At 38.4% G+C, this 144179-nt stretch overlaps 8 protein-coding genes and 1 pseudogene across 11 annotated transcripts; 4 read left to right on the top strand and 5 right to left on the bottom strand.

Annotated features, from left to right (window-relative positions):
- Positions 1-3689: 3689 nt before the first annotated feature.
- On the top strand, positions 3690-4196 carry LOC148861877 (uncharacterized). The gene has a single exon (XM_088985074.1). The coding sequence runs from the start codon at positions 3690-3692 to the stop codon at positions 4194-4196; it is 507 nt and encodes a 168-aa protein (XP_088841200.1).
- Positions 4197-11846: 7650 nt separating this feature from the next.
- LOC148861876 (thermospermine synthase ACL5-like) lies at positions 11847-15166 on the top strand. Its single transcript, XM_088981953.1, has 10 exons — positions 11847-12325; positions 12902-12968; positions 13054-13148; positions 13235-13337; positions 13814-13902; positions 13997-14153; positions 14242-14317; positions 14441-14499; positions 14582-14718; positions 14861-15166. Exons 1-10 carry the CDS (start codon positions 12198-12200, stop codon positions 14952-14954), a joined length of 1005 nt encoding a protein of 334 aa, XP_088838079.1. The 5' UTR covers positions 11847-12197; the 3' UTR covers positions 14955-15166.
- Positions 15167-17470: 2304 nt separating this feature from the next.
- On the bottom strand, positions 17471-36940 carry LOC148861875 (F-box protein SKIP17-like). Of its 4 annotated transcripts, XM_088981952.1 has the most exons (13): positions 36558-36939; positions 35210-35385; positions 32243-32434; positions 32039-32149; positions 26713-26798; positions 26522-26643; positions 19152-19216; positions 18989-19061; positions 18840-18902; positions 18652-18716; positions 18498-18572; positions 18152-18416; positions 17471-17823 (listed from the first exon to the last, which is right to left on the bottom strand). In XM_088981952.1, the coding sequence occupies exons 1-12, from the start codon at positions 36891-36893 to the stop codon at positions 18200-18202; spliced, it is 1581 nt and encodes a 526-aa protein (XP_088838078.1). In that variant the 5' UTR covers positions 36894-36939; the 3' UTR covers positions 17471-17823; positions 18152-18199. The 4 variants fall into 4 exon arrangements, with proteins under 4 accessions (XP_088838078.1, XP_088838076.1, XP_088838077.1 ...); XM_088981950.1 differs by having other exon boundaries at positions 18989-19216; positions 36558-36940; XM_088981951.1 differs by lacking the exon at positions 17471-17823 and having other exon boundaries at positions 17902-18416.
- Positions 36941-54792: 17852 nt separating this feature from the next.
- On the top strand, positions 54793-57261 carry LOC148861874 (uncharacterized protein C24B11.05-like). The gene is made up of 8 exons (XM_088984197.1): positions 54793-55118; positions 55211-55276; positions 55372-55469; positions 55573-55610; positions 55729-55816; positions 55938-56147; positions 56234-56299; positions 56660-57261. Exons 1-8 carry the CDS (start codon positions 55058-55060, stop codon positions 56831-56833), a joined length of 801 nt encoding a protein of 266 aa, XP_088840323.1. The 5' UTR covers positions 54793-55057; the 3' UTR covers positions 56834-57261.
- An 11859-nt stretch (positions 57262-69120) lies between these two features.
- Positions 69121-70136, bottom strand: LOC148861873 (ubiquitin-conjugating enzyme E2 2 pseudogene; annotated as a pseudogene).
- Positions 70137-72366: 2230 nt separating this feature from the next.
- Positions 72367-73513, bottom strand: LOC148861872 (photosystem I reaction center subunit II, chloroplastic-like). The gene has a single exon (XM_088981947.1). It carries the CDS (start codon positions 73179-73181, stop codon positions 72540-72542), a length of 642 nt encoding a protein of 213 aa, XP_088838073.1. The 5' UTR covers positions 73182-73513; the 3' UTR covers positions 72367-72539.
- Positions 73514-73925: 412 nt separating this feature from the next.
- On the bottom strand, positions 73926-77471 carry LOC148861871 (splicing factor Prp18 family protein). Its single transcript, XM_088981946.1, has 2 exons — positions 76404-77471; positions 73926-74588 (listed from the first exon to the last, which is right to left on the bottom strand). Exons 1-2 carry the CDS (start codon positions 77361-77363, stop codon positions 74187-74189), a joined length of 1362 nt encoding a protein of 453 aa, XP_088838072.1. The 5' UTR covers positions 77364-77471; the 3' UTR covers positions 73926-74186.
- Positions 77472-82765: 5294 nt separating this feature from the next.
- Positions 82766-111043, top strand: LOC148861870 (Acyl-CoA N-acyltransferases (NAT) superfamily protein). The gene is made up of 6 exons (XM_088984651.1): positions 82766-82983; positions 83075-83165; positions 106878-107010; positions 109317-109386; positions 110602-110662; positions 110752-111043. The coding sequence occupies exons 1-6, from the start codon at positions 82906-82908 to the stop codon at positions 110841-110843; spliced, it is 525 nt and encodes a 174-aa protein (XP_088840777.1). The 5' UTR covers positions 82766-82905; the 3' UTR covers positions 110844-111043.
- A 5674-nt stretch (positions 111044-116717) lies between these two features.
- LOC148861869 (ent-copalyl diphosphate synthase 1-like) lies at positions 116718-123098 on the bottom strand. The gene is made up of 15 exons (XM_088984650.1): positions 122866-123098; positions 122207-122296; positions 122027-122112; positions 121632-121935; positions 121345-121528; positions 120901-121115; positions 120642-120762; positions 120429-120541; positions 120085-120311; positions 119847-119962; positions 119652-119750; positions 119267-119533; positions 118710-118833; positions 118278-118502; positions 116718-117076 (listed from the first exon to the last, which is right to left on the bottom strand). The coding sequence occupies exons 1-15, from the start codon at positions 122954-122956 to the stop codon at positions 116846-116848; spliced, it is 2493 nt and encodes an 830-aa protein (XP_088840776.1). The 5' UTR covers positions 122957-123098; the 3' UTR covers positions 116718-116845.
- Between the last annotated feature and the right edge of the window lie 21081 nt (positions 123099-144179).

Here is a 144179-nt window from a genome sequence, read left to right as displayed (position 1 = left end):
TTTCATCTCCATAAACCCACACTCTGAGTATGTTAAATAGCCAGTGATAGAATGTTAATGGCCGACGAGCTCTTCTTTGGACGGAGACCATTGGATGGAAGAGGTTTCTCACGATCAGAGGAGAGGAGATCTTTTCACCCTCTCTTCAACTCTTCATATAGAGGAGACCATTCAATGGAGAAGGAAAAGTTTACATCGATTTTATCGATGTAAATTTTTCATTGATTTTCAATGTAAATATTCGAGAGAATGGACTTTTAATTGATTCACGAGACAATATTAACACCTCTACCAAACACGTGTAAAATCGAACCGGGGTGTAAAATTTACCCCGATTCAATTTTCCACCTCAAACAAACGTAGCCTTAGAGTTTTCCAGTGAAACTTGTTTCTATGTCATGGCTTTGGTTCCCATGGCCATGGGGGTGGAAAGAATTTGGAATCACTACATTAGCAAAACAAAAAAAAAAAGTCCTTGGACTTTGTTTTTGTTTTTAAAAGAAAATACAAGTTGGTTTTCAGTACATGTTTTTGGAACCAATAAAATATTGTTTTTTAAAACAAAAACATTTTTTTAAGGGAGCGCTCTACAATTTGAATTGTTTTTCTCGTTGCTGGTTCCAAAAACAAATCAAAACCATCTTCTTTGAAAATCAATTGTTTCTTAAAAGTTAAAACAAAAACACAAAATGCATGTTCTTAGTTGTGTATGTGTTTTTTATTTTCAAAACTAAAACCAAAAACATGTTCTTCATTATGGCTTCAAAAACAAGTTTTCATTTGATTATTGAACATGATGTTCCATAAAATCACATAATTTATATACTAGAAAATTTGTTTTTGTTTTAAAAACCAATATTTTATTGGCCCCAAAACATATATATTTTTTTGAAACAAAACCAACTTGTTTTTCCCTTTGAAAACAAAAACAGAGTTCAAGAACTGGTTTTTGTTTTTTTACTAATGTAGCAATTCCAAACACAAATGAAAACAAAAACATTCATGTTGTAAAACCGAAAAACAAACAGACAATCAAGAATATGTTTTTTATGTTTTTGTTTTGAAAAAGAATCTGTTTTCAAATCAGGTGGTGGAACCGACAACAAGAGAAACAATTCATGTTATAGAACGCCCCCAAAGTTTTCCCAATAAGGGAACAGTGCTATATGCTATATCCAGTTAGTTTGTGGTGGCTGGAATGCATGCAAAGGCCCATTGGCATTTACCATATGTTGAGCCTGCCTTCTAACACGTTTGAACCCAACCCTTTGTCAATAGGGGTGCAACTTGGGCAGGCCCAACCCGAGCATAGACCGACCCAACTCGCAAATTTGCATGAGTTGGACTTGTATTTTTGGTCTTCGAGCTGAGACTGAGCCCAAAAGTTTTTTTTTTTTTTTGGCCAGACTCAGGCCTAGGCGCCTGGCGCTTAGGTAGTCTGAACCTGGCCCTATCTTATTCTAACCCAAGCTCGCCCTGCCTATGTATACATATCTGCATATACAAACATATATATGCATATTTTTTTATAAATCATATAAATATACATACATGGATACATATATACATACGCTTTACATCAATTTTTAGTATGGGCTGATTAACTAATCCAAACTCAGCCCGGTCCTAAACCCAACTTGAATGCATCAAATTTTAATTCAAGCCGGGCCTGAATTGAACAGTTCAAACTTAATCTCAGACTCAGGGCTAAATCGGGCCTTAGCCCAATTCTTTGGACTGGGCCTGGACTGAGCTTAAATCCAGCCCAGCCCGCCCGAATTTGCACCCATACTTGCCAAAGGGAGGGGTGCTAACCGACCGTCTGAACTACTAGGTCAACGGCATAGGAATTGCATTTAATTTATGTGAATATTTTAATCCATTTCTCATCCCCCTCTTTCTTCATTTAGTTTCTCTCTCCTCCATCCCTCTTTTCCTCTCTCATCTTGACAACTCAACAAGCTCATATATTGACCAATAAACTAACTGATACAAATGCTTATTTTTATTATGTAAACAGGCAAGACATAGCGTAAATTCCTCTAAACAAAAACTTGATTTCTGCATTCCTTGCAGATGTGTAAAAGAATGAGATCAGAAATGTTCTGTTAAACAGGCTACACTCTTACCTTCCACGCTTCCATCAAAACTTATTGAATGGTTTTAAATAGTGTCATAGTGCCGTGAATAAGGTTGTTGATAGCTGGGGTGTCAATTGGTGAGTCCATTACAAATGGGCCTAGTTCAATCCAGTCTAATGAATATTTTGAACCGGTTTAGAGATTGTTCAGTCTATTCAAATTCTTGTTAATTTAGATTGGTTCCAACTCAAATCTGGTCCACTGACATTTATGTTCTTATCTTTTATTAATGGATCAGATATTGGCTCAATCCAAATATAAATTTATTATGGACAGATCAGGTCCAATTCAATATGTCACATTGGTCAGTCCAATCTGTCCAAATTCAATATGTCTTATTGATCCGTTTAATCTGTTCAAATTGATTTTGATTTGGACGGAATCCAACTCAAAACCAGTCTATTGATGCCCCTAATTGATAGAGGATATTAATGGTCTGTAAGACTCAATAATTAGAAGCTCTAGAAAAAAAAAGAAAAAAGAAAAGAAAGAAAACTGTTATCATCAAAAGAAACGAGAGCAGTTTAGTTTTTTTTTTTTTTTACTTCCATAAAAAGAAATTGTTATCGGGGAAATGGGAAAATTTTCCATCCCTAATGGGAATATATTTTAGGTATCAAATTTCAGGATTCTCATTCAGAAAAACACCTATATAATTAAAAAAGAAGAAAAAAAACAGTTTGGGTAATCATTTTCTACTTCCATAAAAATGCTGCACTTGTTTTAACTTGAAACAGGCGAAAATATTTTTAGAGTGAAATTCTTGAGTCATAATTTTGGCTCTTCTACATATGATGAAAATTTTATTTTATTTTTGTCATTTTCATAAAGAAAAAAAAAAGTTATGTTAGCACGCACGAGTTAGAGTAATCTGAGTAGATACCGGATTAGATGGATTTCAATAAAAGTATGTTTGGGTTGCCCAATGCCAAAAGACAAAACTGATATAGTGAGCCCAAAAACTGATAGTGAGCCCACTCCTCAGCTCCATGCATAGGCCCACACATCAGCTATCCATGATAAACCTCATCCATACGCCAGCTAACCCAGATAAGCCTCATCTTCTATAACTAATTAAGATAAGCCAAAATTCCTAACCAATCTGATTTCCACTTATATTTATCCTAGTACATGATAACCATACCAAAACAGCTATAAATACAATCAATGATCACCCAGTTAAGTGTGTGATCTTTCTATTCGAAATCATCCTTGTGCTCACTTCTTTATGGTATCAGAGCCTTAGCAAAATTGCATCATCATCGTGTCAACTTCAACATCAACTTCCCAGATTGACGTCAGTTCATTCCCAACATCCTCTTCATTGGTGATATCAAATATCTCCAATCTTGTGCCCATAAAGCTCGACAACACAAATTATCTCCTGTGGAAATCATTGTTCGAGCCCATTCTCATAGGACATAGGCTTATGTCTTTCATCGATGGATCCAAATCAGCTCCAAGTACTGATGATCCAATGTTCGAAGCCTGGTACGAACACGACCAGATGCTTCTCTACTTCATCGCCTGAAAAAGGGATCTCTCACCATGCACGACTACCTTCAGCAAGTTAAATCTACCAGTGATCAATTTGCAGGATGTGGTGCACCCATGTCTGATGATGAATTACAGATCTACATTTTCGACGGATTGCCTTCATCATATCGTCATTTTGCCTACACTATTTGTGGCCATGCTCGGATTGCAGCAGTCACATTGGAAGAACTTCACGATCTGCTCATTTGCGAAGAAATGTCCCTTGCAAAAGATGCTCCTATAGAGAACTCCCATGCCCTTGTTGCAGCCAAGACACGACAACAACAGCATTCTCGCCATCCCAACTCTTCAAATCGCCAGTACACTCCACAACATGATTCCAAACGCCAGCAGCAAAATGCAGCCGCCCCGCAACCTTCACAATCAAATCAAGGGCACCACCAGTCCACTTCATCTCAACGTCCAACCAATAAAAACTCTAGACCAACTTGCCAAATTTGCAACAAAGTTGGACACATAGCTATTAACTCTAGTCGCCATGGCAGCAGCTTCCCGTGATCCTCTTGATGATGGCACATGGTACTCCGATATCGGAGCCTCTCACTACATCACTCCAAACCTTGGTAAGGTTTCTAACCCGCTCCCTTATGCTAGCTCCAACTTGGTCACGGTGGGTAATGGACATGGCTTAGACATCAAACACACCAGCACCTCCACCCTAACTTATCCATCTTCTACTTTTCATCTGAATCATGTTCTTCACTGTCCCGATGCCTCCTCTAACCTGCTATCAGTTTACCAAATTTCAAAAGATAATAATTGCAAGTTTGTTTTTTATGCTTCTGGCTTTGTTGTACAGGACAAGAAGACTGAGAGGATCCTGCACCAAGGATCGACTGAAGGAGGACTCCACCCCTTTCATCCCACAGTCACAACTAGAAATCCCACAACTCTCACCGCCCGCAGCCCCGCTGAAACCATCTGGCACCATCATCTAGGCCATTCCTCCCGTGACATTCAATCAGCAATTTTCTCACAATTATCTCTCAAGAATAAAGACAGTAACACAGTGTGTTCATCCTATCAACTTGGCAAAAGCTGCCATCACCCCTTTTCTACTATCCATCACCATTCCAACAAACCATTAGAACTTCTACATTGTGATTTGTGGGGACCAGCCCCGGTTTTGTCTATTTCTAAGTTTAAATACTATGCTTTATTCGTTGAAGATTACACTCGCTACTCCTAACTCTTTTCATTGTAATTAAAATCAGATTTTTATGACTTTTTTGAATCCTTCAAAGGTAAAATTGAAAATCTCCTTGATTCTAAACATCGCCACATCGTTGAAATGAGTCTCACCCTTCTTGCTCATGCATCATTACCCTCCCACTTTTGGCTTGAAGCCTTCACCATTGCTCTTTATCTCATCAACCAAATGCCCCTTTTAGGTTCCCGCTCACAGTCCCCATTTGAACGGTTGTTTCGCTCCCGTTCGGATTACACACATCTCAAGTCGTTCGGCTGTCTTTGCTTCCCTTGGCTACGACCATATTCTACACACAAACCTCACCACCGTTCTACCCGTTGCATTTTCTTGGGATACAGCCCATCCCACAAGGGCTATAGGTGCATGGACATTACAAATGGGCGAATCTACATCTCTCGCCATGTTGTCTTTAACGAACACACATTCCCCTCTCTCCTTTCAACCCAAACCACCACACCATCAAAACCTCAGCCGCCCACAAATTCCACTTGGCTACCAAACTCCTATGGGCCTACTAATGTTATCTGGCCCACATCAAATGCCCATTTCCCCAACCACCCATCCTCCAGGTCCTCCACGGTGCAGACTCCTGGTCCGCAATCTCACACAGAAGCACTCAGCCCCGTCACTAACCAGCCTCCAAGGCCCACTAGTCTAGCCCACTCTCCTTCTCTAACCCAGCCTGCAACCTCACCTGAACCCTCAGCTACATCTCATTCTCCACCACCATCAAACATTACACCCACTGGCCAACCACCATCTACTCAGTCCACAACACCTCAACGCACTCATCGTATGGTCACCCATTCCCAATCCGGGATCTTTAAATCCAAAGCGTACAACACCAAATACCCCCTTCCGACATCTCTTACAGCCTCCCACCTTGCTGAACTTACCTCTTACACCCAAGTGTCCAAACACCCTGACTGGCGCACCACTATGGACCAAGAATCTAATTCACTTCGGGAGCAAAAGACCTGGTCATTGGTTCCCTACCAACCTGGAATGAATGTGGTAGGCTGCAAATGGGTGTACCGCATCAAGCGCAACCCCGATGGATCAATACAATGCTTCAAAGCCTGCTTGGTTGCCAAGGGTTTTCACCAACAGCTAGGCATTGATTTCATTGTAACATTCAGTCCTGTAGTGAAGCACACCACTATTCGCGTTGTACTCTCATTAGCAGTTACCTTGGGCTGGCCACTATGCCAACTAGATGTTGAATGTGCATTCTTGCATGGTGACCTTCACGAAGAGGTGTATATGACTCAACCACCAGGCTACATGGACCTCACTCATTCTGATTATGTTTGTCGTATGCACAAATCTATCTACGGGCTTCATCAAGCCCCACGGGCCTGGTATGACAAGTTCAAGTCCATCATAGCCGAACTGGGCTTTCACACCTCCACCTCATATCCATCTTTGTTTATTAACCATCAAGATGGCACACATGCTTTATTACTGTTGTATGTTGATGATATAATCTTAACAGGCAACAAACCGTCTTTCCTCTCTTCTCTCATCAAACAACTCAGCTCATTTGTCAAAATGAAGGACCTCGACCCGTTATCATATTTTCTTGGCATTCAGGTACACCGCACCAGTGATGGATTATCCATCAGTCCAAGTACATTCTCGACTTGCTTGATTGTGCAGATATGGGTGGCTGCAAACCTACTCACACACCGACGTCTTCTACCAAAACCGATGCCTCCTCGAGCCCACCGGTGAAGGATCCAACCGTCTACAAAAGTCTGGTTGGGGCACTCCAATATGTCACTCTCACCCGACCCGACATTGCCTTCCCAGTCAATCAAGCTTGCCAACATCTCCAGCAACCCAATGAAGCACACCTCACCGTAGTGAAACGGATTCTGAAATATCTCAAAGGCACCACCTCCTCCAGGCTCTTCTTCACTCTAGGCCCGATTCAGCTAAGTGCCTATTGTGATGCTAAATGGGCTGGTTGTCCACTAGATCGCAGGTCTACCAATGGCTTTTGTGTGTTTCTTGGGCCTAATCTCATTTTCTGGTGTGCTAGGAAACAATCCACAGTTGCCCGTTCTCCATAGAAGTCGAATATCACTGCCTTACTCACACTGTTGCAGAAATCTCCTGGCTATTCTCTATGTTCAAATAATTCCATGTTCCTATTCACACCACTCCGATCATCTGGTGTGACAACATGTCAGCTATTGCTCTCGCCTCCATTCCAGTTTTTCATGCTCGCTCGAAACACATCGAGGTCAACTACCACTTCGTCTGAGAACCGGTTGCTCACAACTTTCTGATGTCCGTCACGTACCATCTCATGGGCAACTAGCAAATCTCTTCACCAAAAGTCTGCCAGCTGCCCATTTGCTTCATCTTCTTCACAAGCTACACGTATGCACACCCTCGTCCAGCTTGAGGGGGGATGATAGTGAGCCCATTCCTCAGGCCCATGCACAGGCCCACACACCAGCTATCCATGATAAACCTCATCCAAATGCCAGCTAACCCAGATAAGCCTCATCTTCTATAACTAATCAAGATAAGTCAAAATTCCTAATCAATCTGATCTCCACTTGTATTTATCCTTGTACATGATAAACATACCATAACAGTTATAAATACAATCAATGATCACCCGGTTAAGTGCGTAATCTTTCTGTTCAAAATCATCTTTGTTCAGAAAAACACCTATATAATTAAAAAAAAAAAAAAGGAAGAAAAAACAGTTTGGGCGATCATTTTCTACTTCTATAAAATGCTGCACTTGTTTTAACTTGAAACAGGCGAAAAGATTTTCAGAGTGAAATTCTTGAATCATAATTTTGGCTCTTCGAAAATTTTATTTTATTTTTGTCATTTTCATAAAGAAAAAAAAAAGTTATGTTAGCATGCACAGGCCAGAGCAATCTGAGTAGATACCAGATTAGATGGATTCCAATAAAAGTCTGTTTGGGTTGCCCAATGCCATAAGACAAAACCTTATAGGATTTCAACGGGATCTGGGTTAAAGGAACCGACACCCAAGAAAGGATTTACAAGATTATAAACAGAAGTGGATTGGGTAGGTGATTACCGCTCCTGATTCCTGACTATTATTGACTGTTATAAGAGAGAGAGAGAGAGATAAAAAAGTGGATTGGGTAGCTGTAAATGAATCTTTGTCTAGCAAGTAGCAACACTATAAACAAATGAGATAAAAATCAAAATAGATTGAAAAGTTGAGCGCTGTTATTATTGTTTTGATTTTTTTTTTTTTGTCTGTATTGCGCGTAATAGGCAATTGGTCGAGAGGACAGAGAGCACAAGAGATGGTCTGGACTCTGGACTCTGGTCTGAAGCCGAACTCCTCTCCTCAGACTCAGAGAATCATGTCACAGACATGACTTTCCCAAAACAAGAAATGGGTGAGTTTCATCATAACCCCGTCCACATTCCACAAGGGAGAAAAAGGAAATGTGAACCTGCAACTAAGATCATCTTTGATTGATAGCGTGAAGAACCCAGATCCATCAAAGCATTTTCATTTATTCCTGATTGATGATTTCTCTTGGTTAAGTTAATCGGTGGTTAACTGGTGAGTGGTGACTGGAGAGTTTACTTTACAGCAGAATTAAGATTAGATAATTAGGGTATAAGCTCATACTTTAATTCCCTTTTTTTTATTTCTTTCTTCTTTCAGCCATGGGAATTGATGGTGATAATGAGTGCGTCTGATATTGCCATCTTGCACGCCGTTTGTTTCTGGAACTGATTGCGAGAATATAAATGATGATACCCACTGCACGCTCCCTCTCTCTCTCTCCAACAGAGATCCCGGATTGTGAGAGAAATCAGAAATGAAATCTCAGAATCCCTCAAAAACAACAAAACAAAAAATCTAACCTTCTTTTGATGTACATGGTCATCCTATCATCCATCACCATCATTTCTTCTCTTTCTCTTATTGTAAACACCCATGATGATGCATGATGATGACATGATGACATGATGACATGATGAGATGCCCATGCCACCCCAGCTTCCATTAACCCACATCATGAGTCATGACACCCTGGTTTATTCTCTGTCGATACCCTACAGCTACATTAGGCATTTTTGGTACTTACGATACGACAAAGTATTATGTGAAGTGAGAGTCCCTGGGTTGTGATTGGTGATGCATTCACACAAACACCCCCTACCCCCCTCTCTGTCTTCTGATGAATTCCTTACTTCCTTGTGTCCTTCCATTTCCATAGTTCCATGGGCATCACCTTTGACCATCAACCCTTCTGTCCCACTTTTCCGCTCAAGACTGGTTCGCTGTTTGGTACAACAATGGGGTGTTTGGATGATTTGGTTCGTTCCACTTATTTGTTGATGAACCTCATCAAGAGTTGAGTGGATGATGGTTCAAATTACCATCCGTATCCATCAATCCAATGGTCCTTGTATATGTGATGCATATGCATTTTATGGGTCCCAGAATTGTCAACATTCAGCAAAACGTGGCAAAAGGTAATGTGTTTTTCTGTTCCTTTGGATTGGGATCAGGGAGCACAGGAATCCAAATCCCTAAATCAGGTCATTGGTGGCCCTGTTGGGTTGAGTTTAGCAATGTATATCCGGTCTCAAACCAAAATAAATATTCAGAATACTGGGTTTGGGTCTTAATGGGTTCAAAGCAACCGAAACCGATCCTGAAATCTGAATGACCATTGATAATTAGGACACATAATGCAAACCCGAACCTTACGTGGATATGGATATGGGTTTGATTCAATTGTGTGTCAAACTCAAATCCACTCAACCCATGAACACGGATTATTCTTGCCATTACAAGATTACAGTCTAATATAAAAGGTCCTAATGTCCTATGTTTACACAGTTCATCAATGTGTAAAAGCAAAGTATAGTAGATTCAAATCCAATGGAAACGATAGAGCATATTTTAGTATCCATTTGGTTCACTTATAGAATTGGAATCCAAATCTCTGGAGTTCAAATCAGCCCTCCACAACATCCCACAGCACATTTACACCATGTATTGGAAACATTTCCTGATGATGACATCATACTTTTTGGTATTATCATTGGGAGATGTTCCCAATACACGGCAGGGATGTACTGTGGAACATTGTGGGGGGCTGATTTGATCTCAAATCTCTCAAATCTGAATCGGAATGACCATTGTGGGGGGCAATCCAATGGGAATGACCATGTGGGGAAATGGGAAAAATGCCATTTCACCAGAAATGAAAATGGGATTTCAATTCTGTCCCACCAAATGATTAGAATCGGAATAGATTATTTCAATTCTAAACCCTTATTCCCACAAACCAAACAAGCCCTTAATTATTAACACAAAATTTTATTCCAAATAAAAGGTTGATCAGTACATGACCCACCAGCACCTTGTCTCTAAACCCAGTATTAAAAAAGTTAAATTTCGTTACGGAATGAGCCCTACCACGATACACCTTCATCTAATACATCAGAAGTTTTGATTTTAGTCTTGGTGCAACACTAAAACCAAGTCATAGTTTGTCAACCCACATTAATACTTCTGTTAATTGTTATATTATTGTACTCTACTTTTTTGTACTTTATTCGCATTTAATTATTTCTTTAAGAAGCCAAGTTTCATCCAAACTAATAAAAGAAAATGAATGTAAAGAAACCCTTTTTTTATTTTTTGGGTAACTGATAAAATAGTAAGTAAAGCATGCTACATTCAACAAAAATTGCTTAGGCATAGCTTTAAAAATAATGAAAATAAATAAAAAAAAAAGTTTCCTGCACTATTTTCATCTGAGATGGGAAATTAGTTGCTTTATATCAAAACATGATCAATAATTATTTCTTGGAGCTGCAGGTTCTATTGGCTACATTTGTTGCTAAAATCAATAATCAATGGTTAAGTACACGATTCTTTTCTATTCTATAATGTAGTGAGAGGAAATGTGAAAAAAAAAATGTGCATATATAAATGATAGTTCTTCTGACGGAGGCTTTGATGGCGATAGTCCTAGTCCTCTTACCCTTTGATTCATATTATTATAAAGTTAGACTCAGACCCAATAAACCAAATTAAACGATCGGAGTAGGGCTGTCAATAGATTTGATATTGAATAATCAAATTCAACATGAATCCTTCACTAGGTCTAATCCAATCTAATGAATACTTTTAACAATTCTGGACTAGTTTCTTGTAACGTTTGGACTATTTAAACTATTGTTCAAATTGGTTTTAGTTTAGATCGAGTCTAATCTAAATCCAGTCCATTGATGCCCGTGCTTTTATCTTATGTCAATGGGCTGGATATTGGTTCAATCTGATCCTGTCCAATATAAATCCATTACAAATGGATTAGGTTCAATTCAATCTAATAAATGCATGTTTTAGACCATTAAATTTGGACCGGTTCAATTTAATATGTCTTATCCTCTATATAATCTGTTCAATTGATTTTGATTCAGGCAAAGGCCAACCCAAACTCAGTCCATTGACACCTCTACATGAACAGCTCAGTTGTCTAAGTGTTGATCAAGTTCAGATTTGTTAACCATGAGTTGTTCCCACATTCCTACCCACTTGTAATATCAGCTGCACATTAAGAATATATCTCTCTTATCATTCATGGAGAGATATTTCCGATACACGACAGTGGTGTTTCCTATGAGTGTAGGAACAATTTGTGAATAGAAGATCGGGAGTGGAGGGTGAATCATATAATTTTTTTTCCGTTTTATTTAAATCTCTTAGACCCGTCAGATTTCCGATCCATCAGTAAACAGATCGGGATGGGTCTGCATGCATGACCTGAGTTGGTCCGACCAAGGGTCGACGCATGATTATGGAAACAGCATCACATACACATGTTTGATGAGTAGCAAGAACCAAGAAGAGAGGAATGAGGAGATACTATTATTAAAGTATAACAACACACCCACAATCGCAATTCACAAAGCAAGAATTATAGGGCCTAATGCCGAATCGTCGTTAGAAATCGCGAGATATTTTTCTTTTGGTTTTCTCTTTTCTGGGTTGCGAAAATCAAAGCTCTTTTTTTCAAGCTCGAAAGTCGTAATCCAACTGAATTCCGACCATTCCAACCCACACCGAAATAATAACCCATTTCGATTTCCCTGCCACTCCCCTCCTTATAATGTTCACGCCTCTGCACCACCACCCATAACAAACGTCCAAACACCATCACCATCGTTCATACCCTCTCTCTCTCTCTCTCTCTCTCTCTCTCTCTCTCTCTCTCTCTCTCTGCTAGCTAGTTCTCTCTTTCGGGTTGTAAAGGATGAACGATATTTCTGGGTCGAATGAAAGAAGTGGCAATGGCGACCTAACGAGTGAAGGTCGGAGGAAAAGCTGTTGGTATGAAGAAGAGATTGAGCAGGATTTGAGATGGTGCTATGCTCTCAATAGGTGCATATTCACACATTGGTCTATTATTCCTTGTTAATGCTCTAGGACTTACAAAACATAAACCACTCTACAAACTTCTTCTCTCATTGAGTGAAGATGGGGGAGTACCTTCATTTTGTTTTTTTTTTTAATCTTTACTCTCATTTTTTTTCCATTCTTCTTCTTCCTAAGATGAAGAGCTTCCTTTCTAGTTAGTTAGTTTTTTTTTTTTCTTTATTTCTGCAGAAAAAGGTTATAATTTAGTTATTTAGCTATGACAAGGATCAAGCGCAAAATGATGAGGAAGATTCATCAGAAGGAAAAAAAAGATATCTTTTTATGAGTTTGAGTCGAGACAGGCAAAAATGGGAAGCTTTCTGTGATATTGCTTTTCAAAGACAGATTTTTCTTCTTTTAAAACCAATGGTTTGTATAGTAACAAAAGTAGTATCTAATGTGGTCAGGTAAAAGCTAGACAAGATTAAAGGTCATTAAATAAGAAAGGAAGAGTTGCTCTACAGTGATACCCACCCAAGTTCAAAGACTAGCATTAAGTGTAGCACCTTACTCTTTACTGTTATCTTTTCTTTGTTGCAGTATTTTGCATACAGGAGCTAGTCAGTACCAGGACATTGCGTTGTTGGACACAAGGCCCTTTGGAAAGGTTTGTAGCTTCTTCCCACTTCTGTTTTCTGGAGGTGAAAAGAGAAAAGTCTTCTTTCTCTAAGCGTTTATGTATTATATAACAGGCTCTAGTCATTGATGGGAAGCTTCAAAGTGCAGAGATAGATGAATTCATCTACCATGAATCGCTTGTTCATCCAGCACTTCTTCACCACCCCAAGTCAGAAAAGTTCTCCATTTCCTTTAAATTCTTCAATCCATGCATCATCTGGTTAAGTTGTTTACTTATTGGTTTCTAATTTTCAGTCCAAAGACCATATTTATTATGGGAGGAGGTGAAGGTTCCACTGCAAGAGAGATCCTGAGGCACAAAAATGTTGACAAGGTGGTCATGTGCGATATCGACGAGGTATTTTTGTTGTTGTTTTAGCCTTAGAATCACTCAGACCATTCACTCACTAGGCCATACTTTGCAGAGCTGTTGAGAACAGCTGAAGTGGCTGAACTCAATGGTTTTTTTTTTTTTTTTTTTGCTTTGTTCTCTAGTGGAAGTGGCTAAAATGTCATGTAATAAACGCAACATGTCGTTCAGCCATTAAGAAAACTTTCAGTTTATCCAATTCGACTGTAATCAAACAGACCCTTGATGGTTGTTGGAGATAACTTGGGGTCTCCCCAGTATTGAGGAAGATATATCCTTCTATCTCTCTGCATTTACAATAGTGATGTGGGTAGATGAAAGCTTTAGTATCTTGAACAGGGTCGAGGCCAAAACATCGATCAGAGTGTTACTGTCATCACTTTTCCTTTGTTCCTTATCCCTGTTCTTGTTTTCTTTTGGAAGAAAACATTACATGATGTTGCTTCACCTGTTTTATGGCGCAGCAAGTAGTGGATTTCTGCAAGTCATACCTGGTTGCAAACAGAGAAGCTTTCTGTGATACCAGGCTTCATATCACAATCAATGACGCCAGGTCCCTTGTTTCCTTCAATCAATTTTTCGTCTTCATCATTGTTGCTACTGTTGTTGTTGTGAAAATTAAGCAAGTTGTTTGGATCGGATGGCAGGGCTGAGCTAGAAAGGAGAGAAGAATGTTTTGATGTGATAATCGGTGATTTGGCGGACCCCATAGAAGGGGGTCCATGTTACCAACTCTACACCAAATCATTTTATGAATCCACCGTTAAACCCAGACTCAATGAGGGTGGAATTTTTGTTACACAGGTATGTACTACACAGTCTGTATGTGTGTGAGAAACTCTGTATAGAACGTCTGGATTTAACAGTTTTATCTTGACTGTTGTCCGTGCAGGCTGGGCCAGCAGGAGTGTTCAGTCATACAGAGGTTTTCTCTTGCATTTACAACACTCTGAGACAGGTTTTCAAATGTCAGTGACACCGTTGTAGCTCTGTTTCTCATTTTTGTTGTTCAATTCGATGGAAATGTTTAACCTGTTATTCATCTTTGGTTCCAAAATAAACAAACTGGGGTTGTCTCTCTCCATCTGCAGATGTTGTGCCTTACTCAGCTCATATTCCATCCTACGCTGACACTTGGGGATGGGTGATGGTATGTCAACTGAAAGTCTCTCTTTTTCTGTTTTTGTTTATGTCGATTGAATGATTTCTCATTTATGTTTGGGTAATTTCAGGCATCAGATTCCCCGTTCAAAGCAGATACCGAAGAGTTGGATGCCAGAATCAAGCAAAGGATCAAGGGGGAGAACAGTTATCTCGACGGGAAGACTTTCGCGTCTGCTTCAATCTTGAGCAAAGCTGTTAGGAAATCGTAAGTTTTCCTCTTTGTGGGTTCATCTCTTTTGATTTGTGCCGTTGTAATCGTCATAACAACATTCATTTCATATCAAAATAGTTGGCAATTTGAGACCTTGGTTCTTGTATTCCCGTTGTGTTCTGTTTTTATGGAACAGACTAGACAAGGAGACTCAAGTGTACACAGAAGGAACAGCGAGGTTCATCTACGGCCATGGTACTGCCCACAAACTCAATCATGCTCATGCTTAGAAGAGGAATGGAAGGGAGCCCCTTAAAAAGCACACGGACAAAGCTGAATCTCTCTCTGTTTACCTCTGTTGTTAATTTGCTATGCTTAAAATTGAAAGGAAGATACAATGGTACTGCTTTATAAGCTTTATATGTTATTAATCCTTATTGCCATATGGATCACTGTTTTAGTTTCATTTAAAAGAATGAGTGACATTACAGATTGAGAGAAATCCCTCGTCAATTTTGTGACATCCTAGAGTATACCCAACAAAAAAAAAAAAAGAAAATTACATCTTAGGCCGTTCATTTACCATGGGCAATTGACTACAATCCCAGCATTTGTATGTTACTATATTGGGTCCATGATAAGCTAAGGCTGCATTTGGCATTCTTTATTTTAATGGCCTATTTCCTTTTTGCTGTTAAAAATTCAGTATTGACAGAGGCATTTTAACTGTAAAAAGAAGATAAATCCTTAAAATAAGGAATGCCAAATGCAACCTTAGATATAAAGATCGAAAATATTAGTTAACTGAATAAGTGATAGCTTTCTAAAAGGTGGATAAATAACTACCCAGTTACCCATGGCCCATGTGCTATCCCTCCCACCTCTGTTTTTACCCTGATAACATGTACTGCACACTGCCGCAAGAACCTCACTAACCTGGGCAAGGGGAAACCATATTTGCCCAGAAAAATAAAACAAGTGGGGCCTTAGAGATATCCTACACTTTCTCTTGTATTTCCATTGGATCTCTGACAGGTGTCTCCTTACACGTGTAAAAATATTCATACACATGATGGGATACTTCTCACAGATGGAATGTAACTATGTAAGTGTAGGAAAAAGTTGTACAGAGATGGGTTTCAAGTTTCAACCATTTGTATGAACTTTGTAAAGAAAGCATCTGCCGGGAACCAGTCATTCCCATACACCTGATATCTAATCTCCTCAAAAGTCAAAACATCTAAATTTCTCAACCCAAAAAGAAAGGAATCCATTCATGAACATGAAGATTGAAGCTACCATCCAACCATGAAGGCTCCTAACGAGTTGTATATCAGAGCACTTGTGCCTCAACCAAAAGAGTTGCTGTTTCTGGCGAAGATGCTGACCGTTTCCAAATTTCTCTCAACTTTTTCCCTGTATTTAGGGGGTAGTGACTATAAGGGCTTGAACTTTTAAAAATATAATTCCCTGAACTTTTAAAAATATACACTCAAGTCCAATATGTTAAAACTGACATTACGATGAGGGTAAAATTACAAAAATGATCATAATTTTTTTCGCTCACTGAATTTTTTTCTTTTTCTTTTTTTTTTTTTGCATATGTAACCATCTCTATACTTCATTTCAACAAAGAATAAAAGCATTTGAATGGAAAAATGAAAAAACAGAAAGAAAAAGAAAATCTGGATATGGGCATTGTTGTTATTTTACTCACTGTAATGTTAGAATTACGCAACTGGACTCAAGTGTATATTTCCAAAAGTTCAGAGTACTAAAAAATGTTGGAACATGAAAGTTCAGGCCCCTAAAGTGTCACTACCCCTCTAAGTACAGGGTACTATCTGTAATTTACCTTGCTTTTGTTTTTCCTTTAGGCCACGTTTGTTTGGGGTGGAAAATCGAACCAGGGTAAACTTTACACCCCAGTAGTTTTATACATCGGTGTAAAACTGATTTTTAAAATTTCTTTACACCAATAATCAATGTAAAATATACATCAAAATTATCGGTGTAGTTTTACATCTCTCTCTCCCTCTCTCTCTCTCTCTCTCTCTCTCTCTCTCTCTCTCTCTCTCTCTCTCTCTCTTCTTCTTCCCCCTTTTTTTTTCTCTGTTCCGTCACTGCCACTGCAACCAGTTGCAGCAGCAGATCTGAAACCAGGGCAGCACCGGCATTTCTCTCTCTCTCCCTCTTCTTCCCCATTTTTTTTCTTTCTCTGTTCCATCACCGCCGCTGCAACTGAACCCACCTCCCATCTGTCTCTCTTTCGTTCTCTCTCTCTCTTCTCCTCCTTTTTCTTCTTCTTCTTCCTGTGTAAATTTACACAGAATTTACACCTTGACAACCAAACATATGAAGGGTGTAAATTTTCAAAATCTACCGGTCCTAATTCCCATCAACAACTAAACCGGTTCATATTTCCCATCGGTGTAAAACTGAATTTACACCTAAAGCAAATGCAGCCTTAATGGATAAGAATTTTATTGTCACTGGAAATCTAAACTTCGACTAACAAACTTCATGAATCTAGGCTTAAATCTCCAACATCACATGCTCCAATAACTCCTTTGTTACCGTCAAACAGAAAGCATGGTTTCATGTGCAAAAACGTAACAATCTCAATGGAAGTTCATAATTGACCTAAATAACCCAATGGGCTGATATACATAGAGAGAACTTAATTGTTGGTGATATACATAGAGAGAAACAGTCAATTGATCATAGCCTATACAGTATTGTTTGCATTCCTTAATTGTCGAAAAGGATTAGCTAAGGACAATATATTTCGGAGAGAGACAACACATTCTTCCCAACAGCACAAACTAATTACAATTAATCACAAAGGATAAGTTGATAAATTTTGGTAAAGAGTCATATGTCAAAAGGAAAAGCCCTGAAACTGGAAGTTTTACAGGGGATTTTTAATTGTATCTCCCCCCGCCTGCTAGTAAATATGAAAACGTTGGTTGAAAATTTACAGAAAATAATCCAAACTGAAATTTTCTGCAGAATCGGTACATCCTCATGCACAGAATCAGAGTAGGAAAGTTTTTGAAATTAAATGAGTTATATAAAAATCAGCCGATCAAGAACTCGCTGCTTGCTTTGCTGGCTACTGTTTTTCCAAGTTGCCACATATTCCATGATAAAGACTTCCTGTTTGCCGACAAAAACATATGGGGGTATTCATAAAAAAAGAAAAAAAAGAAAACCAAAGACAAAACAAGATAACAGTTTGAGAAATTGGCGACTGCAAAGTATTTAATTATATATTTATTCTTGACCAAGCCAAGATTTGATAGTAGAGCTCAAGATTACAGAATTCACCACTGACTAATACGGTAAGAATCCGACCAAAACAAAGTGGTGAGCATAAGTAGTTTGAAATCATAAAACGATCCTCATCTAAAGCAGTTAACTAGCTCATTAAGAACTGCACTTGGAGAGAGAGAGAGAGAGAGAGAGAGAGAGAAAGAGAGCAAACTCTTTTGCTGACTCAAAATCCACATGTGTAGCCTGCCTTTAATCTTCACTATAGAGCCAGTTCAACCTCGTCTGCTGAGCTTTCCTCATAAAATACATAAGCAGCATCTCGGCTATCCTCATTGCCACTACCTTGATCACTGTTATAGCTACCATCTGATGAACTTGTAAACAGTGAACCATCAGATGTGGGAATGCTTATGTGCGATGGCAAACTGGCATCACTATTTACATCACTGTCAATTATTTGTTCGATCTCCATAAAGCTGCAAGAACAATCACAAATAGTGGTCATAAATGTTTCCAAATCATTGATTGGTATTAATCACAATTGAAAGTAAACCAACCTCCCCTCAGAAGGAAATTCAGCCAGTATGCAGATCTCCGGCCTTTCTTCTAGAACACGCTTTATAGGAATCAAACTGCAGGCATGCACAAGAGAGGATTAAGCACAAGGCACCATGGAGTATTAAACAACAATCCAGCAGGAGTAATTACTACCTTGAATTGTAGCATCTCTCAATCCAATCACCTTCAGATGCTAGACCCTCCCTGTTGGATATATCCTATTTGGAAGCAGAGTCAGGACAAATGCTATATAAAATATAAAACCTAAAAGCTATATTAGTTTTTTGCAGAAAGAGATCAAATTTGTGTAAAAGAAAATGAATATTCCTGCCTCTACCCACAATGTGTCTAAGAAGTTTGAAGTCCCCTGCAAGAACTGATGCTAAAAAACGAGCAACTTCCACCTGTATATATGACAAACACATAAACGAGAGAGAGAGAGAGAGAGAGAGAGAGAGTGAGTGAGAGAGAGAGAGATGACAGTCCTCACTTCCTTGAGATGCATGCAGTCACGTAAAATCAGAACCTCCAGTGAACTGCCACTAGAACCACTGCCTAGATTCCTAAAGCACCAAAGACAGTGATAGGAACTAAGGACAATCTGAATATCTCGAAGGAATGATTTGAACAGAGTTCTTTGGGAATATCCAAACCTCAGGAAGGTGCCTGTAATTGAGTATGATGTTGAAAAATCAACAAATCTTATCTTGCGAAATCCCTACAAAAATATGGATCAAGTGAAGAAGAACCAGATAAGCTTAAATTACAGTAGTTGGTTGACAAGTCTGAAACTAACCGTAGTCAATTTTCTATGAATCATCATGAGCCAATAAGACAAGTCAAAAGTCACCAATCAGACTACAAGGCACACAAAAGTTTCTTTGTTGAACAATCAATTACTTCCAATCATGCAAGCAAACTAATTTTAATTTGGTGTTTGTAAGGGTTAGCGTAGGGGTATTTCTGTCTTTATACCTTGATTAATGTTGCTGATCTGTAAGGTTGTGTTGGAACAAGTGCTCTTAACTTAAGTAAGAGCACATAGGTCTTTTCAGTTATGTTTTAATAATAATATAAATACTTACTGGCCGACTGGGAGAAGTCAAGTTGACTCTTTCAGTTCGAACCAGAATTCTCTCTTCTCTCCTTCTCTCTCTCTCTCTCTCTCTCTCTCTCTCTCTCTCTCTCTATCACCTTTTCTTCTTCTACATAACTGAACTCAGTCAGGCCGAACTCTAAGGCAGACCTGAATTCTATCATGGTATCAGAGCATCTTGAATCTGCCTAGATTTCTGCTTGCCTAGGGTTCATTCTCTGCGCACCCTATCTAGGGTTTTCCTTTTTTTTTTCTGTGTTCGATTGGAGATAAGGAAGAGGGCTGAAAAGGAGTGATCACCCTCTTCCCTTGGAGGTCTCTATGCCTCCAGTCAAGTCGTATGTGGTCGGTTGCTGTGATTTCTGAGATCGCCCTCTCCTAGTAGAGGAAGAATAGAGGGTCGAACTGTGTGGGCAGTGGCTGTTGTGTGTGGCTGGTGTGTGTGCAGCGGCTGTCGTGTGTGGATTGCTTTCCTGCTCGTATGGGTGTTACTTCAGTGATAAGGTAAGAGATTTCAGTGCATGATATCTGTTATGGATTAAATAGAAGGTGTGTTTCAGACCATATGCTAGGGTTTCGGCCAGTAAGTGCTAGGGTTTTTACTGGTTTCTTTGTGCATTTTGAAGAGATATGATCATATAGTGGTGAGATTTCAGGTAGTTGTAGGAGTAGGGTTTGTGGTGTGAGCACACTTTTCAGCAACAAGTACTGAAATCAGTGTGACAGGTTTGATCTAGGGTTTGTGGTGTAAAGAGCATACATTCCAGCAACAATAAGTGTTGCAATCAGTGTGACAGGTGTGACCTAGTGGTGTGTAGTGTGCAGACCTCAGTGATAATAGAATTCAGCAAGTGGACAGAATTGGTGATAACATAATAGGAGACAATAATGATTATAAACCTAGTGTGGTGGTGCCTACAGACTACCTGAATGTTCAGATGACCTCCATTAAATTAAATGGAGAGAATTATGTGCCTTGGGCTAAATCCGTTGAAGTCTTTCTGAAGGCAAAGAAGAAGGTAAAACACATCAGAGAGGAGCAACCCTCCTCTGACTCTCACGAGTATGAAGACTGGGAGCAAGAGGATGCTCAGATCATCACATGGTTGTGGAACAGCATGGAACCCAGGATTAGTGTGAACTTCATGTTCCTTGATACTGCCAAAGATGTGTGGGACCATGCGAAGAAATTGTATTCGGGGCAGGACAATACAACCATAGTTTATCAGCTTTATCAAGAGTACTTTAACCTGCAACAGTGCAATCAGAGTCTTGAGGAATGCTATGCCAGCATGAGGAACATACGTAATGAGTTGAATGTCTATCATCCTCTCACTTCTGATGTCAAGATTCAGCAACAACAGAGAGAGCAGCTTGATGTGACTAGATTTTTGGTGGGACAAAAGTCTGAATATGAACCAGTACGGGCTCAGATATTAGGGGGATCAGCTCTTCCGTCCCTAGAAGAGGTATTTGCTCGACTCCGGAGGATTTCTATCAGATCTACTGAGAACTCTAATATCTCAGATAGATCTACCTTTGCTGCATCGAGAGGTCGTGGTGTTAGAGGTGGAGCTCGGGGAGCTCAGTCTGGCCATGGTGGTGGTAGTGGTTCTGCATATGGCCGAACTGGCAATGGTGGGTCTACTCATAACCGTGGTGGTGGTCGTACTAGGAGCAGAGGTTCAGGGGGAGCCCGTGGTAGAGGACGTAGCTCAGGCCCGAGGAAGTGCACTCATTGTGGTATGGATGGACATACCATCAACTATTGTTATGATCTACATGGTCCTCCCTCAACCGGGGCCAATCATGCCGCGACCGGTGACTCAAGTTCCTGCTTTAGACAAGAGAATCATTCATCTTACCAGATGCCTCCTACATCCACAGATGGTCCCATGAAGGAGATGGTGAGTGTTCCCCGTGATGAATATGAGAGGTTTATCCAATCACAGCAGAACACGATGACTTTTGCTCACTCAGGTATTGCTTGTCTGGCATCTACACCCAATCCCTAGATCATTGACTCTGGAGCCTCCGATCACATGACTAGAACTCCAGGTGTGTTTTCCTCCTTATCTCATTGCTCAACATCACAATCTGTCACCCTTGCTAATGGTTCCACATCCTCAATTTGTGGTGTTGGTAATGTTGACCTAGATCCTATATCCCTCCCTTCAGTTCTGTATGTTCCTAAATTGCCTTTTAACCTTATGTCTGTTAGTAAGTTGACCAAATCACTTAACTGCTCCATTACCTTTTATCCTTCTATGTGTGTTTTTCAGGATCTCAAGACGGGGATGAAGATTGGTGGAGGGCATGAAGCAGGTGGACTGTATTATCTTGATGGTGGTGGTGGTGGAACCTCAACAGCTCTCCAGTCGTCTCTTTCTCCTCTCCAGTGGCACTTCCGATTTGGTCATCCATCGCTAAAAGTCTTGAAGTCCTTGGTCCCGTCCTTGAGTCAGCTTTCTGTTTTGGATTGTGAGTCGTGTCAGTTTGGGAAACACCATCGTGTTCCCTTTAGTTCTAGGGTTGATAACCGTGTGTCGAGTCCTTTTTCTTTAGTTCATTCAGATGTTTGGGGTCCTTATAAAGTGATGTCATATAATGGATACAAATATTTTGTCATTTTTGTGGATGATTTTTCAAAGATGACGTGGCTCTATTTAATGAAAGAAAGAAGTGAATTGTTTACCATTTTCCAAAAATTTTATGTTGAGATTCGTAACCAATTTGGTACCCACATCAAAGTGTTTCGTTCTGATAATGGCCGCGAATATTTATCCTCATCATTTCAGGAATACTTGGACCAACACGGCATTGTACATCAGACCTCGTGTACCTACACCCCACAACAAAACGGGGTGGCTGAAAGAAAGAATCGCCATCTCCTTGAAACAGCAAGATCCCTAATGCATCACATGCATGTTCCCAAACCCTTTTGGAGTGATGCAATGCTTACCTCTTGTTTTTTGATTAATCGGATGCCCACGTTCATCCTTGATGGTCATTCTCCATTTCAGGTCTTGTTTCCCACTCCGTTCCCTCTTACGCCGAGAGTTTTTGGGTGTGTCTGCTTCATCCATAATCTGGGTCCCGGGAATGACAAGTTCAATGCCCATTCTCTCAAGTGCATCTTCCTTGGCTATTCTCGAACCCAGAAAGGGTATAGGTGTTACCATCCTAGTTCTCGATGGTCCTTTGTGTGTGTTGATGTCAGTTTCTTTGAGTCTACTCCGTTCTTTTTGGGGTCCGGTGATGCTTCTTCCTCCTCATCACCTCCTCCTCTTCCACTTCCCGTTGTCGATCCTCCTTCCTTTGTTCCAGTCGTGACCAAATCCTTGCCTCCGGTGCCACCACCTGTTGAACGCCCACCTATCCGTCATGTGTATACACATCGCCCACGCGCACCAGCTACTACTCCTCCGGCTACATCTCCATCGACGGATCCGGCACCAGACCCGCACTTAGCATCTGAGCTTGATCTACCCATTGCTTTGCGGAAAGGTAAACGTACTTGCACCCTTCATCCCATTTCTAATTATGTTTCTCTTACTCACCTTTCCGCTTCCCATCGCCATTTTGTTACCTTGTTATCATCAGTTATTGTTCCTAAAGATGTCCAGGAAGCCCTTGCCTCTCCGGGATGGTGCCGTGCCATGGAAGAAGAACTCTCAGCCCTTCATCATAATCATACTTGGGACCTCACTGCTCTTCCTCCTGGGAAGCAAGCTGTTGGTTGTAAATGGGTTTATACGGTTAAGTATCTGCCTGATGGTAGTGTTGAACACCTGAAAGCGTGATTAGTTGCAAAAGGGTACTCCCAAACCTATGGTATTGACTACAGAGAGACCTTCTCACCGGTTGCTAAGATAGGGTCAGTTCGTGTTGTGATCTCTCTTGCAGCCATGTATGAGTGGCCACTATATCAGCTTGATATCAAGAATTCCTTTTTGCATGGTGACTTACTCGAGGAGGTCTACATGGAGCAACCTCCAGGGTTTGTTGCTCAGGGGGAGGATGGTAAGGTGTGCAGACTAAGGAAGGCTATATATGGGCTTAAACAGTCTCCTCGAGCATGATTTGGTAGGTTCAGTGAGGTGGTAAAGAAGTTTGGTATGAAACAGTGCAAAGTTGACCATTCTGTATTTAGTCATGACTCTCCGGGAGAAAAAATACTGTTAGTGGTGTATGTAGATGATATTGTTATTACTGGGAATGATAACATTGGTATTGACAGGCTGAAGACTTATCTGCAGGATCACTTACAGACAAAGGATCTAGGTAAACTGAAATACTTCTTGAGGATAGAGGTAGCGAGATCCAAGTATGGGATTAACCTGTGCCAGAGGAAGTATGTGCTTGATTTGCTGGAAGAAACAGGCATGTTGGGTGCCAAACCAGCTAACACACCCATGGACACAAATACCAAGCTAAGCAGTGATATGGGTGAAGTGTTTGAAGACCCTGGCAGATACCGACGACGTGGGCAAACTGAACTACCTAACCATCACCAGACCGGACATCTCATTTGCAGTTAGTGTGGTAAGCCAGTTCATGCAAAAACCTCTGATTCCTCATTGGAATGCAGTTCTGAGAATTGTGAAGTATCTAAAAGGGGCTCCGGGTCGCGGTCTGATATACAAGAGTGGGGGAAAACTTGAAATAGAAGGGTATTTTGATGCTGATTGTGTCGGGTCTATGTCTGATAGGCGGTCTACTACAGGCTATTGCACATTTCTGGGAGGTAACCTAGTAACGTGAAAAAGTAAGAAGCAGACAGTTGTGGCAAGAAGCAGTGCAGAAGCAAAATATAGGGCTATGGCGCACACCGCTTGTGAATTAGTGTGGCTAAGGAACCTTCTACAAGAAGTAGGGTACAACATTAACACTCCAATGAAGCTCTACTGTGATAATTAGGCTGCAGTTCATATCTCCTCTAATCCAGTGTTTCATGAAAGGACCAAGCACATTGAGGTTGACTGTCACTTTGTGAGGGAGAAGGTGCCGAATGGAGAGCTAGACACTACACATGTTAATACAGGAAATCAGTGGGCTGACTTATTTACAAAAGGCTTGAGTCGGGGAAGAGTGGACAACATATGTAACAAGCTGGGAGTATATGATATATACTCACCAGCTTGAGGGGGAGTGTTAGCGTAGGGGTATTTCTGTCTTTATACCTTGATTAATGTTGCTGATCTATAAGATTGTGTTGGAACAAGTGCTCTTAACTTAAGGGCACATAGGTCTTTTCAGTTATGTTTTAATAATAATATAAATATTTACTGGCCGACTGGGAGAAGTCAAGTTGACTCTTTCAGTTCGAACCAGAATTCTCTCTTTTCTCCTCCTCTCTCTCTCTCTCTATCACCTTTTCTTCTTCTACATAACTGAACTCAGTCAGGCCGAACTCTAAGGCAGACCTGAATTCTATCAGTAAGCAGGGGTGTTCATGAATCATGTTTACTACTTCGGTGTGTAAGCAGATAATTGCTCAGATGCAGTCCTCTAGCATGTTATTTTATCATTCAGCTACCAATGTCTGTTCTCGACAGTCAATCCCCTTTCTCTGTTTTATTCCCCACTTTGTCTCCATTTCTTTTGACTCCCATGGTGCTTTGATGTACTTGTTTTGTTCAGAGCCCTAGACCTAGAATTGACAAGTTAGAGTTGTTAAATAAATCTTTCTTGGTTATTTTGAAACTCAAAAAGGATATACATGTTAGTCTTCGCTTAAGACAATCATTTGTTTGCTCGGATGTGACTTTCTTTGATTTTTTATCCCTTCTTTAATGATGGTGGTGATTCCTCTAGTACATTATTTGTACCTCCACCTCTTCCCATGGAATCTACTTCTACAATTGATCACTCTCCTGCACCATTTACTAAGAAGACATTGATGGAAGTCTACACAGAGAAAAGGTCCTGCTCCTCCAGATCCCTCCCATTGCCAAATTCATCTCCCTTTGTTGATGTAGACCTTCCTATTGCTCTTTGAAAATGTAAGGGGGTCCTGTAGTACTTATTCTATCTCTAATTTTATTTCTATTAAGCATTTATCCCCTTCCTATATACAGTTTATTTCTTTGCTATCTTCTGTTTATGCTCCTAAATCTATTCAGAACAATGTTTTGAAAATCGTAATCATATCATAAATAGTAGAGAAAATTGAATTGAACCGAATCGTGAACCGTATCGTAAATCGTAAGATTATTTCTATTTTTACAAACTTGTCAAAAAAATTAAATGTAGATATATTAAAAGGCTAAATATATATAGGAAAGTGATTTTATCCTATTTTAAATCCATATCTATGATATATGTACCTAAAACAACAGAATTTACTAATACAATAAAAGCCCAAGATGAAATAAGCAAGTTTGACTTGAAAGTCAACTAAATTCACATACAATGGCACTTTAACCTATATATGATGCAAAATAAACTCAATGATGGTCTTAAAAAGTGACTGACCAGGAGACAGAAACTATTATCTTCTCCTGCCAGAATTATAACCACATTCTAATTTTAGAACAAATATCAACACTAAGAATACAACAAATGAACTCGATACATGATACCTAAAACTTTAGAGTATAAAAAATGTATTGCAAATTCATATTTCATCCAGTTAAAAGAAAATTCCTGGATGGGCATTACATACAACGAAGTGGAAATGTGACCAAACCATTAAAACTTAGAATTTCAAAAACATCAATTAGCATAAAGAGAAATGTACACTCAATTAAGAATCTATTAGGCTCCTGTCCTATTAAGAAGATTCATTTCCAATCCATCAAAACGTAGAAGTGAAAATACAGACACAAATCTAGCAGATCCAACATGTACCCCATTTCCTGGTGTGCCCGACAGGAGCATCTGGGTAACATGAAAGATACAGGCATTCATTTAAAAAAGACATACCTTAACAAGTATACGGACTTTATAGTCAGGAAGCTTGAACCCTCTGAGAGCCAATGAAGTTAGATGAGGGCAACCATTTACCAGATCTACACAAGTTGGTGTTTTCAAGCTGTCATCTCTGCCTGATGATGAAAGAATAGATAGTGAGAACCTTCAATGCATGAAAAGAGGAAAAACAGAAGATGCCATACCTGTTTTAGAAGACTCAAAGAACAAACGCTCCATGAAGTGACAATTTGCACTCACAGACTCCAAAGTTTGCCTCAATTCAACATGACTGTTCACAGTATCAAAGTTAAGGGTCAATAGACCCAAAGACTCACAAAAGGCAACTCACCAGGCAGAGAAAAGGCAAAAAATATACATGTACTAGTCAAAAGTTCCAAATATGTAAAAAACAGTAATTAAATAGAAAATACTTTCTTTCTTCTTTTCTTGGTCAGAGGCATGAAAATACATCATATCAATTTAATTGCTACCTTACCAGAAAGTAAGACTACTTGTTAGGAGTGTTATCATACCTAACAAAATTTAGATAAATTTCACTTTTTATACTTATTTGTCACCTCTAGTTTCACTATCTGCATCTATACCAAGCAATGGCTCCTTAATATGTGTGTGTGTGTGTGAATATATATAGTATAATAGAAGACCTTTGCAAATAGTTTTACTATTTGTTTGCATCTCATATTTTATTATATTATATATTCCAATGTCCCACCTACAGCACCTGTAAGAAGTGATCCGTTACAAATTCAAGAGGCTAGAAGGGCTAGGGGTAGACCAAAAAGGACATGGATCGAAACAGTTAGAAATGATTTAAGTGCTCATAATTTAACAATGGATATGGCATTAAACAGAATGGAATGGTGAAACAGGATGCATGTAGCCAAGTCCATATAGTTGGAATTAGGCTAAGATGATGATGATGATGATATATCCCAATGTTGTTAGATTCAAACCAGACCAGGATGATCACACCATAAGAACTGGGAACCAGCAACTAAAACAGTTTTTTGGTTGCCTAGTTCTTAGAAATGTTTACTTGGTCAAACTTATCCCCTTTATATGTGCTTTTTTTTTAAAGATGAAGTGTTCAATTTCAACAAACGACAAGAAAAAGAATACAAGATAGAATGCCGACACACACCAAAGTACAACAGAAATGTGCCCTCTATATGTCTTAATAGGGCTTATCTTGATGTAAAATAGTTGTAAAAGATAATGTTAAACCAATTTAACTTTTTAATTTTTTTTTTTTTTTTGCATTTTATTTGAATGAGTCAAATGGTTGAATTTGACCCCTGATCCAGTCACAAAACCATACTATACGTGGTCCAAGTCTGTCAACATTGATACATTCACACAGACAAACACACACACACACACACGCACACACCAAAACCATATTATTGTCCCCATGAGATCTTCCTTTTTCACCCATGATCCACCAGAAAGAGCAATTTACACAAATGCTCTTTACAACAAAGTTCTAATAAAAAGGGATATAGAAAGCACTGAGGTCAAGTATAACAATTAGAATGACAATATATTCCCCCTACTTGGGAAGGAATTACCTGACTATCCCCTAAGCCTTCTGGTAGTTAAATCTACAATTTTGTGTGGACTGTGGAGATGCCGAGGAAACCGCTTCATCTTTTAGTTCAATGCAAATTTTCAATTTGCATCTGGAGTTTCTTTTCCAGGTTATTTGTCTTGGTCAGATTGTTTCCTAGAAGTCCAAAGGAAATTTTTGCTTTCCATCCAGTTCTAGATGGGAGTAAGAAAGAAAAAACAGCATCTTCCTGTGTGCTTTTTGTGGTCTGTTGGGAGTTTGGAAGGAGAGGAATAGAAATATCTTTGAGGACAAGGCAACAACTAAGGAGGAGTATAGTTCACTTACTGGGAGAAGAGTTCAAGAATGAGAAGTGGGATGGCAGGTTTGCTGTGCAAGGTGGATTTTGAGAAAGCCTATATTAATTGGCAATTTCTAGATTATATGCTCAGAAAAATGAATTTAGGTTCCGGGTGGAGGAATTGGATGAAACTTTGTGTTGCCACCCCATCTTTCGCATTTTGTTTTGAGAAAAGGAAATGTATTGTATTAAAAAGATAAAAAACACCCCCATGCTGCACAGCAAGAAACTGTGTATATACTATCTCCACCTGTACAAAAAGTATCGCTCCACCATTACAAAAATAAAAAAGTGGAATTCAAAAATTCTTCCACTACAATTGTATCTTCTGATTTCTCCAAAGCTTTGAAAATTCTTCTGTTTTAGTAAATGGAGTATCTTAGTAGAATGAAGAGAAGGGGACCCTGTCCCCTTTCTTGTTCATAGAAGCCCTTAGTAGACTGAAGAGAAGGGCCACATCAGGTGGATTTATAGGCTTTACAGTAGGAAGTGAAAGGGTGGAGGTTTTGATGCTCCAATATGCTGATAACACACTTATGTTCTGTGATGCATCTCATGAGCTACGCTGTTATGTCATGGTAGTCCTTAGATGGTTTGAAGTTGTATCTGGATTGCATGTAAATATGTATAAGAGTGAGCTAGTTGCTGTGGCCTGTGGGGGAAGTTCAGGAGTTCGAAAATTGGGCAGTGGAGTGAGGAAGCTGCCTCTAAAATATTTGGGGATACTATTGAGTCCTAGGTGCAATTCTAAATCAATATAGGAACCAATTGCTGAAAGAATTGATAAGAAGTTGATCTCATGGAAAGCCAAGTATCTCTCTTATGGAGGAAAATTTACTTTGTTGAGAAGCATGCTGTCTTCTTTCCCTAAGCATTATCTTCGTATCCAACCCTGACTGGAATGGCTAATATAATAGAGAAGGTGAGAGATTCCCTATGGAGAGGGTGGAGGGAAGAGAAGAAGAAATAATTTGGTCAGCTGGAATAAGGTGTGCAGGCTTAAACATCAGGGAGGCTTGGGTTTGAGAAGGGTGAAAAATGTAAATATGGCTCTCCTGGGAAAGTAATTTGGAGATTTGGTGAGAATCAAGGGGGACTATAGAGGAGGGTGGTGCTGGTATCTAAATAAGGATATAGAAACATGGGATGCAACCAGGGGTGCCAAACCAATCATACAGGTGCTTGTTTTGAAAAGGCAATGGGAAAGCCTATGATTCTTTCTCAAAGGGGGTGAGGTTCAAATTTGGAGGACTTCATGTGAAATTCTGGAAGTCTGTATGGTGCAAAAATCGGCCATTGATGGAAATGGTTCCTGCCCTCTTTGATCTTGCTGTGGATAAAGAAGTTTGTGTGGCGGATTGCATGCAGGCAGAATGGTAATGTGATATGGGTACCTCAACTTAGAAGGAATTTGAATGATTGGGAAGTAGATTCAATGGTGAAAATGTTGTATAAACTGTATAGAATTCAGGTGGATATTGGGAGGAATGACATAAGAATTTGGGAGTGGTAAAAATACGGAAATTTCTCAGTTAAATCTTTGTACAATTTTATTTTTAGATCTAAGGACCAGATAATCCCAGTCAATATTGTTTGGTGCAAGAATGTTCCCACAAAGGTAGCCTTCTTTGTGTAGACTGCAGATAGCCTCTTTGAACATATTATTAACTACAGATAATTTGTTAAGGAAGGGTATGTTGTTAAAACTCCACCAATTGTGATCTCTGTGTGGAGCAAACAGAATCAGTAAATCATTTATTGCTACACTCCAGCTTTTATTTTGAAGTTTGGAACTTGTTTGAAGTGAAAATCTACTGCCCACAATCAGTGGTGGATTTTGTGAAGGGGTGGAGAGTTGAAGGCTTAACTAAGAGAGGAAAGCTGGCATGGAATATCACTCCTGCAGCAATTTTCTGGTGCATTTGGCAGGAGATAAATGCAAGGATATTCAAGAACAATGTTCAGAGAACTGGACAAGGGAGAGGTTCACGGGTCAGAGGTAGGCCTGTTAATGGGCCGGGTAGCCCAACAGGCCGGCCCAATCTAAGTTGGGCTTGGACAAGATTTCAGGCCCACAGGCTTGGGCTCGGGCTCGGGCCTAAAATGTCGGGCTCGACTTTTTTTCGGGCCACCCGAGCCTGACTTGGTAATGTATTATATTAATAAAAATATATTTTATATAATAAAAAAGCAAATATATAATATATTTTTCTTCTCTTTTTTCAAGTAATAATGAGACTTTTCATTATTTTTTTTAGGTTTTGAGGTCTTTTAGTATAAATAAAACAACTTTTAATCAAATTAAAAAGGAAAAATCTTTTTTCTCCAAATTTCTAGTCGGGCTCAAGCTCAAGCCCGGGCTTCAGGCTTTATAGTCGGGCCGGGCTCAGGCTCGAGCCTGAACATTTTCTGTTAATGTAAAGGCAAAGCCCGGCCCAGCCCGGCCCGTGAACAAGTCTAGTCAGAGGCATGGTTCAAAGTATCGATACGCCTCTGTGTATCAGCATAGGCATAACAGTACTTAGATACACACGGAAATACTTTTTATTTAGTTTTTTTTTCAAAATTTGGTTTTTTGGAAGATATTTAAACATATTTTTTATTAAAAAAGAGTGGGGGTCCCGAAACACCTATAAACAGGTGTATCGGACCTCCAAAGATACAATACAACGCCTGTCAGAGGTTCAACCACAGTCAAACTGAAGGTTGAACCATGATGATGTGACATATACATATATATTTTATAGGTCATTTAAATACTATATATAATACATTTCACAAGTATTATTACACTTGCATGTGGTGGACAAATGGCTTGTTTTAGGTTTTTAAAATAAAATGCCAGGGTTCAAGTCTCTTAACTCACATTTTCTTTAAAGTACGTGTTTATTAAAGCAATAAGTACACTAAAGAGGCACAAAGCAATAAAGAGATGGGTTAGTGATAACAAGACAACACACATGAGTAAGAGGTCTTGGGTTCAAGTCTTGTCAGTAACATTTTGAAGTTTCTATTCATGTTATGACCCAGGCAGTTTCATAAAACGGGGACTAGTTCACTAGTCTTCTGGTTAAACTGGCCGGCCAGCTGGTTTTGCCTTTTTTTTTTTTTGATAGATGGTTTTGGCCGGCTTTTCATGAATTACGATTTTCAGTATATGATCAAACCAGCCAGAGGGCCAGGTCATTGTTTAACTGGTCCAACCAACCAGTCCGGTCTGGTTTTCTAAACAATGTTCAAGAACAAAAATAGTTCTACAGACACATTGTTTCAAAAAATAAAGGGAAATTTATTATCTTGGCTTACCGTAAACAAGTTGTTCAAAGATAGAAATTACAGCTCCTTTTTTGTATATGATAATCTTTTTGTAAAGCAGGATGTGGCAGGGATATGCTTGGGCAGTGGTTCTATAATCCCAGTGTACAGCAACTTGTTGTACATGTTTTTTTTTATTTTAGTTATTTAATACTATACTATGCTCTACCTTTCTCAAAAACAAACTTTAAGTAGCACTGAGCAAGATGGTTCTTCTAATGATACTGTAATGCTCAAGTCAAGAAAGGAATGGCAGTAGATGTAATATCAGATTAATGAGACTTACAGGCCAACAATTTCCAGATCAAGGAGAGATGGACAGGCTGATAAAGCTGTACAAAGTGCTGCATTGTCCATTCTGTCAATATTGTAGAGGTGCAACCTCCTCAACATAGCCCTTCCAATACAAAAGGCAAACATTATGAACAGAATATCAGAGAATTACTTGAAAATACCAGATTTCTTATTCAACTGAATTACTCAACCATACCCAGCAGTGCCACCTTCTGCACTTAGGGATGTTAAACAGGACCTTGTCAGAATGGATGACTCTTTCCCTTGTCTGGCTCTCTTATCATTCCATGCAAAACCAGATGAATCTACAGAGTTCTTGATGGAATAAAAAATAGATCGAGAAGTTCCAGAGGCAGTTGGTCCTGACAATATACCAAGCTTGAGTGACCTGAATATAGGAATGACTTTTAGTCTCCAATCATATGAAAAGGAAATGAAAAATGATGCATGGAAAGATCACCTACTCTGAAAAACAAAAGATCAAAATGCAGACTCAAGAGCATACATAATAAGACAAAAGATCAACATATCAGGAGTATATACATACTACACTGAAGGAGAGAACATTCTGTAGAATATTGCAAGTGTTAGGATATGGTTCAAAGTATCAATACGCATTGTATCGTATTGTATCCTATGATATGTATGGTTTTTGAGGTTGATAATATGCTATACATGAGGAATTTGAGACCTCTGTTATTTTCAATAAGCAATCTAGTTGTGCATTTCCGATAGACGGAGAGGCATGGACTGAAACTCAATTAAAATGTAAGTATCAATGTTTGTAATGGCTCGAACTATTGATACCTTGAACCATGTGTTAGGGGTGTGAATAAACAATACGTCATTCACTTAAACCAAGCCATATCCCAACTATAATAGGGTTCACTACATGGATCCTCTTTTATAATTCCACTCTATCAAGGGCCACATTGTTAAATTGTGAGCCAAACGATCATTTCTCAATACCTCAGCCCATGCCCTTTTTGTCATGCCACTAGCTCTTCTGTACCTTTCAATCTGCATCAGATCACTCATTCTAATCTATGATACCAGGATACCTGTACATGCCGAGCATACCAGTATCAGACACAATGGCCTGAAACAACAGCAGATCATGCACGGACACTACAGAGTGTATTTTTAAAGATTTGGACCTTGGACCACATTTTGGACCTGTAAAAGAAGCTTCTTCTATATGTGTAGTATGACATGCAAGCAGAAGCATAACTTAGTATATACAGTTTTTATCTTGGACCACATTTTGGACCTGTAAAAGCTTCTTCTATATGTGTAGTATAACATGCAAACAGAAGCATAACTTAGTATATACAACTTTGATGCTGAAATTGCTTCAGATTGCCAATGCTAGTTGGTTTTTACCAGCTATTTTAGATCATTTCTGGACCCACATAATCCTGAAAAGATTAGCACTCCATATGTCTCTATCTCCTATTCTTGGTTCTTATGACATGACTATATTGCTGCAAAAAACCTTGAAGTTTTGCATGTATTTCTATAAAGTAAGCTATTCAATTGGCATTGCATTATTGGGGGTATATTCCCAGGGAAATACATTCTATAGTTATTACAAACCTACACACTGCTGCATAAACTTTGAAGTGTTGCATGTATATCCATATAGCGAACTATTCAACTGGCATTGCACTATTGGGGGTATATTCCCAGGAAAATACATTTTTTAGTTCACTATATACCTACAAAATTCTGGATATATTAACAGTCCATATTTCTATCTATCTTCCTTGCTTTTTGCTTCACTGACATTGCACCAGTGGTGTATTCCTTGGTGCCAAAGACACTGGATATTAATAGTAGATAAAACTATTAGAGGTGAGCAAAAAAAACTGACCAAAATCGAACCGAAAAATCGGTTAACCAAACTGGTCGGTTCGATTTCGGTTTGATGTTTTCAAAAAACCGGAAGTTTTGGTTTGGTTTCGGTTAACCATTTAAAAAAATCGGCAGTTAACTGAACCAACCGATATATATTTTTATATGATATTATATATTTTTTTTTTAATCTAATAAAAACATTCGATAGTCTGAAAGTGTTTAGACTGCCAAACTGAGAGCTGAGACTTTCAAGTTCACCAGTCTAGCAAACTGGCAGCCAGACTGGCAAACAGCCTGACAGTCTGAGTCGTTTGAGTTCTAACACCCGTTGCACAGGCCTTTCTTTCCCTCTCTCTCTCTCTCGGACTCTCACTCTCTCATACTCCCTCTCTCTCTCTCTCTCTCAACTTCTCTCTAAGCTCTCTCTCTCTAGCCTCTCAGTCTCTCTCAGAGCTCTCTCTCTCTCTCTCTCTCTCTCTCTCTCTCTCTCTCTCTCTCTCTCTCTCTCTCTCTCTCTCTCTCTCGCCTCTCAGTCTCTCTCTGAGCTCTCTCTTGCCTCTTAGTCTCTCTCTGAACTCTCTCTCTCTCTCTCTCGCCTCTCGGACTTTCTCTGGGTTCTGGCCTTTGGCGCTCCGCCCTCTGACCGATTCACCAACGGCCTCCAACACTGGCGATCCACGACACTGGAGGTTCAGTTGTGGGTTAGAGGCTAATGCATCTCGGTGACACTGGCGATCCCAGTTACTGTGTTTTTCCTTTTTTTTATTTTAAGGGCATAAAAAACCGAACCGCGGTAACCGGTCGACCGGTTAACCGATTGTACCAGTTCAGTTTCGGTTCGATTAAATGTAAAAAACCGAACCTATCCCCTAATTGAATAACTCCTTTTTTCCCTATAATGGTACCCAATACAATCCAATTATCATAATATTTTTTTTTTTTGATAGATCATCATAATAACCTCTTTTGATCAATAACAAACATAATAACTTCCAAAAGTCACCTCTAGGAAAAGTTGCAAAATTATGTCACCCAATATCTTTTTCAAAGTACTGATTAATGTAACTTCTTTTTCCTTTTGAAAAGAGAAAGTTAGGTCCAAAATCTTTGCAAAATTAAAAGAGATAACAGCAACTACTTAATGAAAAGCATATGCAGGAAAATATTCAAATCTATATAAGACAGAAAAAAAATGATGAAATATTGCACAAGCATGCCAACAATGAAGCATATAATTTATGGGGGCATCTAAGATGATGAATATAATGCGTGGTTCTAGCTAAATTTGTGGATAAATGACTCTTACTGGAGGTTCTTTCCTGCTCGTTGGATCATTGTAGATACAACCACATTATTGACCTTTGGAACCGATGATATTAAGTCAATATCAGCATAGCACAGCGGACACATGGCACACTTGTTGAACATTGAACAAGTAGCTGCAGCGTAGCATAAACTTTGTGTATCAAGCATGGAAAATACCTTCACACCAGGAAACACAATGAGATTACTATATTAATGGATTTTACCCACAAGAAGAAAACCAAACAGTAAAATAAAATGTATTTTGTGTATACGTGTATCAAGCATGGAAAATACCTTCATACCAGGAAACACAATGAGATTACTATATTAATGAATTTTACCCACACTAAGAAAATCGAACAGTAAAATAAAGCACATTGTGCACAAATGTGTATCAAGCACGGAAAATACCTTCATACCAGGAAACAGAATGATATTACTATATTAATGGATCTTACCCACACTACAAAAATCAAACAGTAAAATAAAATGCATGATGAGCAATTATGTTTAAAGCTTTACACCAAAACTATGATGCCGAACTTAAAACAATTATGTTGCTCTATAATTAGATCTAAAGCATTTATAGGTCCTGTGTGTAAAAAAATCTGTACAGGATTATGGTAATGACAGCACCCAAAAGCTTATAATACCATGTAGCATGATAATAAGCAAAATCAAAAAGATCAGGGGTAGGGGCATCCAGAGGCAATGCACCATAATCCAAGGTCTAAGTCTATCAACTGTTTTGTTGATGATCGCCTCAGATGACTAGTTCTTTTGTACAAAAATAAATAAATAAATAAATAAATGCATTTATTTCCAACTAACTCTACGTGATTCAAGTGGGGCGAACCCAACCAACAATATTACATGCACTTCAACGCTCACACTGTGCAAATACTGAATATCCTACTAGACCGACTAAAGCAACAGCCATTGGTTATCAACTTATTATTTGAGCTACTTAAACATTGGAATTGGGAAAAAAAAGTGATGTTCACAGTCACTCTTCATTCCCCGAACACCATTAGTTTATTATCTTCGACTCGAATGTTATCTACTTCATACAAAATGCAATTATAGAACACAATCAAATGCAACTATAGATTACAATCAAAACTAACGACAAGAAACCATTTCTACACTGGAAATAAAATCAGCGGCTAAATAGTTATCTACAAATTTAATCTAAAATTTTCTTTACCGAAAAAAATTAATCTAAAATTTGCAAATCAACCACTGTATACAAACATTGAAACAAAAAAAAAAAAGAGCTCAAATTACTTTATTGGAGGAAATAAACATACTTTAATGGTGAAATAAACAACATGAGAAAATAAACATACTTTAATGGTGAGATCGGGGGGAAGAGCCCAAACGGCCGAATTATGCTTGGAAGCACGCCTTCTGGCAGATCTTTTACCGGCCTCAAGCAGAGAGGATCCCAATTTAAGAGCGTTCTCGATCAGCTGGTTCTTGTCGGAATCACGAGCCCTAGACTCAAGAAGTCGCTCGAGGGAGAGGTCAATAGAGAATGAGGAATCAGAGAACCCTAGAAATGTTTCTAATAGATCATCCATCTGTTGTGGTATGGAAACCTTGGGAGTTTCCATCGGAAGAGGGTCTCCGCTGCAACAAGGTCGTTTTAGCAGGGAGGGAGACTGGAGGAGCGTATCATCCATATCGGGTGGAGCAGAAGAAATGGCGCGAGGCAGGAGGAAATCGACGAACCTGTTTTTTCTCGTCCCTGACCGTCTAGTACGGGCAGTCGGACACGTACGTTAGCAACGCCACGTGACCTATCGTACATGCACGTGACAATTTAAACAAGGATAACGAGCAAAGCATGCCAGCATAGTCCGTAGACCGTAGCCATGAAAGGCTGAAACTGATGTCTGAAAACGGCTCGGATTCGGATGTCCTATATCCGCATCTGATCCACTCAAATATTCCGCACGGAAATTGCTGCCACTTGAACTAAATGCATTGGGAAAATTCTGAAATTACAGAATTCTGAATTCTGAAATATGGGGAGAAGTATACCGTAACCAATGCACAACTCTGAAATTACAGCCCCACAATCTACTTGGTCAGGATTCATCCCGTGTGTTCGTTTTCTTTTAATTTTTATATTTTAAGAGAAATTTTTTAATTTTAAGAGAAAATTGGTTGTTATTTTCCTCTTATCTCTTATTTTTTTAAGTGTAATCATACAACTTTTTGTTTTCTAATGATAACCCAAAATAACAAATAAAAATTTTCATATATAGAGTCAAAATGGATATTTCATAGTTTTTACAATTTATAACAACATTCTCTACATTCAGAGTTTAGATGAAAGAAAAATTCACTAATACCAATATACCTCTTAATGTAATTATTATATTTCAGACCAAACAAACAGGCCCTAAGGGTGCGTTTGATTCACGAGCAAGACCGGAATCAAAATCCCTAGGAATCGGAATCGGAATAGGAATCACCTATTCCTAGCATCTATTTGATTCAGTCAGGAATCGGGATCGGATTCTGATTCGCTGTTTGATTCAACTAGAAGATGGATTCAAAATTAGCCAAAATTTTCAATTTTGCCCCTGTTAAAAGAACCTCAAAGATTAGTAGTACATCTTTAAGTGTAATGCTAGCTTATCATTTGCTTGTTGGAAAACTTTTGCAAATATAGGGTTTGCCATGCTTCATTTGGACTTTTGAAGATATAGCATCAAAAAATAAATAAAAAATCTCGTGGCACAGTTGGTTGGTCAGCCTCATCTTGATCACGAGATCATCATATTCCCCAATCTAGGTTATTCGCCATCCAACTTCAAGGTTCCAGCTCTGGCTAAATGGGTTTGCAACCACATTGCAATAAAGATATATGTCCCAGTCCGGGCAACAAAAATATAAAAAAAATACAAAATAAAATAAAAGATAAAAAGCAAAAGCATACGGTAGAAGAAGACCTAACCTTCAATCATTGTTTCAACCTCATAAACATTAGATTGTGGCTTCAGCTGAATATAGTCATTCATCACAGCTTCTATCTGATCAAGAAAGATAACACGTCAAAAAAAAAGCTATATATGTTTTTCTGGATTAAGTACCATTCCTAAACCATGGATTAAAAACTTAGGTGGTTATCATTGAAAACTGTTGATGGAGGCCCATCACAAGAAAGCCCATCGCACCCCTAGGGGCAGCAGCTCTAGGATAAGGATAAGGCAAGAAGTCAAGATAGAGAAGGAGCCAAGATTATCAAGATTAGTCCAAGAGAGATAAGCAAGAACAACTCAAGACTCCCAAGACTATCAAGATTAGCAAGATAAGGCAAGACTCTTCCAAGATTATCAAGAAAGACTCCAAGAAGCATCAAGATTAGCAAGATAATCCAAGATACATGCATCTAGGGAGATCGAACGGTGGAGATCAGGCAAAGAGGAATTCGATCCTATCTAGATTAGATGTTTTGATCTATCCCAATTGTTCTTTCCCAGTTCTTTCACAATTTCCAGTTCTTTTACAATTTCAATTTTCATATGTATTATAAATACTGCTATTTTTCAGTTAATGAACACAATTCATACTTCAGATTTTCAGATTTTCTTGAGTTCTCTTCTTTGAGTTTTCGCCACCTTTTCTCTCTCGTAGAGAAATCTGTGTTATTCACTAGGTGCTAGCGAACGCCCGGTGCTTGCATAGCCAGCTCCAGTTTTCATTGCTTCCACGTTGCGTCAACTGTCTTAGCAAAGTCATAGATGATGTACAAAGTTTAGACCAACTCCACAATTTTCACTTATTATGTGCTATAAGGTGCTTGAAGTTCTACTCTTTTACTGGCTTTAACAAGTGTTCCCAAAATATAACCAATTCAATGTACTATGCTTGAAATATATAATTATCTATTTTATGGGGATGAACTAGAAATTAGATGTCTTTTAAACCGAATTCAGAGTCCTTGTTCTCTAAAAGAGGTTTATTTACAATGGGGTTTGTGAGTTTGTCAAAACAAACTAACAGAACAATCCAAACTAAGGTTAGTGATGCTACAGTAGGAAAGTAACTACAAGGATTGCCAAACTAAATTCCACCAAGATGATTATTATGTCTTGGGAACTTTGTTTTATTCCCTAAAATTCGCAGCCAATTTCTTATCATTCATATAGTCTTAGCATTAGAATACAATTAAACAACAAAATAATTTCTTTTGTTTTTTATTGGTAACAAGATGAAAAAGATTTTATTTAAAATTAAAGGTGGCAACCCTTCTCAAAAGTTTGTGGTAGAAAAAGAGATTTTATTAAGAAATGAAATGAAATGTAGGCAAAAGGAAAAACATTTCAAACTAGATTTATTTTTTGGATTAATATATTTCAAACTAGAATTTGCTTTCTATGTATCAGGTGACTTGAAACTAAATCTCTTTCTATCAGTAAATGGAATGCATTGATCAGGAAGAAAACGAGAAGGTTGAGACCAGTGCATCCTATTAGTTTTGAAATTGGAACTGTATAAATTGGGAAAGGCTTGGAGGAGTTTCAGACCAGGTAATTCATTGACACATCTTTGCTTCAACCTGACCAAAGCTAACCTGAACAAGGAGAGTTCAGTGTAAATTGTTAACAATATAATCGTTTTCTAAATACAGACAATTCATGTAAGTTTTTCTTAATATATAAGTAATAAAAGATTTGAGCGTACAAATTGGGAAAGCCCTGCCTTGCCTTCCCACTCATCTGGAAATGGAGTCTTTGGAAGACCATTCTTGGAGAAGAATTCGCTCTCCTGTCATAACACAAATATTGAAAGCAACTTCAGTCCATTTGTCCACTTCTTGTCTCATAAAAGAAAATTTTTAACTAAAACCCAATCAACAGAAGAAACTTTTGAATATATATATATATATGTTATATATTTCTAACTGCCTAAGAACTCTTGACTTTTTCTGAGCATCAAAACAACCCAAAATGGGAATGAAAACTAGAAAAAATCTAGTAACAGAAATCTGACTTCTAGAGCTATCAAACACATCAAAAAATGGAAAAGAAAATAAGAACATCTTCCAACAAGGGACGTTGTTGCGGTACCCAGTTGCCAGAACAACCGAATCAACATCAAGTTTTTCTCCATCGACAAGCTCCACACTATCACGATTGAACCTTTTGATTCCGGTGACAATATTAATGTCACCAGATTTGATCTCCAACAGTGTACCAATATCCAAAACAGGGGTCTTTCCAGCAGAGTTCTTGAGCTATAAAGGAACCACTGAAGGTCGTTTCAACCCGTATTTCAAAATGTTTCCAAGCACTAACCATGCCAAAATCAACAACAACATATCAACCAGCCACAAAGGCAACCATTTCATCATCAAAACCGCCAATTCAAATGTTGATTTCCCGAGAACCTCTCGAGAACCTGTGGATTGAAGTCAAATTCATCCTCGGTTAGAAACAAGTGTTTGAATTGAACAAGACCAATGGAAGGGAGTGAATGATATGTCATGGATTATTCACCGAGCTTCAAACCACCATGGATGGGAAGGCCTCGTGGTTGCAGAGATCAAGAGAGACTTCCATGCCGGAATTGCCACACCCAACAACTAGTACTCGCTTTCCACAGTAGTCCTCACACGGACCTGTAATGACAGGAATGAAAAAGAGTGTGAGAGAATACCTAAACAAATCAAATCTCAATTATATTGATTTAATGGGATAATACTTGATTTGCACTCATATAAATAAATACCTTGTGCAGCCTTTTAGAATGAACTTTTGATTCATAAGCAAGTGAATAATTGATCTGAGCAGACTCAACATAGAAGTGATCCAAGATTAAAACCTGAAAAGTGCTCCACAACAAAATTGTCTAAAAGTGAAAGTTTTCCATGGTTCGACTTAGGTACAGCAAAAGCATCCTACATGTCCAAAGTGTAAATGGTTGTGTACTATTCCTTCCAACTTTTAGAAGAGTTGTCAGAATATAGATTTTGTCCTCCACTGTTCTTACAACACTTCATTCATAGTCATGTAGAACATCTTCCCATGAATGAAGACATACAAGTATAGAGATGATTTCAATGCACAGTTGCAAATTTTATTATGAGGATGTTGTGAGGATGAAATCCAATTTTGTGTTGTCAAACTTAAAAGCCAAAATGGTTTTTGGTTGCCCAATTTTTGAACACATTGATCAATAGATGATTTGTCAAAAAGAAAAAAGAAAAATTCACTGCCCACTTTGGGCACGAATTCCTACTCAAAATGCACAAAGGTGATGCCACATTACATTAGTTGATTTTTTTTTTCATTTTTTCAAATAAAAAATACAATTTTGTGGAAATAAAAAAAAAACTACTAATGTGGCATCACGATGCATAGAGTATTGGGTAGTAAAGTTTTTCTGTCTTAACATCTGCATAAGTATTCCATAATACTTATTATTTTAACAAGTGAGTATGCACATGCTTTGCGCATGGCAATTTTTTAGGATGATGATGATGATGATAAATAATATGTTTCCAAAATTTTCTACAATTACTCTATATTTATATGTCTATACAAATATTCCTGTTTGTTACACTTATTTTGGTTTAATATGATGAATATACAAATGTTTTTTTACCATTTTTTGTATTCTAATACTTTTTTATGTCTTCATATTTTTTTTAATTTTTATTATTTAATTATGACACCAAGTTGATACATTTGGCCCAAAAAGGTTGAATTTGAATTATTGACTCACCACCAAACAAGAAAACAACTCAATTTTTTGGTTGGTTTTAAATTTGTATTTTATTTCCATAATCAATAAAAACAAATATTCTTTGTCACACATATTTTTCTTTCATATGTTTAATTAATATAAAATGGTAGAGATATGTCCAAATGTTTTCTATCTAATTTATATATTTTTTTATGTTTTTATGATTTTAATTTTTATTATTTAATTATGTAATCATGGGTTGACACATTTGGCCTAAAAGGTCGAATTATTAATCTACCACCAAATAGGAAAAACATTTTCACTTTTGGGTTAGTTTTAAATTTTGTATTTTATTTCCATCAATAATAAAAAGTTAAAATTATTGTTAATCGTGTTTAGTTTTTCATAAGATTAATATAAAATATTAGAGATGTTTCAAAATGTTTTCTACAAAGATTTTATATTTTTATATTTTTTATTTATATATGTATATATATTTAATTTTTATTATTTAAATATGAGATTAAGGATTGACACATATAGCCTGAAAGGTTGAATTATTGACCAGCCACCAGGAAAATAATTTCATTTTTGGGTCAGTTTTAAATTTTATATTTTATTTTCAACATCAATAAAAAAACTATTATTTATCACACTTATTTTTATTTGATATGATTATTAATATAAAACATTAGGTAAGTGCCTAAATGTTTTTGTTTTTACAAATTTTTATATTATTACATAATATTTTTATATTTTTATCTTTTTAATTTCTATTTAATTATGATATATCAAGAATTAACAAATTTGACCCAAAAGGTTGAATTGTTAACCCACCACCATAGATTGGTTTTAAATTTATATTTCATTCGAACATCAATAAGAATAATTATTACTTATCACACTTATTTTTCTTTAATACGATCAATATAAAACATTAGAGATGTGCCAAACTTTTTTATATTTTTACTTTAAAAATTTTTATTTCATTATGAGATCATGGATTGACCCATTTGACCTAGATGGTTGAATTGCTTACTTGCCACAAGGATGGAAGAACAACTCCATTTTTTGGTCAATTAAAAAACATGTATTTTATCTATACTACTATTAAATATATTGGATATATATCTAAATGGTAGAATTTATTAGTCAAAAATAGCTTAAATATAGGATTCAATGAGAGAATGAGAATTAATGGTCTAAATATAAGACTTAATGAGAGGAAATTGAATGAGGATAAATGTAGTAATTCAAATAAAATACATTTTGTGTCCTTAGAGGGACCAAATTTTAAAATAGGGGTATTCTTGTCAAGAGCAAAATTCAATGAAAGATAGTGGGAGTTAATACCTTAAATTTAAGATTCAATGAGAGGGATTTGAATGAGGATAAAGTGGTTATTTAAATTATAATTCTATCATTACAATTAAAGAGGGACCAAATTCAAAAATTGGAGTATTTTAGTTGAATAAAAATTCCACACTCTCATTCACAATTCCAGACCCTCATTCCTGCGAACTAAACGGGGCCTTACTTCAAAAAGATAATAGGGGAACTATTATTATTTTTTTTTCATTTTTATCTGAGTGAATCAAATTTATGATATCAATTGATTGGTAAGAAGTTTTTTTTTTTTTTTGTTATCATAGTCAAACCCTATTATTTTATATATCAATAATTTTGTTTAATAATTTAAATTAGGATCCATTTGGTTCACAGGGTGCTTGGAATTGGAATTGGAATGGCCCATCCTCATTCCAACCATTTGGTTGATTGGATGGGATTCCCATTCCCATTCTAGGTGGAATTGGATTCACACATATGTAGGAATGGCCATTCCAAACCCCCTATGAATGTGATTCCCATTCCAGGCTCTTTATTTTATTTTAAGGTCTGTTTGGTTCGTGATCAGAATTGGAATCAGAATGGGAATCCCTTGGAATCGGAATCGGAATGGTCTATTCTCCCTACCTACCTGTTTGGTTCAAATAGGAATCGAAATCGGATTCTGATTGATGTTGTTTGGTTCATCAAGAGGCTGGAGTCGAAATCAGCCATGATTTCCAATTTTGCCCCTAATAAAAATAAAAAAGCAGAAAATGCATGAAAATACCAAAAAATGCCAAAATTTTGCAGGAAATGTAGAAATTACAATAATTTTGTAGCAAACTCAGAAAGATGCATGAAATTTTTGTAGCAAATTCAGAAATTTTGCTTGTAGCTATCTATACCGCTTCTTCAAACGTCTCCTCCGTCTCATTGTTAATCCACCCACAATCGCTCATGAGCAGACTGACTAGGGTTTTTGGAGGGTAATTAGCAATAAAATCCTTCCACACGTTATCACCCTCCAAATCCCTAACAACCTCCAGAAGGTAGTTGTTGCACTTGAAACCTCCCCCGAAGCTGATCATCATCACCCTGTCACCTCTTCTTGGCCTCCTTGCTGGCTCCAAGTCGTACCCCGTCAGCCCCAAACTCTTTCCCACCCCGTTGATAACCGCCTTTCCGCCAGTGTGAAGGCAAAAATGGTCGATCCCAGTCTTGAAATTCACTCCTGCTTTGACACCATCGCTCTTACCGGCAGACGCACTGTCGTTCTTGGGCCGAGGAAGGAGGCGTGTTACTATAACATATTGAAGCAACTCCCTTAGCGGTAGCACCTTGGGTGTTAATACCCTGAGGTTTTCAATGAAGGCACGAGTGGCAGATTTGGAGTTCTTGCCAAGGTGAAACCCTAGTCTACCCGCAGCATCTTCCTTTTGAATTGCACATCCAAAAAGAAAAAAAGGAAACTAATAGCGGAATGGGAATCACATTCCAGGGAAGGGGGTCGGGAATGGCCATTCCCCCATATGGGAGAATAGCATTCCGCCTACTCATTCCCATTCCGGTCGACCAAACATCCGGAAACGGAATGATCCATTCCAATTCCGACTCCATGGTCCTATTCCCTCGAACCAAACAGACCCTTGTTTTTATTTTATTTTTTACAAAACCTCACTTGTTCATGCCTTACTCAACCCCAAGCCCCCAGACCTTCCTCCATCCAAGGTGATTGGTGTTTCATACTATCACGACCACCATCTCCGACAAGGTAAGACCGGTAGCCAGTCGGTGGTCATTCTTTTCTTATCTCTCCTCTCCTTCCTCTCCTTCCTCCCCCTCTTCTTTCTCTCCCTCTTCCTCCTTCCCTTTGTCACCATTACTTCTAATACAGCCGGTAGTTGATATTATTCTATCACCCTTTTTCCTCCCCTCTCATTTATTCTTTCTCCCCATCTTCTTCCAAATCTATGCCACTGTGACAACAAGTCAACAACCAAACAGAGTAGATCCACCCTCTTTCTTCCCCTCCTTTTCTTCTTATTCTTCTTCCAAATCTCCCTCTACCATTGTGACACCAACTACTTAAATAGAGCAAACCTGCCCCTCTTCTTTCTTTTGCTCTTCTTCTTCCAAAGAGTAGGAATCAAGGTTTTTAAAATCGAATCGGACAACGAATCGGTCAGAGGTCCGATTCTCGGGTTGAATGGTCTAACCATTCAAGCTAAACAGACGACCTGTTCTGACAAAAAAATAAATAAATCAGCCAAACTATTGAACGGTTCGAACAGTTTAACCGCCCGGATCAACAGTTTGCTGACCAAATCAATGATTTTCGGGAAAATAACGGTTCTAGGGTAAAACGGAAACAATCACCTAAATGTTTCCCGATTTTTCTGATCCGACCATCCGGTCAGGTCCAGTTTTGAAAACCATGGTAGGAACCAATAAACCAGTATGATACCGTATAAAAACTTAGAATCAATAAACTGACATCATAACAAACAAATAGGAACCAATTAAGTCGGTTTTCACCAAAATTTAATGGGGTTATGATTGGTGAAAGCCTTTTATTATGTCTTTCCGGCATCATAGGTTTTCTCGTTAAAGAAATAAAAAGCCCTTATTAGATTTGATTTATGAGAAGGAAAAAATTAATTAACTTAGATTTTTTTAATGGTATGAAAGTGATGGGCACCGAACAAAGCAAAATGGTGGAAGTTGAGAGAGGTTGGAAGGGGGTCAGCCAAAACATATCACTTATTTCTACTATTAGACCAGCAACTCATTGAAGTTCGTTTTTTTCTTTAATTTGTGATGAATGATGAGATAAATGGTTGAATGGTCCATTTGGATGTGACAGAACTCCTAACGTTGCATTATTAGCATTTTTGGTTAAACTTCAGTGAAGACAGGCTTGAAGATCTTTTTATACACTATGCTTACATGTGGAAACTGAGGTGGTAACCCAAACAAACGGGCCCCTGTTTTTCATGGCGTTTTCTCCCTTCAGCCAGGTCAAGTTCTTAATCTGATAACTACAACATCACATTCCTCCCGGTTAAACCCAAATTCTCTCTCTCTCTCTCTCAAAGGTTGTGAAGGTTTCTCTTTTCCTACTTTTTCCTTCAAACCAAACCTTATCTAGCAAACTTCGCTTCCATGGAATTCAATTGAGTAAGCCCCATTAAAATTTCAATTTGGCTCAAAAGCTAAATAAATCCTCTAGTGTCAATCAATGGTCATCACAGAAAAAAATGAAAATGAGAATTACATTAAATGCTGAGTAGGGACAAGAATGCCGATTTTGATGAAAATAAAATCCTCGATAATTATCAAATTATGTGGACGTCAAGTAAGGCAACTATGCCACCGTAGCGGATGTGCTGTGATAACTGTTCACAAATCACAATATGACTATAAATATCATTTCGAGGGCGTACCTCACATTCACATCACAGTATAATTCGTCGTGAAACATTTTTCATGAATAATAACATATAAGTACAGAAGATATTCCTCACATATGATGGAATGTGTTTATAAGGTCGGCATGAGAAGAATTATATGAGGGGTAGATCCAGACTCCACTTAGAGCAGACAACAAGCAGATGGTGACGGGTGATGAGGCAAATTTTGGTTGCTTTGTTGGAGTTAGTTGGCTTGTATGGCTGGTGCCTTGGTAGACATGGATGCCATTGATTAATTCTATATATTCTAATTTTACCACTCTTGAGACAAACCTATAGGACCCAAGGCTAATGCATGACTCCAACAACTACATTTTTTTTTGGTAATTTCGAGTTTGATCATCAAATTAATATTAATGCAAATTATCGTTACAAGTAAATTAATTGATGTAAAAGAATAGCTTGTGTCATTCATGTCTCACAATATATTGTTTAGATTCATCAATAAAATGTGTGTATATTAATTACATGCATTATATTATTAGAAGGTGATGATTGGCTTAGTTGGTTAAGGTAGTGTTTGGGATCAATGCCGATTTCTCAAAAATTGATTTTATATTAGAAATACATTAGCAATTCCAAAGTTGTCAATTATTTTACTATTTGATTGTCGATTTATGAGAAGTTGATAAATCTTAAAAAGATGAATCATCATTATTTCAAGTCAATTCCAATTATTTTTGGATGATGTGGTATGGATGGGGGAGATAGTTCCCATAAATATAAAAACCATTACTAATAACCACTATTGTTTGACATGACAACAATAGTACTATATAAGCATTTTCTATGACTTCTAAAAAATTAGTGATCTAAGAAACCAATGATTTTTGAAAAATCTCATAAGACGAATCAGTATTGATCCCAAACACCTTCAAAACACAATGGGCGAGCGCATAATAGCTATGTGACACATGTCCTAATTAATGCGCCTTTCATCTAAACGTTTTTGCTCCGTTAGACAGAAATTATTCATTATTTTATTATCTTTGTCAAAATAATTAAAAATAAAAAATAATGAAAAAAGAAAACATAAACGTGTTGGGAGTTGGGACTCATTTACGCTTTCCTTTTTCATTGTTTTTTATTTTTAATTATTTTGACAAAGATAATAAAATAATGAATAATTTCTGTCTAACAGAACAAAAACGTTTGGATGAAAGGCACATTAATTAAGACATGTATCACACAGATATTATGTGCTCACTCATTGTGCTTACCTAATGTGCCTAATACATCCGAACCCTAATTATGAGTATGGGGAACTGGGGCTATCACTTGTTATGTAGTTCCATGAAGCTCCAAATAAGAATACATGCATGTTGGATTGTCCAAGGTCTCAACCCTAAGCGATTTGAAATTAAGTCTTAGATTACTATAAATAAGCTATATAATCATAAAAAAATATATATTTAATTTAATAATTGCGTGAAGCGAAAAATTAAACCATCATAACGGAAATGTTGGAAATGATAGAACAAGTAAAATATACATGTATATCCCCATTCTTAAGAAATCAATATAATTATTTATAATATATAAATTTAATAATTGGTTTTTTAATGCCTTGACTGATATAAACTAATAAATCAGAAAATGTCTTAAAATTAAAACTTAGGCTCAGTATGAAAAGAGTACAAATATAAATATGTAAAGTGCAAAACCTTGTATTTTGTATTATTTTGTACGTATTTGTACACTACATATTTGCATTTATACTCCTTCCAAACTGAACTTTAAAGCAGATATGATAAAATTATAATAGATATTAATGAAAGTATGGTGTGGTGGTGGATTTGTTTGTCTTTCAACCATGAGACCAATGGTAAATTCATTATAGGGTAAGAGTTGATTAGGGGAATTTAATCAACTTAATGATAGGAGAAAAGATTAATGATGAATCAGAGGAACAAATTTAAAATTGAGTCAACCCATATGATAAATACATATAGAATGAAAAGGATATCAACTTGTTTGGATTAATGCCTATCATTACTTTAAACCTTTACTGTTGAGATTGGGTTTAAGCTAAAATGATCCAAGATGCATCTTTAGGAAAAAATTATTGTTTCCCCAAATACCTTAATCTCAAAATTAATAATTTCAAAGAAAATGGGATTATTCAGTTTGAAAAGAGTATAAATACAAATATATACTGTATAAATATTGGCTTTTCATTCTATACATTTGCACTTGTACTCTTGCAAACTGAGCTAAGGTCAATTTCATTAAAAAAAAATGGGAATTACACCTCCCATCAATAATATATTTTCAAAGAAATGCCGAAATGAGAAATAATAGACCATGTGAGAATTATTAAAATCATATGTTATTGTCACATCTAGTGAATTGTACTGAAAAGTGGGGTCATACACGAATGATGATGTGAAACCAATGATAGTAATAAAATAGTAATAAAATACATTGGACTCGATCACAACTCGGATTAACTGAACACCTCATGCCGTTTAGCAAGCTGTGGGGCCAATAAATGCATACACACTAGTTTTACACGATAAGAATGATTCTCGTGTGTGAATCCTTCTAACGGTGATGAGAGGAATGGTTTGAAAATGTTCATTTGTTTTACTTGATAAAATGTAAAAACTCAGCTTCAATTTCTGATAATCATAAAAAACCTCCTATAGTTTCATTGTAACAAATATCTCTCCTGAAATTTTGAGAAAATAAAAAATTCCCTTTCTATAACTTATTCGGATAGAAAATGTTAAAATGATTCATCAATTTTTTTGAATACCGATATTACCTTTTTATAAATTATTTTATATGCAAAATTACTTAAATAACCCATTTTAAACTAGACAAACACCTAAGAATCTTATTCGAAAATTTCATCAATTCTAAGAGAGGAACCCTATTCAAAACCCTTGTTGATATGTAAATTTTTGGCCTAAGAAATAAAGTAAATAAGGCCCATACGAGATTGAATGAAAAAGGACCTATTGGGCCCACTAAGAGGAGAGAACGGCATGGATTGAATGAGTTAACGCCTCAGCTCAACAGCTAGTGAAATCAAATGAGGGCATGTTGGGCTCACTAAAGATGAAAGGCTTCTTGGTAGGACCCAAAGTATTAGCCCAATTAGCCCAACAAAACATTGGCGGGTCTAATAGAAAACTCCTTTGATGCAAAGGTGTCATAAAAGAAAGGGAATTTCTTTTTGAATTCAAATCTGTCATCGGTTGATAGATGAGCTGAATCTTAAAGTAGGATATATGGAATCACCGAATTGTGTATGCGCCAAATCCCTTTGCCAGTGGTGCTTGATCCCGAGTGTTGGGAGATAAATCCAATATGGAGACTAGAGATCTATCACCGAATTGTGTATTAGTAGTGCATCACAATTAGAAAAGGGAAGAAAAGGAAGTGTTGGCGCCATAATCATTTAAATATGCTAATATCCAGGAGTGCGCTACAAAGCATTATAAATATGAGTATACAAACATAAGCCCCCTAGAAAAAAAGTTTTCCAGGCAAGTTTGAAAAGATGACCTGGAGAACCACATTGTCGTTCCAGAGCTAGACCCCAACGTGGAGTTGTGAGACCAGTTCTTAGAAGAATATATCTTCGACCGCACCAGAACTGCTATCGACACGAACTCCACCTCTTCAACGTGAAAACCTTGGAGGTGGAGGCCGCGCGTGGGGAGTTCTACGGATCTATGATCTATTAATCCCTTGGTGACGGCATGTCCCTCGTATCTCTACTGCTTGCGTGCACCCATAAGATCTCCCTCCGATCTAAAGAGCATTGCTGACGATTCTGGTTCAGAATAGAGCGGCTACGAGCTCCTGATTCCTGTGGGTCCTCTTCTCGGTATTGGCAGAGGCGTAAATCGGGCTGTGCCATCCGCGGCCTGGCACAAACTTGCATTGGCCCGGCACGATGGTCCATAGGTCGCGTTAGGCCCGTCACAATCATGCGGGTCATGTTGGGCCCAGGGTTTTAGGTCTACGGGTTAGTATAGCCCATATATATTATATATTTTATATATTTATATAATATTATATAAATTATAATTATATAATTATATATAGTATATAATAAAAATAAATATTTTTTTTATTATACTAATTTATTTAATTATTGTATATATAAGCAATTGTATACACAAAATTCATATAAAATTAAAATTTTAAGTTTTTTGTCAATTTTTTTTAAATAAATAGCTTTGGCCCGATGCACGGCCCGACCTGACCCAAGGCTCAACCTGTGACATGGCATGGGCCTGGGCCATGGGCCATGTCGGGCCGACCCCTAAAATTTTCACCAGGGAGGGTGGCACAGCTCATAACAGTTTATACCTCTAGAATTGGTGACGTCAGTGTTCCTCAAAAACATGGGTACGTCTCTTAAAGGTGGATTGTTGCTAATATTAAGGCTCAGTTTGGGAGGAGTATAAATGCAAATTGTACGCGTAAATATATACAAAATATAAGGTTTTGCAATCTACATATTTGCATTTATACTCCTTGGTGAAGAATAAATTGAAAATAGTAAGCCGACAACTCCCTGAGCATTGGTTGCTGGGACAGAGACATGACCCTTCGTTCTTCATGTTTTGCTGGGGCCACCACCTTTTAGGAGCCCTTATACCTCTGACTCCACAGATGTTGAGTGAATGAGATGATGCTCAATTGAGGGCAAATGTGATATTTAATGATATTTTTAAGGGATAATCCACCTCAGAAATTTGAATTACAGCCCCGCTCTTACTAGTAGCTCCCCCGCTATAAACCTCATCCTACTTGTAAATTTAGCATTAATCCAAAGATTCAGTCCACCCTCTAAAAATCCTAGCTCCACCGTAGAGGTGGACTAAACTATAAAACCCCTATTTTTAAATGATGCCCCAGGTGTAATTTCATGAATTTATACGTTTTCCGTCCTCTAGGTAAGTGACAAAAGGAAAGTTTTTTGTTGAATTTCTCACAAGTTTAAGCCTTTAAGGGAGGTATTTGTTACAATTGAACAATAAAAAGGAGGTTTAGGGAGAATTTTATATTTTACCCTGTGGAAGTCTCTAATGATGAAACCCACACACTAAGCGATTCTGTACGCATTGATTTTAACCCATCCCTTGGTGGGTTTTTGTCATTCCACCAAATCACCGACCGCTCTCTACTTGCTCTGCTCTTCTTAAAAGGGTGAGAGGAAGGGCTACTACCTACTATGGTATAGGCAAAGGCTCGGTTTGTAGAGAATGTAAATACAAATGTCTTCAATGTGATATCTTAATTAATATAAGTATTTGGAAACCTTATATTTGCATTCTTCTCAACAATCCAAACTGAACCGGCTGCTGTAAGGATTGAGATTGGTTTAGTCAATACTAGAAAAAATAGCATGTTTTTGTCTCACCAAATATAACATAAGGCTTAGTTTAGGACTACAAATACAAATATATACAGTATAAAATAATATAAAATGTAAGGTTTTGTACTCACTCTCTTTCTCTATCTATCTATCTATAGATTCCTTCCAAACAGTATTTAAAGTTGTGTTTGGTTGTAGTGTAATTTTATTTGCATTAATATAAATGTATGGGAGTGCAAAGAAAAAAAATGCAAATTCTCATTTTATTTTGTTTTGGGGTTTTACTTTAGGGATTATAGTGATAAGAGCAACTTTTGGGCCCCAATATCAATAAAAATAATCATTTTAATAAAATTTCTAAAATATGTTTAACTTTTTAAAAAATATATCAAATAAGGGCAATTCATCTTTTTCCTCCTCCAAACTACTTCTGCCCCAACCCTGTGAACCTCAATGACCACCATTCACCAATGTCGTCACTGCCATTGCTTTCGCCCACCTCTAGCAATGCCAATCCGCTGCCCATCTCCGCCTCTGCCTCTGCCCACCAATGCCAACGCCACCCACCTCCATCTATTTTAATACCCAAGAAGATGAAGATCTCCAGATCGACCACCACCCCAGTCTCGCGACCTTTTTCATCATCGGACTACTGACATGGAATCTCTTTGAACCATATTTCCTCTAGAACCGACTCCTGATTCCCCAGTCCCAAGGTTGGTGTAGTAGAGGCATGTCGTCAAATTAGTGTTGCCGAAGATGGGCGGAGGCAGTAGTAGCGGTGCTAGTGGATGGTGGTCATTGAGGTTCATAGGGCTGGAGTAGAAGTGGTTTAGAGGATAAAGCTGATGAATAATGTTTTTGCCATTACTTGATATATTTTAAAAAAAATAACCTATTTTAAAAATTATATTAAATTGATTATTTTTATTGATATTAAAGCCAAAAAATTGCTCTTATCAACTATTATTCTACTTCATATCTTAATGTACTTCATTTATATTACAATCAAACAAGATAAGCTAAAATTAAAAAAAAAAAAAGGTTAGAATTTACACTCAAATCATATGTACTGCCATAATCTTCTCCGGCAAGCGTATGAAAAAGAAGGAAGGAGAGTGTCACATGCCAACGTTATACTTGCTAGTACGCCAAAGCGGACCTGTCATTGACTAAATTGCTCAGCTCAGTAAAGTACGTACCGGCTCGTGTTTGGAGCCACAAAAATGCATTGCCATTCAATCATCGACTAGGGGTCCATTTGGGAGGGCTTCAATGTCGACTGAGCTGTATTGACTTGGCCGTTTCAGAAAAACTATTAAAAATAGCATTAACTTCCACATGAAAGGGATGCACAAACAAGTGATCTTACATTTCTTCTCCTTGGCAAAATTTCATAAGAGGGGGAGGGGGGGGGGGTTAAGTTAGGGATTAGAATTGTCATTCCTAGGTTTTTCAAAATGATGTCTAGTTTAGATGGAGCTTGGAATCTTAGGGCCCATTTGTTTCATAGGAATAAAGGTGTGGAATTGGAATTGGAGTGGGCCATTCCGTTCCCAATTATTAGGTTGGGTGGAATCAGGATTTCATTCACATTTCTGATGGAACGATACTTTCCATTCAAGGGAATGATCATTCTCTCTCCCTCCCTTGGGAATGAGTTCCCATCCCAACCGATCTCATTTGATTTTGATTCCTGTACAAATCAAATAGACTATAAAAATAAACCATTTCAATTTCAATGGATTTGTATACATACTGTGAGAAAATTTCCACTCATTTTAACTATGTGAATTCTTCTTTGGACGGTGAATATAAGCCCCATGTAATAAGATTCTCTAAAATATGGGTGGGTGATGTGGCTTAATTCCCTCCTTTTGTAAAGGATTAGTTAAAAATGAATTCACGTGCTTAATTAAAAAAATGAATCCACCGCCCAAAGAGCATTCCCTTGTTTTTTTTAAATGAGCACTTGTTTTTTCTGTTTTGAAAGTATTTCTCAGAGCATTTCTTGTAATTTAATTTGAGTGATAATTTGGTTCTTGAACTTTAAAATGCAATAATCTAGTATTTGAACTTTTTAAATGTGACAATCCAGTACCTATTGTTAATCAGTATGTTAATTAGTCCTTAAGTGACATTTGAAAAGTTAAAAATGCTTTTTAAATGCCATCTAATTCTCTATTAACCATTTAAATATTGACAAAAAACTGAACAGTCCCAAATCCTATATTTTTCTATTCAAAAAAGTTGGTGACCGTTTAGAAGAAGCTAGATTTTAGGACTGTTCATTTTATTGTCAATGTTTGAATGATTGATAAAGAGAATTAGATGGCATTCAAAGGACATTTTGACCTTTTAAATACCACTTAAAGTCTGATTAACAGAATGATTAATGGCAGGTACCGAATTGTCACAGTTCTAATACTAAATTATCATATTTTAAAAGTTCGATACCGAATTATTACATTTTAAAGTTCAAAAACCAAATTATCACTCGAGATAAAGTATAAGGTAATGATTGAGAATTTTCTTAATAAAATAAGAAAAAAAAAGGAATAATTGCTGAGAGGTTTCGGTAACTAAAAACCCAAAAATAAATAAATCAAGTTTACAATTCCAAACGTGCTTTCTAGTTTCTAAATATAATCAGGGATAAATATAATAGTACTACTTGGTCAGTAGCTCTATAGGTGGAAACCTGGATCCCGTGGCGGTTTATGAGTTCTGACCACTGAGTTATCATGGGGCTTCGGTCGTTTTGGACTTGGAGTCGCATGTGGGCCCCCAACCCACTTTAGATGATCTGAAGATAACGGCAGACATTACGTTAGAAATTGATGTCGATGGGCACAGTAGGCAGGGCGTCTTCTCTGGTTTTCTCCCTTGTAGCGTCTCCTGATCGAGAATCTATAAATAGAGCTTCTCTCCAGCACACTCAAAGGGTTGAAATTTTCTTAATTACATATTTTCAGTCATTCATCTCTTCCTTGTTTTCCCCTCTTCAATAATGGAGTTATGCAGCAAACCTATTCAAGAATTCACTTCTCCTTTCGATTGTCTTCTTTTCGGTAAATTTCTCTTTATCTTTTTCTTTTCTTTTCTTTCTTCTTTCAATATTATTGATTATTGGTTGAATAATTCTGATTCCGTAAGTTGGCAGATCTCGATGACACTTTATACTCGTTGAAGGTGGGAATCGGTGAAGCCTGCAAGAGGAACATCGAAGGTAAATGAATTTCCTGCTAAAATAGAATGAATTTCAAGAATTTCATGAGCTGATCAGCGATCTCTGTCCTCGATGTTATTTCACCACATATACAGAATTTCTTGTGAAGAAATGCGGATTTTCAGAGGTTAAAGCATCCAGTCTACGAGTTGAGCTTTTCAAAACATATGGGAGCTCTCTTGCCGGCTTGAGAGTAAGTAGTTATTTAACCGATTAAACAGAAAATGAAAGAGGAAGAACTTAATTTATATCTCTTGCTTCTTTTATGAGTAATTACTTTCTATATTTCATTGCAGTTTCTAGGCTATGACATCGACGCCGACGACTACCACGGGTAAGAAACCCAAAACAGAATAGACATGGAATATGACTTCTTCTTCTTCTTAACAAATTCGGCGTTGTATTATTGATTTGATTAAGATTATGCCATTTAAATCTTAATTTCTTACCAGTTTCGTGCACGGAAGGTTGCCTTATGAAGCGATCAAACCAGATCCTCAATTACGAGCTCTTTTACGAAGCATCAACCAGAGAAAGATCGTAAGATGAATCAAATAAAAACAATTCAAATAAATCTCAGGCTGTTCACTCGATTTCAAGGAAGCTCCTTGTAATGATAGATTAAGAAATCTTCGTAATCTTATTTGATTCTTCTCTGCAGATTTTTACGAATTCCGATAGGAAGCACGCGATTAAAGTTTTGGAGAGGATAGGATTACAAGACTGTTTCGATGAGATAATCTGCTTCGAAACTCTTAATCCAAACATTTCGAAATCCAGTCGTCTCAATGAGTTTCCCGTTGTTTTGAAGCCGTCGATCGACGCCATGAAAATCGCCATCGATGCTGCACAAGTTGATCCTCGTCGTACGGTACGCCATCTAGACATTTTATTTATTTATTCTCTCTTCTCGTCGAGCCATTAACTATTATTTTATTGTGACAATGATCCTTGCAGCTGTTTCTCGATGACAACGAACGGAATATTGCCGCCGGAAAAGCCGTCGGGCTTCGTACCGTCCTGGTAAGCCTCCTCCCCTGTTCTTTTTGTTTGGAATTTGGTTGATGGGCTTAATTAAGCCTCCAATCGGTTAGGAACTTCAGAAGAGACACAGTGCTCCATTGCCTGTCTACCTGAGGAGAGTCCAAGACCACAGTCCACAAATAGACAATTAAACATTGGGCCACCCCACACGGCCCACACCGTTGTATCTGTATGGGTCAAGATCCAAGGACCGAAGTGTAGATCCAATTCTGTGGGCCTATGGTCTACCACTCTACCCAAAACAAAACAACTGCTTTGTCTTCATGTGATTAAACGCGAACAATTTACGATTTCAACTAATTAATTACATTGATCTGTCATTGATGAAATGGGGAAAAGGTTGGGAAGCAAGTGAAGAGCAAAGAAGGCGATTACGTGGTTGAGAGCGTGGTTCATCTGCCACAAGTGGTTCCAGAAATATGGGTTAGTCCAACCGACAGCAAAGACCAGAGGATGAGTCGTGGCCGGAGTGAGATGGATCCGGTTCTCAAATCGACAACTGTTGGTGCTTAGTTGATGAGTTGAGTGGTTGACCCTACCCTACAGACGTTCTTGTACATTTTGTTCATATATTAATAATCGTATGGTGGTTGTATGATGATGGGCTGTGCAGAAGAAAAATGGTATTTAAATGGGTGGTTAGTTATGTCTGTGTATTGTGATGATATGTCAATGTTATAAAAAATAAGTTGTCCACGTGTATCCAAACAGTCATCTGATAAAGATATGGACAGAGGCAGGACCACATCGCACGAATAATTGATGGGAAGGCAGAAGCCTCCATTCCATCCTTGTCATAATTGATAATCCTCCCACCTCTCGCTTATTTGGCTAAGAAGCCAAGGCTGTACCTGTACTTGGCAGAGCTTGTTCTGTGGAACGTGGGAGACTGTTTTGGCTTACATATAAAAGTGAAGCGAATAAGATTGTATTTGGTATCATTCTTGTTTTTACTTACAAGGGTTTGAATTTATGGATACAAATTATAATGATTAAACTTTACTTTTCGAGTAAGAAATACCAAACCCAATTTGGTGTTTCTAGAACCAGCCTCCTCAATATAAGAAATAGCAGATTATATATTAATCAATTCAAAACATTTCAACTATAAAACAGTATCAAATACAACCTAAGTGAAATCATGATGTTTTTTATCATTTGTTTCATATTATAAACAAATCAACCAAATGAATCTTAACTCTTGATGGGCTGTTTAGGAGTATAAATACAAATATGTAAATTGCAAAATCTTGTATTTTATATATATTTGTATTGTATATATTTGCATTTGTAATCTTTTCAAATTGAATCATACAAAATAAGAGATATATTGATCAATAAGTTAAGTAAAATAGCTTTTTTTTTTTTAATTTAGATAGTGATGCTGCTAAATTCGAGGTAGTGCACGAATTGAGGAGATCGAATAGATAATCCTTGTTGACTAGGTAGTGCCGAGTTTACAAAGACGGTGCTGCACTATGTAACCTGTGATCAAGAAAAGTTGTCAGAGGCGCGAGGAGTTGTCCTCGGGTAGACATATCGACGCTCAAGTCAGTGAGAGGACGATGAATGGTCGGGCCAAGCAATGAGGGTGCTAGTCTGAGCAAAGTAACAGTGTGGGTGCTAGAAGTTGGGGGATGCCTTACCTTGAGCATGGAGTACCTTTTTATAGCAGAGGTTTCGTCTCCAGGTTGGATTAGAGTTCAGGGATAATCGGGATAGAGCTCTCTGCTGGGGTAGAATCCTATTCCTCGACAGAGTTGTCTTCCCACCTTTATCCGTGGTTGGGTTTTTCCGCGTGGCATGTAGCTGATGTGGCTGGAGGGATAAGGCGGGGGACCACGATAGTAATATAGCTCGATCGAGCTATGCCGACATGGCCGAGCTAAGCCAACGTGGTCGAAATAAGCCGACATGGTCGGGCAATGACTGGGCGGCCACATGTCTCTTTGGGCCAGCTCGGCCATGACTCCAACACCACTCCCCCAGTTCCGAAGTTGAGGGATGAGGTTCTCTTGGTTCGTTGCTCGACTGAGGAACTTTCGAGTTGTTGTCTAGTCTACGCAATGTTGGTCATTGCCGAGGATTCCTTCAATCCTCAGCTATAGAACTTTAAATAAGAACCAAAATTTTGGATACCGAACCACCCCCCCCCCCAGTTCTGGTGTCAAGGAGAGGGAATGCTCAGTTGGACTATTGCACGGTTGTGTAGACTTGTCTGGCATCAGGGCTCTGTTGAGGTCAGCACTGGGCATTCCAGTTGGGCCAGCATTCTTGAGCGGCACAACCGAGGATCTGCATCGGTGGTTAGATTGGCACTAAGGGTCGAACCGACGCAATTAATGGTCGTAACCGCTACCTGTCGGGGGCACCACTTTGGTTTCCGATGCTTTGCGTGTGCTTTATCAGTCGCATCAATTGGCCTTCCAAGGAATTGTCAGGGGTTACTTCATCTGTACCGTTGATCTCTCCTCAATCCGTGCTCCTGGTGGTTATAAAAGAAAAGCCCCCCCCCATCTGTCATTTGCGAGGAAGGTAGCTTGCATTGCTCGGCGGAGTGCGGTGCAATTACTCGGTAGTGGTTGCTCGGTGGTAATTGTTCGGCAGTTTTCCCTTCCTCGGCTTGGTATGTCTTCCTTATCCCGTCGATACACTTCCTCTTTTGGGAACTCTAGTAGTGGTTTCAGTTCCAGCTCTTCCCATGGCTCCAACTACGAATCGGAGGTGAGGGATTTTGTGGCCACCGAAGTCGAGGAGGGTGAAGTTGGCCCTTCTGGGATGGAGGCGGAACTTCCCATGCGGGCAGGTCGCCGGTTTGGCACCATGCCCTACATCTTGGCACCTAGTGATATGGCTCAGATCTGAGCTATGTACGTCATCCCCGCAGAGTTCCAGATGAGGTGTCTGCAACCCAACGAAATGGCCACTGATGCTCAGCCCGACGAGATATGTGTGTACGAGCATAGCTTGGAAGCTGGGCTGAGGTTCCCATTAAACCAGGGGGTCGCCGAGGTATTGGGATGGTATAGGGTGTTGTCGGTGCAGTTGATGCCAAACTCCTTCAGGTTATTGCTCAGCCTCATGTCCTACTGTGCAGTCCGTGATATCGAGTTGACCCTGTGGATGGTGAGCTTTATGCTTCAGCTGAAGCATCATCAGTAGGGTTACTACTATTTCTCCAGTAGGCGGAATGTCCGGTCGTTGGTCGGGGCTCCTTCTTCTGTGAATCACTAGAAGGAGTGGATGGCGCTTTTTCGATCAAAATATGGAAGTCGAGGACAACTGTGCCGCAGCCTGAGTGGATAGTGCTTTCTTGGGAGGAGAGGTTGGCCCTGAGCATGATCCATGAGATAGACGTTATCGCATACACATGCTTGGAGATGTTGGTGCTCGTCGGGTTCATGGAGAGATTGGCTGGTTTGTTTCTTTTACCGTTTGTTTGTTGAGTCACTATTCCCTTGTTTGCTTTCTACTTATCTTGGGCATTTTGTATTACATGTATAAGGATGGCCAGCGAAGAAGAGATTGTTCGTCGAATGAGAGCGCTTTGACAGAGGTAAGGGTGGATTAGTATGCAGCCAGAGGCTCGGTCCAAGGCAGCAGACCAGCCATGACCCGCGGGTAGGGTGGCTCGTTAGTAAAGGAGAGTTCGACAGCGGGAGGCCGAGGAGGACAATGTTGTCGTGGTTGACCCTTAAAGGGCTCATCGTCCCATGAGTGCACTGAGAACGGAAGTGGACGAAAGTAGCTCGGGCCTGCACATGCCGCAATGGTTGGTTTGTGTTGACGAAAACTTGGAGACGCATGGGGTTCCCGGGCAGTTGTTGCGAGTGATTATGACTATGTCAATGGCTCAGGCATTGGTCGGGGTCGGCAGCAGAGCCTTAGAGTGCATGCTTCAACAGTGCAGCCCAGGTGAGTTCCTTTCTTATCCCTCGTGCTTTGCTCTTTTTTTTTTTTTTGGGTGTATACTCATCATTCTCTTCTGCAGAATTCTTGTGCGACAGTTGTGTTGGTCGATCGCCTTCGGGACATTCAATCAATGTATGAGTGAGAACATCCCTAGTATCTGTAGTAGAAGGCCCAGTTGGTCGAGCTTCAAGCTGCTGGGGTGGTCAAGCATAAGGCACAACTGGCCAAGCAAGCCAATGTTGTCTGTAGGCTGAAGCAGGAAATCTTTGAGCTGAAGGCGGAGCGAAAGAGGCTGAAGTAGGAGGCTACCGAGGAGGCAGTCAACTAGTACAAGGTGTTGGAGGAGAAGCAACTGCACATGGATGAGTACGCCGAGGCTTCCTTTGCAATTGGATTCAATGTCTTCTGTCAAAGGATCCTTCACCGCCACCCAAAGCTAGCCAAGGAATCGCAGGGCTAGGGAGCCTGCGATCCGAATACTCCGTAGGGTTCCGTCAAGGAAGTCAATGAAGAGGATGGGGACAAGGCTGAACCTATTGATGGGGCTGCAGACTCTCCCGCCAAGGATTGAGCGGCTATTTTTTTTTCTAGTTATGCTTTTTTTGTGTTTTTTGTGATCTCCTTGCTTTTGCTATTGGCTCAGTATGCCAAGCCTTAAACGATGCAATGGACCATCTTAAGTTGAATATCAATTATTCTTTGCGTTGACTATATGTATGCCTCTTGTTGTTGTTGCCATTTTTACTTGTGCATTTTTCCTTTTCCAGCCGAAGCGTGGCCAGTCGGGCTATTACGTGGGCCGAGCTGGGCTATGCCTTGGTTATCCTCTTCGTACTTGTGCAATTTTAGTTCGTTGGCCAAGGCATGGCCGACCAGGATATGCCTCTATGTCTGCGGTGTAGTTGTCTGGGATCTTTCAGTTTCCTTTGCCGGCCGGGCTATGCCTCGGCGTTTCCAGTCTTCTGTTGATCGAGGTGTAGTTGTCCGAGATCTTTCGGTTCCCGAGCTCTCAGCCAAAGGATGCTCAGTTTTTTGTCTCGGGAGCCTTTGGGGCCCTTCTAGGGCTACCCATTTCCCAGCTAGCTCGGTCATTAAGCCAGCAGTTGTGCGGAGTTCCACGAGGTACAAACACACTCACCGTTAAGCCTGCTAGCTCGGTATCAGTCGGCCTTCGAGTCTATAAGTACTCGATCCGAGAACCCTGGTGATTCTGTATGGCCCTTCCCAGTTTGGTTTGAGCTTGCCTTCTCTGGGCACGGGGATTATGACTCTGCATAGGACAAAGTCACGAGTCTTAAATTCACGCCTTCTGACTTTGGAGTCATAGTGCCTTGCCATTCTTTGTTGTTGCACGACCATTCTTACATGTGCTCGGTCTCAGGCTTCTTCTACTAGGTCCAACTCCGTGCATAGATCTTTGTCATTCTGCCCCTCGTTGAATAGCTCGGTTTGGATAGTTGGGGAACCTATCTCCACGGGGACTATGGCTTCGGCCCCGTAGGTCGGGCTAAAAGAGGTCTCTCCAACGGCGGCCCGTGGGGTCATCCTGTATGCCCAGAGAATGCTTGGCAGCTCCTCAACCCACCTTCCCTTGGCTTGATCTAGGCACATTTTCAGGTCGTGTAGTAAGGCTCGGTTGGTTACCTCGGTCTATCCATTACTCTGGGGTCGGTGCACTTCGATAGTCTGATGATCGATCCTTAGGTCGGCATAGAGGGCCTCGAACTTCTTGTCACTGAACTGTGTCCCATTGTCCGTGACGAGCATGCGAGGGATGCCGAAGCGGTAGACGATACCCTACCAGAAGAAGTTCCGGGCATTATGGGCGATAATGAGTTCCAAGGCTTCGGCTTCCACCCACTTCGTGAAGTAGTCCACTGCTACGAGAAGGAATTTCTTCTGTGCAACTGCGGTGAGGGGCCAAGGGTGTCCATCCCCCACTGGACGAACGACCACGGGCTGGTGATTGGCTTCAGGGGGTGTTAGACAGTTTTGTATGCCCTTAGCTTCAATCAGAATGGTGTACTTTATGTGTTTATTGTAAATGAATAAAAGTGCATATTTGATTCATGTTCCCTTAGTATGTTTCTGTGTAATACCCTTAAACTGGACACTTAATGAGACTTGTGTTAGTTTAGAATGTTCACAGCCAGTGGATCGGTCTAGGGAGACCTATCCTGACAAGGCTGACACTGTGGTGCCACCAAGTCGGTTGGGGTGGCTTGTCTCAGCTACCAGGGTGAGGCCCTAAGCACACACAGTGTGGGATTAATTGAATCTTTGAACTGGACTAGATTTTCAGTATTGCCCTGGACCTTGGAGATTGATGGGCAAAACTGGAAAGTTACACCCGACCCCTAGACTCGATTATGATACTGCACTAGGTGTCGGATTGGGCTGTTTTAATGTACCAATCAGTGAGATCCTTAGCGGGGGTCAAAACCTGGGTATGTTGGGACAGTCTGAGAATTCATCTAAGTGGGTGATCATAGTGACATGATCAACCCCTTTGTCGGACAACCGCCGCCTATAGCAGTTCGATCTCCATTCCTTGGGAGAAATCAAGATTGGATATTGATTCCAATCTTTTGGAGAAAAGATTGGTAGGAGTTGTATTCACAAGCCGTCCAGGTGATTCTTGGGAAGAATCAAGTTCTTAGGAAGGACACTGTTGATTCTGTTCCACCTTGCACTGCGCCATCTTTAGTGGGAGCAGATTTTGGTTTCTACCTTGGGCGTGAACACCTCCATTGAGAGATATTGTTTCTCTATATCAGGTATTATCTCTCTCCTCCTTTTGGTTCAAATCTGGTTCAGTTTATGGTTCAAGAATGATCATTGAAAATATGATTTTCTAAATAGGGAATTCGATTCCCAGTTGAAGGGAAAGAAAAAAAATTTGAAATTCGCCCCCTTTATTCTGTAATCTTGGGGGTCCATATGATGGATTTCCTATTTCTTCAGGGGGCCATAGGCTAGTGATAGAGATTGGAGTGTCGCTGGCAACTATCACACTTCCAAACTAATTGGGCGGTGTCCTGATTCATTGTCAGCCAGAAGTAGCCCTACCGGAGTGCCTTATGGGCTAATGTGCGCATGCCAGGGTGATCTCCACAAATACCGTCACCTACCTCCCTTAGGACATAATCTGCTTCTTCTAGGGGGAGACACTACAAGTATGGGAGAGTATGGGAACGTTGGTAGAGTTGGCCCTGTATTAGGCAGTAATGGGCTGCTCTGTGTTGGAGCATCTTCGCTTCTTCTCGGTCTTCTGGGAGAGCGCCTTCTTGGAGACAATCGGTTATGGGGTTCATCCAAGATGAGTCACGCTATACCAGGAGGATGAGGAGGGTTGTTGGTGCGATGCTCGGCTGAGTTAGTGTATCCAGTCGGATAGTTGAGCCATGGTTGGTCTACGGCACGCTGGCTAACTTCGAGAGGGCGTCGGCTCACGTGTTCTCTGCTTGAGGGATCTACTGAATATCGAAATGCTCGACCTGCTGAATGAGCTCCTGTATTGTAGGTTACTCGCCATGGAGGGGATCCGAGCCTCAAACTGGCTGTGGATTTGGTTGACCACTAGCTGTGAGTCACCGAAGGCCTCGATTCTTTGGGCCCCGAGGTCCAAGGTAAGGCGGAGCCCAACAATCAGGGCCTCATACTCGGTCTCATTGTTGGACACCTTGAACTCGAACCTGAGGGCGTGTTCCAACTGCATCGTTTGGGCCGAGGAGGATGAGGTCGGCGTTGTTGCCTTGCTAGTTTAACGAGCCATCTACGTGCAGAGTCCATACTTGGGGTGGCAGGGCTGGTTCCTCAGTGGTGAATGTACATTCTGAGATGAAGTCAACTAGGGACTGGGCTTTAATTGCCGATCGGGGTGCATACTCGATGTCGAACTCACTTAGTTCCACGCTCCACTTTATTAAGTGGCCAGATACTTCCGGCCTTTGTAGTATTTGCTTAAGGGGCTGACCAGTAAGTACTCGGATGTTGTGGGCCTGGAAGTAGGGCCTAAGCTTTCTAGTGGTGCTGATGAGAGCTAAGGCTAACTTCTCCAGGTTGGAGTATCAGGTCTTTGCGCTGTTGAGGACTTTCCTAGTGTAGTAGATCGGCCTCTGCACCCGGTCTTCTTCCTTAATCAGTACTGAGCTTACAACCTCGTCTCCAGATGAGAGGTAAAGCAATAGCTCATCCTCTGGGTTCGGCTTGGTTAAGAGGGGTGGCGAGGTCAGGTACTGCTTCAGCTCCTGGAAGGACTTCTCACATTCTTTGGTCCAGTGGAAATCTTTTGGCTGCTTAACGGCTTTGAAGAAAGGAAGACAACAATTCACGGATTTGGACATAAATCTGCCTAGTGTGGCTATTCTCCTAGTGAGTCGTTGCACCTCTTTATGGGTCCGAGGAGATGGCATGTCAAGGATGGCCTTTATCTTCTCTAGATTCGCTTTGATCCCTCTCTGTGTTACCATGAACCCTAGGAACTTGCTGGGGCCAACCCCAAAAGCGTACTTGGTTGGGTTTAGCTTCATCTTGTATTTTCTAAGGGTGTCGATGACTTCGCGAAGGTCGGCCAAGTGATGCTCGGCCTTCTTGCTCTTCACGAGCATATCGTCGACATATGCCTCTACATTCCAACTGAGTTGTTCTTTGGATACCTCGTTCACCAGCCATTGATAAGTAGCGTCAGCGTTCTTGAGGCCGAAGGGCATTACCTTGTAGCAGTACAGGCCGCGGTCGGTGATAAAAAGCTATCTACTCCTGGTCATCCAGGTGCATCCAGATTTGGTTGTAACATGAGAAGGCCTTATTTATGTTGGTGAAGTCAATGCAGATTCTCCACTTTCCGTTTGCCTTCTTCACCATTACTACGTTGGCCAGCCAATCGAGATACTTGACTTCCCGAATAAAGCCGACGTCGAGCAGTTTTTGGACTTCGTTAGCGATCACTTGCCATCACTCTGTGGCGAAGTTCCTCTTTTTTTGCTTCACAGGTCGGTAGCGGGGGTTGACGTTTAGCCGATGTGTGATAACTTCAAGGTCGATCCCAGGCATGTTCGCTGCTGACCAAGCGAATATGTCGGCGTTGTTCCTAAGTAGTTGCACGAGTTCTTGGAGGTGGCCGTCTAATAGAGAGCCAACTTGGACTGTCTTTTTGGGATCTTCTTCAGAGAGGGGGACCTGGACATGGTCTTCCACGGGTTGGCCCCACTATGCCTTTACCTCATCGCGTAAGTCGTAGGCCTCCGCCATCAGTGTCTCAGTGGTTGGATGTGGTCCTCAGTAGGAGAGTTGATAGCAATGCCACGCTGTTCTTTGGTCTCCGCGTGCCACCCCTACATTGTACTTGGTTGGAAATTTCATGGCGAGGTGGTATGTCGAGACTACGGCCTATAGGGCGTTGAGGATCGGCCTTCCAAGGATCACGTTGTAAGAGGAGGGGTAACACACCACAATGGAGTCAACCATAGTTGTCACAGTGACGTCACCGTCTCTGATCAAGAGGGGAAGAGTTATCCTCCCAGTGGGCAGGAGGGACTATCCCGAGAATCCCATCATGGGCGTGCTAACCGGCGTGAGCCACTCTCTGTCGATGCCGAGATTTTTGAATGCATCTTCGAACAGTATGCCGACAGAGCTCCCTGTGTCGACTAAGACCCGCCGTAACTCGAAGTTTGCCACCTCAGCTGTGATGACCAAGGCGTTGTCGTACGGTGTCTGGACCCCTCAGAGGTCATCATCGATGAATGTGATGGATGTGCTAGGTTTCTTCCTATGACCCCGATCATTGACTCGCACAGCCGAGCATATCTCTTACAACCCAAGCTACTCTCCCCTCCGATAGCGGTTCCTCCTGATATGACGTGGATAACGCCAGATGGGGGCCCTCGGGGCGGCAGTTGTCAATCTTCATCCATTATCTGCTCTTCTTGGGCTGGCTTCTCACTTCTGTCGATGAAGCCACAAAGGTAACCACCCCTGATCAAATCTTCGATATGGTTGCGTAGGTCGAAATAGTTCTTCGTGTCATGGTCGTGGTCCTTGTGGAACTCGCAGTACTTGTCTCGGTTCCTCTTGTTACTTTGCGTCTTCATCTTCTCGGGCCACCTGACGTAGTTGCGGTCACGGATTTGCATCAAAATTTCAAACTGTGGAATATTGAGCGGCATGAAACTCCGGTAGGTGGCTGGAGGGGTCCGAGGTCTATGGTCTGGTCGGCAATCTTGTCTCTTGTGATCTCTGTCCAATCTCTCAGACTTCCTCTCGTCGGTATCTCTCCTCTTCTTATCGGGCTTCTCATCTTTGTCTCTGAGCTGAACCTAAGCCTCGGCATTGATGTACTTCTACGCAATGCTCATTAGTGCGGCTAGCGTCTGAGACGGATTTTTGGAGATGGAGAAGTTGAACTGGGAAGGGCGGAGCCTGTGCTGTATGGTCATAACTGCGACTGATTGGTTCAAGTCCCTGACCTGGAGTGCTTTCTTATTGAACCTCGACAGGTAATCTCTGAGGGACTCCCGCCTTCTTCTATTAGATTTGCATGTGGCTGGCCGAAGTTTTCCAATGCTTCTGGCTAGTGGTGAACTGCGCCAGAAACTAGGTCTCCAGCTGGTCCCATGACATTATGGAACATGGTGGTAGGGAGGAGTACCACGCCAAGGTTGGGCCTTGTAGGGTAGCTACAAGGTCTTTGCACACCAGTCCTTTCGACGTGTCGTGCAACATCAATTGAGCTTTGAGTGTTGCGGCATGGTTAAAAGGGTCAGTATTCCTGTTGTATTTGTCGAACTTGATAGTATGCATGGCAGCACGTGTTGGCTCGTCCACAGCAAGTGTCATGCTCTTGTGGGTCTAAGTGCATTCCAGTTCTTCTAAAAGTTGTCGGAGCTCTTTGATCTTGGCATCTTTGTTGTCCGGGGCCACAATGTGGGTGGCCTTCTCCTTCTTAGGTCACATAGGGTGATCCTTCACTGAGCTTGACTCAGCCATGGAGACCACAAAGGGCGGCATCCTCTTACCGAGCCTCTCTCTGGCTAGGATCCGAGCTAACTGGCATGTCTGGTTGTGGTGATCCTGCTCTCGGGAGTGGGCAATAAAGGCGGGCCTTCGGGTCGTGTCTTGCCTCTCTCACTAGGACCGCGCTCCCCTCACATCCGATCAACGTACTTTGGGGTCCTCGGTCCGAAAATCATCCTTCATGAGCGGGGATGGCTCGGTTGGGCGGCGCAACGGACCCCAACGCTTGCATGAACTCGAAGATACTATCGACATTCTCTTGCATAGCTCGAAACTATGTTGGGTCCACTATAGCCGAGGGCTGCGAGGCTTCTTGATGGGAGGAGCTGTGATGTCGGTTCTCCCGATCGTTCGAATGGGTTTTTAGGCATCTTGATCAGTTTTGAAGTTGCGCAACAAATGATTTTTTTTTGCTTTCGGGAAGGATTTTTGTCAGTTCCCATAGACAACACCAATCTAATGTTGCTCAATCCAAGGTAGTGCACGAACTGATGAGAGCGAACAGATAATCCTTGCTGACTAGGCAATGCCGAGCTTACAAGGACAGTGTCGCGCTATGTAACCTGTGATCAAGAAAAGTAGTCAAAGGCCCGAGGAGTTGTCCCCGGGTAGACACTTCGACGCTCAAGTCAGTGAGAGGGTGGTGAATGGTCAGGCAGAGCAATGAGGGTGTTGGCCTGAGCAAAGTAACAGTGTGGGTGCTAGAAGTTGGGGGATGCCTTACCTTGAGCATGGAGTACCTTTTTATAGTCGGGATTTTGTCTCTTGGTCGGATTAGAGTTCCGGGATAATCAGGATAGAGCTCTCCACCGGGGTAGAGTCCTATTCCTCGGCGGAGTTTTCTTTCCACCCTTATCCATAGTCAAGCTTATCCGCATGGCGTGTAGGTGACGTGGTTAGAGGGATAAGGTGGGGGACCACGATAGTAATATAACTCGATCGAGCTATGCTGACGTAGCCAAACTGAGCCGGTGTGGCCGAACTATGCAAACGTGGTCAAGCTAAGCCAACGTGATGGGGCGATGACTATGCAAACACATGTCTCTCTGGGCCAGCTAAGCGTAGGGTTAAATACTTAAATATTCCTATGAAAAACGTATCCTACTATTTGAGAAAATTACTTAAATACCGCTAAGAATTCTGAGAATAGACAAAATCCTCTTTACCGTCACAATCAATTTACAAGTGATTTCAAAATTACCCTTTCATAGTCAATTCTACCCTTCATTATTCTTCAAATTTTCAAAATAAAACCTTATTTGTCACTGCAAATTGCAAGTAATTAAATAACCAAATTTTATAAGACACTACACGAGATCAATGCTCCTAGATTGCTGTTACATCCGTGCGCAGTCTTCGTCTGTTTTTCTCGAGATGGAAGCAAGGGGATTAAGGTTGCCGATCTGACAATGAGATAGATGAAAGCAGGAGATTATGACACTAAACTTTTGAAATATTATTGGGCTCAAGTGAACAGCATCGGCACGAAAGGTTACAACTAAAAGCCTTAAAACTGTAGAGTTCAAGATAAACTTTCTTTTGTGTATGCATCATCATCAATCCAGATTATAAGTTAAAACAGAGAAATTCCTTTCTTTTATAAAATATCAACAAAAATGCCATTTCAGTTAGAGATTTGCTGAATATAAAGGAGATTTCTTTTTTCTTTTTTTTTTCTTTGTATTGAACCATTGAAATTAATTGGAATTCAAGGCAAGTGATGCAGATAATGCCCTGAACCATCCATCCTCAAAAGCAAGCAAACATACACTATAATTGGAGTAGAATAGAGTTAAAAATATATATTGGCTCATAAAAGTTCAGCACTACTCGGGCATTCTCAAATCCTTAGAAATATTCAAAGAATCACGTCAGGAGTGTCGGTCCCAGCTCTGTTCAACAATTTCACGTACTGTCCTGTTATACTCACGACGTTTGTTCTCGCTGAACATTCGTGAGCTTCTGAGTTCGCAGGTGAGTTCGGATTTGGATCACAAAGAAACGACTGGATAGATCATAGATGTAAGTATGGCAGTTACATCGTAAATGGGGGCTCCATTGGTTCCATAGAATATCCAAACAGGTACTCCCATCGGCATAAATGTTTGGATGGAACATTCGAGAAATAAATCACACTGTAGGTGGTTTATTGGGATAATCCTCTGTAAGCTGAATTGTCAACTTAAACGTACTTCTATCCGAGGGAGTGTGATCAAGGCCAAATATCACAGCACTCCAAAGTATTATATTGTTGTCTTGAGGTGCACCATTATTGGAAATAACAAATTATCATTAATTGTTTTCCAAATCGAGAATTTGTAGGACTATATTGTTGTAAAATTATGAATTTGAAAATTTGCAAAGAGGAAAAGGGTTGAATTGTGTCACTTGGTCATTCTCCCTAAAATTGTATTTGCTCTGTTCGTGTGGCAGTTGAATAATTATAAATTGGTCATCAAGATAAAATAGCCCACAGGCCACTTGTAGGCGTGCACTTGCTTACAATAAGAAAGCAAACTATATTGTGTGCATTGTTGTGTCTATTTGGATCAACCAATACTCTTTTTATAGAGTGTTTTAAATTACCCGAATGGACATAAAAGGTCCCTTTAGAGAGATGTTTCTTTAAAATAGTTCACATATTTGAAGAGACACAAAAAAGAAGAGACACGAAAATGAAGAAGAAAATGTTTAAAAAATATATTTTAAAATTCAAAAGTCAAACTATTTAAACCAGTCAAAACCAAAAATGATTCGGTGTAGCACACAAAACCTTGAATTTTTAAAGAGAGAGACTATTGATGCCTGCAACAACAGAGTCTTGCTGCAACCTTTCGAAATCCTTCATCAATTTCTTCCTTGCAGAGCCAACAGCCTCACCACCCATTGTCAAACATGGCAGAAGTCGGAGCATATTGCTTTCAATATCTTGTTTTCCATCAAAGTGAGATGAGGAGGTGTCTGTTCACGTTTCCTAAATCTCAGAGAAGATTTATCTTTGACTTTTTTTCTCAGTTTTTTTATTTTCTCTCTTGAATTTTTTTATATGTTGGGCTTTATTTTGAAGATTTGATAAATAATGGAGGGCAAATTTGATATTTCACTTTTTCTATCAAAATTTATCACAATGTCTATTATCAAAATACTCAAGTATATTTCAAGTAATTTTTCAAACGGTAGGATAACTTTTTGTCTATTTGTTAAACCATAAGGATACTTTAAGTATTTAACCATAAAAAATATAAATTCATTCATCAAACTATTTTTTCATTGTGTAATTATTCAACAATGAATATTAGATTTCTATTGAAGGTGTTGTAGCCTAATGTTTTATTTTCAGCAAGGCTCTAATCCAAATGGGATATTGATCGTAAAGAGGTGTAATTCATACTGCTTAATGTGTTAAAAAGAAAAAGAAAAACATTACTCCTTAATGGATTGTATGGAGATCTATACAAGGAATCCTCTTCTTTGGTCCCTCCTTTTGCCACAATTATTGGAGTAAGGCTTCCATCATTCTTCTATAAAAAAAAAAAATTGCCTAACTTATGAAAAATATGCATATATTTTGAAAAAAAAAAAACCAAGGACATGTTTTTGGCTTCGGCTTGGACAAAAAAAGAAATGAACTACAAAATTAAAAACATTCTTTCTATATTTTTGTTTTAATAATTATTGTCTTTTCAAGCAAAGTGTTAGACCTTGTTTTATAAATTGAGGGGAGTCGTCAAAAGTCAAAATCAAGGATGCATGCATGTACACATGCATAGGATTTGAATACAAAGAGAGACACCATATACAACCCAAAAGTTAAGCTATTGGTTTATGGGCCACTAGACTTGGCAATTGGGTTGGGTTTGAGTTGGGTCAAGGTACTTTGGGTTGATTTCAGGTCGGGTTGAATTTTGGATTGGGTTATCAAATGCTAGACCCTAACCCTAAATGTTTGGGCTAGGGTTGACCCATGGGTCAGTTCGGACCATTCCAAAAAATAATTGAAATTAAAAAAAAATAAATAAAAAAAATTACATAAAAAATGTCAAAATTAAAAGAATTAACCTTAAAATTCCAAATAAAAATAAAAAGCTGAAACACTTAACAATTTAATGAGTAAACAATAAAAAGTAAAGACTAAATAGAAAAAAATTAAAGAGTGGAAACTTCTAACAATGCATAAATAATCCTAATTAGACTTGATAAACGGATCAGCGGGTTGACCCATGACCCAACCCAACCCAACCAGTTTTTTCAGGTTGGGTCATTTTCACAGCCACTCTTGTATATTAGTCTCTTGCACATTTCATTCTTTTCCAATGTGGGTTTCTCTTCAACTATTTATACATGAATCTTAACAACCTCCCCCTCATGTATGAGTCATTTCCACATTAGGTGCATGCATTTGTCAATAACCGAAAAGTTAGGCCATTTAGGAGAGTCGTAAAAAGTTAGGGCTCGTATATGTGCACATGCATAAGGCTTGCACACAAGAGAGTAACACCACATACAACTTAAAAACTTAAGCTATTGGATCATGGGTTACTCTTGTATATATATCCTTTGCACCTCATTCTTTCATAATGTGAGATACTACTCATACGTAAGTCCCAACATATGTAAAGTGCAAAACTTTATATTTTGTATGTATTTGTGCTTTACATATTTGTTTTTGTACTCTTTCCAATTTGAGCCTTGGGAACTTGCAAACAAGAAAAAACAATTCACATTCCTTTCGATTATGAGATAGATTTCCTTGATTAATACGGTGATTATGCTATTTCATATAGATGTATGAATCTCTGGCACAGTAACACTATATCTTATAATAAAACTATTATTGGTGTATTACTAATATTTAAGTAGATCAAAGATCTGACTTATTTGAAATTTGTCCAATTCATATATCCTTCGTAGTTTAATGTAGGATTAGTATAGGTAAAAGATGTAGCATGCAATTGGAACAACTCAATTAAATTCTGATGCAATATTAATTTTGTTTATCTTTCAATGATAATTTCATATCAACTTGCACCTGTAATTTCCCCCGACCTCAGCTCCCTAATTCTCCAAGTGATGGTGAATGGTGATGAAACAAACGAACATTACAATAAGGGCCCAAGTAAATAACCAACTGATTGAAGCAACTGAATTAAACAAAGTTACAGTATCACACAATATACTTGTTCTTGCTTTGCTTAAGTTTTGATTTAGGTTCTCAAAAGGAGAAGATACCCAGTACAACAAAGAACAGTAAGTAAATAAAGGCATGCTCGTTCACAAATTACATCTGACCTCACAAGTCATAAACTTGCTTGCCAGTGAACTTGACCTCGATGGGGCTGACGTTCTTTCCAATTGATCGGAAGTTCTGTCCCACTCCTTGACGGCCTGCGTTCACCTTCTCTGGGTAGACCCCATCCTTAGGGTGGAGGTATTGGACCTCTCCATTAGGGAATACCCTGTAGAATTGGTACTTGATCTTGTACTTAGACCTCAGTCTAGTTCCAAGGGCCAGACACTGCTCCTTCCTGGCCAATTTGAGCAAATTTGGTCCCTGCCTCATTATGGCTGCACCCCCGGTGGGCATCTCAAATATTTGTTCTTTTGGGGAGTCCCATGTGATCACATAGAACTCTTCCACTTGCGCCTTGCGCAACAGTCCTCCAGTGCTGCCGCCGAAGATCGGAGATGGGGTGTTGGGGTCTAATTCAGGTGGGGTGAAGCCCACGGGAGCCTCCGCTGCTGGAGGAGCTTCAGTCTTCTCATCTGCGGCCGCAGCCCTGATGGTCCGCTGTGCCACGGACAAGTTGAGAGGCCTTGGACTGATGAACGATAAGGATGTGGAGGATGGTTTCCATGGAACAAGGGCACGATTGCCGGATTTTGGGGCGGAGAGGGTTGGAGTGAAGAGTGCTGCCTGGGTTGCCATGGCCATGGAAGAACGGTGGGATAGGATGGGATGGGTGGCGAGGTGGTGGATGGTACCACTACCAGTGCTAGTTGCTGTTTTGGATCACAGGAAGAGAGAAAGATTATGTGCAGAGTGTAGGATTTTGGATGGGTGGTGGGGAATTGGGTTTGGATAAGGCGATATGGGTTGGACCAATGAGAATTTGGGATTTTGATACTTGGTCTTACCTGCAACTTCCCTCCATATCTTGTTTTGGCTAAAAAAAAACCTTGATAGCCCAAGCTGTCTTTAATCGATTTTTATTGATTGTCTTGTGTTGTAAAAGGAAAAAAGAAATTGAACACAATAACAGTGACATTTCATATCTGCCTTGCGTTTTTTTTTTTTTATATGAATTTAGTGAGATGACATACAAATAGAATATTTTGCCCCAGTTGAAGCTCGTCCACATGTGCAATTATTTCATTAGGTACACATTACACACCGTTTGATGGAGAAGAGTTGTTGTTCCTTGTCATTGAGTACAGAGCCACTACATCCGTTGATGGTTGATAAGAAACCTACAATAACTAGATAAGGATAATGAAATCATGAAACCAAAGTGGGATACAATCCTGCAAAACATCTTCGTCTAGGATGCCTAGAGGAAATTCAGAGATCAAATGTGTTGATCTCAGCTTTGCATTGGAGCGGTAACCGGTGACCAGATTTTTATTTTTGTGTGAAATATGGTCATTATTGGTTGAGGAAGCAACATACCTGGGGTAGTTTAGTAAACAGCATCTCTAAGTTTATATCATAGACACCCAAATTACAATGTGATTGAAATTATGAAAGCCAATGCCAAAAGGAACCAATTAACACGGATTGTGTGGTATTCTGAATCTGTGCACAAATAGACAAGACTCATGCAGGCTTCACTGTTGTGGTTCTATTTAAATATTAAAAACTTAAGAATCACTCAATAAAAAAACAAAAAAGTTGATTCAAAGACTTTGGTCACAGTGTAAAATTAGTGCTGTATGGTAACTAGCTATTCTTGGATGCGGGCATCAGCCGCAGCCTTTCCTCTGAGCTTTGTGCCCTTTCTTCATTCAGAAGGGAGTGCAGGTCACTCCCATTAGCCAAGCTGTTGAACTCAACAGCCTTGGATGGCATTGTAGGGTACCTCCGTTGGCACAATGTCATAAGTCTCTTCACAGATTGTAGATACTTGCGAGTCGTCTCATCATTCATGATATGAGCCACACTGTTGGTGTAAATCTTCTCCCGGGCTGAACGTTCGTGGATACCAACCATAGTCACACCAATAGGCCAGGGTGCATTTCCAATGGCCATCTTGATGTACTGATCCATTGCAGCTAAGTAATCCCTTTTCATGCAGCATTCAACTACCACCAGCAATGCTTGACGAATATCATCTGGAAGAACCTGAAACGTGTAACACATGTATCAGGACAAGTTCAAAATCCTAGTTTCACATTGAAAGAGGGAACATATACCAACAAGGGACTAGGTCATTAATTATTGATAAAATAAGCAGTAAGAAACCCACAAATCCAGACAGTGGTAGTATTTGGCATGGATGCTGCTTAGTGTTTCTATTTTGTCACAATTGGCAGAACAATACCAATATATGTTGTGGCAGTGTTTTCATTACAAAGGCATTCTGGTAGCCATAATGCTGATGTAGCATTAGAATGTCACAACTCAGAAAAGTGTTTTGGTAGTTCACTTTTCAAATTGAATAAAGGAATGGATCAAACTTTTTTTTATTTTTTTATGGGGCTACACAACAGGTGGGAGTAGCCCATCATCCCCCAAACCTATGAACCCCAACCCTGGTGAAGGCGGGATTCGATCCCAAGTCTCTGCTACAACCAGCCTCCAGAGACCTTACCAACTAAGCTAGTTGGCACCTTTGGCCAAAACAAAGTTTATTGCAATAACCCTCGTTATCTTTTCATTGTACTTCATAATTGTGACAAGTAAATTGTTTTTGGTATGAAGGGCTATTGAGTCAAACTTCCACTTGTTTTTATTCTTTTTTATTTTTTCATTGATAAGGAAACTTAAGATAACCTCCTTGAATCTTGACATAAATCATTGGTTCTGAAACAGAACTGTGGGTTAAACAGTAGATCCGTGCAATTCACAGTTAGAGCAGTTAAACTGAACAAAATTTCAAAATCACCTCAATTCACCAGCCTGGAATCTTGACTGTTAATGGGTTTAATCAATTCAACTACCTGCTCCAGTTCAGTCTTCAATATATTGCTCTAAATAATGTCCAATGCTTCAACCTTTAGTTCTTCCATAGATCATCTATTCTAAACCTTATTATTGCTGGACAGATTGACGGATGCTTTAATCAATTCAACTACCTGCTCCAATGCTTCAACCTTTAGTCCTTAAAAAATGCTACTATAAGAGAAAAAGAGATTGCTTTATTATCCGAATTCATTGAGTAGCCTAGTCATTCCTGAGCATCATCAATCAACTAGGCTACTCATCAACGGAGGTAAAAGTATTTGCACATCACGCAGACGCCATGAATAAACTGGCAGAGAGACGTGGACACTGGATAATAGTTACTTAACATAGGATGCCTGGAACAAGTCATTGTTGGGTTTACTTGACTCAAGAGTTTGTTGATATAGATGACCCATTGTTTCCAATCTGTCAAAGCAAATTGACACAAAACCAACCTAAGAGTAATCGGGCAAAAAAGAGAAACAATGTTTTAATTCCCTAGTTATCTATTATGCTTAGTCTATATTTAAGAAAAATTGGGTGGTACATGAAGCATCAAGATGATAGAAGATAAGCTGTCATTTTGATATTAAACAAGAATGATTTCCCTCTAACGGCCCTCCAAGGAATTCCCTCTAATATCAGATTCTAAAATCTTCTGAAAATAGCTCATATGCAAATCCAAGCTCTATTCAAAACTTCATATAGTCATAAAACCTTAACAATAGTACCGATAAGAATGGTTGGCTCAATCACCACTGAGCTGTTACTACCAACCATTTGCCCTGTAGAACAAGTGAACTGTATTGAACAATGAATTGATGCATGCCAGTTAGTTTCTTAGTCAAAGCGAGATTTTAAGTTCCATCTACTCAGTTCAAATATAATCAATTGTTTAAATCTCATAACCGAACAACACCGACTGCAAGACGAGGTAAATAACAAAAAACACAAAAAGGAAAAGAGAAAAAAAAAAGGAAATAGAGAACATACCTTTTTCCTGCAGAACTTGAAGAGGGGATTGAGGTACCGGGCACACTGCTTGAACGTGGCAACCATCGATTTCCCTTTAGCAGTCCTCTTCTCGGCCTCTGGCATTTCGTCGAGCTCCTGATTCCACTCATTCAACAGCCTCTTAAAGAATACAAGAATCCTGTCCTCATCACATAAATCCTCGAAATTCGCCTTCATCCGCTTCAAATCCTTATCATTGTCAACACCAGAGGAGCCTCCATCTCCACTCAAATCATCATCAGCGCTTCCTCCGCCCGCCTCTCCATCCTCAATCCCATCCTCCTTGTTCTTCCTCTTCCGGTCACTCAAAATCCCCGTTTTCTGCCGCTTCCTTAGCTCCGCAATGTCTCGAAGGAAATCATTCGTCTGTCCTTCCGTCATATCACTATCAACCTCAAAAACTCCGGCCTTGAGGATAAGCTTAAGCCTGTCGAGCCGCGCTTCATCGTCTTCACCAAAGAGGGTGATAGGTTGCTTAAGGAATCGGAGTCGACGGATTACTTCTTGTTTAGGGAGGACGAGTTCGTCGATTTTTTTCTCGTCAGTTAGGGTTTCTTGTGCTTTGGAGGAAGCAGAGGCGGAAGAAGGAAGATTCGATTTAGAATTAGGGTTTGAAGAGGAGGTGGTGGAGGCGGTGGCGCCGGAGGAGGTGCTGGAGGAATTGTGCTGCTTGTCGCGGAGGGCTTTGGCTTCTAACTCGCGCTTCTCTTCTTCACGAAGTTTCTGGAGTTTCTTCTGTTCGATTTCGGATCGTTTGAAGACTTTCTTGCCTCCGACGTCTTCTGCCAAGCTTTTCCTCTTCTTCAGCAATTCTTGTCTCAGGATATCCATAGCGACGAGATGTCTCTTGATTCTCGTCCACTCTCCGGAGTCGATTGTATTTTGTGCTGCGTGTTCCGGAAAGAGGACAGAAGGTCGGGGGTATTTATGTTCAAGCATTTATTTCTGCTAATATAAATAAGAGAGGAGGTTGGTTAGGAGTTAGGACTTAGGGTAGGAGAGGAGACTAACATCTTAGAAGTTAGAACGCGCGCTACTCTTCCATCCGCGTTGTAACACCTATTATTTATTTTTTTTAATATTTTTCAACCAAAAAAAAAATTTATAACTTACCTGCCAAGGATCTCTTCCAACTTCACAAAATTACAAGAGGGTCATTATGCATTCTAATAAACAAATTTATACGTTATTAATTAGACCTTATTAGTTTTGACAAAAGGTGATAAATTATTATAGCAATTCCATATAATTTTTGTAGTCTGCTTATAACTTAAATCTAAGGCTTCTTATTTAAATTGTTTAGCATCCGTTTGGTTTATGGATAGAATTGGTTTTGGAATGGTCTATTCCTATGATTCGTTTAGACCTATCAAATGAGTTGGTATGGTAAATCATACCGTGCTAGCCCATGGGCCATCTCGGGCCGTGCCTCCCTCTCTTAGATAATTTGGGGGGTCCACTTGGCATGGCCTATGGCTTGAGCTTGCATGGGCCCATGCGCATGCCATGCTATGGGTTAGGCTAGTCCATGGGCCATGTCTTGGGCCAGGCCAAGCTATGAGAGGTCCATTTAAAAATAGTTAAAAAATGTTTAAAATTTTATTTCATATGATTTTTTATGTATATAATTGTTTATATATACAGAAATTAAATAAAATTATAAAAAATTATATATATTAGTATATTATATATTATTATATAATTATCATATATAATATATATAAATACATGGGCAGTGTTGGGCCATACTGGCACACGAGCCACGGGCGGCAAGACCTACTCAATTGTGTCATGTCGAGCCAGTCCATGGACCTAAAACCCTTGGTCCGACACGGCCCATTTCATCATGTCATGCCTGGCACGACAGCACGACCCGCATATTGTTGTGTTGGGTCATAGGCGGCACGGATCGATTTACAACTCTAGGTCCATTTGGTTTAGATAGGAATAGGAATCCCGTGTGCTAGTCTAACCCATTCCATCATATCGTGTCAGACACAACCCGCATTTTGTTGTATCGGGTCGTAGGCAGCACGACCTGGTTTACAACTCTAGGTCCATTTGGTTTAGATAGGAATTGGAATACCGACCAACATGGCCCGCTCAATTGTGATGTGTCATGCCAGCCCTGGACCTAAAACCCTAGACTCAGCATGGCTTATTCTATCATGATGTGCTTGACACGACCTGCATATTGTCGTGCCGGGTTGTAGGCAAAACGATCTGATTTTGCAACTCTAAATCGATTTGATTTAGATTATAATTAGAATCAACTACAATGGAATTTCAATCTATTGAAATCGCTATAGATATAGAGTACCGCAAAACATCAAAAGATATAAAAAAGAAAAAAAGGTTTAAAACGTTTTTTTTTTACATAATAGATTTTTGGTTGTTCAATCTCTTACCTTATTTGCAAAGGTTTTCCCCTCTTTGGGTTTTTAGAGCAGCTCGTCAATAACAAAATTTAGTGGGTAAGTTTAAAATTTTTCCTTTATTTTTTGGGTTGAAAAAAAATATAGAGAGAGAGAATTAATTAGTAACGGGAGCTAACACTCCCGTCCTATACTTTTTTTTGTACATCACTAAAACCATCTACGTGTTATAACGCAGATGTAGAGTCCATCTGACCTCGATTATAAGTCAGTTGTTGAGATTTCTTCCGTGGAGAAACGTAGGATACTTTTACGCGTGTTAGAGATGTCAGTTATGATCATAGATTCATAGGATATTCGTTTTTGAGGCTTCATGGATCCCATTTGAGCAATCAAACGAGATCATGATCCCGTGACTAAGTGTGTCTTAATGTTTGAAAATTGATTAATGCTATTCTTACCGTTTCCAACAATTTACTAATCCTTATTACTCATTAACGTTTTCAACAATTTATTAATCCTTATTACTCATTAACGTGTATTACAGCGATATAAAAAGACTATTATACCCTCCACTATAAATTATTCGGATCATCGGATTTCAGATCTGAGTATTACTCATATCTTAGATCTAGGTTCTTCACTCCGATCTCTCCCTCTCCCTCTCATTCTCTTCACAAAAACTACCAGGATGGCAGATGATGACCGGATCTTGAAATATTCTCGGGACTTACACGGTAAGAATGGCAACTGGGTTACTATCTTTGAGCACAGCTGAAGTTGCAGCGGCGACTATTAATAGTCCTTGTTGAGGAGGGCATGGGCACCAACACTGAAATCAAGGAGATTTGATGAACTCATCTCTATTCAATAGTGTGAGGGTTGTAGTAGATGAGAAATAGAATGACCGTACCTAGAGGTTGAGGATAGTGACAACAACTACACTGGGCAATCACGATGTCAACACCAATTACAATCAGGGCAGAGATGCTGAAAATGATCTTCTTATGACAGAGATTAGGAGGGAATGACCCCATGAATCAGAAGATGGGTTAGGGTTAAGGACAATTGGTTTGGAAATGATAGCAGAGCATGAGTGGTTGACGGCAAAACCACATAGTAGAGAGTAATGGGTCTCTCCTACTCAACCTAAGAGAGAATCACATACATTAACATGGGCATGTTTGGCACGTCTTCTTGAGAAGATTTTGTAGCTTTGACGGTCAAAAGACGTATTGAGCTTTTGACATAAGATTTGAGCAGCCCGAAGACAGTTTGGCAAATGTGCGTCTTTCCTTGTGTTTGCTTGCGTCTTTCCACGTGAGATTAAAACGCGAAAGATGCGGGAAGCTTCATTTGAAACTTCCTCTTCCTAAAATCAGCACAAAATGAGCTCTCGTCTTTCGGTGCACTGTCTTTTGACGGCTAGGTTTTCCGTGAGCCAAACGGGAATAGACCGAAAATCGGTCATCCCCACTTGTAAATAGCCGAAAGACCACACGAAAAGATGCACCAAATGGTGCATGGTAAATCAACCCTCTTAGTGACCATCCAAAATCTGCCTTGCAATATCCCCATTCATAGCGATCCATCAGCCCAAATCTTCCCCTCAACCCCAAAAGAAAACAAGCATGAAATCCAGAGCTCTACTCCATCTAGAATTCCATCATTCAAACCATTGATTGAGGGTCTGTTTGGTGTGTCTTTTCCACATGGTCTTTCAGCTGTTTATAATTCAGGAAGACTGATTTTTGATCTATTCCCGTTTGGCTCACAGATGATCTAGCCGCCAAAAGATGGTGCGCCGAAAAGACATGAGAAGTCCATTTCAGGAAGCTTCGAATGAAGTTTTCTATGTCTTTCGGGTTTTAATCTCGCACGAAAAGACATAGGCAAACACACAAAAAGACATGCGTCTGCCAAACTGTTTTTAGGCTGGCTAGATTGTCAAAAGCTCAATGCGTCTTTTGACTGTCAAAGCTACAAAAGAAATTCTCAAAAAGACGTGCAAAACAGGCCTTGAGTCTTCAATTAGCTGTTTGCGACAACGATCCCATCTTATCTTGTCTCACTAAATCAGCCCTCTTAGCCATCACTACACAAGTCCCCATGCATTTGGCAAAGTACGTTACAGGTGCTAGAGTCTGTACAACCCATGTTAAACGAAAAAGACACCCTATTGTCCCCAGCTTTTACGAGACAAACCCATCGACAAGGGCATAGTATTGTGAAGGTTGATAACCAAAATGGTGCGTGGTAGCTGTTTGTCTTTCATGAGAAGAAATGAAAACGGACCACTGTTGACTGTCTAATCTTGTTTTCAATCGATAATGTTTTCAGACATTCAATCCAACTTCAACGGTTAATCTCTATAACCGATGCTATGCATCTTTAGACTTGTTATTGTGAAGATATGATCTAACCCCATTCAAAATGAATCTCTCTCCCCTTGCCAAATTGGTTTAAGAAAAATTAAATTGGGTTTTTTCAAAAAAATATATGTTATCGAAATATTAATGGATACAAACAGTAAAGATAGATCTAGTCAATTATTAGAAACAACAAATATAGCATTGGTCAATTTTCTCCCCTTAGTCCCTCACCTTAGGAACCTAAGTATTTCCCAAATGCTCCTCTCAGGGAATTGGAGTGAGAATCTTATTTGTTCCTTATTTCCATTACCCGAGTTTACCAAAATCTCGAGAACCCCTATCTTTCCCTCTGACAATGATCTTTCCTGGATTTGGACAAATCACATTTACGGTAAATATTCGGTTAAAGAAAATTATAAGAATGAATAGCGTATATTTCTTCCCAATGTCACTCCTGATTTCAATTTTTGTTCGACAAAAATCTAGAAATTGTCTATCCATCCCCGATTTCAATTGTTTTTATGGAGAATTATTAACAACTTCATCCCAGTAAGAGAACTCCATCAACAAAAACTTCGTGTTCTATGCAAAATTTGAACCAGAATCCTCAAGTCATTTGTTTCTATTTGCAAATCCTTGAAAACTTCAAATGCCATATATTTTTCAAAACTCTTGGATTTCGGGTATCCAAAATTTGCATTACATAATTTATGCAAGTGTTGGGATGGATAGCCTTGGCTTGTTATTATATTTGATATGCTCAAAAATAGATAAATTTTGCCATTTTCAATTGCCAATACCAATATGGTGAATCACTCTTCCCAGCTATCCCTAGGTAATTTAAATGTTACTCAATCTATATATCGAATCATTTAGGAGAAAATAAAATTTCTCTTGTTATAAATCAAGATACGCAAGAAAAATATCACTCTCTATATAGCTATGGCTTCATTATTTTATCACAAAATTTGTCCTGCTTGAAAATTATTGGAGGCTGAACCTCTCAAGTTACTTCTGTTATTCAAGCAGAAATTATTTGCTATTATGCAGGTTTTACTGGAACTTCAACACTGGAATTCTGAACAAGCCTGTATCTGCTTAGATGCACAATAAATTATAAGGGCTTTTCAGCATCATGTGGATATTCAGTCATCAGGCCCAACCCAGAATTTTACATGGGTTGGGCTTGGATTTTCAGTCATCAGGCCCAACAAGTAGGGTTAGGCCCGAGCCTGGCCCAATTATATACATTTATACATATATGCATATATATGTAAATGTTGCGTACATATTTACACATATATAAATACATATTTGTATAGATTTTTTGCATAGATCTTTACATACATACATAAATGTATGTATATATTGCATAAATACATTTATATATATAATTTTAGAGTAGATTTATTGACCAACCCAAGCCCAGCCCTGGCCCAAGCCCAACTCTAATGCATCGAATTACAGGATGGGCTGGGCTCGGATTGGAAAATCAGGCTTAACCTTGGGCTCAGGACCGGGTGTGAGTTGATCATAAATCCGGCCCAACCCGCCCGACTTGTAGCTAAATCTCACTTAAGATAAGGGTATTTTTAGAAATTTACCTTTTATTTATGGTGGTTGTGAGTTGTGCCCCGCCGCTGCACCTGTAAAATTTTCATTTCTCGTTTGAAAGGAGGAGCTAGAGAGAGAGAGAGAGAGAGAGGACGGCAAGAAAAAATAGAAGTTATCGCTATGACAACTATTCGGAGGTTTTGCTGCAATGATCTTCTTCGCTTCGCCTCTGTAAATCTTGATCACCTTACTGAAACTGTAAGTCTTTGTCTCTTTCTTGCTTTCCCTCTCTCACTCTCTCGGGGATGGCTGTTGTTTCTAATGAGTTGTTTGATATGATGAGCGGCAGTTCAACATGTCCTTCTACATGACCTACTTAGCTCGATGGCCTGATTACTTCCATGTGGCCGAAGGTCCAGGAAATCGAATCATGGGATACAGTACGCCCTTCTTTTCCTTACCCACATCCCGCCTCCCCTCCCCCCGCCCCCCACTCTCACACACAAATAAGAAAAAACGTTCTTGTTTCTGTATTATTTCTGGATTTGGGATCTTTCTTTTTGTAAGGTGACTTTTTTTTTTTTTATTGTCTATCTTTTAGTTGGATTATAAGAAAGATGGGTATTCTGGATACCCATGTGAATGGAAACGTTGCATAGTTTAATTTGAATGAATTAACTAGATTTGAATTTCTTACATGGGTTGAATCCTGTTGTTGGGATGCGGACACAAGGTTTAATTTATCTTCTGATTTTGGACTACTTACTGCAGAACCTTTAAAATCCTATCAGAACTAAAGTATACGATAAAGAAGGATTTTTTGCTTGCCTTCTAATAATCTTTTGATGGTACCAGATGCTTGTAGCTAAGGTTAGGTATAGAGTCGCACCTCTTAATGCCAACTTAGGTAAATATTAGGTATTTCACTTTCAAATCTTTCTATAACCAGATTGCTAGGGTGGAGGTTGGTTCCTTTCTTGCTGATTTGATTTGGTGATCTCCTGTTCCCTCTAAGGTCTCTTTTCTGGTATGGACTTCTCTTAATTCATGTTTGACCAAGGAAAACCTGATTAGGAGGGGAGTGGGGTTGAATTGGGATATCTGTCCCTTGTGCAATGAATCTACATAGAATGCTAGTCATCTGTTCTTACATTGCAAGATCTCAGATACTCTTTGGAGATGGGTTAAAGATGTCTTTGGGGTGTTTGGATGTAATTCAGAATCAGTGGAAAAATTTATTAAGTGCTGGAAGCTACAGTATCTCAGCAATGACGAGAAGATTGTGTTATGGACTGCTCTGTTTGTGGTTTTTTGGACCATTTTGAATGAAATAAATTCAAGGAATTTTGTAAACAAATCTGTGGCAGAAGATGAATCTCTAACTAAATTGGAAGCCAGAATTTTACCTTGGTCGGGTGTGCGTAGGGTACTTTATAGGAAGAGCCATATGATAATTTTGTTGTTAAAAGAAATCTTTTTGTAAACCCTGAGATATAAGGTTGTATATTACCTCTATAAGTCCCTTGGTGTACTTGGGATGTTCATAAAGATTTTGATTAATAAGACTATACTTAACCATTTTTAAAAAATAAAGGTAAATGTTAGTGTTTCTGTGCTGAAAAATCACCCCTTTGTTGTTGTTTTGAGGTCATAGGGATTTGAAGATCCAAAGCTGTTGAAGTGATGAGGAAAGTAGGTGTTTGTGCTCCGTAATCCTTTTCTGTTCTATTGTTCTGTTTCAGAACCTAGCAAGCAAGTTCAGTTGATCATTTTAAGTTGGTTAAATGTTTAATGTATTATAGCTTCCACTCATAAAAAAATATATGATAGCTTCCACGTTCATGTATCTTTAGGGGCCATGTTTTCCTTTGATAACAACTTGACAATATATTTACATAGTTTGCATCTTTTCTTCTGTATGTGGGGGTGGAGGCATAGGTGGAGCCCAAAAGTGTCCTCTATGGTGTCTTGACCATTAGTTGTGGAGGATGTAGGGTTCTAGGAAGAAATTATCGAAGTGCAATATGGTCTTAAAGTGGCAAGTTGGGTGGTAGGGGCCAGTATGAGTACAGCTACCAAAGCATTTAATACATGTCATTGGCTGCTTTAGGTTTGCTGAAGCCGGTAAATTGCTGGAAATCTTTGATATGATGAAGCGTTACCATTTATTTTATGCTACCCTGCATTTGGTGTTGGTTGTGAAAGTTGGAGAATGTTATGACTTATAACTGGGTTTAGGGGTAGGATGAACTGTGGACTATGTAATAGGGGTTTCCAATTTCCTTCTGCAATTCTGTGTTAAACAGTGGATATGGTACTATGAATGTGTAGGAAATCAATCTCCTCTTTGCCAAGGAGTTACAAATATGGAAGCACCATAGCTTCACAAATATCGTAGTACTAGTGCCACGCTTAAGCTTGGACGTCTAACTTACTATATCTATCCTACCTCTAATCCTCTCTATATAGCCATAACCATGTATCAAAGAGAGAATGAGAGACTGATTCATACTTCTAACTGGTCATTTTGCTTTGATTTGTATTGATTCTTGTGCTATTTGGTTTGTTTGCATTTGTGTACAATCCCTCAGTAAATCATGCTTAATAGCTTAGTTTTGGGTTTTATGGATTGTACTCATGTTATAAGTTTTAATACATTCTTCTACTTTTATCAAAAAACCTTGTAAGTGGTCTCTCAGGTAACATGCAGATGGGTACCAAGATCAGCTTTTTTTTTTTTTTTGGCTGATTCTCTTGCTAAACAAGGGGTGGGCAGGAGACTATTTTTTTTGGGTTCAATTGTAGAATTTTAAAATGATGTGGGGAGGGATAGCAGGGGCTATGCCCTTTCAGGTTGTAATGATTGTACAGAAAGATTCTCATGATGTACACCATTAGTTTCTCTATTATTTATCCAAAAAAAAGTTCAAAGAGAAGAAGAAAGATCTTCATATGGTGTTCTGTGTTCATTGATCTAGAAAAGGTATATGTCATGATAGATTTCCTAGATAGATAATATGGTGGGTCTTGCACAAAAAGGAGGAAAGAAAGCAAGTTTAAGGGAAGAAGAGAGGGGAGAGGTAAGAGGGTAAAATTGCACAAAAAAGGTGAGGGAAGAAGGGGAGGATATTGAAGGGGGTGAAGTCAGGAATACAGAGGTCTACAATTTAGGGGAGGAGGGTAAAAAAGGAGAGAGCGAATTGATGCTTCTAATAATCTATTAAGAATTGATGTCCAAGTTGGAAGACTTGGAGTGGACTTAGGACGGAGGAGAATGGTGAACAAGGAAGGGGATGGGGATAGGTTGGGGATTGTTAGCGTAGGGGTATTTCTCTCTTTATACCTTGATTAATGTTGCTGATCTGTGTTGGAACAAGTGCTCTTAACTTAAGTAAGGGCACATAGGTCTTTTCAGTTATGTTTTAATAATAATATAAATACTTACTGGCCGATTGGGAGAAGTCAAGTTTACTCTTTCAGTTCGAACCAGAACTCTCTCTTCTCTCTTTCTCTCTCTCTCTCTCTCTCTCTCTCTCTCTCTCTTTATCACCTTTTCTTCTTCTACATAACTGAACTCAGTCAGGCCAAACTCTAAGGCAGACCCGAATTCTATCATGGTATCAGAGCTTCTTGAAGCTACCTAGATTTCTGCTTGTCTAGGGTTCATTCTCTGCGCACCCTATCTAGGGTTTTCCTTTTTTTTTTTTTTTTTTTTTCTGTGTTCGATTGGAGATAAGGGAAAGGGCTGAAATGGAGTGATCGCCCCCTTCCCTTGGAGGTCTCTATGCCTCCAGTTAGGTCGTATGTGGTCGGTTGCTGTGATTTCTGAGATTGCCTTCTCCTAGTAGAGGAAGAATAGAGGGCCGAACTATGTGGGCAGTGGCTGTTGTGTGTGCAGCGGCTGTTGTGCGTGGATTGCTTTCCTGCTCGTATGGGTGTTACTTCAGCGATAAGGTAGGAGATTTCAGTGCATGAAGTCTGTTATGTATTAAATAGGAGGTGTGTTTCAGACCATATGCTAGGGTTTCGGCTAGTAAGAGCTAGGGTTTATGTTGGTTTCTTTGTGCATTTTGAAGGAAGAGATATGATCATATAGTGGTGAGATTTCAAGTAGTTGTAGGAATAGAGCTTGTGGTGTGAGTACACGTTTCAGCAACAACAAGTGTTGAAATTAGTGTGATAGGTGTTATCTAGGGTTTGTGGTGTAAAGAGCACACATTCCAACAACAATTAGTGCTGCAATCAGTGTGATAGGTGTGGCCTAGTGGTGTGTAGTGTGCATATCTCAGTGATAATAGAATTCAACAAGTGTGCAGAATCGGTGATAACATAATGGGAGACAATAATGATTATAAACCTAGTGTGGTGGTGCCTACAGACTACCTGAATGTTCAGATGACCTCCATTAAATTAAATGGAGAGAGTTATGTGCCTTGGGCTAAATCTGTTGAAGTCTTTCTGAAGGCAAAGAAGAAGGTAAAACACATCAGAGAGAAGAAACCCTCCTCTGACTCTCACGAGTATGAAGACTGGGAGCAAGAGGATGCTTAGATCATCACATGGTTGTGGAACAGTGTGGAACCCGGGATTAGTGTGAACTTCATGTTCCTTGATACCGCCATAGATGTGTGGGACCATGCGAAGAAGTTGTATTCGGGGCAGGACAATACAACCAGAGTTTATCAGCTTTATTAAGAGTATTTTAACCTGCAACAGGGCAATCAGAGTCTTGAGGAGTACTATGCCAACATGAGGAACATACGTAATGAGTTGAATGTCTATCATCCTCTCACTTCTGATGTTAAGATTCAGCAACAACAGAGAGAGCAACATGATGTGACTAGATTTTTGGTGGGACTAAAGTCTGAATATGAACTAGTATGGGCTCAGATCTTAGGGGGATAAGCTCTTCCGTCCCTAAAAGAGGTATTTGCTCGACTCCGGAGGATTTCTATCGGATCTACTAAGAACTTCAATATCTCAGATAGATCTGCCTTTGCTGCATTGAGAGGCCGTGGTGTTAGAGGTGGAGTTCGGGGAGCTCAGTCTGGCCGTGGTGGTGGTAGTGGTTTTGCATATGGCCGAAGTGGCAATGATGGGTATACTCATAATCATGGTGGTGGTCGTATTGGGAGCAGAGATTCAGGGGGAGCCCGTGGTAGAGGACGTAGCTCAGGCCCGAGGAAGTGCACTCATTATTGTGGTATGGATGGACATACCATCAACTATTGTTATGATCTACATGATCCTCCCTCAACCTGGGCCAATCATGCCGCGACCGGTGACTCAAGTTCCAACTTTAGACATGAGAATCATTCATCTGACCAGATGCCTCCTACATCCACAGATGGTCCCATGAAGGAGATGGTGAGTGTTCCCCGGGATGAATATGATAGGTTTTTCCAATCACAGCAGAACATGATGACTTTTGTTCACTCAGGTATGGCTTGTCTGGCATCTGCACCCAATCCCTGAATCATTGACTCTGGAGCCTCCGATCACATGACTGGAACTCCAAGTGTGTTTTCCTCCTTATCTCATTGTTTCACATCACAATTTGTCGCCCTTGCTAATGGTTCCACATCCTCAATTTGTGGTGTTGGTAATGTTGACCAAGATCCTGTATCCCTCTCATCAGTTCTGTATGTTCCTAAATTGCCTTTTAACCTTATGTCTGTTAGTAAGCTGACCAAATCACTTAACTGCTCAATTACTTTTTATCCTTCTATGTGTGTTTTTCAGGATCTCAAGACGGGGATGGAAATTGGTGGAGGGCATGAAGCAGGTGGACTGTATTATATTGATGGTGGTGGTGGTAGAACTTCAACAGCTCTCCAGTCATCTCTTTCTCCTCTCCAGTGGCACTGCCGATTTGGTCATCCGTAACTAAAAGTCTTGAAGTCCTTGGTTCCGTCCTTGAGTCACCTTTCTGTTTTGGATTGTGAGTCGTGTCAGTTTGGGAAACACCATCGTGTTCCCTTTAGTTTTAGGGTTGATAACCGTGTGTCGAGTTCTTTTTCTTTAGTTCATTTGGATGTTTGGGGTCCTTATAAAGTGATGTCATATAATGGATATAGATATTTTGTCATTTTTGTGGATGATTTTTCAAGGATGACGTGGCTCTATTTAATGAAAGAAAGAAGTGAATTGTTTACCATTTTTTCAAAAATTTTATGCTGAGATTCGTAACCAATTTGGCACCCACATCAAAGTTTTTCGTTCTGATAATGGCCACAAATATTTATCCTCATCATTTCAGGAATACCTGGACGAAAACGACATTATACATCAGACCTCATGTATCTACACCCCACAACAAAACGGGATGGCTGAGAGAAAGAATCGCCATCTCCTTGAAACAGCAAGATCGCTAATGCATCACATGCATGTTCCCAAACCTTTTTGGAGTGATGCAGTGTTTACCTCTTGTTTTTTGATTAATCGGATGCCCACGTCCATCCTTGATGGTCATTCTCCGTTTCAGGTATTGTTTCCCACTTTGTCTCCGTTCCCTCTTACGCCGAGAGTTTTTGGGTGTGTCTGCTTCGTCCATAATTTGGGTCCCGGGAATGATAAGTTCGATGCCCGTTCTCTCAAGTGCATCTTCCTTGGTTATTCTCGGACCCAAAAAGGGTATAGGTGTTACCATCCTGGTTCTTGACGGTCCTTTGTGTGTGTTGATGTCAGTTTCTTTGAGTCTACTCCGTTCTTTTTGGGGTCTGGTGATGCTTCTTCCTCCTCATCACCTCCTCCTCTTCCACTTCCCGTTGTCGATCCTCCTCCCTTTGTTCCAGTTGTGACCAAATCCTTGCCTCTGGTGCCACCACCTGTTGAGCGCCCACCTATTCGTCATGTGTATACACATTGCCCACGTGCACCAGTTACTACTCCTCCGACTACATCTCCGTCGACAGATCCGGCACCAGACCCGCACTTAGCATATGAGATTGATCTAACCATTGCTTTGTGGAAAGGTAAACGTACTTGCACCCTTCATCCCATTTCTAATTATGTTTCTCTTACTCACCTTTCCGCTTCCCATCGCCATTTTGTTACCTTGTTATCATCAGTTATTGTTCCTAAAGATGTCCAGGAAGCCCTTGCCTCTCCAGGGTGGTGCCGTGCCATGGAAGAAGAACTCTCAGCCCTTCATCATAATCATACTTGGAACCTCACTGCTCTTCCTCCTGGGGAGCAAGCTGTTGGTTGTAAATGGGTTTATACGGTTAAGTATCTGCCTGATGGTAGTGTTGAACGCCTGAAAGCGCGATTAGTTGCAAAAGGGTACTCTCAAACCTATGGTATTGACTACATAGAGACCTTCTCACCGGTTGCTAAGATATGGTCAGTTCGTGTTGTGATCTCTCTTGCAGCCATGTATGAGTGGCCACTATATCAGCTTGATATCAAGAATGCCATTTTGCATGGTGACTTACTCGAGGAGGTCTACATGGAGCAACATCCGGGGTTTGTTGCTTAGGGGGAGGATGGTAAGGTGTGTAGACTAAGGAAGGCTATATATGGGCTTAAACAGTCTCCTTGAGCATGGTTTGGTAGGTTCAGTGAGGTTGTAAAGAAGTTTGTTATGAAACAATGCAAAGTTGACCATTTTGTATTTAGTCATGACTCTCCGGGAGGAAAAATATTGTTGGTGGTGTATGTAGATGATATTGTTATCTAGGAATGATAACATTGGTATTGACAGGCTGAAGACTTATCTGCAGGATCACTTTTAGACAAAGGATCTGGGTAAACTGAAATACTTCTTGGGGATAGAGGTAGCGAGATCCAAGTATGGGATTAACCTGTGCCAGAGGAAGTATGTGTTTGATTTGCTGGAAGAAACAAGCCTGTTGGGTGCCAAGCCAGTGGAAACACCCATGGACATAAATACCAAGCTAAGCAGTGATATGGGTGAAGTGTTTGAAGACCCTGGCAGATACTGACGACTTGTGGGCAAACTGAACTACCTAACCATCACCAGACCAGACATCTCATTTGCAGTTAGTGTGGTAAGCCAGTTCATGCAAAAACCTTTGATTCCTCATTGGAATGCAGTTCCGAGAATTGTGAAGTATCTAAAAGGGGCTCCGGGTCGCGGTTTGATATACAAGAGTGGGGGAAAACTTGAAATAGAAGGGTATTCTGATGCTAATTGGGCCGGTTCTATGTCTGATAGGCAGTCTACTATAGGCTATTGCACGTTTTTGGGAGGTAACCTGGTGACATGGAAAAGTAAGAAGCAGACGGTTGTGGCAAGAAGCAGTGCAGAAGCAGAATATAGGGCTATGGTGCACACCGCTTGTGAATTAGTGTGGCTAAGGAACCTTCTACAAGAAGTAGGGTACAACATTAACACTCCAATGAAGCTCTATTGTGCTAATCAGGTTGCAGTTCATATCTCCTCTAATCCAGTGTTTCATGAAAGAACCAAGCACATTGAGGTTGACTGTCACTTTGTGAGGGAGAAGGTGCTGAATGGAGAGCTAGACACTACACATGTTAATACAAGAAATTAGTGGGCTGACTTATTTACAAAAGGCTTAAGTCGGGGAAGAGTGGACTACATATGTAACAAGCTGGGAGTATATGAGGGGGAGTGTTAGCATAGGGGTATTTCTGTCTTTATACCTTGATTAATGTTGCTGATCTGTAATGTTGTGTTGGAACAAGTGCTCTTAACTTAAGTAAGGGCACATAGGTATTTTTAGTTATGTTTTAATAATTATATAAATACTTACTGGCTGACTGGGAGAAGTCAAGTTGACTCTTTCAGTTCGAACCAGAATTCTCTCATCTCTCTCTCTCTCTTTATCACCTTTTCTTCTTCTACATAACTGAACTCTGTCAGTTCGAACTCTAAGGCAGACCTGAATTCTATCAGGGATGATGAAGAAGGTCAAAGATCTAGGTAAGTTCCAAATTGTTCATGTCTCAAAAAGTTTCTCAAGACTAAAGGACCTGATTGGAGCTGGTCCTACAAACAAGTTTAAGAAAGTTTATAGGAAGAGAGGTTATAGGGTTAGTGGCCTAAAGAAGAAGCTTGATGAGAAATGGGGCATTGTGATTCAAACTAGAGAGGAGGAGTTGCTTCGGTGTTCTGATCCTAAGAATGGCATGACAACTAGGTCGGAGGAGGAAGAAAATGAGACTAGGGGGGGTCGAGAGAGTAAGACGACTCTAAATGATTCATTGGTCATTAGAGTGGAGGAGAAAGGAAGAAGGATAAAGATTGAGAGTTTGGCAGAAAGGGATGTTAGGATAGGAAAGAGTTTAGGCCTATTTTTCTTAGGTGGAGAATAGTTCGCTAGAAGGGCTTTCGAAGCTTTTGAAAAAAAATCAGAGAAAAGAGTGTCTCAAGAAGTTTGGTGCCGGTGAAGGTGGAGAGGCATGGAATGAGGATGGGGATGGACAAGATGAAGCTGCCGAAGATGAAGTTTAAGTTATGTCTTGGTTGGGGGGACTCTTTTTGCTTTATTTTGAGTTGTAATGTTGAATTGTTCTGCTGATCATTGGGTTGGGTGTTAACTTAACACCTGTTTTTTCTGTTTGTAATTTGCTTTTTTATTTTTATTTTAACGAAAATTTCTTGGGAAAGTTTCTTGAGCTAGCCCTACTGTTTAGCTAATTGACAAACTCTACCCTCACTGTTTATAAATTGTCTTGGAACAACCATACTGTTTTTGACAATTGTCTAAAACCTCCCCTACTGTCAACTCTGTCATAAACCGTTCAAATGTGACATCTCGTGATGGACAAGGAGGCAGTGGAGGTTGGATGTCGACATTGCTGCTATTTTGGCTGCTTCAGAAGGGTTATTTTGGTGTGATGAATATAATCATGGACAAGGAGGCAGTGGAGTAGCAGAGGCAGAAGGCTGCAACTGCACTATAGGCATCGACAGTAGCAGCTGCAACACTTCAAATTCCAGCTACAGAACCAAAACCATAGAAGCAAGATAGGAAACAACAACTACCTTCATTGTTAGATTACAGTAATGGCAGCAGTACGGAACCAATGCCAAATAAGAAGGCCGTGACGATAGCTGCAACGCCATCTGTTTTCCAAGGGGTTTTCTGTCGGGACATGGCCGTAGTTGGGCATTTGCTGTTGTAGGTCAGGTTTAACCACTCAATTCCAGTAAAATACGAGGCATTGAGTTGCTAATAATGAATAAATAAACTTTGGGACCTCCGTAGAGGAAGTCCCTTTCTGCCGGAAGGGAGTTAAATAGCAATTTTGTTCAATTGGGAACCAATAGATGATAGATACGCCAAGCTCCTCTTCCTTTGTAGCGACAACTCCAACGAAAAGGCATAAAAGAAAAAACTCTGGACCGTATAATGAATACCACTAATCGTAAGCAAGCATAGAGCCATTCTTTTGGCTAATCCATCATCTGTGAAACCACTGCCTTTGAGATGATTGGAACGGGAAGATGGAGATCATCTGGGGTTCCTATTGTCCTAGCTGCCCAAAGGGTGGTTTGTCGTATGTGATAGGTGGATCCTATCAGTTGGGTCGTTGAAAATGGGGCTATGTTCGCTAGATTCAAGTAGGATCAAGAGGAGAGGTCCATCGCTGCAACTCCCCTGTTCTCGTTGACAGAGAGGGGAGTTGTAGTGGCCTGATAGTGAACGAAAAAAGAAGCTCAGTCGGATCAGAAACTCCACCATTTAGAACTCACTGGAAAACGACTTTCGAAGTAGTTCTGGTAATAGAAAAGCGGGGGTGTTGGATCAGAAGCTCCATCATTTCGAACTCACCGAAAATGACTTCCAAAGTGGTTATGGTAATAGAAAAACGAGGGTGTTGGATCAGAAGCTCAGTTAGAGAGAGGGAGAGGGAGAGAGAGAACCAGTGAGAAAGGAGAGAGAGGTCGGAGTAGGAAGAGGAGGTCGCCACTTCTGGTTAGGTGTTGAGAGGTAGAAGATGAACAATGAAGTTTTTGACTGTTTCAGCAACGGACCCTCCACCTCCGACCAGTTAGGTGCCAGTTGTCGCCCTACTGTTTTCATCACCACCGCTACTTCTATCTGCAACTCCTTGGACCCAATACAAGAAATGTTCTTTTTAAACCATCGGTCGGATGTTGCAGTGGTGCTAAGTATTGCCAACATTCGATGGTCAATAGGTAATTTCCCTTTCACACAAATGCTAGCAATACTTAACTGAAGGGGAAAAAGGGCACTTCAACATATTCGTTATGATTTAACGGCGGTGACAATTGTCATAAACAGTAGGGGTGCTCCAAGACAATTTATAAACAGTAAGGCTAGAGTTTGTCAATTAGCTAGACAGTAGGGTTAGTTTAAGAAATTTGCCCAAATTTCTTTAAACATAAAAAAAAAACGGTCGGTCTTGGAAAAGAAAGGGGTTTAAAATAGGTATAGAAATCTAATTAAGGATAAGAATAAGGGGCCAACAACCAATGTTAGAATACCAATGGGATAAACTTTAGATTTTATAGTTACTATGGGTCTTCACCAAGGTTTAGCATTTTGTCCTTATCTATTTGCACTGATCATAGATGAATTGACTAAACATATTCAGGGGGAAGTTCCATGGTGCATGTTGTTTGCAGATGGCATTGTTCTAATTAATGAAACTAATGGAGGATTAAATGCAAAATTAAGCTTATGGGCAAATGCCTTAGAAGCAAGAGGTTTTAAAACAAGTAGGACTAAAACAGAATATATGACATGCAAATTTAGTAATAATAGGAGTGCAAATCAAGATACACTTAGGATTGGAGACCAAGAGATGACACACCGTGATCATTTCTGATGGGCAAAATGGAGGGGTGCATCTGGACTTTTATGTGATAGGCGAATACCACTTAGATTAAAAGGAAAATTCTATAAGGCCAACTATGTTGTAAGGAGCGGAGTGTTGGGCAGTCAAAAAACAACATGTCCAGAAAATGAATGTGGCCGACGAGAATGTTAAGATGGATGAGTGGAAAAACTAGAAAGGATAGGATTAGGAATGAAGTTATCCATAGGAACCTAAGATTAGCTCCAATAGGTTATAAAATGAGAGAGAGAGTAGAGTAGATTAAGATGGTTTGGTCACGTGCATAGAAGACCACCAACTGTGCCAGTTAGAAGTGGTGATTTGTTACACATTGAAGGGGCTAGAAGAGCTTGGGGTAGACCAAATTGGACATGGGTAGAAGTAGTAAGAATTGATTTAAGTACTGATAAAAATAGAAATGGCTTTAAATAGAATGGATTGGTGAAGCATGATTCATGTACCCAATCCCATATAATTGGGATAAGGCATGGATGATGATTAAAAGTGGTTATTTTCAAGATCTTCTGCAGCCATTAGAGAGCGGACCCAGGCTTAATCCATGATATGGCATTTGGTCATCCTTCATTGTATTCCCCAAAGAGTCTATTTGTAGCTTTTTAGTTCACCCAGCAAGTGCTTGTCAATAATACAAAGGGCGATAGTTGCTAGTTTCTTTCATGATGCAGACTTCTTTTCCACCCTTTTGATTCTAGGTAATTCTTTGAACACCTTTCATTTAAAAACTGTTTGAATCATTTTGGTTCATGAATAGGATGAGTTTGTATCAATGAACAAGGGAGAGATTGAGGAAGATGCCACCCATAAAAATAGAGCAAGATGGCAAAATGGAGGGGTGCATCTAGAGTCTTTTGTGAAAGGTGAGTACCACTTAGATTAAAAGGAAAATTCTATAAAACAGTTGTAAGGCCACCTGTGCTATACAAAGCGGAGTGTGGGCAGTCAAGAAACATGTCCAAAAAATGACTGTTGCAGATTTATCAATAAAAGAAGGCAAAAATGCATAAGGTAGGATAGATGAGTGATAAAATAGAAAGGATAGGGTCATTTAAAGGAACCTAGGAGTAGCTTCAATAGGTGATAAAATGAGAGAGTAGACTAAGATGGTTTGGGCATGTGCATAGAAAGGTTAGGGGCAGACCAAAAGGGACATGGGTCAAAGTAGTAAGAAATGATTTAAGCATTCATGATTTAAGAATGGATATGGCATTAAACAGAACAAAATGGCAAAATGGGATTCATGTAGCTGACACCATAGGGTTGGGCTAAGGCTTAGATAATGATGATGATGAAACTTATTGCTCGTATTTCAATTTTCATGATGTATAAGTGGCATAGTATAAAGTGTAAGGAGAGAAAAGGAAAGAAGATCACCATCTTCCCCCAAAAGATCCTCAAAGATCTATTTAGGCATTGCACAACTTTCCCAAAATTAGTAAAATTCCTAATCGGACTCAAACCTTCCAGAATGTCGTCTTTTACTAAATTAAGAAGTAACCAAACACGGACTTAAAATGTGCTAAAATGATAGACATAAAAATTACTATAAAAGTGTTTAGAAAAAACCCATGTTTGGAGGCCAGAACAATGGAATCTGGGCCTTAAAAATGTAAACGAATCCAAAAGGCTTAATTTTCCAGTGCGTAGTGCTTGTTGAGACAATTGTTTTGATATATTAAGACCAGACACTCGGATTAAAAGTTGAAGTCGTTTGAAGTTTCAGTGCTTGTTTTGTCTTCTTTTCTTTTCTTTTCTTTTTGATTATGGGTTTCTAAAACATTTTCAGCAGCATGTTTTACATCAAGAAAAGTGTTCAGTCATGGTTTTGGTGGTGGACTGGAGCCCATGTTCCAGAAGTTGTAATTGTATTGTAAATTATAGAGAAAGTTGAACTGAATCATCATCATCATCCATGCCTTATCCCAACTATATGGGGCTTACACGAATCCTGTTTTGCCAATCCGTTCTATTTAAAGCCATATCCGCTGTTAACTGAATCAAATCATGAATTTATTGCAAACTATAATATTATTTATATGTTTACAAACTTGTCAAAGTCCATTACCTAATGTTGGTCCCAGCTATCTGGGATCTTGGGAGGGGTAAATTAGGCAGTCCAAACCTTGGGCATTTTTTCTTTGCACAAAGTGGCCACCCTCAACTTGAACTTATGTTCTCATGCTTGGTGACCCTGGAATTTACCATTACACAAAGGGCTGACACTTGTTTTACAAACTTGTCAAAAAACAAAAAAAAGAAGATATATACTATATATGTAGTGATTTTACCCTACTTTTTTTTGATGAATAATGATTTTACCCTACTTTTAGTCCATATCTACCATACATGTACCTAAAACAATAGCACTTGAACACTAGAACCCTACTTTTGATCTGAAATGGGTAGAATTCTTGTATCTATTTCCTGAAACATGGCTTCCATTCCATTTTTGGCATTCTTTTGCTCAAAATTTTTTTTGATAAGTAATAGGATTTTACACAAGTCAAAGGTTACATGGAACAAAATCTCCACAATGAGGTGTGAGATGCCACCTCTAAACTATAGCACACAACTTACAGTTGATCCCAAAAGAATTGATTCCTATGTACCCTTTGTTTGGCTAAAAAGTCTGCCATCCCATTTTCTGACCTTCTTTCCCATTGAACTCTGACTGTTATATTAGTGGTTGAACATTTGAACCTTCTTATAGCCCCCCTATAGGACCAAGCTACAGTTTCTGGCTCTTTCAGCCATCCAATAACCAGTTTGGAGTTGCCTTCAATTATCAAATATCCCACATTCAGATCCTTCACAATCTCTGTTCCTTTAAGTACAACTTGGACTTCTGCATTAACGGAGTCTCCCTCACCAATAGGACCAGAAAATAAGGCTACAATCTGGCCCTCAGCATTTCTAAAGACTCACCCAATTCTGGACGGCCCTGGGTTGCCTATACTACTGGCATCAAAATTTAGTTTAATAACACCTGTTTTTGATCAGTTAATTTAATAACACCTTCAGGAGGCCTCCATTTTTTTTTTTGATCAGCAACTTAAAGAGATTTAATAGAACTTAAAAGGAGAATAGTACAACAATAAGTTGTTAGAGATAACACCAAATACAACAGAGAGCCCCACTACCCAACTAACATTGAGCCCAAAACAAATAATGTCTATTCATGCCTTGTTTAGCTAAGCCATCTGCCAAACCATTTGCAGACCTCCTCACCCATCTTAACTGGATTTGCATGTCTTGACAGCAGCTTGAACCACCTGAGATCATTTCTGAATTGCCATAATACCCCTTCTCTTTTTTTTCAGCCAACCACTGATTATTTTAGAACCTCCTACTATTAATCATGTAATTCCCATTTACTTCGCTTTCCCACCCCCCCAACAATAGTTGCCAAGAGCTCAACTGTCACTGAACCACCCTGCCCAATAGGCCCAAAAAACAAGTTACAAATGATCCCACTCCCATCCCTATTTACTCCTTCAATTCCGGAGGGACCCAGATTACCAAAACTACTTCCATCGAAGTTAAGTTTCATCCAGCCTTCGCTCGGGGGAGACAAAACCTCCAAGACCTTTTAATTCCTAGACGAAGAAAAAGCAATCGACCTCCAGTTTCGGAAAAAAGTCCTCCATTGAAATTAGAAACAAGGGAAGATCCCCAACCCACACAACAGGAATTTCAGATTCTCTTAGGTTTCTCACAAACCCCAAATTCCAGCCCTCCATAGGGGAAGAAAACCCAAAGAAATTAGAAGCAAGGGAAGATCCCCAACCCACACATCTTCCCAAAATCTGATCCTAAAACCAGAGAGACCTAGTCATACCTGATGTGCTCAAGGAATTGAGGAAGAATACCATGCACTGCTTTCCACGGTGTAGCAACCCACACATCCTCCCAAAATCTGATCCTAAAACCAGAGGCCAAGTCATACCTGATGTGCTCAAGGAATTGAGGAAGAATACCATGCACTGCTTTCCACAGTGTAGCATTATTAGCTCTTTGCAGAATACCAGTATCCCAACCGTTTCTTGAAAGCCCATGAACACTTGACACCACTTTATGCCACAACCTGTCATTCTCTAGGGGGAAATGCCACAACCACTTGCTTAAAAGTGCGGTGTTTTTCTTCGTGATGTTTCCCAGGCCCAACCCACCCTCTTCTTTCCTTTTGATCATCTTCTCCCACCTAACCAAATGACCTTTTTTTCTTTTTTTTTTTTTCTATCTCTGAGCTCCCACAAGAAGTCTCTCATCAAGTTTTCTATTTGTTGAGTGGGCTGACTTGTGTTTAGTTTATTTTCTTTTAAATTAAGATGTTGTTGGGCCTTGGGCCCATTAGTTTTTATTTTTTAAAGAGCTGCAATTACTTAGTTTGAGTTGTCGCCCTACTAAGGGCATCGTTGTAATATCTCATACTTAAGTTAATTATAAATAGAATGAGGGGCTGGCGGCTAGGGTTATGTTAATCTATCCTAGTTGACCTTCTTCTCTTTTCTCCCCTTTCCTCTCTTGCTGAAATCCCCAACTTTCTACTCTTCCTTTCACAAGAAGCTTGGCTGAAATCAGCACATAAGGTTTTCTACTTAGTATCAGAGCAGGTTGAAGGTTCTTGAAGAGATTTATTCCTGCAGCCCCAGATCGGCCGACTGCATGGAGTTTTAAGAGGCTGATCGAAGCTTTTAGGTAAGCCCAGTTTTTGGATTTTCTTGATGGATCTGTATGCCCTGTAGCTGGTCTAGGGTTTCTCATCAGAATCAGGAAAAACTGGAGAAAGGGGAGGAGTCCTAATTTTTTTGGACTCTTCAATTTTGACCTAGGTAGTGGCGCCCTATTTTTCTAGGGTTCCTCTGGGTTTTTTGTAAGGGGCGATTCAAGTTCCATGTGGTTTGGAGGCCTCTAGAGAGGGCGGTTGCTTCTTCTCTCTCTTCTCCCCATTCCACCGAAAAGGAATCTTTCGTGGGAAGAAAGTCTAGGACACCAAAGAAGTGTCGGTTCCAGAAGGTATTCTGTTTATTCTTGTTGCATTTTTTCAGTTGTTTTTTGGACCTCATTTAGACACATGGAGGGACATAGAATTGAATATAAGCCCGGGAATGAAATGAGACCAGTGGGAGGAGGTGTTGGAGACCCTTTCAGAGCTGGAACCATTACTACAGTTAGGTTGGACGGTACAAATTACTTAGAATGGTCCCAATATGCAAAGATGGCCATTGGGGCTCTGGAAAATTGGGGTATATTACTGGTGAAGAGGTAAAACCCAAAACTGGCAACTCCTGGTGGGTGCAAGAAAATTATATGGTAATGACATGGTTGTGTAATTCTATGTTGCCACATATAAGTAAAAACCTTTTATGGGCAAACACTGCTAAGGAGATATGGGATGGAGTTGCAGAGACCTATTCACAGAAGGAGAATGTTGCTAGGGCTTATCAACTGAGAAATCAGATTATTGCTACTAGGTAGGGAGATAGATCTGTTGCAGCTTATTTTTCAGTCCTTAAGACCCTGTGGCAGGAGATTGACCATCTAGAGACCTTTGCTTGGGAAACCACCAAGGATGCAGCTACCTATCAAAAACACTTACAGAAGTATAGGGTGTTCGAATTCCTTGCTGGCCTTAACCCTGAGTATGACATTGCACGACAACATCTTTCCAGGGATAGTGTCACTCTCTCCCAAGCATATGCATTTGTCACAGGAGAGGAGTGCAAGAGGGATGTAATGATGAAGAATCTCATGTCTGATCAGTCTGCTATGGTAAGTGCTGTGAAACCTAAACAGAATGGCAATGAGAACAAGAAGGAAGACAAAAGGGACTTAGTCTGTGACTACTGTAAGAAACCAAAGCATACAAGAGATACTTGCTGGAAGCTTCGCCCACATCTTGTGCCGACCAGATTGAAGAATAAGAGAGGAAATGCACATATGGCAGTTATTGGTAACACTCTGGCCCCCCCTACTACAGCTGCCTTAGAGTTTGTTGCAGCTGCTGCAGTAAGGGCCGAGCTTGAGAGGTTTGGGTTGCTTCTGAATCAGAGGGATACAGCTAGTTCCAATTCAGCCGCAACCGGACAACAAGGTACAGGTAGCACATGTGGAACTCACTCTACCTCCCTTGCCCACACAAGTAGTCCACATGTCACTGCAAACTATGTTTCTGTTTCAGGTAAGGAGAGATCTCCTTGGGTTATAGACTCTGGAGCCTCAGAGCACATGACCCATTGCTCCACCATTTTCTCCTCTTACCAGCTCAGTTCTGGCAGAGATAGGGTCTCCACAACTAATGGATCCGATGTTCCTATTGCTGGGAAGGGATTTGTCAAGATTAATGATTCCATTTGTTTACCCTCTGTCCTCAACGTTTCTAGATTGAGCACCAACTTGTTACCTGTTAGTAGTTTGACTAAGAATCTGAACTGCTCAGTAATTTTTTCTCTTGGACATTGTATTTTGCAGGATCTGGATTCAAAGAGGACGATTGGGAGTGGTCGTGAAGTGAATGGAATCTAACTCCTGGATATTCTTCCAATTCACCAAAGTCATCATGTTTGCAAGGACAGTGAGTCAAAACTTGTGGATCGGATTATACTTTGGCATAATCGTCTGGGTCATTTGTCTTTTTCTTCTTTAAGTTCTTTGTTTCCAAAATTGTTTGAGTCTGTGAGTCTGTCAAGGTTAAAGTGTGAAGGTTGTGAACTTGGAAAGCATTGTAGATACTCTTTTAAACCGAGTAATAAAAGATGTTCTTCTCCTTTTGATGTTATTCATTCGGATGTGTGGGGCCCTTATCATATTCCCTCTATGGGCGGCTATCATATTTTCTTCTGTTTGTGGATGATTTCTCTTGATATTCCCGGATTTACTTGATGAAATCACGTGATGAGGTACCATCCTTGGTGAGGCAATTCCATCAGATGGTATTAACACAGCTTGGAACTAGAATCAAGATGTTCAGATCTGAATGCTAGAGAATATTTTGAGAGACATCTTGCCTCATATCTGCTGGAGTATGGTGTTGTCCATCAGAGTAGCTGCTCCTACAGTCCACAGTATAATGGTGTTGCAGAGAGAAAGAACAGACACATTGTTGAGACGGAAAGAAGCATGATGATCACAACAACAGTTCTGGTTCGGTTTTGGGGTGATGTTGTTCTCACGACAGTATATCTGATTAACAGGATGCCTTCTCGTATACTTGGATTCAGCACTCCATTCAGCCTTCTTTTTCCTTAGGGGGAGATGTTTCATATTCCCCTAAGGGTGTTTGGGTGTGTCTGCTTTGCGCATATTTTTGGTCCTTACCGTTCGAAGCTTGATCCCAAGGCAAAGAAATGTGTCTTCCTTGGATATGCAGAGAATCAGAAAGGGTACCACTGCTATGATTCAGTCTCTGGGAACCGGTTTGTTACTATGGGCATCACCTTTTTTGAATCTACATACTTCTTCTCAAGGAATCCTTCTCAGGGGGAGTGTTTTGGGGAAGTAAGTCAGCAGTCTATTCCTCTCCCAGTTTCAGTTCCTGTGTCTACTACTGTGCTTGACAACCATCTGATGTCACCTACCTTGCCACGCCCTTTGCGTTCCGTCTCACAGTATTACTCACGGCAGAGACTTCATAAGGAGGTTGATTCCACTACGATAGAACTCACACCACTTCCTGTCGATCCCTTAGAAACTCCAGATTCGACTGATACAGATCCAAGTATTCCTCTTGATCCAACTATTTTTTCAGTTCCCATTGGTCCCACTAACACTGTTACAGATAACCTTGATCTCCCTATTGCTCTTAGAAAAGGGAAGAGGAAGTGCACTGCTCATTGCATATCACAATACTTATCCTATAGTGGACTTTCTCCTTCCTACCGTGCTTTTCTCTCTTCTCTTGATTCCGCGTCTATACCCAAGGGTGTTAGTGAGGCTCTCTCCAAACCTGAGTGGAAGGCAGTTATGCAAGAAGAGATGGAAGCTTTGATTAAGAATCAGACATGGGAGATTGTGGACCTACCAGAAGGCAAGGAGGCAGTTGGATGCAGATGGGTTTACACAGTAAAGTATAAGGTAGATGGAAGCATAGAGAGGTACAAGGCAAGACTTGCTGCAAAATGATACACATAGACCTATGGCATTGATTATCTAGAGACCTTTGCACCAGTCGCAAAGATGACCTCTGTTCGGATACTCCTTTCTCTTGCTGCCTCATATTCTTGGCCCTTGTTTCAACTGGATGTGAAGAATGCTTTCCTAAATGAGGATCTACAAGAAGAGGTGTATATGGATCTTCCAGCTAGTTTTTATGATAATGCTAAAGAGGGAAAGGTATGCAAGCTGAAGAAGTCACTATATGGCTTGAAACAATCCCCCAGAGCATGGTTCGACAGATTCAGAAAGGCCCTAATTGTTTTTGGCTACACTCAAACTCAATCTGATCACACCTTGTTTATGAAGCACAGGGGATCCTTGGTGTCAATCCTAATTGTTTATGTGGATGATATTGTTGTCACTGGGAATGATCTGAGTGAGATTGATAGTCTGAAGAGGAACATGCATAAGGAATTTGAGATTAAGGACCTTGGAGAACTGAGATACTTCTTAGGCATTGAGTTGCAAGATCGAAATATGGAATTTTTATCTCTCAAAGGAAGTATGTCTTGGACATTCTCCAAGAAACAGGGAAACTTGGAACAAAGGCAGCTAGCACCCCCATTGATCAGAACCATAGAATCAGTGCATCAGAAGGTGAACCAGTAAAGGACCTTGGGAGGTACCAAAGACTTGTGGGTCGGCTACTATACTTATGCATGATAAGACCAGACATATCCTATGCAGTAAGTGTAGTGAGCCAATACATGCATGCTCCACGAGACCAGCACTAGAAGGCAGTTGACAGGATCCTTGCTTATCTAAAGGGACATCCAGGCAGAGGCATATTGTTTACTGATCATGGACAGCTCAAGCTAGAGACCTATACAGATGCGGATTGGGCAGGATGCCTCGATGACAGAAAATCAACTTCAGGAGTGTGCACCTTAGTTGGGGGTAACCTAGTCTCATGGAAGAGTAAAAAACAAACAGTTGTGGCAAGATCAAGTGCAGAAGCCGAATATAGGGCCATGGCACACGGAGTTTCAGAACTTCTCTGGATCCATTCTCTGTTGGAAGAAATCGGTGTTTAGGCAGAAGAACCTATGATGCTATACTGCGATAACCAGGCAGCAATTAATATTGCTCATAATCCAGTCCAGCATGACCGAACTAAGCACATTGAAGTAGATAGACATTTTATCAGAGAAAGGGTAACTTCTGGAGAAGTTTGTCTTCCATACATTTCTTCTGATCTGCAGCTTGCTGATGTCCTCACAAAAGGCGTTGCAAAGAATAAGCTGGAGCATGATTTACGCAAGTTGGGGATGTATGACATCCACTCCCAACTTGAGGGGGAGTGTTGAGTGGGCCGACTTGTGTTTAGTTTATTTTCTTTTAAATTAAGATGTTGTTGGGCCTTGGGCCCATTAGTTTTTATTTTTTAAAGAGCTGTAATTACTTAGTTTGAGTTGCCGCCCTACTAAGGGCATCCTTGTAATATCTCATACTTAAGTTAATTATAAATAGAATGAGGGGCTGGCGGCTAGGGTTATGTTAATCTATCCTAGTCGACCTTCTTCTCTTTTCTCCCCTTTCCTCTCTTGCTGAAATACCCAACTTTCTACTCTTCCTTTCACAAGAAGCTTGGCTGAAATCAGCACATAAGGTTTTCTACTCTATTCTCTTTACAATTGCTTGAGGCATCCTATAGATAGACATAAAATAGACAGGGAGGTTAGCCAACGTGGATTTGATCAAAGTCCCCCTCTAAAGATATGTAATTCCTTTTCCAACCAGCAAGCCTTTTCTCAATTCTCTCCACTATAGGGTTACAAAAACTGATAGACATTGGATTGCCACCAAGAGGTAAGCCTAAATATTTTAAAGGCCACACACCTCTTTCACACCCCAAGATCTCTGCAAATGAGATCAACTCCTCTTCGACAACATTTATATCCACCACCACACTCTTATTTCAATTGATTCTTAAGTTAGACATTCTTTCAAAGAGGCTAACTACTAGCTTCAAGACTTCTACCCCCTTTGTATTTTCCCTCTCACAAAAGATCGAGATGACATCTTCAAACTGGAGATGGGATACCACCACACTATTCCTTCCCACCTGCCATCCTTTAAAGAGATGCAACTGGCTAGCCTTAGAAATCAATCTACTTAGAACCTATGCCACCAAAAGGAAAAGAAAGGGGGAAAGGGGGTCTCCCTGGTTTGTTTCTTGCGACAGAACTGTTGGCTACTTGCTCCCATTGTCTCCAGATGTCGTCAAAAGTGAAAGATGAAAAGAGTTCTAAAGACTTTACCCAATTTATGGCCCTATTTAAAATGCTTTCCCAAATACTAGTCTCATCCCTTTCTTTGTCGTTGAAGATTCTAGCATTCCTTTCTTCCCAAACAGTCCACACCAAAGCAGCTTTAGCACACCTCCAGAGGACTCTACCCCTTCTCTTTGGCCACCTAAAGGTTGAAGGATCAAGCAGACTGTTGATCTACACTGGCTCAGTCCACCTGCAACCAAAAAGACCACAGAGCTTCTCCCAAAGATCTACAACAACAGGACAGGATATTAGTAAGTGGTAGCAATTTTCGCCGTTTGCTTCGCAGAGGGTGCACCAGTTAGGGGAGATACAAAGACCAGGTCTTTTAACTTGCAAGACATCCAAGGAAGAGCTCCCACTTTTGGCAGAATAGGTTTGGACCAAACTTCCTTGCAATGGAATGGCTGGGTATTAACTGAGCACAAGGAAAGGATGCACAAGTAAAGGAGCCCGAAGAGCTAGGAATCCAAATGTGACCATCAGGTTTGGAAGGATCCAAACAAACCGGATCCAACTTCCAAGGTCTTAAGGAGCAAAGCAACCTGATCAAGCTCAAAGTCTCTCAAATCCCTCCTAAAACCCAAATTCCAATTGAGACTGGTAGAGAGGGAAAAGGATACAAAACTCTTAATTTTCTTTTGCTCAAAATATTGTTATAATGTTTCATTATTTGTTTTGTTTTAATCTTTTCATTGTATTTTAATACTTCTTTGAATAATTTAAAATGAATATAAGTGGGAATGGTACCCATGGTGTACCAGGGTAATATTCTATGCAGATGTGCTACTATAATCTGTCTGTGTCATATATCATGGATGCTGGTACTGTGGTCATAGGCAGGTGTTCTGTATGATGGTATTATAGGTTTCTGCAGCAAAGAGATTAGCTTTTCTTGAATATTTTGAAGTTTAAACTTGTGAAATTGAGAGTTCAAAAGAGAAGATCTTCTTAAATGGTTATTTCATCTGTTTATTTTAACTGTTAGTTTTTTGCATGTTCTGTCCAAATCAAAGGTCAATTCCCTAGACTGAGATAAGTTTCCCTATGGGAAATTTCTCTTTTATGGGGTTAAACATCAAATATTCATTAGTCTTCTGTTTTGACATATTCCAGGATTTATTACTTTCTGTATGTTCATTGGGAAGCAAAAAATTATCAGTCAGTGTTTATTGGGAACTCAATTTACCTATTAAAGCTAACTTTGGATAGCTTGCTAACCAACCTTATTTGGCTTATGCCTCATCAGTTTATTTATTTTTGATAGATAATGATAATTTTATTAATTAGAATAAAAACGCAGTATACATCATACAACTCCCCACAAAGAGGCGCGAGGTGCAGCCTCCAAGCTACCTCATAAAGCTTACACTTGAGCCCAAAAGAGCTGATTCCTATGTACTCCTTGTTTGGCTAGGAAATCTGCCAGCCCATTTGCCGATCTTCTTTCCCATTGAACTGTGACTGAGATATTTGATGTTAGCCAGTTAAATCTTCTCTGGTTCTCTGGTTCTTTTTTAGTTTGAAGGGAATTTTAGTATGTATGTTTTCAAGTTAGACAATTCTGTGGCCCCTTGCACTCAAGGTTCAAAGTATCGATTGACACACCTCTGTGTATCGGTGCTTTATACAATGCACTTTTTTATTTTTATTAGTTTTTTTTCAAAATATTTATCTTCAAAATTTCATTTTCAATAAATAAAATGAGTAGTTTCCTCAAAACACCTTTAAATAGGTGTATCATTCAGCCACTGATACGATACGGCCCGAAACTGGGTGTATTGCATCCAAATTTTGAACCTTGCTTGCACTTCATTGCCGAATGACTCGCTATGTGTAAAACTTTTCATCTTGTAAATTGAAGCAACTCAAGCAAGTGTTCTATCAAAACTTTACTTTCTATGTTTGCAGTAATGGGTAAAGTTGAAGGACAAGGGGAATCTTGGCATGGACATGTTACCGCTGTAACAGTATCTCCAGAATACCGGAGGCAGCAATTAGCGAAGAAACTCATGCATTTGCTGGAGGACATCAGTGATAAGATGTAAGAATGATACATTTACACTCCGAAAAAAATGATACATTTTAAAAAGAAAAGAAATGTTTTGCAGTCTCTTTGGTTCCTTGATTTAGGTGCTAATGGTTCTGATAAAAAGAATGACCCTATAATGAGTTTCACTGCTAAATTCTAAATGCTTGTTCACATGCATATATAATGCTAAATTAATGTTTTAAAAGTATACAAGGCTTCACCTTGGGTCAAGTTAAATCAGTGTTTTAGAAGCATCCAAGGCTTACACCTCGAGGGCTGAGACTTGCCCCAAGGTGAGACTGAAGGGAAATGCCTTGGGACTCATTCCTGAAATTATAGAGCACATTCCTCAAGCCATGAGATGCCTTTTGAGTTTTTTCCCCTCTTCTGTGTGTGTGTGTGGTTTATGCTTAATGCATCTAAAAGGGCTTGGCATGGTGCCTTGCCTCATGCTTGAGCATTATTGTAAATAAGTAATATCAAGATTTTTCATCTTTTTCTTGGATATCAGACTTTGTAACCTTTTTTTATCAGTAAGACTTTGTAACATATTTGTTTTAGTTGATTTTCTTTTATCTATAAATTTGTTTATTTATTTTTGGTCCTGTGTTATGGGCCTAGGTCTGCAACCTGTCCAACCTCAATCTTGAATTTACCATTATTCTTTCTTTGTTTCTCCCTTGGAAATTAGTATATTTGTATTACTGGTGAAGGTCAGAATCACCAGAGGTCATCTTAATGTAGTGTCTTTAGGGAAGACCAAGAACCACTTGTAGCTTATAGGCCTGATTTATTGGAGAAAAGAAGAGTTTATTTCGGTTGAAAAGTGGGTAAAGTAACTATATTGTGTAAAAAGAAGAAAATAAGATGAACTTGGGTAGCATCTTAAGAATAAAAAAAAAAGATAAAAATTAACATAAGCAAAGAATGAGCCCTAATTGGATAGCATGTAAAATATAGGAAAAGCACACTCCAAGAATTAGAAACTAGGGTTAGCATTGATTAGCTGGATAGTCAAACTCTTTCAGCATCTGCAAGGTAAGTTTAATCCAACTAGCAAGCAGTTAAAACAGATGTGAATGGTTGCATAAGAAATTTAAAAAATAGCAGGTAAGAATAAACATAAACCAAGAATGAACCTTAATTAGGAGTTAGAACCTGAAGTACTTTTTAATAGCAAGAACAAAAAATTTTATTAATGAAAAAAAAGAAAAGCATTACAAGGTGACTAGAAATTACTCAAAAGCACCAGCCATGCAAACGACCAAAACCAAAAACACCTAAAAGGGGAAACCTTAAAGAAGGAAAGAAGCTAAACCTCTTCACTTGGGCACAATTTAAAAATCCCCCCCCCCCCCCCCCCCGGTACCAAATATTTTCCCAAACAACCACTTCAGAACATGAAAGAAACTACCTTCTTGAAACAAGTAACCTTTAAACTTGCCTACAAACTTTCAGACTCCCCATACTCATCTTCAATCTCGGACTTCTCCAATTCTTTTTAAGTCCTTTACTTTGTTAAAAAAATCCCACTGATTTTACTAACATGAACTTCCACATTGACAATCTTCTCCATTTCAAACCTTTTCTCAATCAACCTAACTTGATCTGCCACAACATCTGCCTCAACCTCTTGTTCCTCAACAACAACTAAACTAGATTCATTTTCTTCCCCTTAGGCCTTGTCAAACTTTCCCCAACTCCTTTTTACTTGTACTATTCCCTTGATCTGACACATCTTGATTTTTGCCTACTTTTTGATTTTTCAAGTTAAATTTCACTTAAATGTATAATCCAAGGAATCGAGTATAAAAGAAATAAAATATAGGAATAAACACACCTCAAGAATTAGAAACTAGGGTTTGCATTGATTAGCTGTAAAAGTGTGAAGTAAATTTAGTCCAACTGGTAATTAGTTAAAGCACATGTGAATGGTTTCTAATGTCCAACTTCAATTTCACGTCATTCTATGCCTTTTCATCATTGATGTTTTGATGTCAAAAAGAAATTTTGTATTAACTCATTGTTATTTCATGCATGTTTCATTTGTTAAAGTGGACTGTTGCGGTTGTTATCTCACTTGAGAAAATGTATTCTGGAGAAAGAGAGAGTGGAAGAAAAAAATAAAAAAGGAATACACAAGGCTGTGTGTTATCATTATAATTTTTTGTTTGGTTTATTCCTTTGAAAACATGCAACTACGATTGACTTGCATGGCTTTCATATTATTGATCTTGCGTCCTTTTTCTTTTGGGGTTATTTGATCCTCATCTTGAACAATCAGAAATGATATACGTTCCCCTTTTTTTCTCTGGTAGAGATAAGGCTTATTTTGTGGACCTCTTTGTGCGGGCATCAAACACACCAGCCATAAAGATGTATGAAAAGGTATGCTTCTTTAATCTTGGGAATATTTACTTTATGTCCTACAAATCTATTGCTAGCTTATAAATTATCAGCATGCAGTTAACTGTTAATTAGGTTGCTAATTTATTGATAAAAAATTGAACTTAATTGATATATAATGGATTTTGATCATGTTCTTACTCTTCTATTCTTTTGTGTTTGTTTTTTGACAAACTTTGACCAAGAATCATTTGCAATTTTAACCACCTTATTTTTGTCTAATAAGTGCACATGTTTATTTGTCTTTGCTTGATCCACCACAGCATTTGCTACCAGGGAGAGAACTACTTGGGCATTTGGCAATTTTTAAAATTTGCAAGTTATTGCATATTAGAGAAGTGATTCAATGATGGGACTGTCCAACCCAATGAGCATGAGTACAACATTTTTTTTTTTTATTATGCAGCAGAAAAACTATTAACACAAATATGGTTCATCATCCACACTGGAGATTCATCATACCATACCTCTTGGTATAAAGAAGTTTTCATAAGTTGAGCTATAATATTAGCTGGCTCAACAACATCCCCCCGAACAAAACAAAAAGAAATAGATGCAAAAGATTTACATAACATTTTAGTATTGTCAAAAATATGAAAAGATTGCCAAGGGATGTTCTCTAATTGCTCCTCTATAGAGAAGCAAACTAACCCCATAGTTCCAATATTATTGGAAGAAAAACCACCTTCGCATAAAATGTTAATCGATTTAGAAGCCAGTTGTTGGTTAACTCCTAGTCCTAGACATGGATTAAAATTATTTCTTTCCCTAGTTTTCTCACTGAGAGGAGAGATGAAGTTTTGGAGAGTCCTGTTGGTATTCTGTATCACCCAATGAACAGTAATCATGCGAATTTGAAACGCCATGGAATTATGGGCATGATCCAACGTGGGATATCTTTCAGCAGGCAATTGTCAGGCACGTTAATCACTAAACCACTGATTGGGTTCAATCACGTCCTGTCATCCATTGGTTCAAACTTGAGGCTTCAAGGGGAACCTTTCCCTCTCCATTTAACAGAAACTGCACCATGATTTCATCATGATCATTCCTCTACAACTTTTGTTTTTTACTAGAATAAATCTCTTGATTACAGTCCACAAATAAGTTAAATCTGGGAAGATAGTTCTGTATATTGTCATATACACTGTGATCATGATTTTGCTCATGCTATCCATCTTTCTCTTACTTTCTCAGCTTGGATATGTAATTTATAGACGGGTATTGCGATATTATTCTGGTGAGGAAGATGGTCTAGGTAAGTCTCCAGATTCTTCACATAACATAACATTTGTGATTGCCTACTTTATCTCGTCTCTCACACCCCATTCTGTAAACCAATTTCAGATATGAGGAAAGCTTTATCTCGGGACACTGAAAAGAAGTCCATCATCCCCCTTAAAAGACCAGTTACTCCGGAGGAACTGGAGTATGACTAAATGTGCTTTCTCAGCTGTGTCTACTAAGTTTATGGGAACATCCCTGAATGGTTTTGCTGCTTTTGGGAGTTCGTAGAGAGGGCATAGCCGGTTAACGCAGTGGATTGTATTCTATTAATGGAGGTGATAAAATTGACATGTCTACCATGTTTGATATTATTTCCCATTATATAAAATTGACATGCCTACCAGTCTGCTAATTGATATTTTATCAGATTTATTGTGAACTTTGCACGGGCCATTGGATATCTGCATGGCGTATCCCATCGGCCATCGATACTCTTGAACTCTAAAGTAAAAGAAAAAATAGGCTGGGTAGTACGTATTGAGTCTGTCATTGCCCATTGCTTGGTGTAGTAACTACTAAGTAGTGACATAGGCATAATAAGACGCTCTGCGCACACAAATTCATAAATCCTCAAATTGTAAGCAAAGAAGCACTCTCTCTATGTCTGAAGCGTTGTGCCATTTGGGAGGATTTTTGGGATGTAGCTTCTTCTGTGTTGTCATTCACGTATCCCATCCAGATTCCTCTCTCTCTCTCTCTCTCTCCACATGCTCATGAGTCACATCGGTGGGTCATACCCATACTCTACTCCATCAATGTTAGGTTGGCTAAACTCACGTTGGTTGGTGCTGGTATAAAGTTTTTTCAATTGCCTGACTACCTCAATGTCTCAACCAGCTTTTACCCACAATTCTACCATGAATATCAAGCAACTTGTCATAGTGCCTCGGGTTCATGTCAAGGTCTGGGTCGGAAATATGGAATTGATGAGCCAACTTCCAAACTTTCGACTGTGCTGAGCTTGAGTTTATTTATTTATTTTTTGGTTTTACCCCGAACTTCAGGTAGAGGGGTGCCACATTAACAATTTATTAGCTATTATAAGAAAAAAAGAAATAAAGCACAGCCCAAATCTGCCCAAATGAAAAGAGAAAAAAAAGAAAGAAAGAAAGAACAGCAAAAGGCTTAGTTACTCTACAAAAAGAAGGCAACCATAGGAAAGAGCATTGATCATTTGGTTCTTAACTCTTAAGAGAGGAATATATAGATAGTCTTCATGCAGACAATGGAGAGAGAGTATTTACGATCAGGGTTGGGTTGAAAAATATTGCCCAGTAGAAAGCATTCAGATCTCGTGCAGGAACTTGAGGATGCTGGGCCAATCATGAGAGTTCGGATCTGTTTCTCAAAGAGTGCGCCTCACACTGACCTTACAGCATGTTTAGCCATGCATCTGGAACATCTCCTTACTTGAAAATATTTATTCATGGGAAGATGTTTTCAATGCACTGTTGAAACATGCTGTGAAATCACTGACCTTACAGCATGTTTAGTCCCCCTGTTCCAGCCCCAAGGGAAGAGGATGAAGGGAGGGTTTTAGAGTAGGTAGTTAAGAACTGAACCCTAACTACCTATTATCATAGCCCCATTTATGTTGGTTTCAGGAAGCTTTTAATTGAAGGTGATTCACGTCACGATTACCAGTATCAGTGCCCTAGAATCTAATCCGACCAAATCATAGGTGAAATGTTCACCAATATTTACTTGCTGTGGACCCGACCCACCCGAAATGACTAGAGTACAACTAACATCACCCGCAAGAAAACTACTTGCTTGCTCATGGGGTGTTTGCCGACATAAACTTAAGAAAAATCTCTTCTTTCTCCGACGTATGATTTTGATGGGGCCATTAGGGATATATTTGAGCTGAGCCCCACAGTTGAATATCTGATTATTTGAATTTGATTGGTCAAAAAAAAAAAAAAATTAAGACTTGAGATCGAGCTCAAGTTCAATTCAAATTCGGCTATATTCAAGTTCCTATTCACAAATTCATTATTGAAGGTTTCGATAACTGTAACTGTAAGATCCCGCTTCTTTCCACCATTCACTTTCTTTTGGTGATCTATCTCTTTCCATATCCAATCAAACTTTTGGTTTGCTGGGTTGTCTGGTTTTCAGAGCATCTCCACCCAGAATTGAAGGAAAAAGAAGAAACTATGGAAATACCAGCAGCTCCAACTTCTGATACTTAGCTTTCAGAATCATTTAAAAATTGATGGTTGCATTGAATAAATTCTTACCGGATGAAATGGGATCAACGTGTTCTGTTGCTTTCCTCTTCAGATTCATTGTCGTAGAATAAAGGGAATCTTTCTCTGGCCGCCACCACAATGAAAGAATTCTGCACAATTGGGCGACGACTAACGTCAACGTGGTCCATCCACAGCGTCACGTATCCGATTGGATTAACATACATAGATTAGACTGATGAGATCAATCTCAACTCCGAGCTTTAGTTAGCACGTCCGATTGGTTTCCGTTCAGAGTCGAAATTAAGCTTAAGGGATAAGTTGACTGCACTCAATCTCACAATTCTGAATTCAACTGCAGACCTAAATAATTCAAAATTATAAATACGTACCCTCACCTATAACACCTATACTGAATTGGTTTCAATTATAAGCTGGCACTAGGGGTATTCACGAAAAATCGAAAAATAGAGTCGAATCGAGAAAACTAAATCGAAAAATGCGGTTAACCAAATTGGTCGATTCGGAATTTTTGAAAAACCGAAGGATCAGTTCAGTTTTCAGTTAACCTATAAAAAAACCAATGGTTAACTGAACCAACCGGTATATATATTTATATGTATATTTTATATATATTTAATATGTCACTTATTTTCTATGTATTTTTATAAATATATATTCATTATATATAAATATATACTTATATTATATTCATAATGATCTATTTACAAATATATTATATATTTTTAAAATATTTATAATATATTATATATCATTTATTATTTATAATATAATATTATACATATATTTATATAATATATATTATAAATATAAAAAATAAAAAAACCAAAGTATCAAATCAGTCAAAAACCAAAACTGCAGACCAGTTAACTGGTGGTACCGGTTCAATTTTGGTTTGACGAAATGAAAAAATTGATACCACTGGTTTAGTTTATAAAAAGGGGGCATGGTTGAGTTAACCAAATTGTGGACACCTTTTGCTGGCAGTTACCCCCCAATTATACAGAAAAGATTTCTGGAGGTGGACTTGAGCAGTAAAAACCCCTAAGCTTAATTGGCGTCAGTGACAATGATGGATGGTGCAACATATCATTCATTATAGAATTAGCTGATGTTGATGTGTCTTTTCGTGCGTTTTTTAGTTTTCGGGAAGCTCAGACACCAAAAAAATGGTCCTTTTTTTGTTGTCATTTGGTATTGCATAAATAAAAGACTCAAAAGAGTGTACAGAAAAGTTCAATACATTTTCTCGTCTACTGGACTGTTGGAAGATCTACTTAGAAAGAATTGCCAGGCAACATCTTAATTAAGGGGCCGTTTGGCAGGTTTTTTTGAGAAGATATTTTGATAATTCTGACAGGCAAAAAAACGTATTGAACTTTTGTATTAAGATCTGAAAGGCCTGAAGTTCGATTAGTTAAGGTATGTTTTTCTATGTATCTTTCCACGTGAAAATAAATAAAAAAAAAACGCAAAAATTCCATTTAAAGCTTTCTAAAAATTGCTTCAGCACGTTGCAACCGTTCACGTGGATTTTTTGCGTTTCTGAAATGAACTAATTGCTTGATTTCAAATCCCCATGGGAATCTTTAAAATGTGGTCATCGGTTACCACATTTTAGGTGGTAACCCTGGATTTCAAATCCCCAGGATTTTGGTAACCCTGGATTTTCAGAAAGCTCAAAACTGATCACATGGCATTCTTTAAAATGAACTATTTGCTTGATTTCAAATCCCCATGAACATCCCAAAAAGTTTGTTATGGAGAATTGAGCTGGGAATTCGTTTCTTGTTGTTACAACAAAATTTAAAACTTTAATGATGAGTTCATTTTCAGGAACCGGGGATTCATCCATAAAATCACATTTGGGGTGTCAATTGGACCGGATTTGGTCTCAGTCCAATATGAGCCCATTACAGAGGGATCGGGTTCAATCCAATCCGATGAATACTTTGAACCATTTTGGACCAGTCCAATTCAATGTCTGAACCATTTGATCTGTTCAAATTAATTTTAATTTAGATTGGATTCAATCTAAAACTGGTCCATTGACACCTGTATTCTTATCTTCTTTCGATGGACTGAATAACGATTCAATCCGAATGAAGTCCAATCCAATATAATTTAATAAATATTTTGGACCATTAAGTTTGAATCAATTGTCCGTCCAATCCGTACAAATTGATTTTGATATGGATGAGATGTAACCCAAAACCGGTCCATTGACACCCCTAACCATATCCAATTGATCATGATCGGTTGGTTTAATGATTATTGTTTGAACCTCTCATCTCTTTTCTGCTTTGCTGTTCATTCAAATAAAGAAAGACCGTAAGTAAATATTGTTTGAACCTCCCACTCGTGTCCTACATCTGGCATAAGTCTGACCAAAAAAATAAAACAAGCGAGGTATCGATGGCTTTGTGTGCCATCACCATTGGAAAGAAGCAAATGAGAAAAAAATATCAAGGTTGTTTCTGTCAATCCCAAAAAGATCAAGTTGCTACTCTCATCTCTTCCCCTTAGTTGTTGGGCACTAACATGCAAAAATAGTTGAAGTGGGTCATCTTGTATTAAGCATTAGTCATTGTCTTTGTCTCTATAATATCTAAATAGGCGAGTATCTCCATTTCTCTTCTTTTTTTTCTTTATTTCACCTTATTCATGGTAATAATAGAAAGAAATCAAAATATTTGCAATGTAGTCTTGTGCAGGGTATCTTGTCTGCCATTTCCAAACGTAAGGGCAGTTACAGTATAATTCCATCACTAAGGTTGTGACTGGAGCAGTGGCATTGCATTTCTTTGGCTTTTTGAGTTGATCATCAATACAATTTTGTGAAAAATATGTATTGTCGGGTAAGTCTATGATGCGGGAAAGATATGATATGAAAAGAATTTTGACCAATCAAAATCCACCCATGAATTTTGATAAATAACACCTTATTTGCTATCACATTTATGATTCTACTTTATTGATAGGTTGTTTTCCAGATATCTTATCTTTTTCATATCATAGTTGCACCCATGTATTGTCATATCATATAAGCATGAGTGTGTTTCAACAAAAAGAGATGCATATGTAATTAGTCATTATCATTGATGGTTGAATCCTCAAATTTGACATTTTAGATAGAAATAACAATTTATATTAATAAAATCAAATAACAAGGGAGAGGTTGAGAAGTATACCAGCTAAAGAATTAGAATAGGATGGGCAAAATGGAGCAGAGTGGTGGACAATCAAGAAATAATATGTTTAGAAAATAAATGTGGAAAAAATAAGAATGAATAGGAATGCTAGAAAAGATAGGATATTAGGAATAAAGTTATCTGTAGAAACCTAAAAATAATTACTCCAATAAGTGATAAAGATGAGAGGAAATAAACTAAAATGGCTTAGGCATGTGCATAGGAGACCATCAACCATGTGAATTAGAATAAGTGATTTGTTACGCATTGAAGGAGCTAGAAGAGTTCGGGGTAGACTAAAATGGGCATGAGTAGTAATTAGAAATTATTTTAAACACCAATAATTAATTTAATGGTAGATATGGCTTTAAATAGAAGGGATAGGCAAAACATGGTTTATGTAGCCGACCCCATATAGTTGGGATAAGGCATGAATGACGACGACGACGGCAACGATGACTTTGATCAAATCAAAACGTTTAAAAAAAGCTCTCACAAATTTATATTACACAACAGTCACTAACACAATACTACCATACCAAACACCCCCTAAGAGTTTTTAAAATCCCATGCATCTACAAACGTTTTTGTATGATTGAGATTTGAGCATAGTAAACAGTTGTTGTACTCAGAATCAGAAGTATTTTGGATTGAATTGAATCGCTTTTGAGAATAATTATTTTTCAGGGATTTACACAAATACAACTGTATCTGTATGTAGGAAATTCAAGTTACACAACAAAAAAAAAATCAGTGTACACTCTCAAAGAGAACTTTGGCTATGTGGAGGTTGATCATGGCTGGCGGACAATGGGCGGTGTAGTAATAACTCTTGGCAACGGCAAGGAATGTTTGCTTGATCGCAGGATCGATGCCATCAGAGCTCCGGAGCACACATTGGACTAGCTCTTGCATGTCTGATTCGATTTCACAGGTGGTGATGCTGCTCGTATTTGGATCATCGCTGCTCCTTTCGTTTACCTGATTTAATACACCAAAAAAAATATATACATATATCTATCAAAATGGTAGTAAACAACATATAATAATCCCATAATGGATGGATAGAAAGAGAAGAAAAAACATGAGAATTGCTGCTGCGTTCTCCACAGGAATTTGCTCCTGTTGGATGCCTCAGATGAAATGATCTATCTCCTTGTAGTTTTCATTTGTTTGTTTGTTTCAGAGCACAAGTTCACTGTCTGCCACAAATGGACCGGCCCCCTCCCCATTGACAATAGAGAGGCATCCATCAATCCTACTTCTCTCACCCATCACTTTTACACGTGTCCATGTCCCATGTAAGGTAGTGCAATTACCAAAACACCCTTGACATGAATATGCATGTAAAAGTGCTCACGCTCACAATTAATGGGGTTGGTTAGTATTGATGGATTATTACAATGAGGGTTGCTTGAACATTAACTCACTTTGAAATGAATCCATTTAATTTCAATTGAGCAGTGGATGACTGGAAGTGCGTTTGAACTTCAAAGTTCAAATTCCATGAAATGATTCCATTCTTGGTGGCATCCAAAACTTAGCATGTAGAGATAATTATACCCTGGAGTCCCTGACCCTGAAGTGGCTGACTACTGAACTGACTCCTGACCCTGAAATGAAAGGGCAGAAGCTGTACTGGCCCCTGGGGCAAGAGGGTTTGTGACTTTGTGTCAATGGAAAGAGATCCTTAATTACAAACCTACCCTCCACAACTAATGGTTGAAAGTTGAAACACTATTGAAATACCCCCTTCAGAACTTGTATAGTTCTATATTGTGATGGGAGCGAGAAACATCAGGTGGAGGGCTCCAGTAGGGAGCCGATAATACATTGACATCTCTCTCTTTGAAATAACAATTCTACTGGTCCAAGACATGAATGCATCAAGCTATCAACTCTTTCTGGTTGTAGTTTCGATGGAAACACAGTCCCACAGTGGGGATTTTGTTTGGTTTTGCTGGTTTTTATTTCTGCCCAACCCATTTCAACCCGACAGCAACAGCGAGTGCTTTTTCATTTCTTGCAGAGAATTCGACCAGAGAGAGTAAAATCCAAGATAAAATTCAAACAAAATGACGCCTCACTCGTGCACCCACAGATGAGAAGATGATAGGTAGGGATTCCCAATAAGGGGATTTGTGTTTCTCTCTCTCTCTCTCTCTCTCTCTCCTGTTCTCACCTTCCATTCACGGAAACGACGAAGGTGGTGACAGACTCTGTTGGTGAGTTGGACGAGGCGACGATAGTGGGGATGGCACAAGAGCTCCTCCGAGAAGGGACGACCGGCGCAGAGATTTATGGTGCGCACAAGGAGCTCTGCCTCTCTTCCTGTCTGTTGCTTGTCTTCTTCTTCTTCTTCTTCTTCCTCTGCTTCATCAAGCGATATCAGTAGCCACGTGGCCCACTGCATCCATTAGGATTTTTGTTTATTACAAGTTGAAACCATGAAGGTGAAAGAAACGAATCAATTGAAAAACTTGGTTGGAATCATGAGTACTTGGGTAGTTTGTACGATACTTTGTTTTCAGAATTTTTGTTATTCTATTCTATTTCTTGTTTTTATGGACTAGGTGGCGTGGTGGTAACTAGGTTGTATTGTAATTGTACTCACAGCGCGTCGTAAGCGGAGGAGTACGTCTTGGCCGTGCGCCAGCAGTGAGTCCAACGATAGTCGGTTGAGGGTCCCCAGTAGGGCCTCAACGAGTATCTCCGCTGTCCTCTTCGATCCCCACCTCCTGCATAAAATCAAACAAATATTACTTTTTCCTTCCTCTGTTTCCCGCTACAAATCAAATCCATCTTTGAAAAGTTTACACCAACAAAAAATTGCAATAATATATCTAAATTCTAATGGTCCTTATATACTGCTCTCTCTCTTACATCAGAGAATGTACATGTACGTGTCTTATGTATGGGTGGGTTTGGCAACTTTGAACAGATGAAGACGGATTCAAAGACAACGAACAAAACAAAACGACGGCAAACGGCGCCGGGAAGAAATATTGAAAAGAACGCCTTGGAATTTTGTGTGGTCATCATCAGTACATATTCCTACCAGTTACCGTCTACTAGTGTCAAGTATCAACGGTGGATTCTTTGATTCTTTCATAATAAAGAAATACGGTATTCGGTATACCAACCAAACTTGCATAGTATCTCAGTATATACCTCTTATCAAGCTTGTTTTTGTTGTCACTGCTGAAGATGCTGCTGCCGCCAATGTTGCTGAAGAAATCATGGACGAAGGCTCCCCTCTGTGGGTCTTCCTTCTCCAAGTACAAGGAGACCGCCTCGACAAGGACTGCCGTTCGGGCCCATGCTAGCCGCTCAGTCCATCTCTCGGGCTCGAATATGCTCGCTGCTGCTACGTAGTAGGCCTGGAGAAGTGTCCCCCTGTTCACCCCAAACTCTCCAAGGTTGCAGTCTGTGTACCATCTGCATATATAGAATATATAGTACAGTATGTGATAGTTATTAAAGGGATATCGTATCTCATATCTGGGCGTTGGAAGAGGAAGGAGTATAGTTCTGCACTGAATGTTTGGCTACTTACTTTTGAAGATTGACCCATTCATGCTGATGCAATGCTTGGCAATTGTTGAAGTCTAACTTTGCAAGCTCAAGATAGACGTTGTTGTTAACTAAAGGCATCCTGAGTGTATAGATGAATAAACCCTTTATATCAGAGAGACAAAGAGCAAAAAAAGAAAGGTCTGATATTGAGTAGAAGAAATATTTACAGATGAACCTGTAAAGTGTTTTGCCGATCCACACGTCGTCTTCTCCACCATACTGTTCTAGATAATATCTGGCCTCCAGCCGGGGGAGACTGGCGTACCATGGAATGTCAAGAGCATATCTCACCTAATCAAGTTAAATTCATTGAACCCTTTTTAGTTTTGATTCATTTTTTGAAATGGGCATATATAGATTTGAAACTTTGATATGATGATCAGTTGAGTTGATTCTTAATTTGATAACTATACCTCCCCAGGCAAGTCCTTGGTTATTATCCATTTATCTAGTAGTTGATTGGAAGCCTGTTTTTCACTTAGAAACCTGGATGAAAATGTCTTTGCTTCTTCAAGGATCTTCTCTCCGGGGAACAATACCTGAGATGCCCTGTAGAGATTGAACATTCCGGTAATTGCCTGGTTTGATTGTCCTGCGAAACAAAAGAATTCGCCACCTTTCTCGAAATGCCGAAATGCATCTGTTACAAACATTAGATCATATATACATTTGCTGTAACTAACTTGGAAAGTAATTTATTTGTTCATCATCAAATAGAAGAATGGTATATAGTTTCTACTATTTTGTCATGAATTACCTGGGGAAACATCGTGGCCATGTAACCTTAGGAGCCTGAAAGCCATAGCTGTGTCATCAATGTCATGTACTGTTGAGTTTCTAGCCCAACAAATTCCATCTTCAGTCCAATACCTGAAATTTTTATCGAGATTTTACTGTTAAATTTTTATATTACCATAAAAAAGGGGTCTGACCAGTAAAATAATCTAGACTACTGAACCAACAATGGGACCTGTAGACATAATCGAGACATTCTTTAATTTCTGATTGGAAGTATCGAGAAATGCCAAGGCGTTCCAAGCGATCCACAGCCCAAATGTGTTCGAACAAATCAACAGGGTAGACATTGGGTACTGTGAACAAACACATTATAAAAAAAAAAAAAAGAAAACTATTTTAAGTTAGTAAAGTTATAAAATAGAAAAAAAAAGAAACTTTTGATTTGAAACAGTTAAAAGTGACAAAAGGTAACTCCTCTACGCTAGATCTACCTCCTCCATTGAATCTTTCAACAACTCTTTTGAGATATTTTAAGCAGTTTTCATCTTTAGTCTGCATGAGGGCAAAGGCTGTGGAGGATGGAGAAAACAGGAAGGACCCATCTGGGCTCTGCAGCTTGAGAAGCTTTTCCCAGTCCAAACCAGGCATTCCTTCCAAGCTATGGAGGAGCGTTGTGGGCACTATGTGCATCATTTCCTTGGGTATCCTGTATCACATATATAATTATTACATAAATCCAACAACACAAAATCCCCTAATTAAGTTCACAAAGCTATTGTGGCAGACCACTACTTCAGTCCTTTTCTAATCTTTCTGAGATATTGTACTAGCCATTACTAGAAATAATTAAATTTCCATTGCCAAAAGTATAGAAAAATAATTGAATTACTATAAGAAAAAGAAAAGAATGATGGAAGATTTTGTTGAGGAATCACCTAGTAAGCTTTAGATTTCTCTTGGCACTTATCATTTGCATGACAGTAGAATCAACAGGAACCTGCAAATGCAGCTTTCGAGCAATTTCGATGAGAGAAGGGAAAGCAACTTCAAAACCTATGGACATGTGCTCTGGGTTTTCTCTTTCGAGCTTACTCATGTTCTCCCGAATAAATACCACTCCTATATTATTAACACACACAAAACAAAACACCCCAAGTCAGCTACTAGTTACCACATTCATTTGAACTGATGAAGCTAGCTAGCTACAGAGCTTTTGTTCTACCTTTATCGCACTTCCTCGGACAGATATTCCATGATTTCAATGCAATCACACAGGCCAAAGTGCTAATGATCCGATCGTGAGCAGAAAATATACGATGATCGCCCCAGGAACCATCGGGGAGTTGATTGTCGACGATCCACAGAAGGCTAGAAGGGAACTGGGGAGCACCACCTCCATGAATATCTTCAACCAGAGATACCCATGCGGTGTCATAAGCTGAGATGCTAATTTCTCCATCTTCCATAGAACTCAACATAGCTTTAATGGAATCCACCCTCTCTACTATCTCGTTAGAGATGGAAACCTTTGATATCACATCCACAAATAAATTAGCATTTCACGCTAAGAGTTGATATTTGAAAATCAACAGAGAAAAAAAAAAAAGATTTATCAACCTTAGGAGCTTCCCCTTCTCTGTCATTCTTCAGAGTCTCCAGCCATTCTGCCGTTGGTAGGCCATTCTGAAGGATCTCCGTGTAGACTGCACAAACAATCATCCGAACATATCATGTACGAATATATGTATGTGTTTATGTACGTATACGTCTCTGTGTATGTAATGAAATTTGCTATACCGTGAGCAGAAATCCTGGGTATTGCGTTACGTCTGGAGCGCAGAAGACCAAAGCCGGACCTTTTGTTTTCAGTTGCAAAAGAACAAACACCTGCAACAGATAAATAGGATTCAATTTTCATGTGGAAAATGACGATGCTGCCACTCATTAAAACTTACTATATTGGGGAAACTTCTCGTTTCACGAGGAGATTTCTCCCACATACCCAGAAAAAGAAACACGCTCTTGGGTGAATTCTGTAAACTTCTGTGTTCTGTCGTCTGTATCACTCTCACTACTCACTGTACAGTACAGTAGTCATTATAGGAAAAACCGAGCTATAAGCAAAGCAACGAGCTGGAACAGCTAAACGTTGATCTCTTTGCTAGAAAGATCATGGAATAAAGAAATGAGGAAATCCAAAACCAAAAGAGACTTTATCAGCAAATAGATTCCTCATGATATATCTCTTGATTCCAACCGTTCAAAACTTAAAAAATAGCAATATTTCAGTGGAAATTTACGTTTCTATTTTCCTAAATGGTAATTTTGATCGATTCAAAAGGGAAAAAATTAGAGTCTATAGACTCTATTGCTTTGTGGGTAGCTGCTGGTAGAACTCTATTGCTTTTACCAACTGGGTTAGCTAGTGTGGATTGAAAAAACCAATGGAGACTCACCGGAGAGAACCGCCCCTGGATCTGACGATGGATATGTGCGTGAGACGGGAACCGGCGGAAGGAGGCGGAGGAAAGCGGTGGTGTTAGGCATTTTTGATTTCAGGGTGTGAGAGAGGAAGAGAGCCGAGAGAGAGGGGGTGTTTGGAAAGTGACGCGAAGAGCAGAGAAGGGAAGTAATTTAAAGGGGAGGAGAGGAGGCGGTTGGTTGGAAACTGAAATGAAAACCGAAAAGCAGAGTGAGTTGTGGAATAATTTAAACTTTTAAAGCACAGAGAGAGAGACGATGGAATTGAAAGTCGGCCGGGGGTTTTTACGTCCTTTTACCTTGATTTTATAACCCATGAGAGAGAAGGGATTAGAGTGTACTATGTGATGAATTGCATGTGGTGCCAAGTATATTACTGTAGAGTGTAGAATGAGAATGATTGAACCACGTAATACGGTCTCAGTGTACAGTTGTCAGATGACGTGGAAGAAAGGGAAAAACTTTGGCTGTTGGGGGCCTGTCTGGGCTGTTGGGAATTGGGATGGTTTCAGGCATGACACGTTACAATTGATGGATGGGTAAAAGAGTCATTGCGTTTAATAAAAGGAGTCGGTTTTCAAAACGACCCCTAAAAGTTAAAAAGAAGCTTTTTGTTCATAAATATAGAATTTATTACAGAATCCAAGTTGTTTTTGTTGAGCTTCTTGTTAAATGCAAATAAAATTGTTCATGGGCCAGGCTCGGGTTTGGGTTTTGCCAAACTTTGAATGGAACCCGGCTCGAAGTTCGAGCTCGATACAATGTAAATCAGGCTCTAAACCTGGCCCGTGAGGTTGATACATGTGGCCGATTTACGTTCAAGTGCTAGTTTAAGAATAGAACCCATAGACGTGTTAAATTCTGATTAGTGGTAGTTCAAGAAAATAGCCCACTAACATATAGAGTGGAGCTCACCTAAGAAGTGGGAAGTTTCCACTTTCAATTATTTCCTAAAAAATGTAAGTTGTGCTATTAATTACTATTAACTACTAAACTAAATAATTAACTTCAGCTACTAATTACTAATAATAATTACTATTAACGACTTTTAATGAATTAATTGTTAACTACATCTAATTAATTAATTTCAAATATTAATTACTAATAATAATTACTCACCGATAATAATTAATTACTGAAAACAATTTCTTATAATAATTATTGCTATAACTTAATTGCTGATAATAATTAATTAGTGATAATATTGCTCATTATTAATTCTAAATGATAATTAAGAAATATTTTCATAATGGTAATTAATAATTCAGAAATAATCTTTTTATATTTATATTAACTCATATTAATTATTTTGAAATAAATATTAACTCATATTAATTATAATTAATAATATTATATTAATGAATATAATTATTTTATTATTATAAATAATTATAATTAATTATTACTAATACTAATGATGATAATTATTACTTCGGAATGTTAATTATGATAATTAATAAGTATTTTAATAATGTTAATTATTAATTGGGATATAATCATTTTATATAAGTATTAATTCATATTAATTATTTTATAAATATATAATTAGTGTTATTTATTTACATTACAAGTAATTATAATTAATACTATTATTATTCTCCAATAAATATTTCATTTAGTGAAAGTTGAATTATTCAATATTTTTAAATTTAAAGAATTATAAAAGCAAATATTATTTTATAAATTAACTAAAAATTGTAATTATAACAAATTAATTACTTAATAAAAATAAAATAACAATAATAGTTCTAATAATAATAATAATTATTATTATTATTATTATTATTGATTTCACTATTATTAATATATTATTAAATTCACTATTATTAATATATTATTAATCTGTTAATAATACTGATTATTATTAAAAAATGTTAATAGCAAAATTTAATTACTTAAAATAATTTGTTGACTTGAAATTACCCATTTTAATTCAGAAAAATATTAATGATTAATTTCTTAAAATTATTATTTACAGAATAATTTTAATTACTCTTTCACTAATGACCTTATTTTTGAGTAATTGGTTTTTTATGTTCAATATTTTTTTTTTTGCAAAAATCCAAATAACTTTTCATTTACAATGATAACCATTTTATTTTTCTCTTATTCAGTTTTCCAAAAGATAAAAAAAAATTAATGATATTTACCTATTTTTATCAAATTATGTATTTATCAAGTTGTTGTCATTGATGATGATGATGATCAGCCAACTTTTTGAAGGAAAGGGGTACTAATAATAATTAATGACTTCTAATTAATTAATTTCAACTATTAATTACTAATAATAATATCTCACTAATAATAATTATTTCTAATACTTAACTACTGATATTAACTAATTACTAATAATATTTCTCATTATTAATTCAGAATGATAATTAATAATGATTTTCATAATGGTAATTAATAATTCAGAAATAATAATTTTATATTTATATTAACTCATATTAATCATTTTGAAAATAAATATTGAATGTTAATTATTTATATTTATATGAAATAATTAATTATAGTATTATTATTATTAATTATAATTAATACTTATATTAATTAGTATAATTATATTATTATTATCATCCAATATTATAATTAATTATTACTAATAATAATTATTTCTGATAAAAATTTACTATTGATTATAAAAATGATAATTATTACTTTGGAATGTTAGTTATTAATGATAATTAATAAGTATTTTAATAATGTTAATTATTAATTGGGATATAATCATTTTATATTTATATTAATTAACTGAATACTATTATTATTCATTCTCCAATAAATATTTCATTTAGTGAAAGTTAAATTATAAACTTTCAATTATTCATTATTGCTAAACTAAAAGATTTAGAAAAACAATTATTATTTCATGAATTAACTAAAAAATCATAATTATAACAAATTAATTACTTCATAATAATAATAATAATAATAATAATAATAATAATAATAATAATAATAATAATAATTACTGATTTAAAAATCAATACACACATAATAAGAATATATTATTAGTAAATAATAGTAATAATAATATAATTATACTAATTTCATAATTATTAATATATTATGAATCTATATTACTCAATAAAGATATGAAATAAAAAATATATATATATTCAAATTACCACTAAATGAATGAACCAAAAATCTATGAGTATTCTAATTGACTTGAATTTGACACATCAACATGCTCAAAATTATAATTTCAACCTACATTTTATATTTCTATCTCTTAATTCCCATAATTCAAGCATACCATTATTTTATGTACATGTTTCCCTATCTTTTCCTAATGATAAATTGTAGCCAGTCTATGTGCATTGTGGGGAGCTTAGACTTAAAATCCATAACCATGATCGACCAAAATAAGTGTTGCCACCTAACTTGGAGGTGACTTTCATACTTAGGATGGTCTCATTATTCTCCTTTCTTTCATGTTTCCTCTATTGGATGGGCTTCAAACTCCTAATTATATTATCAATTGATTGTAGCCATACATTATTGATGATTTGATTGTAGTTATATATTTTTCATCTTTTATTTTAGAGGATGGATGCATCTACAAATGTTGTTTGGCATGGATTATTTTTCTTAGCAGCTCTTTGAATGATTTTCTTCATTCTTTGCCTCTTTGAATGGATATCATAAATGTTTTTTATCCATTCATATGTCCCTAAATATTAAGCAGTATTTGTAATAATGTTGTAAACATCCATCTAAGTTTACTATTTTATAAATAGATTAATGATTTCAAAGTTATTGATACTTTTTTGGGGGTGGGTTGTTTAACATGACATTGATTTTTTATTGTTAAATAGTAAAATTTAAATTAAATGATATTGTAGTTGCCCCTTAGTATGGGGTCATTGTCTAGATAAAAACATGGTAAGTCTCTTAAATCAAATAAAGAGCCTACCCAAAATGTCTATTATAAATAATTAAAAAAATAAAATAATTTAGATTAAATCAAATAATTACTGAATTAAGTAAATAATAATAACAATCAATTATTTATAGAATTAATTAATAATAATAACAATCATCAAGTACTTATTTAAGTAAACAATAAAAAACTAAATAACAATCATCAGTTACCATTAATAGTAATAATAATGGTTAAATTAAAGTAATAAATGTTTCAAGTTGAGTTTAATGACCGGTATAATTTTACGGGTTTGACATATAAGGGTCAATTTATGTGGACCCGTAGATTGTACGAGTGTCTTAAATTCCAGGTATTGATTCAAAGCCTGTTTTTGGTATTGATTCAAAGTCTCGAGAGAAGCTCATGTTTTAACGCTTCATAGGAGTTTGTTTAAGTGGTTGTAGATTGTCTGTTAAGTTGTCCTCGTCAATAGAAGTTTGTTTTAAGTGGTTTAGTTTGTTTTTCTATTACCTGGTCTATAGGAGAATACATAGCTTTAGGAGTTGGTGGTTGCACTTCCTAGTTTCAAGCACTTATCCGTTTGGTTTTAGCTCTATAAATAGGGCAGCTTCTTATTGTGAAAAATATCAGATTTTGGGAAATAACAAAGTTCAGTCCTTGTCTCTATTATTTTTTCCTTTTTCTTCCAAGATATTTATTTATCAATAAGAATGAATACATATCAAAATTGAAACTTTAGAGGGAAAGACACACGATTTTTTCCTTTTTATTAGGTAGTTTGAGGTTGACTAAGGCTGCATTTGGCATTCCTTATTTTAAGGATTTATTTCCTTTTTGTAATTAAAAACTCAATGTTTATAGGGGCATTTTAACTGCAAAAATGAAATAAGTCCTTAAAATAAGGAATACCAAGTGCATCCTAATTGGTTTAATCTTATAATTGCTAAGTGGGTCTAATCTGAAACCCATATTAGAAGCAAGAAAAAAAAGTAGAACACCTATCCAATGAATTAAAGAGAAAATGTTCTTTTCTTTATTTTTTCTGCTCTAAGGTCGTCTAATATAAAGTGGGAGCCTTGATGGTTGGATCAATGGAATCATTGAGAACTAAATTGGATCATGATTCAATCGGATAGCCATGAAAGCCTGCATGCAACTTTAGTGGAGAGCTGGTAAATCTGCATCAACAATACATCAATAGACATGAAGCAAATTCTTAGAAGTGTAGAGAAAAAAAGAGGATATGAATTCCAATTGATTTTTCACCCCTTGCATGTATTGATTGATTATGAAAAATGGGGTCATAGAAGGATCATATTGGGTTGGTGCTCGTTGCTAGAAGGGTGGATGGGTTGCTAGAAGTGGGGAGGTTGTTCTAGTTTTCAGGATTTTCTCCTTTGAAAAGATGGAGAAGAGTAGAAAGGTTGTGTTCAAATGTTTCATTTTGAAGGTTTAAAGAAGAATGATGGGTAAAATAGTCTTTTCAATATTTTCGTTAAAAGATGCTAATGGAAGAGGAGGATTTAGTCAATTGTTAAGGGTATTTTAAGACTATGTAAATAGTAGGGGTAGATGTAGTCAATTTCCTAAAATTTAGGGGTACTTTATGAAATTTACCCTTTTTCTTTGGGTAAATTGCATATTTGTATTTTATATTCTATGGAGTTTGGATAATATCACTTTAGTATCTGAACTAAAATTTGCAATTGCAATACTTGAACTCCCAAAAACTACCAATTTAGTACCCGCGACCACCATTAGTAGTATGTCAATTATTTATATCACATGACAACATGTACGGCTTAAATTTTTTATGAGAAACCAGAGCTACCCTTTTTAATATTTTTGAGACCATTTTACCTTGATTGTCTTCTCCAATAGTGACAAGAATTACTCATCTTCTCCAACAACAATGTGATATAAACACCCTTTCTTATGAATTGAGTAATTGGAAAGAAAAGGATTACAAAAAAGGGGAGAGTATAGCAGTAGCTTTCTTCCTATCTTTTGTATTGCAGAGAAAAAAGTGTGAAAGTGTCACAAAGTTCATCCTGTATGGCTACTGATAACTTCGTTCAACCTGCCATCCCGCGTTTTGATGGTCACTATGACCATTGGAGTATATTGATGGAGAACTTCTTAAGGTCCAAAGAATATTGGCAGGTCGTCTCCAACGGAATAGCAGAACCAGCAGTAGGCACAACAGTGACAGATGCACAGAAAACAGAATTAGAAGGACAATGTTTGAAGGATCTCAAAGCAAAAAAATTATCTTTTCCAAGCCATTGATCGTTCAATCTTGAAAACCATTCTTTGCAAGGATACATCCAAACACATCTGGGATTCCATGAAGAAGAAGTATCAAGGTTCGGCAAGGGAAAAGAGGTAGTAGCTTCAAGCACTTCGTTCGGAGTTCGAAACACTACGAATGAAATCAGGAGAGTCAGTCACAAATTACTTTTCACGTACAATGGCAATTGTCAATAAGATGCGGATCCACAGCGACAAGACGGAGGACGTCACCATAGTAGAGAAGATCCTTCGGTCCATGACACCAAAATTTAATTTTGTTATTTGTTCCATAGAAGAATTTCATGATATTGATGAAATTTCAATTGACGAATTACAAAGTTCTTTGTTGATTCAAGAGCATAAAATCAACCAGCAGGAGAAAGAGGAGCAAGCTTTGAAAGCATCCACAGAAAATCATCTGGAACCAAGGAGAGATAGAAGACGAGGTAGAGGTAGTGGCAGAGGCAGAGAAAGCAATGATCGTGGAAACCAACAACAACATCAACATCAAGACAACCAAGTTCAAGGAAGAGGAAGATGAAGAGGAGACCACCACTCGACTACATATAGACCAAGGTCAGCAGACAAGTCCAATGTCGAGTGCTACAGATGTCACAGGTATGGCCACTATAAGTCTGAATGCCGAACTAATTTAAATAGACAATATGGAGAAATGTCTAATCTTGTCGAGAAGGACGAAGAAGTATCATTGTTAATGGTTTGTCATGTAAAGGAGGAAACCAACAAGAATTTGTGGTACTTAGACATAGGCTGCAGCAATCATATATGTGGAGACAAGTCAGCATTCTCTTATTTGGATGAGTCATTTCGCGATAATTAGAAGTTTGGTGACAATTCTAGAGTCTCAGTTATGGGAAAATGAAAGGTGACAATCCAAACCAAGGGGGATTCTACTCAAACAATCTCCAATGTGCTCTTCGTTCAAAACTTGAAGACCAATCTGCTTAGTGTGGGTCAACTGCAAGAAAAGTGATACGAGGTTTCTATCAAAGATGGAGTTTGTCAAATTCGAGATGCAAAGTTAGGCTTAATCGCTCAAGTTAACATGACAGTGAATCGTATGTTTTCGCTTTATCTCCACAACATCACTCATTCATGCTTCTCAGTCAAATTAAAGGATGCAGCATGGCTATGGCATTTTTGCTATGGTCACCTAAACTTTGGTGAACTGAAGACTCTACAATAGAAAAATATGGTGACTGGTTTTCCTCAAATTACAGCTCCATCTGAAGTTTGTGAAGAATGAATTGTTAGAAAACAACACCGTAATCAATTTCCGAAAGGAAAATCATGGAGATCGAAAAAGGCGTTGGAGCTGGTTCATTCCGATCTTCGCGGGCCAATTGATCCATCTTCCAATGGAGGTAAGAAGTACATAATTACCTACATTGATGATTATAGTCGAAAAGTACGGGTTTATCTTTTGCAAGAAAAATCTGAAGCTTTTGTAGCATTTAAAAATTATAAAGTGCTTGTTTAGAAAGAAGTTGGCAGCCCAACAAAGGTTCTTCGCACTGATCGTGGTGGAGAATACAACTCACTTGAATTTGCAAAATTTTGTGAGACCAATGGAATCAAGAGGCAACTTATGACAGTTTACACGCCTCAACAAAATGGAGTTTGTGAGCGAAAAATCGCACTATTTTGAATATGTGCAAAGTTTGTTGTAGAGGAGCGGCATTCCAAAAACCTTCTGGCCTGAAGCAGTTAACTAGAGCATTCATATTTTGAATAGGTGTCCCACACTTGCTGTTCAAAATATGATTCTAGAGGAAGCATGGAGCGGAAGGAGACTGGGAATAGAACATTTCAGAATTTTTAGGTGTGTTGGCTATGCTCATATTCCGGACCAGAAGAGAACAAAGCTAGATGTCTAGGGAGAAAAATGCATTTTTCTTGGTGTTAGTGATCAATCAAAAGCCTATAAGATTTACAATCCTATCACTAAGAAAATTGTTATCAGTCGTGATGTCGTTTTTTATGAAGAAAGTTTTTGGCCATGGAATAATAATGTTGTCAAACAGCAAATACCCGTCAACTTTGATGGAGACAATGAAGAGGAGAGGCAGTAGCCAATAGAAAATGATCAACAAATTCCACCAGATGGTCCAACAGACGTTCCAAGCTCGCCAACAACAATAGAACAACCTCAACATATTAGAAGAAGGCCTGCATGGATGACTGATTATGAGGTAACCGAAATTGACCAATCTGAGGACCCACTTACATATTTTGCTCTATTTTTGGATTGTAATCCTATAGTTTTCGAAGAGGCTGTCAAAGAATCCAAATGGCGGAAGGCAATGGATGAAGAAATTGCAGCCATTGAATGGAACAACACTTGGGAGTTGACTGATCTTCCAAGAGGGCACAAGAAAATTGGTGTCAAGTGGGTGTACAAGACAAAATTGAAGGATAATGGAGAAGTTGACAAATACAAGGCATGCCCAGTAGCTAAAGGCTATAAGCAAGAACTTGGAGTGGATTATAGAGAAGTCTTTGCTCCTGTCGCAAGACATGATACGATCAGATTGGTGATTGCATTGGCAGCTCAACATTCATGGCCTATCTTCCAATTGGATGTGAAATCATTATTCTTGCATGGTGAACTGCAGGAACAAGTATTTATTGATCAACCTCCTGGTTATGTGAAACTTAGAAGTGAAAACATGGCTTATAAACTCAAAAATGCATTATACGGGCTAAAACAAGAACCACGTGCTTGGTATAGTCGTATAGATGCTTATTTTTCTAAAGAGGGATTTAAGAAATATCCATATGAGCACACACCTTTTACAAAGATTGAAGATTGAGGAAAATTGCTCATTGTTTGCTTATATGTTTACGATCTTATTTTGACTGGAAATGATAGTGCCATGTTTAAAAGTTTTAAGAAGTCCATGATGATTGAGTTTGATATGTCTTACCTTGGAAAGATTCATTATTTTTTGGGTATTGAAGTGGTGCAATGGAATTTTTATTTCACAAAGGAAGTATGTGCAAAAAATTTTGGATAGGTTTCAAATGAAAAATTGCAATTCTGTTAGCACGCCAACTAAAGTGGGTCTGAAGCTTGTTCAAAATCTTGAAGGAAGGAAGATTGATAGCACTCTTTACAAGCAAATTGTAGGGAGTCTAATGTATTTAACGGCTACAGGACCTAGCATAATGCTTGTTGTGAGTCTCATAAGCAGGTTCATGGAGTGTCCGAAAGAGATTCATCTCTTATCTGCAAAAAGAATCTTTCAATACTTGTAAGGGACTGCTAGTTATGGGTTGTTCTACAAGAAAGGATAAAAGTCAGATTTGTTCGGTTTCATTGGCAGTGATTATGCCAGAGATTTAGATGGTCGGAAAAGCACTTCAAGATATGTTTTCATGCTTGGTTTTGGAGTTGTTTTGTGGTATTCAAAAAAGCAATAAATTGTCACTTTGTCAACAACTGAAGCAGAGTTTGTAACTACAACAGGCTGCGCCTGTCAAGCTATTTGGCTGAAGAAAATTCTAGAAGAGCTAAACTTTGAACGATAAGGAACTACAATAATTTTTTGTGACAACAGTTCTTCCATCAAACTCTTCAAAAATCCTGTTCTACATGGAAGAAGCAAGCATATAGATGTAAAGTTTCACTTCCTAAAGAACCTGACAAATGAAGGAGTCATTGATCTTGTCTACTGCAAGTGAAGACCAGATTGCTGATATAATGATCAAACCTCTCAAATTGGCGTCGTTTGTGAAGTTTAGAAAACTGCTAGGTGTCTCCACTTTGGATGGCCCAACTTGAAGAGAGTTCGTTGTTTTTTCTAAACTGAATGTTCGAAAACTTTCAGTTTAAGGGAGGGATAATTGTTGAAATATTTACTAAGTCTCCTAGTTGTCCTCGTCAATAGGAGTTTGTTTAAGTGGTTGTAGTTTGTTTTTCTGTTAAGTTGTCATCGTCAATAGGAGTTTGTTTAAGTGGTTTAGTTTATTTTTCTGTTACCTGGTCTATAGGAGAATACATAGCTTTAGGAGTAAGTTGCATGTTTCTAGGAGTTGGTGGTTGTACTTCTTAGTTTCAAGCACTTGTCCGTTTGGTTTTAGCTCTATAAATAGAGCAGCTTCTTGTTGTGAAAAATATCAGATTTTGAGAAATAACAAAGTTCAGTCCTTGTTTCTATTTTTTTTCCCTTTTTCTTCCAAGATATTTATTTATCAATAAGAATGAATGCATCTCAAAATTGAAACTTTAGAGGGAAAGACACATGATTTTTTCCTTTTAATTAGGTAGTTTGAGGTTGACTAAGGCTGCATTTGGCATTCCTTATTTTAAGGATTTATTTCCTTTTTTCAATTAAAAACTCAATGTTTATAGGGGCATTTTAAACCCATATTGGAAGCAAGAAAAAAAAGTAGAACACCTATCCAATGAATTAAAGAGAAAAATTTCTTTTCTTTATTTTTTCTGCTCTAAGGTCGTCTAATATAAAGTGAGAGCCTTGATGGTTGGATCAATGGAATCATTGAGAACTAAATTGGATCATGATTCAATCGGATAGCCATGAAATCTTGCATGCAACTTTAGTGGAGAGCTGGTAAATCTGCATCAACAATACATCAATAGACATGAAGCAAATTCTTAGAAGTGTAGAGAAAAAAAAGAGGATACGAATTCCAATTGATTTTTCACCCCTTGCATGTATTGATTGATTATGAAAAATGGGATCATAGAAGGATCATATTGGGTTGGTGCTCGTTGCTAGAAGGGTGGATGGGTTGCTAGAAGTGGGGAGGTTGTTCTAGTTTTCAGGATTTTCTCCTTTGAAAAGATGGAGAAGAGTAGAAAGGTTGTGTTCAAATGTTTCATTTTGAAGGTTTAAAGAAGAATGATGGGTAAAATAGTCTTTTCAATATTTTTCGTTAAAAGATGCTAATGGAAGAGGAGGATTTAGTCAATTGTTAATGGTATTTTAAGACTATGTAAATAGTAGGGGTAGATGTAGTCAATTTCCTAAAATTTAGGGGTACTTTATGAAATTTACCCTTTTTCTTTGGGTAAATTGCAGCGGCATGTTTTGAAATTCAGGTACTAGAGTGAGAATAGCCCTAAAGTACAGGGTACTAATATACAATTTACCCTTTTCTTTTAGTATTAGGCAATACATTTTAACATAGTTGGTGTTGAGGTGTTGATTATATGGATAGTTTTCAAGGAGCCAAGGCGAACCTAGGCGACAGGGGAGCACTTAGTCATCTAGTTGCCTAGACATTGCTTAATGTCTCAAAAAATACAGGACAAAAAGGGGATCAACCCTTATTTTTGTCATACAAACACAGGAAAAAGAAGGGCCAAAGCCTTTGTTCTTGTCTTAGAAAAAAGAAAAATAAACAAAAGAAAAATCTCAAAAATGATGGAGAAGAATTTGTTCCAAGAGCCTCTGTTTTTTCTTTTTCAAAAAAAAAAGAAAGAAAGAAAGAAAGGGCAGAGCCCTTGTTTTTATTCCAAAAAAAAAAAAGAAAAAAAAGGGGGCCGAGCCCTTATTTTTTGTTCTAGTCCACCCCTATTTTAAGGGGTGGAGCCCCCATTTTTGGTTCCAAAAGGAGGAGGAGAATAAGAAGAAAACAAATACACATCTTATGTGATTTGTTTATTTTCCTTGATTCTTCAAATACATAAAACTTGTATCACTCAAGCCCTCACAAGAATATCTATCAAACTCGTTTAGAGCTTCAAATATTTAACAGAACCCTAATAAAATAAGAATGTAATAAAAAAATATTATTTAATAAAAGACCCCGGATTAGAGTTTCAATCGGGTTTTTTGAATTTTAAAAACCAGTCTAAACCATAAACCAATATAAGTATTCATTTGACATTTAAACATATTATATATCCAACTCTTTATAGATTCGACCCCGGATTAACCATCGGACACCTAATCAAAATTAGGTGGCACTTGTTAACATTTCTATTTGGCATTTGAAATTATTATTTATGCAGGTATATATGTTAGTTGAGATTTTTTAATTGGGTTAAGCCCAATAAAATGTCCCAAGCCATATCAGAAACCAGATTAGACCATAATAAAATGATCTGGTTTTGTCCTATTTCTATACTAAAATGGTTTGGTTTGATGTGAGAATTTTTCATATTATAATTTCTTGGTTTTGTCTAAGATTTTCTTTAAACTAGACTAGACTTGACCATGGACACCCTTAACCAAGTGCATATGAGCCACAGTTACATGTACTTGATCCCACATCTCCTATTTAGGAGGGATATGGAGTAACAATGTCAAGCACAAGTAGCCATAGAACTTACCAATTGAGCAACCTTCAATTGGTATTTTGTAATGAAAGAGAGAGAGAGAGCAAAGCAAGTCGGTGATTTAGAGCTAACTTTTTCATTGGTAATTATTTTTCATTTTTCTCCTCCTAAATTTGAGCTTTATACCTCTTTCCTTTATGAAGGTTTGAGCCTTTGAGGGAAGGGAGTTGCTTCCTCTTTAGTCCTCAAGCAAATTAAAAATTTATTATTAGAAATCAATTTGTTACAAAATAAACTCTCCTCCTTGGAATCAAATCCTAGTGTTCTTCAAATATTATACACCCCTTTGATTCCTATTAGAAAGGAGAAATATCACTGGATTTCTTGACATCCTCTACTTTCAACTTCAAGTTAAACATGGATGATAGGGCTGTCAACATTATTCGAAAATCCAATTTCGAAATCAAGATTCAACATAATCGAATCGAATTTGAATATGACTTGATTTGATTTGAGAAGTATTCGAATTCGATCGATTATTTAATTATTGCATATAATATATAAAATATTTAAATATTTTATATAATATATAATAATTAAATTATATAAATAATTTATATATTTATATACTTTATATAAATAAAATATTTATTTTAAATATTCACTAATTACCTAAAATAATTAAATGGTTGAATTTGAGCCAAATCAAATATTTGAATATTTAATCAAATTTAAACTTAGATATTACTTGATCCGATTCGAATTAGATCCATTTACACCCCTAGCGGATGGTGCTTGCAAAAGGAACCAGGGGAGAATATTGGTGGGAGGTATTCTCAGAGATGGTAATGGAATTTTTCACTATGCTTTCTCTAATTATTATTTTGATGCTTCTTCTCTTTTAATAAAATGTAAAGTGCTTCATGATTAGCTTTATTTACGCTATAAGAATGGTGTGACGGAGATGGAAGTGGAAAGTGATAATAAATGTATCATAAACATCTTGGTGGAAAACTCCTACTCGTTTTGATCCACCATATTTTGAGAGAAGGAAATTGATTGATTGCATGAGGATTAAATTCAAATATACACTTCACGAAGGGAATAGATTTACAGATTGGCTAACCAACACAGCTTTTTCCCACCAGAGATTCCATATTTTCAACTCCTTTCATAACCTATCGCAGGAGATTAAGAACCTTTTGAAGGAGGATTATATGAGACTCCATGTGTTACGTATTGACTAATCAAGGATCAAAATTTTGTCACGTATCGGCCGATACATATCATATTGGAGCCTTTTTAATATACCCCTATAGAGGGTGTTTCGGATTGACGAGTGATTCAGGGGGTAGACTGGCCTTAACCTGATGTATCGGCTTGTATCAATATTTAAAACCGTGTGACTAATATTGTTGTGCTCCTTAATTTCTTGGCTTATTTATTTATTTATTTTGTAACTTTGAGCAGGGTTGAGTGAGAAAGGTTGTCTGATCTTTGTTTGGGTGTTGGGGCAAGGCAAGCTACATCCTTCCCTCCTCCCATGTACCTTATTTTCTTTTTGATATGCAATGATTAATAAAATACTTAGGCTATGTTTGGTTTGAAGGAAAATGTAAGGAAGGAAAGGAAAGGTAGGGACACCTTTACAAGCCTTGTATTAATTTTCTTGTCTTTCCCTTCCTTTCCCTACCTTTTCCTTCAAACCAAACATAACCAGGTGGCCACCCCTTCACTTAGGGCCCGTTTGTTTTTTTCGATTTTGAGAGGGGGAAGTTGGTCCATTGACCAAGATACCCATATTATTTTCTCAGATTTATATGGAGTCCATGAAAAATAATGTATTTTCCTGGTAAGTGATACCCATCTCCCAGCCTACCATGTGGATAAATAACTTTCTCAGCTGCGGGGAGAAAGTTGACAACACTTGGATGTGACAAAAATTACCCTTTTTAAGAATGACTTTTAAATCTTTTATGGCTAAAATGGTCATTATCTTAATTACTAGGGAAATAAACGAACATGGGTAAGTGCAATTACGTACGTAAATAACTTCTTGAAAAGCGAAGAGGACTTAAAATAAATTTTGGGTTAATGAAAAATGGTAGTGTTATAGAAAACTGCAACTAGGGATGAAACTTGGGCAAAGTTAGACTGGATTGAGGCCAACCTAGGGTATCGAACTCCTAACCCTAACCCAACCAGGCCTTTACACCAGTGTTTTAAAAACTGACCTAGAACTAGAACCTCTTTGGCCATTGGTTTTTGGGTCAGTGATTTGACCATCCAATTTGAATGAATGACACGTTAAAAAATAATTAATTCAAAAATGGTAAAAAATTATTATCCAAAGAGACAGGTCAACCGCCTGGGTCAACATGTTACTGAGCAGTCAATGGATTTTGGCCTAGGAACAAAAGGTGAAATGAATCAAGTTGCCTGAACGGTTTCCGGGCCAAATGGTCCAACCATCCGAATAAACTGTATTCGAAAACACTGCTTTACAAGCCAACGCGACCATTGGATTCGTGGTCCCAAAAAGGGATGTAGGTGGCGCCACTTTGTTTAAGGCAGTCCCCTGATGGGTCAGATCTCAGACCTAAATGGGTTCCTATATATATACAATAAAAAATTGTATATATAAAAGAAAAAAAAAAAAAACTAACAATGTGCGGAATCACATCAACTTGATCACCCTTACCCCAAAAAAAGAATAAATAATAAAAATGTGAAAGTGTTTGTTTTAGGCCATCGAGATCTGAGGCAATAGACCTCGAATCATCACCTTGAGCAATATCATGTATACCTAATAGACACCTACTTAGCCTCCTGAGGCCTAAAAATCTGGCCAGTGTCCACTCTCTCCCTTGTCAACAAGTGGACACTTGAGATAGACAGATGCCCTAAAGTGATTTCTTTCGCACTTCCCGTGAAATAATTGAAGCTAATTTGGGATATATAAATTGGCAATTCCTATTAAAAATACTGAACGTTTGTCCACTACTTGTTACTTGTTAACTGGGCCTTTCTTCATGAGCTGGACCTGAATCTTAACAGTCTCATGGACCCAACTTGAACTCCTTTCTGATCAGGTCCAAAGTTTTTGGACCTACATTAAGATCTAGGTATCCCTTATTATGTATGTTAGGCACCTGGGCAATCGACTACCCATTTTACTACTACTATTCAAGAAAACAGTCATTCGGGTCATGCTTATCAAATTCTCTAGACCCACACATGAGCAATGAATTGGTTCACCTAAAATCAGTTCTATGTTCTCTGTCAATGGTTCACCAACTGGACTGAATTGACACTCCATAAGAGAAAATTTTTTGGCGCATGTTATCCTTTGGATCTTTTGTTTTCTCCTTTCAAAAGAATCCAACTCTTTCATTATGATTGATATTGACTTATAAAACTTAAAATTTATTTTGGGTCTGTTCGGTTCACAATCGGAATAGCTATTCCCCTCACATATTTGGTTGAGATTGGAATTGGATCAAAATTAGTTGGAATGGATTTTCATTGCTAGAGGGGGAGGGAATAGGGCTGTTAATGGGTCAGGTCTGACTCGATGGATCCAATGCAATCGGTTTCACCCAGTTTCGAACCGATTCAAATCCAATCTCAGTTATATTCATATAACACATTATATATATATATATATATATATATATATATAATGTTTAATATTTAATACATATTAAACATATTTATTTATTTATTATAATTGGATATGTCGGGTCAGACCTGATTATCTCAAGAACCCATCAGTACAGTTCTGGATCTAAAAATTTTAGACCTGGTTCAGTTCCAGGTCTTTAATAATTCCTATGAAATTGGTTCCAGTTCTAGTTAGTCCCAACCCAGACCCAGTTGACAGCCCTAGGAGGGAATGGAAATATGATTCTGATTCTATTCCCGCAAACCATGATTTCTCTAAGGCTGTGTTTGTTTCTGGTGTAAATGTAAATCAACGTTAAAAATCCAACATGATTCGCATTTGTATACATTTATTTTCAGTGTAAAAGCGGACCGGTATAAAACTCTACATCCCATCCACTTTTTCATTCAATTATTTTCAATATAAAATTTATATAAAAAATCGATGTAAACCATCTAATCGACCAACTTTTTCATCATAAATCAATATTAATATATATTGACGATTCTCACATAAAATATCCCCCACCACGATTTCCACTACAATCAAACGCAGCCTAAGTACTATCTCTACACGGTTAACAAACCATTGTTAAAATATGGGTGTCTCCACACTGTAGTTTCTACGAAGAATAATGATGTGGGCCCCAAATCTGATTTACTTCCTCCTAGGCCCTGATAACGAGGAATAATGCGTGTGTGGGTGCGGCCACATGACAAGAGCCCATACACAGTAGAGAGTAATGCTACCCATATGGGTTGGCCCATGCTATGGGCCTCTATGTTTGGTTTCAGGGCCCACACAATGTACCAGGTGCATAGTATTCATTTCAAGTATGGTTTGACTAACTCGTATAAAGAGCATTCTTCTTCTCTTCCATTGTGAATTTGTGATTCAAGATGGTGACACGAAATAACAACGTCCTGTGAAATTCCACTTCAAAATCAAATTGAAAGCCTATCTCCCTTCTTAAGAGCCCACCATGGATATCCATGCCCTGACCCACTAAGATACTTTTTGGCATTGTAATTACTGTACCAATTTGGTAGAGGAAAAAAATGAAGAGTAATAGATAAAAAAATAACATCGTTTTATAGGAAAAGTAATGTTGTAAATTAATGGGGTTAAGAATAAATAAATAAAAATACACGAATCGAAGTAGTAAAAAACTATTTAAGCAGTCTGCATTCATAATTTAATAAAAGGTAAAAAAAATTACAAAGAACAGAATGAAAAAAAAAAACAGGATTCATATAGCTGACCCATATATGGATAATGGATGATGATGGGTTTATTGAAAATTTGTGTTGCAAATCACATAAGTTGTTTGTTTTATAAAGTAAGCTGTTGGGTTGACGTTTTTTTTTTTTTAAAGGGAGAATGACGATTCAGCCCAGGGTCAGAATCTTTAAGCCTAAAGTGTGGGATTGGTGCCAGCTCGGAATTGATGCCAATTCAGGGCGAGTATTGATGTATAGAGTGAGGGTTTTTGATATTTTGAATGTTTATAGATCTGCATTGGAATTCGAAAATCTACATTACTATAATCAAGATAATAAAAACGAATTCCCCCCATGCCACCATTTATAATCCCATTTTTGCATGAATAGCAATAACAATAAGTTTTGTTTGTTTATGTTAATTTGGGCTAAGTACAATGGGACTAAAAAATTCTGACGTGGACTGTTGAGTCATTCTCCCAACATTTTTTAAGCATTTTAGGTTGTTTGGAAAGCACAGCACTCCAATATTTTATTTTTAAGAAAATAGTTTTCTGCAATTAAGATGTGACAATTCATATTTTAATTTTCCACTTTTTATTGTGCCACATAATGGATGTTTCCATAGTCACCCTGCACCAAATTATAGGAAGATACATTGTTTGGCACTTTTTCTCTTTCAGGTGCTAATGTCATAAATTATTTAAACCCAATATATAAAAATTTAATAAGAAAAACCCAAAAATGCACGTCCTTGTTAAATCATAAAAATACAACCTAAAACTCAAATGTTCCATTGTATCTGCACGAAAAAATTGTTTAAGTTTTGATTTCTTGGGTCTCCATGATCGACAGACCACACTGTATTATTTGTCTCCGATTGACCAATTCCATCTTGATCTATAATTTATTAAATGAGTTACTAAGATTAGTATTTATACTGAAAAAAAAACCGAAAATTAGATTGGAATTAAGCAATCCTTTGTATTTCTTTATCTTATAAACAGGTCTTTATCGATTATTCAACTTGGCCTCAATGGCCATTCTGACAGTCAAATGGCCATTTCTATTCTCCACAAACGAGTATTATTTGTTTCAATCAAACAGTGGAATTCCTTTTTTTCTCTTACTGTAGAATTTTCTTGGATTCTCTTCTTAGAGATGGACAAATCCTTATTCCTTTCCCATATATTTTTTCCTTCCAAATACAGTTAATCTATTTGGTTCAAGGGCCATTTCCATGTTTTGTTTTAATCAAACAGCTAGATTCCCTTTTCCAACCAGTTGTGCCCATAACTTTTGAGACATGTCAGTTGTTGTCAGTAAGACTCTCTCTCTCTCTCAACTTAATACAGATGACTTGATGCAATGAAAACATAGTGAAATAGCATAATCGTGGATAGTGATGATGAGTCATGATCTCGACTGCTTAGTTACTTGACCTTTTCCCCAAATCCCAACTCCATTAGTTTCCCGAAACGGCTGCATTAATTGAATGGGAGGTTCCATTCCCACAATGCCTTGCATTGGCATCAGACAAGATTTATGACAATACAAGCTGGTTAGATATACAAATGAATTTCAATCCAATATGAATTTATGAACAAGGGTCTCCTCCCACCCCGGCCCCACCACATCAAATGTGTTATATGAATATTTTAATTTGTTTTAATTTTCTATCTAATATTACAAGGTTCAAAATTGGATATGATACGTCCATGGCATATCATTTCGAATTGGTGGTGGGTGTCTGATATTCAAAATATAGGGGCTTGGGCATTTTGATGCATTATAGGAGGTAGGCAGCCCTAAAACTTACCCCTGACTTATTTTTAAAAATAAAAAAATCAAGTCACATTGACCATTTTTTGCACCTTCATTTTATAAAGGGGAAAAGTTGGTCAATGAGATTATGGTTTCCATTGATCACTTTTTGCATACTCATTTTTCAAAGTGAATATCACTTATTGGTGTAAGTGATACTCATTTCCCAAGTGGATAAATAATTTTTCCACTTAAGGAAAAGTTACAAAACATACTGAAACAATTTTGCCAATTCCAACAATGACTTTTTTTTATGGATAAAAAGTGTCATTGTATAATTTACTTACTTAAAACACCCCCTTTGATGTATCAAGGTTTATTGATGCTTTGAACCTTGGATTAATACACCTCTCATTTAATCTAGTTTCATAGACAATATCCCTTGTATAGGGCCTTTCCAAACTCTAGCTAATTAATTAAATGTAGCAATCATTCCTATGTAGATTATGTTGGAAAGGTTTTCTTCTTATGGATTCTCTTAAGTTGAACCATTCATTGGTAGACTCATAAGATTGTAACAATATTGTTCTATTACAGGCATCTATTTGTACATCATGTGTCGGATGGTAATTTCTCAACTAAATGTCATTATGCAATTATTTCTTATTTTAGCAAGTGGTTAATACTCCCTTTTTGTTTGGGATCCATTATCATATCTTTTATTTTATTTTTTTTATTTTATTTAGAAAGCATGAGGTTTATCTTAGTTCCTTCCATGAAGTCTGAAACTTTGGCATGCCAGCAATGAAAATTAGAAAGTGGTTCATGAGATGTTTAGTCCCACTGTTGACATTATGTTTGATAGGGGTCCAAGGGTTGTTAAAACAGATGGGCTCAGCCATGCAAGTGAGGAAATGATCTTCTAGCCCAAGGATGCAGTACGGGATTCGGCACAACTGAGTAAATAATTACTAAGTTGGCTTTGACAACCCATCTTAGTTCGTTTTTACCAAGTTAACGCCATCACTGAATTCTATCTTACTTTGTATTTACCGAGTTAGAGTAACAATGGGATTTTCGAATTTGTATTCAACTAAGACTTTCTTTTTTTGAAGAGATTCAGTAGGATTAATAAGGAGTGTTTTATTGGATTAGGAAATTTCCTTGCAAGAGGCATAAAGGTGTAATGAAGTCTATATAAAGAGTAGTTAGGGCAAAGCTAGGAGAGTTTTTTTGTTGATTTTCTCTTAATTATTCAGTGGAGAATTGTTCTTTTTGTTTATTTTGGCTTTGATTCTTTTCTTTGAAGCTTCTCTGAATGTGATTTGTTTCCCAATTGTGCCATTTGGTATCAAAGCTCAAGTTTGAAAATTCTTTAGATTATGGCTTTTAAGAAGAAATAAGTGGCTCACATCATGGAGCCTGAACTCAACAACAAAACACAGGAAGAGATGTCAGAACTGAGAAAACAAGTCGATGCACTTACTAAGAGTTGAAATCGCTATGTTCTCATTCTGAAACAAGGGACAACGACTCCAACGCAAGTGTCTCCAGTCGTTCTTTTTCATCATCAATGCAAGTAATCAGATTGGCTATAATTGCAAGTGTTGACCAGAAACAGTGGAAAACAAGTTTCAATATTGATATCCCAAAGTTTCATGGAGGTTTCTCTCCTCAACAAGTAATTAAGCTAGTTGTAGTTGTGGGTGGTGAACAAATGTGATGGGAGGTATAACCCCAAATAAATTCAAGGAATGGAGTTCCGTTGAAGAGTTATCAGTTTCAAAATCTAAAACAAGGGACAACTTTGATGATTGTTTTAATATTGTTGAGAATTGTAACAAAAAGCTTGTGTGCCCATTTTCCTTAACAATATATATTGAAGACGAACTTGTTGACTAGAACAAAAGTTTAGAACAAACCTTCAATCTATGATGATGAACCCATTACTCGAGGAATATATTGTCCTTAATGATTTTCAAGAGGACAGGGACAATATTTATCATACTAGAGGCTTTAATAAAATTGTCTTTATACAAGTTTGTGAGGGCCCATATTGGCAAGCATTTTGCAAAGTTCAGAATGGTTAGTGAAGGGAAATTGAATTATTTGAAGATAAAAAATGTGTTTCAAAAGTTTAAAAATGTAATAAAGACATTTCAATTTGTATTTGAGGTTTACACCACCAT

Source organism: Nelumbo lutea, chromosome 4 (genome assembly GCF_056320005.1).
Source record: "Nelumbo lutea isolate HS-2025 chromosome 4, American lotus-T2T, whole genome shotgun sequence".
NCBI classification, from domain to species: domain Eukaryota; kingdom Viridiplantae; phylum Streptophyta; class Magnoliopsida; order Proteales; family Nelumbonaceae; genus Nelumbo; species Nelumbo lutea.
This window is presented reverse-complemented; position numbering and strand designations above follow the sequence as displayed.

Bases quoted from the DNA above. Each gene is read 5' to 3' on its own strand.
- LOC148861877 (XM_088985074.1), top strand. From the start codon at position 3,690: ATGCACGACTACCTTCAGCAAGTTAAATCTACCAGTGATCAATTTGCA.
- LOC148861876 (XM_088981953.1), top strand. From the start codon at position 12,198: ATGAACGATATTTCTGGGTCGAATGAAAGAAGTGGCAATGGCGACCTA. The intron at 14,318-14,440 runs GTCAGTGACACC...CTCCATCTGCAG, and splicing joins TCTGAGACAGGTTTTCAAAT to ATGTTGTGCCTTACTCAGCT. The intron at 14,500-14,581 runs GTATGTCAACTG...GGGTAATTTCAG, and splicing joins ACACTTGGGGATGGGTGATG to GCATCAGATTCCCCGTTCAA.
- LOC148861875 (XM_088981950.1), bottom strand. From the start codon at position 36,893: ATGGATGATACGCTCCTCCAGTCTCCCTCCCTGCTAAAACGACCTTGT. The intron at 26,799-32,038 runs GTAAGTCTCATT...TACTGTGAACAG, and splicing joins GATCTGGAAATTGTTGGCCT to TCATGTTGAATTGAGGCAAA. The intron at 18,903-18,988 runs GTGAGGACTGTC...TCATATATACAG, and splicing joins ACTGCATGCATCTCAAGGAA to GTGGAAGTTGCTCGTTTTTT.
- LOC148861874 (XM_088984197.1), top strand. From the start codon at position 55,058: ATGGAGTTATGCAGCAAACCTATTCAAGAATTCACTTCTCCTTTCGAT. The intron at 55,277-55,371 runs GTAAATGAATTT...CCACATATACAG, and splicing joins CTGCAAGAGGAACATCGAAG to AATTTCTTGTGAAGAAATGC. The intron at 55,817-55,937 runs GTAAGATGAATC...TCTTCTCTGCAG, and splicing joins GCATCAACCAGAGAAAGATC to ATTTTTACGAATTCCGATAG.
- LOC148861872 (XM_088981947.1), bottom strand. From the start codon at position 73,181: ATGGCCATGGCAACCCAGGCAGCACTCTTCACTCCAACCCTCTCCGCC.
- LOC148861871 (XM_088981946.1), bottom strand. From the start codon at position 77,363: ATGCTTGAACATAAATACCCCCGACCTTCTGTCCTCTTTCCGGAACAC. The intron at 74,589-76,403 runs GTATGTTCTCTA...TACACGTTTCAG, and splicing joins TCAAGTTCTGCAGGAAAAAG to GTTCTTCCAGATGATATTCG.
- LOC148861870 (XM_088984651.1), top strand. From the start codon at position 82,906: ATGACAACTATTCGGAGGTTTTGCTGCAATGATCTTCTTCGCTTCGCC. The intron at 107,011-109,316 runs GTAAGAATGATA...TTTCTCTGGTAG, and splicing joins GAGGACATCAGTGATAAGAT to AGATAAGGCTTATTTTGTGG. The intron at 110,663-110,751 runs GTAAGTCTCCAG...AACCAATTTCAG, and splicing joins TGGTGAGGAAGATGGTCTAG to ATATGAGGAAAGCTTTATCT.
- LOC148861869 (XM_088984650.1), bottom strand. From the start codon at position 122,956: ATGCCTAACACCACCGCTTTCCTCCGCCTCCTTCCGCCGGTTCCCGTC. The intron at 118,834-119,266 runs GTATATACTGAG...GATTTTATGCAG, and splicing joins AAAAACAAGCTTGATAAGAG to GAGGTGGGGATCGAAGAGGA. The intron at 118,503-118,709 runs GTGAGTACAATT...TAATGGATGCAG, and splicing joins TCCTCCGCTTACGACGCGCT to TGGGCCACGTGGCTACTGAT.